We start from the raw sequence: 121,110 nt of genomic DNA on the forward strand, positions 1-121,110 counted from the left end.
ATGTTACAGCGAGCACAGCGGGCACAGGCAGGGTGGTAGTGCTTCCCTCCTGCCTGGAGGCGAGGGAGAGGGAGACAGGGGCAAGACAGGGGAGAGGGAGACAGAGGAGAGGAGCAATGGGGGTCAGTGAGAAAGGGTGGGGAGAGAATAGGGGGAAAGAGAGAGAGTGGGGGCAGTAAGAGAGTGGGGGAGATGGGAGAAAAAGGAAAAGAATAAGGGGGAGACAGTGAAGTGGGTGAGAGAGGGGGTAGAAGAGAGAAAGGAGGAGAGAATAAGGGGAAGACAGTGGGGGCAGTGAGGGGGGGGGGGGCAGAGAGAGAAAATTAGAGTGAAACTGTGATATGAACATAATTGGATGTGTGTGGGACCAGATAAGACAAGAAGTCATAACAGAAAATGAGAGGAGAGGTGTCAGAATGACGCAGCTCTCCACTCTGTTTTACAGTAAAAAGACTATTAACTGAGGAAGAATGTGTCTCTAATACCTGTTTGTGTGTGTGTGTGTGTGTGTAAAAATGTGTGCTGGGTGAGTTTGTTTGGACTCACCTCCAGTACTCTGCCGCTGATATACCTGCTACAGGTCTCACACCTGATGCCATACTGGGCATGGTAGTCAGCCTCACAGTACGGAACCCCGTCCCTAAGAGGCACACGGCAGCACACTGATGTCACACCAAACGTCCCCTCACACAGGACATCCACTGGAGGAGACTGGTGTACTAGTCCTTTAACCTGTGTCTTTGTGTGTGTATGTGTCTGTGTGTGTTTATCTGTGTCGGTGTATGTGTCTGTGTGTATGTGTCTGTTTGTGTGTGTATGTGTGTGTGTGGGTGTCTGTGTGTGTCTGTGGGTGGACCTACTTGCTGATGTACTCTCCAGTCAACACAGCGCCACAGGTGTGACACTTGAAGCAGCTGACGTGCCACTGTTTCTCCAGCGCTAGAAGAGACTGACCCTGTCTGATCTCCTCCTGACAGCCTGCACAGTCTGGACACACACACACACACATAAACACAGAGACATACACACAGAGACATACACACACACACCCACACATACACACACAAGTACACACACACACAGGTAGGTAGAAAGAGGAGGTCAACACACACAAACACACACACGCACTTTCCCTTAAGGCAGTAACTGAACTGGGACACAGTAAGTGTGTCACTGATGCTTCCTACAGTGTTCACCTGGACTCTGTGTGTGTGTGTTTGTGTGTGTATGAGTGTGCATGTGTGTGCGTTTGTGTGTGTGCGAGCGTATGTGTGTGCGTTTGCGTGTGTGCGTGGAACTTACGGCTGGGTCCGTGGACCTTCACAGGCTGCTTGCTGACCAGAGACAGGGAGCACTGCTGACACACACACTTCTTACCACAGAAGGTCACTTTGTCCCCTATAGGGAAGGGCTTCCTAGAAGGAACAACACACACACACACACACACAGATTAGGGAGAAAAGTAGATGTGTCAGTATTGGATGCAGTGTGTTCGTGTGAGTGTGTGTGTGTGTGTGTGCATGCCCCTCCCCCCTCCAGTGCACCCACTCCTGAAATGTTAGAGGGAGCAGTTCCTGGCAGACCTCCTTGGCTCCTGTAAGCTGATTTACTATGCTGGATTTGTTGTTGGTGTTGTTTGGCTTGTGGTTGTAAGACAGAACATGCATGCACATGGAGATGAGAGGCTCATAGTGGAAGGTAGCTTATGTGTGTGTGTGTGTGTGTGTGGGGGGGGGGGGGGGCTTAGTATGTGGGGAATGAGCACGGAATGCACAGGTGGTCAGAGGAGGGGGGAGGGGGAGGTCATGCAGCACAGGTGGACATGGTAGTTTGTCTGCAGTGTGTGTGTCTGCAGTGTGTGTGGCTGTGTGTGTCCTAGTGTGAGTGTGTGTCTTAGTGTGTGTGTGTAAGTGTGTGCGTAAGTGGGTTTAAGTGTGTGCGTGTGTGACTGTGTGTGTGTCTGCAGTGTGTGTGTGTGTGTGTGTGTGTGTGTGCTAGTGTGTGTGTATGTGTGTGTTAGTGTGTTTGTGGATGTGGATGTGTGTGAGTGTGTGAGTGTGTGTCAGTGTATATGTGTGTGTGAATGTGTGTGTGTATGTGTGTGCATAAGCGTGTGTGCGAGATATGGGGCTTAATCAATGTCAGCGTTACTGCACAGTGTATTCACCTTGTACCTGATACGGGTGAATTACGCGTGGGCTACTCTGGCGAGTTTTAGAAAGCCCAGAATTAAAACTACACCACACAGTTGGTGTGCGTATAAACAGGCGTAATTTGTGCATATTAGCCTACATTTGATAAGGCGTGCGCACAGGCAGTTGACATTAAAAACACTAAGGGCCCTATCTTGCACCCAGCGCAATTGACTTAGTCAACGACGCAAGTGTCATTCCTAGTTTGCACTCAACGCAAAGCCGACTTTTCCCTCCACAGACGCACGTCGAAATGACTTTGCGCTCCCGTGGGCGGTTCAGCGAAAAAGGAGGCGTGTTCTGGCGCAAACGTTCCCTGGTGCTATCTTGCAGTTTCCGAAAAACAATTTCGCTATTGACCAGGAAAAACGTGGTCTAAAGTCAATGGCGCATTATTGAGATGCTATTTTAAGGGCGAAAGCTTGGTCCGTGCCCACAGCTGGCGAGGCCAGCCGTCTTCTATCGGGGAACTATACGTTACATTGTTTTGATTTATGGCGTGTTACATTTCTTCAATGTTATGAGAAGATTTTCATAAGAAATGTCTATGTATGTGAACTTGATTTGTAACAGCTGTGGCAATTTCCTCCCATGACTGTTTCACCGAAGCTAATTTGGTTAGGTTTCGTCGCCCATGCCCATCAGAATCAGAATTCGGTTTATTCGCCATGTAGCCTATGTTACAAAAATATGCAATTTACTGTGGCAGGAAGGTGCAAACAATAAACATATACGGGTATAAATTAAGTGCAAAAGTACATTAGTTAAACTAATTCTAATAACTAAACAATTTTAAAATATAACAGTAAAAAAAAAAATATATATATGCAAAAATAATAATAATTTGAATGAGCAGCATGAGTGGGCAACTTAGTGCAATGAGAAAACTGCTCTGCCTTTCCCATATAATGTCACTTCTCTTTCTTTTACGGCCCTGAGGAGAATGTCGGTCTCCTCGGCTGTGAACCGCTGGCGTGCGCATGGCAAATCCGCCGTTATAATAGCAATTTGCCATGGAACTAGCGCTGCTCTTAAAGGGAATGTGAGATGATGCTCTGATTGGTTTATTGCACGTTACGCCCAAACCACACCCATTAGTAATGTAGCTACTTCAGACCAACCCTTTTTAGATTTGCGCGGGGCGCAAAGTCATTTATCCCGCCGGCAAAATAACAACCAAGCTGAAGTCACGCCCACAAAGTTACTTGCGCTTTGCGTTTTGATACTTGCGTTTCAGATCGTCAAAATAGGGGGGGGGGTAATACTGAAACAGCGATCTAAGCTATGCCTTAATAGCTCACGCGTCTAGGCGGGCAGGTGTGCGCCGGCATTTCAGTATGGGAAGCGCACATGACACCTGTCTGTCCGCACGTCTAGATATCAATCAAACTGTAAAACTTGGTGTTTAAGTGACGTAAGTGACTTTAGTCTGTAATACATTACATTTAGCTGAATGACTAAAGCAGGGGTGGACAGGTGTGCTGGAGCAGGGAAACATCTAAAACATGCAGGACTGAGGCTCTCGAGGACCAGGGTTGGCCACCCCTGGACTAAAGGGATAGAATTCAAATATTCAAAGTCAATAATCACCGACTACCAACACGAACATGAATAACATATTCAAGGCAGGTACATTTTCCAAAGACCTCATGCGTCTAGGCGGGCAGGTGTTTGCAGGCGTTTCTGTGCTGCGCTGCGCAAAAGTGTCAGTAAGCGAAGCACACATGACACCTGCTTGTGCGCACGCCTAGATATGTATCAAACAGTTAGGCGTAGTATTCACCTGACATACGCCTGAAATACGCGAGACTTACGCCTACGTAACGTGTGTGTGACCGCCTGTGTCCATTGGAAGTCAATGTCAAATTCTCGCGTGCGTTCAGAGGTTTGATATCATCGCGCAGGCGTGTGTAGGCGCTATTGTGCGCTTTGCATATGAACCAGTGACACGTACAACACCTTATAGTGAGAGTGTGTGTGAGTGTGTGTCTGTATATGTGTGTGTGGGTGTGTGTGTATACCTGCAGAGGCTACAGATGAAGCAGTGAGGATGGTAGGTGCGTCCCAGAGCAGACACCACCTCTCCGGTGATGTAGTTGCAGCAGCTGTCACACCTGGTGCCGTAGAGACGCTGGTAGTCCTCAGTACAGATGTACTCTCCCCCCTTCTGGAAGAACCCGGAACGTGCCAGGTCACACCCACACACTGGGATGGGGGGAGGGACGGGAGGGACAGAAAGAGAAACAGAAACACAGAGAGAGAGACAGAGAGAGACAGAGAGACAGAGCGAGGGAGAAACAGAGAGAGAGATATCGAATTTGAGGTGGAGAGGGAGAGGGAGAGGGAGAGAGAGATTGAGTTTGTGCCTGCATGGTGGAAGATGGAACTGTGTGTGTGTGTGTGTGTGGTGCGTGTGTGTGTACGTGTGTGTGTAAAAGAGCCCATATGCACCATTTCATTCTCTTTATAGCTGAGCTGCTGTAATGTGTTTGATGGATCAGAGCCCATCCTCTCTCCTTGTGTCTCTATCCCAACCCCTTTTCCCTTTCTCCTCCCCCCTCTCCTCTCCCCTCTCCTCCCCCTTCTCCACCATCTCCCCCCGTCTCTCTACCTCTCTACCTCTCTCCCCTCCATCTCTTTCCATCTCTCCATTCCCCTCCATCCCTGCCTCTCTCTCCCCTTACACCCCATTCCCCTCTCTCCCTTGCTATCCCCATCTCTCTGGCTCACTCTCCCCATTTCTCTCTCTCTCTCTCTCTCTCTCTCTCTCTCTCTCTCTCTCTCTCTCTTTCTCTCTCTCTCTGTGTCTCTCTCTGTCTCTCTCTCTCTCTCTCTCTCTCTCTCTCTCTCTCTCTCTCTCTCTCTCTGTCTCTGTCTCTGTCTCTCTCACTCTCACTCTCTCTACTGTCTCTCTCTACCCCCCGGTCATAACAGGTAATAAAACAGTCGTCAGGCAGCTCTCTTGTCTGTCAGACCCCTAAGAGCTGGTCCCAGAGCAGTCGTTAAGGATGCATCTTCACCAGCAGAAAGCATAGATGACCCTTTAAGAACTGGTCTCAGAACCTGTTGTCAATACCCATTACTGTAACAGACCCATTTCACGCACACACACACACACACATGCCCTAACACATACCTATCTCCTTTGTCCTGATGGCCGCACACAAACACACACAGTGCAGCTTTTGTATTCCATATTCCATTATGGCTTTGGCTAGACTAGTCACTAGTGAATGTGAGCAGTAAAGCTGTGGAGCCAATGGGACTCTGTGTGTGTATGTGTGTGCGCGTATGTGTGTGTGCGTGTATATGTGTGTGTGTGTGTGACTGTTTGCATGTGTTCAGAATTCTAGATTGGTAAATGGGCAGCAGATTCCAGGAAAGACACAAGTCTGCATTTGCTGTTTGGTGAGAAAGAGTCAAACACACACACACACACACACAGTTCTCCTCTTGTCCTTTCTGCTGCTTAAATGCCAGCCTGACCTTTTACTGTCAGTGCGTAACAAATGCCAACCTGGATGTGTGACACAATGCTAATCAGGACGTCACCTAACGCAGGAATGTGTGTGACTGCTGGGGGAGGGAGCACTAGCGCACATGTGCGTGAAAATACCGTCCCAGCCTGTCAAGGCACTGGGATCAGAGGTCAGCGTTCAGAGGTCAAGGGTGGTCTGGTCCCTCACCTGTCTTCCTGTCTCTGTCACACACCGCTCTCTGAGAGGAAACAGCAAAGGTGGGCTTGTTTTAGCCTGCCTTGCATACCGACCGGGCTATTTTAGCATCCTCTTCTCCTCTATGCATGAGGAGCTAAATGCAGAACACTGTCTGTGTTTCACATGGAGACATCTCTCAGGGACCACCTATAACCAATCTAAACTTTCAAAGAAGACAGTACAAATATTAAGAAACTTCAAGAGGAGAAATTCAGTCAGGACTCCCTTCCTCAACAGACAGTTGCTATTCCAGACCATAAGTTGGAGACAATTATATATTCTACATATGCTCTATATCTGAACACCGCAGCCCAAACTAGCAAATAGGAGCACTCCTGACAGTTCCACTAGTAACTAAACTAGCCAGTGGGAACTCTAGTCCTACAGTGCTGCCCAACACTCAAACTTAACGAAGTAGACTTTTAATCAGCCTAATACTGTGAGCCAATCACACATCTTGTTAAGTGGGTCAGGTGACTGAGGCGAGCAGATCAGTGTCAGTGTGGTAACCTAGGTGACCTGACAGTGAGATGACCTTGTGACCTCCAGGATGTCTAATCCTTCATCCACCAGGACACCAGGTCTCTGTTCTGATCCCTTCCTCTCTCTCCTCTGATCTCTCCTTCTCTCTTTTCCTCACAGTCTACATCAGTCTTACTCTATCTCTCTCCCTCTCTCTTTTTATGGCTCTATAGCACATAACTACGGTATCTCTCTCCCTCAGTCTTCTTAAGGGCCATCATTAATGTCACATTCTCATGTATTCCATTAGCATTGTTGTGGCAGCAACTGCACTCACATTGCCAGCAAACGTTCTTCAACCCAGCACACATCCTCCTGCAGCTGCACACTGCTGCTCTCTCTCACACACACACACACACACACAGCTGCTTATCCTGCTGATCCGGGAGGGGAGAAAAAGGAACAGCGTGAGTAGAGAGATTACAGAGGGAGGAAAGAGGAGGAGAAGAGATTAGACAGAGAAGAGAGGAGAAGAAGAGAGAGGGGAGGAGAGCAGGGGGAAGAAGAGAGTGGAGGAGAGGGGATGAGAGGGGAGGGGAGGAAAGGAGAGGAGTGGAAGGGGGGGGAAATAAAGGAGAGGAAAGGGAGGGAGAGGGGGAGGAAAGGAAAAGAGAGGAGAGGAAGATATGTAGAGTGATGAGGACATAGAGACTGAAACCAGTAATGTTGCCATAGCAATTCAAACTGGTTCCCAATAGCTATGTAAGGGGCTTGCAGTCATTTTTGGAGGGGAGACATTCACACATACACACTGCACACATACACACATCCTGGCAGAAACAGAAGTGAGATCGACACAGTGGTCCATCTTCCTTCCTTAGTGTGATAGAGGGATGAAGCGAGAGAACAAAGGCATGTGCCCCTCTTTCTCTCTCTCTCCTCTACTTATTTCTCTCTCGCCTTCCCTTTCTCTGTATACAGCCCTCATTCAAACATTCTCATGGAAACAACTGCACTCACATTTCCCAGCAGGGGTTCTTCAGTGCTTTGTGACATCTACCTGATGGTTGAAATTGGGTTCTTCACTGCTTTGTGACATCTACCTGATGGTTGAGATTGGGTTCTTCACTGCTTTGTGACATCTACCTGATGGTTGAGATTGGGTTTTATTCAATGTTCTCCTGACAGATCTCTCCCTACTCTACTCTTTGCTGCTTGACGGCCGTCCAGTTCCTCCCTGGTAACGGTCGCAACTCTGCCCTACTGTGGACGGCTGACTGAGACTTATTGATCTGTCATCTGAGACTGTATGTGTGAGGGAGATAAGAGAAGGAAAGGGAGGGAGAGAGAGAGAGACAGGGGGAAAGAGAGAGGGAGCGAGGTAGAGAGGGAGAGAGAGAGGAGGGAGGGAGAGAGAGAGAGGGGGAGAGAGAGAGAGCAAGGGAGGGAGGGGGAGATGAGAGAGGAAGGGGGAGATGAGAGAGAGAGAGAGAGAGAGAGAGAGAGAGAGAGAGAGAGAGAGAGAGAGAGAGAAGGGGGGAGGCAGAGATGAGAGAGTGGGAGGGAGGGAGGGATGAGAGACAAATGGAAGGGAGAAATGAGAGAGATAGAGATGGAGAGAAAGGGAGAGAAAGAGAGGGAGAGATGAAGAGATTGGGAGCGAAGAGAGAGAGAGTGGTAGGGAGGGAGAAAAAGAGAGAGGAAGGGATGAAAGAGAGGGAGGGAGAGATGAGAGCCAAAGGGGGAGAGACAGATGAAAGAGAGAGAAAGAGATTGAGAGATAGAGAGGAAGCAAGATGTGAGTGCATGCATTTGCAAATGATGTGTGTGCCTGTAGATGTGTGTGTGTGTGTGTGCATGTGTATGTACAAGGCTCAGTGAATCCTGCATTAGGAGTTCATATCTCAGCCTCCTGGCCTGTCCTTGTGTGTGTCTCTCTTTTTCTCTCCTTTACACTCCCTCTGTCTCTCTCTCTTTCTCTCTCTCTTCTCTCTCTCTCTCTCTCTCTCTCTCTCTCTCTCTCTCCTCTCTCTCTCTCTCTCTCTCTCTCTCTCTCTCTCTCTCTCTCTCTCTCCTCTCTTTCTCTCTCTCTCTCTCTCTCTCTCTCTCTCTCTCTCTCTCTCTCTCTCTCTCTCTTCTCTCTCTCTCTCTCTCTCTCTCTCTCTCTCTCTTTCTCTCTCTGTCTATCCCTCTCTCTCTCTAGTACAGTTTAGCCAGGCGTGACAAAGAAGATGAATGGGTGAGGAGGAGAAGGAGAGGAGGGAAGGACAGGGGAGGAGAGGAGGAAGAGAGGGGTGACGAGAAGGAGACACGGGGCAAGGTATCGATCCCTTAAATCCTGTATCTGCCGTTGCCGCGGTGATCATTCAGGACAGAGACACAACCTGCTACTTTCTGTCACCGCCTGTCCCCATCAATATGTATCATCTCATCAGCAAGGGACCAGGGGCTCGGTCCACCTTGCATGTGGATTAGATGGTGTGGGTGTGTGGGTGGGGGTATCTGTGTACATGTATGTGTGTGTATTTGTATGTATGGGGGTGTGCGTCTGCGGTACCCGCAGTGTGTGCATGGGGTGTAATCAGTGTCAGCGTAACTGCACACAGAGCATTCACCGCGTACCTGGGTCAATTAGCCTACGTGTAGGCTACTCTGGCGAGTTGTAGCCAGTGTGGAATGAATACGGGACCTTATAGATACCTGATATATAATTAGGTGTGCGTATAAAGGTGTCATTTGTCCATATTACATTTGATAAGGCTTGCGTATAGGCACGTGTTGTATGTGCTTTGATGAAAGCTGATGACATTTTCGTCTAGTTTTAGTTTACGAAAACCTATGACATTTTAGTCTTGTTTTAGTCGACGAAAACTGATGACAGATATTATAGTTTATGTCAATGAACATTTTATTTAAATCTCTTTTTAATCAAACAGAAGTAATCTAAGCAGTAGTCTTGGGAGGCATTTTAATGCCAAAACCATTTGTTTAAATGTATGTATTGGTCTAGAATAAGGTATTCAAAGTCATGTTGTTGATGCCAAATTCAGTTCAGTGTGATTGCAATGTGAATGATAAAACTAGCTACAGTATTTGTCCAAAAAGGGATGCTTACTACACATGGAGTCAGTCAGTCAGGTAGGAACTAAGAACCCACTTTCCACTCTCTCATACAAACAAATACACACACACACACACACACAGTACACACACTAGTCACACATGTTAACCCACTTTCCATTCTCACAAACAAATATACACACACATGCTAGTCACACATGTTTGTTTCAGTCGTTTTCAGCTCCAGTGGCTAAGGTTTAAAGCTAACGTCTAAAGCTAACGTCTAAAGTTAACGTTTAAATGAGACACATTTACCACAGCCTCATGAGTTGGTTAATAATAATAACACGACTAAACAGGACGAAATAACGTTATAACATTTCTCTTGTTTTTATTTTGTAAACCACATTTAGTCTTGTTTTATTCATCAACATTATTTCATTATTAATTTAATTATAGTCATAATTTTCGTTGACGAGAGCAACACTACTGTTGCACACACACACACACGCACACACACACATACGCACACACTCTCACACATATACACTGAACAGACTATGTGCTTCAAACACACAAACACACACACTGTGAACACAGAAACATGCAAGCACAGAGTGCAGACATCAAGTGAGGCAGGCTTATTTATTACTGCTCTAGTCTTTATCTCAGTGCTGGATCACTGGCATTACGCAACTACACCTATCTCAGAGGCGTGTGTGGGTATGTGGTGTGTGTATATATGCATGTGTGTGTCTGTGGGACTGTGTATGTTCTAAGGCAGCAACATGGTAGTTACAATTACCGTACACACGTACACCTCCCCCCATCCCCTCACCTTGGCAGGTGAAGCAGCGCTTGTGGAAGTGGACGCTCTGCACACGCACCACCTCTCCCCTGCACACCTCCCTGCAGCGCAGACACGTGATGGAAACACGCCCCCTGGCCTCCCCACCGATGCCCCCGGACCCCCCACAGGGGCGAGGCTGGACCTGACCTGGAGAGGAGAGGGAGAGGTGGGGAGACATGAGGTGGGGAGGAGAGGAGAGGATAGGAAAGGTTCGTTTTTACACACAGCAGACTGGTGAAGATGTCTGAAGGGAAACAGAGTCAACAGAGCATAATACAACAGGCTGTTAGCCAGACACATCATAGACACGGTCACATGACCACAGAAAGAGGGGATGAGAGGGGGTAAAAGGGCTGAAAAAGAGAGAGATCTGAATGGATAGAATCAACATGTCTTTCTCCTGATTGATCACCAGTCAACCACCAGCTACATAGACTCCTCCCCACAGGGAGCTCAGCAAATCAGGGGTTGCATTCTTCACAGGAACAGAAGGGCCATTGAGTTAATCAGCCAATCACACAGACGATCACTTTGCCTGGTTGGCCAATGATTCATGGCCTTTTTAACCAATCATTCTGCCACAGAGGACAATCACTCACCAGACACTGTAGAACAGTATTATTCCGGTTCTAGATCTGCATTTTCAATTCTCTAGACGTTTTCTAAAGGTTGTACAACAGTATTATAAACATTCTAGAACAGTATTCTAAAGGTTCTAGATCAGCATTAAGACTGTTCTGTTTTCTCACGGTCTGTGTGTGTATGTGTGTGCGAATGTGTGTGTGTGTGTGTCTGTTTGCATGTTTTCAGGATTCTAGATTGGTAAATGGGCAGCAGGTTCCAGGAAAGACACAAGTCGACATTTGCTTTTTGGTGAGAAAGAGTAAAACACACACACACACACTTGTCCGCAGTGTGCAGCAGGGGTAGGGGGCGTTAGGGGGGTGTCGAGGGGGCACGACTGGATTAGGCAAGCCTTATCCTCTGTTATAGAACTAAAGTAAATCCCTCTTAGTGGGTTACCAGCCCTCCACACACATTTGAGCATTCATGGGCTTACACACACACACACACACAAGGACCACTTATTTGTCCTAAAGCCATAACATAGCCTTCTCTATAACAGACAGTGTGTGTACATAGACAGTGCATGCCACACAGTCAGAGCATGTGTACAGACTACAGACTCTGGAATACATAACTACAGCCCTACAGACAGCAGTTCAAATCCCTCACTGGGTCATTTCTGCCCTGTGCTCCCTAAAGTCTTTGTCTCTAGAACATTCACAAACACACATCTAGTAGTGACACACTGCAGGATTACGCCAGCATGTTGCATAACAGCCAGAGGCAGTCACAAAGTGTGTGTGTGTCTAGTCAGTGTGTGTGTGTGGGTCTGTGTGTATGTGTATGTATGTGTGTAGAGTCACAGAGGGGCAGGATTGTAAGCTGGAAGAGATTTAGACATGGCCTCTTGTTGTAATGAAGTTACTGTACTCTACCCTACCCTGTTCTGTTCAACTTTACCCTCCTCTTTTCTACTTTATTTTACTCAAATGTATTTCACTCTGATCTACTCTACTCTGCTCTCTTCTATTCTACTCCATTTGACTCGACTCTATTTTTCTCTGCTCTGCTACTTTGTTCTGCTCTATTCTAGTCAGTTCTACTCTACTCTGTGGTATTCTACTCTGCTCACATTCTCCAGGTGGCAGAGAGCTTTCTTTGGCTTCTGTGCCAATCTCTGTGCCATCTGGGAGGGATGCAGAGCCAACATCCACCATGGCACTCCAGACCTGGCACACACACACACATTTTCAAATACACTTACACACACACACATGCAAACACAAGCAAGGACTCACACACACTTACACGCACACACTCGGGCGGCTTACGTTGTCAGTTGCTAGGAAGATAATGCAACCAACTACACTGTAACAAACTACACTGCAACTGACTACACTGCAACCAACTACACTGCAACTGACTACACTGCAACCAACTACACTGCAACCAACCACCAGATATGGCAAAAGCACACATCCTTTTACATGGTTAAACAGAGCCTGGTAAAATTGCATTACATTTAGTAGACACTCTTATCCAGAGCAGCTTACAGTAAGTACAGTGACATCTCCCCAGAGGCAAGTAGGATGAAGTGCCTTCCCCAAGGACACAACGTAATTTGACCCAGCCGAGAATCGAACTGGCAACCTTCTGATTACTAGCCTCTAGCCCGATTCCCTAACCGCTCAGCCACCTGAAGTACTGACTACACTTTTATTACTCAAGTTTAAGTAAAGAAGCATGGGCTCTCTTTAGTGTCACGCTGGTAACTGGACCTCACATCATATTACTGTAATACAAAAAGACATGATAGACACGCAGCGCATTTACCAGAAATCCATTTTCACGCTGACAATTTCAAACATCTACCTCATATATGGCCATGGGTGATCAGGAATGTCCCTATTCTCCGTCATGACAACATTGCTAACTCATTCTGTCTCATCCATAACGTTAGCCATTGTTCTTGCTGCCTTCTGCCTTGCTCCATGGTATCTTTGTAAACTAGTCAGGGAGTCAGGTGGCTGAGCGGTGAGGGAGTCGGGCTAGTAATCTAAAGGTCGCCAGTCCGATTCCCAGCCACACCAAATGACGTTGTGTCCTTGGGCAAGGCACCCTACTTGCCTCGGGGGGAACGTCCCTGTACTTACTGTAAGTCGCTCTGGATAAGAGAGTCTGCTAAATGACTAAAATAAAATCAATAAAAAATAAAATACCTTACGTTTGTTGTGCATGATGGCCAGGAAATGAGAAAAGGCACTCAGGCTATATATCATGCCACCAAATACAAATTAAAACTAAAGTAACAAGTCTGGTTTTAAAATGTAAGAGGTAGATGATACAGGGGTTTGTATAAAAGATCTAAGGCGTGAAAGTAAAAAGTTGTCAGAAACAAAATGTATAGGGAAGTAAATACTGACTGAAATTCTACTTACTTTAAGTACAGTAACGAAATATTTCTAGTTCATTCCTTCCCGTATCTGCCAACTACACTGCAACTAACTACACTGAGTAAAAGCTGATGCACACACGCCTGCACATATGCATGTGCACATAGAGACACACACACACTCTCTCACACACACACGCTCACAAGCACGTCTGACATTCGCTGTTCCCCCTGTCTTGGTGTTGGAGTGCAGCCTCAGCTGTAACTCACATTACTGTCAAGACTGGTCAGTCCTGATCCACACACACCCACACATACATGCATGCACAGACACAGGCATGCACACACACATGTATGCATGCACATACACACACTCATCTGAATTTTTATGATGCTGTTTTTGATCAATATAGACAGTTATTCATAATAATGTCATCATGTTGATCAGGTACTATAGAAATAGACTCCCTTCCAATGGTGTGTGTGTGTGTGGGGGGGGTGTCATTCAATTCAAGTACTATTTTTTCCTACAACTTTGAATCAACTCTATCCTCTTTCTTTACATTAACGCATACCCCACACCTGCACTCTCTCTCTGTCTCTCTGTCTCTCTGTCTCTCTCTCTCTCACACACACACACACATACACACACACACACTGTTAAGGGCTTCAAATTTAGCTGTGTCACCCAGCATGTCATGATGATGTCATCAGTGCAGAGAACCCAGACAGACCATAATCTCTCATCTGTCATTGTGAGTTGTCATGGTGAACCAAACTGCCCTGTGCGGCACAAGCTTCCACAGACAGAATCTTTTCTCCTCCTCCTTCTTCTCTTAGCCTCTCATCCTTCTCGTCCTCTCCTCCTCCACCTCTTCTTCTCTCATCTTCTTCTCCTTCTCCTCATCCTCTCTTCCTTCTCTTCTTCTCTCTCCTTCCCCCTCTCTCCTGACTTCTTCCCACAGGTTCAGATAGTATGCACACCAATACCAGCAGCACTACAGGGCATTATACAACTCTTTCTCTCTCACACTCTTTCTCTCTCTCTCTGGTTCACTCTCTTTCTCTCTCTCTCTGGTTCACTCTCTCTCTCTCTCTCTCTCTCTCTCTCTCTCTCTCTCTCTCTCTCTCTGGTTCACTCTCTCTCTCTCTCTCTCTCTCTCTCTCTCTCTCTCTCTCTCTCTCTCTCTACTTTACTCTCTCATATTCTCTCTTATTCTTTCCCTCTGGCTTTCGACACACAAGTACACCCACACACATACAAACACACACACACACACGCACCCACACACAGATGAGGTTCTTGCTGGGTGGATGGCTTGGCATCAGACCAGAGCAGAGAGGAGGGTAATAGGCTGTTTATCTGTGCACTGTTTATTGTTCTGTTTGTTTGTGTGTTTACCCGCCAGCATTATTGTCTTACAGATTGTTTGAAGGAGTAGCTTGGTCGGTTAGGAAACACTGCTGCTCTGAGGCAAGGAGAGAGACCTTGCAAAGCTCTCTGCTCACCTGTCAATACTGACCAGTGTCCATACTAATTCATCTATCAACCAACTGTAACTACCGTAACTAAATGATCGGTTAGGCTACTCAAGATCGATGCCTGATCAATAACTGACCCCTGTTTGGTGAATCCGGGTTAAAAGCTTCCAATGAAATTGTCAGATTGATGTGTTTAACACTAACTCAACTCTTCCATTTAATTTAATTTACTTTACTGGTCCCACAGGAAATTCAAACAAGATTAGGGAACGGAAGAGCAGGGAAACTGCATCTATGATGCGTGACAGGGATTGAGGTGTAGGCCTATCTAAAAAGTACAGTGCTCGAAAACGAAATGACTACCTTTACCATACAATATCCATGATACAGTACTAATAATGAGTTAAGTTGAGGGTGTCAGATAAACCCGCGCGCACACACGCACGCACAGCACTTCCAGTGTAGGCTACTTACCGTTAGTGTTCATGGTCATCCGTTGAGGGGCTATCCCTGCACGGCTCTCTACACACCTAGCTAAGATCCGGTCGTCTCATGTCCTTTTAGGACAATCTTACAATACCTTTTTACAAACTCACAACACTCGACCCTTAAGGAACCGCTATAAAATCACAGTGCGAGACCAGCGCTACACTCCGCTGCGGTCCAGTTCGGTGACGGATAGTCTAGGTGAGGTGGGGAAGACTGAACAGAGAAGGAAAGGAGGGATGACGGGATGAGTTCCTTCCGTCCCCATGCGCAGGGAAGCCGATTACAACAATGGTTTAGCTTGCCCAAGGTTGAGGGATTTGACTAAAGCCGGATTGGACGCGTGTCAACGCGCTGCTCTGTCTCGCTCTGTCTTCGCCTCATCCTTCTTCTCTAGTAACGGAAGAGCGGAGGAGAGTGTGAAAGAGACCAGCGCTTGTAGAGGCGCCCGTCCTGTCTCCGCTGATCTCGTTCCTCGTGGCAGCGCGCCTTGTCTGCGGTGCGCTATACACGGACAGAGAGACCCGTGCTCTGGTTGGGAAATGGTACGCGAGCGCCGAACAGCGTCCGAACAAGCCAATTGGTTTGGTTCAGCAAAAAGTGTAACCCTGAATGTTGCATTCAGTGAGTGTTGACAGACTGTATAAATGTAAATATTCACATGATTATCGTGAACTGTCTATTTATGTATGTCTATCTATTCAGATAGAACCCCTTCTTTTGGAGATAATCTGCAGTTTCACACCTAGTCCAGCGGTAGGCAGTGTTGATCTGGAATTCCTGGAATGGACTGGAGTAGACCAGACCCAGACCCAGGGCCCCCCATAGAAACTGCTGGGCCCCTGAAAAGGTCCAGTGAATGGGCCCCCCCTAATAGGTCTTTACTTATTAACGAAGGCACGTGTGTGCTCTCTCCTACATAAAACATATGTAAACTTAGAGAGACATACTCAGTGATGGGAGCTACATTATAGCAAAACAAATACATCTTTATACATAACACTTAAACATAAAGTTGAATAAATATAACTGAGAGGCCTTGACAACTTGTGTGGCGCCGGGCCAGACACACACACACACACACACACCAATTTGACACACTGAGATCTGCTTCACTCACCACATTTTCTAGTATAAAATGCAATTTACCTGCCTTCTTCTTTGCCTATTATACAGCCATCTTCCTTGTCTTTCTGGATGCAAAGTCTTTTATAATGTATTTGAAGTCAATTTGTTTAGCCATTTCACACTCAATGGAACATATTGTGATTGAGCCTCTCCTGGCTCATTGTGGAGCACAAGTCGTTTTTATGATTTTGAGTTTACTGAAGGACCCTTCTCCTCCTGTCAAGTTACATGTAAAGAGCAATGCAGAACATGTGCTTTCTCAGTGTCAGCTTTGCTCTATCTAGCTATCTACCTTCTTCCGACTGGAAAAAAATATGTATTACTTGCTAGCTCTCTCCTTTTTTCTCTCTTTTCTTTTCTGATATCCCGATTTCTGAACAGGTCCTGGTATGGCAACAAAATGCAGCCTACTCTGACATTATTAACTTAACATTAGATCAATAAATGACGTCGCTAAACAAAAAACGACTCATACCATTTTTAGGAGAGACCAGGGGGGGGGGGGGGGGGTTTCATTATGAAACAGGCTACATTTTACTAAAGCAACAATACAATGTTTATGTTTGCTTTTTTAAGTAATGATTAGTATTTCAGTAAAGAATAAATTGGTTATAATTTCTTAAAATATTTAAGACAAACATGATTATTGCACGCATCGCGGCTGGGCCCCAGAAAGCTTTCCCCCTTTCCCCCCTTAGGGGCGGCCCAACCCAGACCCAACCCAGACCCAACCCAGACCCAACCCAGACCCAACCCAGACCTAACCCAGACCTGGACTAAACCAGAATAAACCAGACCAGACTAGACCAGGGGCCAGTTGCATACACTTAGTTTAAGACTAGTCTTAGCCTTAGACTGTCTTAAATTGTCAGGTTAGACTAGTCTAATTAATCCTGTCTGTTGCATGAATAGTAAGAATGACTTAATTTAAGGTAGAAAAGTTAGCCACCTCTCCCCCTGGCTAAACCTTGCGGTAAGGGTTTAGTTGCCATGCCAACAATCTGTTAGTTCGTCATTATTTTAGCATAATTCATCACAAAAATGATTCTGTTTGTTCATTTTAACTGGAGAAATGTTTAACTGGGGTCTGCTTTACCGCTAAAATGTCATTTTATTAAACGAGTGAGTAGATGACAACACAACTCACTTTATTGACACTAGCCAGCGTTGGGGTTAAGTTAAAAAGCTTAAAAACGCATACACTATTTGTTAATAAGACAACCCTTTTAATATTGTATTCCGCCAACAGATCTAGGTTTTCAGCAGGTGTAAATGTATCAATCTTTCGCAGTGTCGCTGTTTTGTCCGCCATCCCTTCTCTTTTCGCAGTGTCTTAATTTACCCATAATGCAAAGCGCAACAGGCTATCTAAGTCAGTCTTACATTAGTCACTCATAGTAAAGCTTTATGCAACAGGTAAATTGTCTATGAAAGTGTCTATAGCATGTCAGACTTAAAGTTACATTTAAGTCTAAGACTAGGTCTATTTTTATGCAACTGGCCCCAGAGCAGACTAGACCAGACCAGACTAGACTGGACTGTATGGGGCTGATGCTGTGATGTTCTCTTTCCCTAATAGAAGAACATTGGGTGAAAAAACATTGGTTCCCCCAGGAGACTGGCCAAACGCACGCATACACACATACACACACACGCACACAAATACACACGTACACAAACAAATACACACACACACACACATGCATTTATCTGTTTTCCAGCAGGCACTGATTGAGCCACTCTGATGTGGTTTTTGTGGTCAACCCCTGGTAACTAGGTTAGGACAGGACACGATAGTAGACAAGGATGGAGAAGAAGTAGAAGAGAGTAGAAAAGAAGATAAAAAATAGGTAAGGAGAGAGAAGAAGAGAGAAGAGAAACGAGAAAAGAGGAGGGGGGGGTGAAAGCAGAGGAGAAGAAAGCAGGAGAGCAGATCAGTGTGTGTGTGTGTCATATCAGTATGTGTTGTCAATATTAGCATTACTTGTGCCTAGAACGTTCCGGTCCATAGCTCTACCACAGCGATCATGACCACACTGAGACCAGGAGCATGCGCTCAAAGCAGAGCGAGACGATAGCTCAGCCACTCTCGTAAACAGCAACACAAAAAACCTGTCGCTGTCATTTCAGAATGATTATTTTTGTCTCTATATCTCTGGCTGTGGGTTGTGGAAGGACATTGTAGCAGGGTGAAGACAGACAGGCCCATATTTAGGCAGGAGGAGAGCCAAACCAGAGAGATGAAAGATGACTTGGACATGACTGTATATTCACTGCCTAACGAATAGCATCTCACTGGCTGCATTCCTGCAGAAAAAAAGACAGAGCTAGAGAAGAGAGAGAGAGAGAGAGGCAGAGAAAGAGAGAGGGAGAGCTGGAAAGAGAGAAACAGACTTCGGGGAAGCAGGGGGGTAAGGGATGATGAAATGACAGAGAGTGATACGAAGAGAGGATAGGAAAGGCGAGAGAGAGAAAGAAGGAGCATGTGACAGAGATGAAGAGAGTGTTTATCTCTGGTCTTCTGTAAACCAGCTTGGATGACTTAGAATCAGCTGCTTGCTGGTCTTATCTCTCCCACTGGGCTGTGTCTGGAAAGACATGGGGAAAAGAGAAAGAGAGACATAGATCAAAAGAGATAGAGAGAGAGAGGAGAGAGGTATGAAAGGAGAGAGTGTTCATCTGGGCCAGAAAGGGAGGGTGGAGGCCTGTCATCCATATCTCTCACATCCCCACCCTGAAGATAACAAGCTTTGATGGAATATCTAAGAGATTGCTTGTTTCAGTCTGGACTGTGTGTGGTGCGTGTGTCTGGATCTTGTAAATCAACACTTTGACCATGAGAATGTACTTCTGGACTACTGGAGTTTGCTGGGGACTGGTGAGAGCGAGGGAATGAGAGCGAGGGACAGAAGAAAGGGGGGATAGAGAGTAGAAAAGAGGAGAGCAGAGAAGAAGATAAGAGTGGAGAGGAGTTGATTTTGTAAACCCCAACACCAGGTAAGTCATCTGAGTTCCAGTCTTGTTTACAGGTGGACTGTTGCTGCTAGCATGGCTCATTAACTTTTCCATGAGTTCACATCTGGTGTCACTTTAAACAAACACATATGCACGCACACACACACACACACACACACATGCACAAACACACACAGACACATTTGCACACACACACACACACACCTACACACACAACCCCACGCACACAACCACACACACATTTGCACACACATACACATACTTACATACATGACCACACCTACAGATGTCCACACACACAAATGCACGAACACACACAGACACATGCGCATGCACACACTTACATACACATACACAAACACACACACAGATGATAGGAGGGATTAGGACAATTACATGAGATGAGTAATGTTAGTTTGGTTAATATATCGAGTTTTGAAGGGTTTTACAGTAAGCCTTACCAAAACTTCTCTAAGGATCATACTTGCCTGGAAGAGTCCAGAATGTTCTGTCGTTCCTGAACCTTCTGGGACAACTTGCTTATCAGCCTGATCGTCTGTCTGGGAGTAGGCAGCTGGGCTGGTGTGTGGTTGTGCCTGTGTGTGTGTGTGTGTGTTAGAGGGCATGCCTCCTAATTAGTTGAGGGCTGTGGTTAATCTTGGGGGCTTGGAGTTCTGAGTCCATGAGATTACCTTAGGCGTGCCTGTCAGCAGGTGTGTGTTCATTCTACTGTGGTGGGAAACCTCCCAGGACATAGATCATTGTTTCTGGATTACTTGTAGATCCCTATGTCAGTTGTTAGATACACCTGACACCCACTCACACCCCCCAACTCCCCCCCAACACACACACACATACACATTTAGTTTCTGTGGTGGTTACTTGATCTACCATAGCTCATCTGGGGACAGCACACACACACACACAGCAACTGTCTTTATCAAGTCTGGAAAACGTGGTATAAATAGCAGGACAGATGTGCAGGGCTGTGGTAGTATCCCGCCTGACCACAGGGGGAGCTGTGAACTCCCTCTACCCTAAAAAGCAACCACGCAACACCCTAGGCCAACAACAATTTTAATTTTAGACGTTTGTGAAAAATCTAAAGTGTAACCGCTAATGTCAAACATTCGACTGACCTCAAACACATTTACATAGAGACAACAGTTTGTTTCTGCTGACCGTGACACACAGTTGTGTCATGTTATTAAAAATGGTGACCATTGTCACTGGAATAATTGTGTTGATGTAAGACCCCATGTTCACAGGTACATCGACTGACACTGAACATCAAAGTGCCTCGCTTGCATGAGAGAGGCTAATATACAGTACCTTGTGATACACTACGATGGACGCACGCACACACATACATACACACACACACAGACACACACAAACACACATTTGCACTCGGACACACACTGGTCACTGACTACCATAGGTCAGGTTGGCTGTGCTGGATGGACTGGTGGGCTCTGCAGCTCTCTGCAGTTTGTAAACACAAGATAACTCAAGATCAACATTACAGGACACAGCAAACATAGGAACAACACCACAGCAAAAACAACAACAGCAACAACAATAGCACCAGTTCTGAGAGTAGAGGTGAAAAGTAGAGAGGAGGAGCTTAGGGGAGGGGAGGGAGGGAGGGAGGGAGGGAAAGAGGGAGGGAAAGAGGGAGGGAAAGAGGGAGGGAAAGAGGGAGGGAGGGAGGGGAGGAGGGGAGGAGAGTAGAAGGTTGAGGTCTCCCTATATTTAGTTTTATATGTGTTGGTGATATGCTTTTGTGTGATCCAGCCAAGATGGTGTAGCAGCAGAATGAATGGATCTAATCAACACTGGTTAGTGTGTGTGTGTGGCTAGCAAAAGGAAGTTGCCTTTTTACGCCCTGATGGACATACCCAGTGACAAATGAAAGGGTGACGAGTGGGTGGCTGGTGTGTGTGTGTGTGTGTGCGCGTGTGTGTATATAATTGTATAACTGATCGTTGCTCAATCTTGGTAGCAGCTGATTATAGCGTGTCTGCACCTGTTGCTGCCTCTCAACCATTTCTCTGGCTGGACGTTGCGATTCCACACACACACACACACACACACACACACAATAACACAAACACACACGCACACTAACACAAACACATGCTCGCACACAAACACACACACACAGTGTAAATCTACTCCTTGGACCTCCCAAATCCAGTTTTGATCAATAAGAAACATTTTAAATGGGGGAGGGGGGGGGGGCAGTGTGAGAGATCACTTAACACATCTCCCTCGCTCTCTTTCTCTCTTTCTCTCTAGCAATCCATTTTCAATGTAATGCTTTACAGACACTGTGAGAATGATTTCAATCTGTCTCTTTACCCCCCCCCCCCCCCCTTATTTCTTTACCCTTGTAACTCCATGTCTCTCTCCCTCTTCATTTCTCTCTCTCTCTCCCTCCCTCCATTTCCTTCTGCAGACAGGAAAATACTGAACTGCTTCATGCAGTCTGGAATTTTAAGTTGCTCCCAGATCTCTCTGTGTCATGCCCTTTTCTACAGTGTGTGCACATGTCATCAGTGTCGGACTGGCCGTCGAGAGAGTCGGGAGATTTCCCAAACGGCCTGTCAAACGGCCGCGGCATAATGCAAAAAATAAATAAATTATAATAATACACGGCCGTGGGCCGGTCTGCGTTTCAAAGTCCCGGGCCGTTTTTCTATCCCAGTCCTGCATGTCATACATGGGTGTGTGTAACTGTGTGTGTGTTTGTATGTGAGAGAGAGAGGTAGAGGAGACACGACTTTCCAGGGCTCATGTTTCAGTGAAGTCCAACAACACGCATACGTAACCCAAGGACCCGTGTTTTACATGTGCTCCGACATGCTAATATCCTCGCACGTGCGTGTGCGCCAGATAGACACACACACACCCACACACACACACACATGCGGGCACTGTCATACAAAACAGACCAGTGTGCACATTCCGTCTTCACAGTTACATGATTGTGCTCTGCGGTTTCCATCCAAAACCTGAATTGTGGACCACGAGAACATCTGGAGGAACCCCAGAATCTCTTTGGTTCCCCCTCCACAGATCCTCTACAGTAGATCCCCGCAGAACAAGGTTCCATCCAGGGCAGGGTATAGATCCCAGAGTTTACATCCAAGCGAGCTGGTGGGGCTGGTCAGGGTGACCAGGCCTGGTCCAGAAGTATCCATCCTGGAGCCATACTCCTCATACCATCCAGGGACAGGTCCAGTTATGTGGGGCTCGGACCATGGATGACCAGGGTTCGGGTGGGGTCAGTGGGGTCAGGTCCGGAGGTATGTATCACAGAATTCAGATGAGTGAATCTCCTGGTGTTTGCTGCTGATCAGAACCGGTCCTTGAACCAGAACCAAGACCAGGGCCAGGGCCAGGGTCAGGGCCAGAACCAGGGCCAGGGTCGGGGTCAGGGCCAGGCCCAGGCCAAAGCTCCATAGAAGCAGACCCCCCCTCACTCTCAACAGACACCCCCACCTCCCTACCCTGAATATCCTTGTTCTGGGGTCTATCCAACGCCCCCCCCCAGCCTCCCCCCGCACACACATATCTTTCTGTCCTCCCTCTGGCCTTGGGGGAGAAGAAGGGCACCCCTGCCCCTCGCCCCCCCCCTTGCCCCGTCCGCTGGTCCCCACACACCCCTCCTCTGAGACACAGCAGCTCCTGGAAGGCGTGTCTGAACTCGGGGCTCCGGCAGTAGATGAGGGGGTTGAAGGCGGAGTTGGCGTAGCCGATCCAGTTGAGGACCCTGAAGGTGATCTTGATGTCGTCCACCTTCCATATGGCCACGGCCACGTTGAGCAGGAAGAAGGGCAGCCAGCAGAGCGTGAAGGTGCCCATGATGATGCCCAGGGTCTTCAGCGCCTTGTGGTCCCTCAGGCAGAACTTGGAACGCTTCAGGATCCTCACCTGGCCGGTCACATGGTACGGGTTACACCTCACATGTCACGTATTACACTGTGCCCTTTCCATGTAACAATTTACCCATTCTTAGTTACTCCTGGCATGTTTTGAGTGTGTCAGTTTTGAGCAACCTGCACGTTTCTGCCAGTTACACAGTATGTGCTACACATTACATCACAAATCACATCACAAATTGAGTGTAAATCGATCTGAAAAAACAACAGTCACTCACTTCTCCTCCTCCACCCTCCCCCTCCTCTCCAACCTCCGATCCTGTGTTTTGATTGGCCGAGGCAGCGGCGGCGGTGGCGGCAGCGTGGGCCAGGTGGAAGCGACCCTCGCTGCGTCCGATCTTGGCGAGCTGGCGGCGGGCCTCCTGGAAGACGCGGGCGTAGACAAACACCATGACAACCAGCGGCAGGTAGAAGGAGACGATGGAGGAGGCGACGGCGTAAGCGGCGTTGGTGTTGAAGTCGCAGCAGCTAGGCTCCTTCAGGCACGCCACGGCCTCCACCTCGTTCGACACCCACCACTCCATGTGGATAGGCAGGAAGGAGATGAGGCCCGCCACCGCCCACACCAGCAGCACCACCAGGCAGGCCTGGGGGAGAGGATATAGGCCTCTCGTTAGTCAAACATTTTCCAGTAGCTTCCATTTAAAAGCTTAGTGTGTTTTGTAATGTTTGTACGCTTGACGCATATCAAATCAAATTGATCTGTATAGCCCTTTTTACAAGCAATGTCACAGAGGGCTTCACATACACCCATAGAACTGCCCTTCAACCAACCTAAACCCTCAAGGAAGACAAGGAAAAACTCACAGAAAAAGGGTGGAGATTAATGCTTATTCGAGAACAAAATTGAAGAAACCTTGGGAGGAGCGGTTCAGTGAGGGATCCCCTCCTCCAGAGACAGGAGGAGTGCAGAACACATGCTAAACATAGTCATGCACATATATCCGCCTACCATTCTTTGCAAATTGTTGTATTTATTTTATTTATTCACTTAATTTTTGTTTGTATAACATGTTATGATGTAGTATTCATTCATGCTATGTGTGTAGTTTGTAGAGGAGAGGGGAGGGAGGAAGATAGGGAGGGGCGAGAGGAGGTGGGAGAGAGATAGGGAGGAGAGAGAGAGGGAGAGATTGGAAGAAGAGAGAGGAGGGGGGAAAAGGAAATAAAGGGAGGGGAGACAGAGGAGAAAGGAGAGTGATAGGGAGAGGAGAGAGGAAGGGGGATAAAGGAAGGGCAGGTGAGAGAGGAGGGAGGAGAGACAGTTAGTGAGAGGTGTTGGAAATTTAAACCAGAGACATTTTTTCCTTAAATTTGAAACACAATCTGAATGCTAGGGCTTCAAACGGCAAATACAATTACAGTCTAGGACTGTAATCTGTAAAAAAAAAGAAAGAGGGAATAGTAGAGAGAGAGAGATAGAAGGACATCAAAGAAAGGGATAGAGGAGAGGAAAGTTAAAGAAGTGAAGGAAGGAGAGGTGATGAGAAAGATAAAGTTCACAACCACCACCAACACGCAGCCCTTCGCCCGCGATGCAAACAGGAGAGGCAGCAGCACAACGTTTCCCAACGTACCTTGCGCTTGGTGAGGAGGGAGGGGTAGCGCAGAGGCGAGGTGATGGCCAGGTAGCGGTCCAGCGCGATGACGCACAGGGTCTCGATGCTCGCCGTCACGCACAGCACGTCCGCTGCCGTCCACAGCTCGCACAGGAAGTTGCCAAAGTGCCAGTTGTTCAGCAGGATGTAGCAGGCCCCGAACGGTACCACCACCACACCCATGACCAGGTCGGCACACGCCAGCGACGTGATAAATACGTTGGTCACCGTCTGTAACCGTTGAAAACGCACAATTGCCGTGATGACGAGGACGTTGCCGAAGACGATGCCGAGGACCAGCAATGCCATCAGGCTGCCTAGCAATACTAGCTCCGCCTCGCTGTAGTCGGACGATGACAAATCGGAGGAGGGGAAGGAGGAGGAGTTTGTCTCCATGGTGAGGTTGGATGGGACGTTCACACTCTCCATGACCTGCAGTGTGTCACAATTCAACACACCCATACATACACACACACGTACATACACACATACACACACCCTTACATAAACGTGTACATTCAGACACACACACGTATATACACACATACACACGTATACACACACACAAGCACACACACATAAGAGGACACATAAGGTACATTCATGGTTGCTATCACCAGTCCCAACACGCCCATAAAGTCGGAGATGGAGGCAGACTGTTTGAGGTCCAGTTCAGTTCTAATTCAGAACGGCACCATAACACAAAGCACCAGAAGGAGATATCTCTCCATCCACCAAGCTGCCTCAGCGCAACAGTCACTCCACCTTCCTCGTTCTCACATACACAAATATTGGTCCCTACCACCAACTATGCCAACTTATGGAGCCCCGGAGGTGAGAAAGATAAAAACATATATTGTATTTTGTGGCCATGATTTATTAAATCGTGCGCACGTTTTACTTATTTGTTCCCGCATTTTAGTTAAATCGTTCAATCGTTTTATGTCTCTTAGGCTACTTAGAACAATGTAGCCTACACTTTTGTTTCTGCTTGATTTGTTCGGACTTGGTCCTAAAGCAAATTACCACAAAGAATTGGAAAACTAACCCTGAATTTAGCATGAATAAACACACATCATATGGATCCTAATAAAGGAAATTGACAAATGTATATAAATAAAGGCATGTTTCTTGACAATGTAGGCTACTGTCATACAAATAAAGGTAGTCATGTCATTGTGTTTTCACACTATCCTCCTCCATTTCTTAACACACTCCAACTTCTGTTGAGGACACACACCAACATGTCCACTTCCATAGTCATGCCACCAACAGCTAATAATAACAGCGAATAACTTTATTTACAACTTTATTCAAGCTGTACCTCAATACAAAGTCAGTATTTGTTGGCCTCTATGTTGCCATCTATAGTTTCGCCATGAAGATGGTAAGATGCAAACAGGGATTCATCAAATGTATATACATAAAACGAGGGAACAATTTAACTAAAACGAGGGAACTCATTTGTAAATGTGCGCATATTTTATCTCAAATTAGGGAATTCATTAGTAAAGCATGCGCACAATTGATTAAATTGCGGTCATGAAATACATTTTATTTTTTTTAATGTCACCTCCGGGGCTCCGTACCAACCAGAGAGGAAAAAATGAAACATTTTTCAATGTTCCAGGCTTCTCTGGGTGTCAAGGAGACAGTTTGACTGAGGTTATTTCTGAGGATACTGAGGGTGCACAAAATCTGCACAAAATCACATGCCATCCTATGTTTCCATGATACTTGAGGGGAGCTATTATCAATCAGACTTATTGACCAAGTCTTAAAAGGGCACTCAAAATACAGTGTATTTCAAATAACTGTACATAATTAAATGTTTCTGATGTAAACATATTATAATTATTCAGTTGTCAATGACTTGGTACATGCAACTGTTTTTGATCCTTTCTATTGTGTAACAAACATGCAAATGACATGCCAATGAGCCATTACATCATTGGTCATCGTAAAAAAAAAGAATTGTGGGGGGCGTTACAGCAACATATCTACCTTTTCGTGTCGTAACCATGGTCCACTGAAATATTTCCATCATCTAAACTAATGACTGTTCTACAAGAAACAGGTCGATACATTTACTTCCAGTCATTTCTATTACTACTGTCAGAACAAAACCCATTCAAAAGACAAAATTAGCAGTACTCAAATTCAGCATTCAAAAATATCAAAACCCAACAATTGTTTGGTTAGTTATTGATGTGAAATTTCAGCATGTCCCAAACTAAGTGGCTCGAACCTGGTTCTATTCTGAGAACTCACATCAACACTTGTTGCAAACCTAGCACTTCAGCTTACCATGATGTATCATTTAGTTCTATTGCAGACACCATACTTATCCAAAGCATGGCTATACAGTATACCATGTAGCACTATGTGTTTGTATAAACATGTACATATTACAGTACTTCATATTACTGACCTCCCAGATCCTTCCTGGACTCCCATAAGACCAATAAGCACAGCAGGTTTTCCAGTGGAAATATTCCAGCACTTTCAGAATTTCAGTACCACAGAATTCCAGGTACTATTTGCAGTATTCCTGTTGCAGTGCTGTTACTACAACACTTTCAGGTACTCCTGTCATATTCCTGTAAGTATTAATATTCCAGGTAGTCTTCTTAACACTTATTTTGCAGCTCTCTGAGAACTGACATTCCAGGTAGAGTAATCTTGGTAGTATCTCTGTTGCAGCGCTGTGAGTATTAATATCCCAGATACTGCTGCTGATATTCCTTTAGTGTGGTGGAAGGGGTTAGAAATCCTCTTCAAGTGTTTCCTCTTTAGGGCTCCTCATTGTGGTAGCTGGGCTAGATTTCCTGTGCTGCTGTTTCTCTTTTTCTTTTTGTCTTTTTCTTACTTCCTTAAATGTATTGCACTCTTTCTGTCTATGTGGTCTCCTCTGCCTGTCTGTCTCTCTTTCGTCCTGTCCTGTCTGTCCCTCTCTCTACCTGCCTGCCTTCCTGTCTCTGTCTGTCTGTCTTTCACGCTGACTGTCTGTCTGTCTGTCTGTCTCTCTATTTGTCTGTCTGTGTGTCTGTCTCAGGGTTCAGAGTGTCCCTGTCTGTGTGTGTGTGTGTGCGTGTGTGTCTATCTCAGTGTTCTCAGTGTCCCTGCTCTCACACTCTCCAGAGTCTCGCGGTAAAATGCAGCCGTATCTCTGGCAGGACCTCTTATAGGGGGCAGCTGTGACATCACAGCCAATCAGAGAGCCAGGAGGCCATGGGCATATACACACTCTCATACACACGGTGCACAGGAGCTTCTAAGTACATACCAGTGTTTTCTCTGTCTCAGAGTTGTGCATTGTGCAGGCTGGTCTTTATCCTGTTTGTTGGGTGGTGTTTGTTAAGGTAGGAATTATACCTTGGCCATCCTTGGGGTCATAATCGGGTCCAGCAAGTGGGGTTGCATTTAGATGGTACAGTAGCTGGTTGGTGTGAGATGCTTGCTGCTACAGTAGCTGTTAGCTGCTGGCCACAGATGACACAGTAAGAGTGAGAAGTGGATGAGAGGATAAGGGTGAGAGAGGGGAGGAGTCAGCCAGGCCACATCCTGTTTGAGAGAACAGGGAAGTGAAAAGGGGCAGAAGATATCGATTGTGAAGTTACTAGAGATTCATAATACTCTACTTCTGCAAAGATACCAGATAGTGGCAACACTCAGGAATACACAATTTGGAACTTGGGTCAATCAGTACAGGGTCCAACCAAGTATGCAGTATATGCACTTGATGATTTCCTGTACGCCCATTATGACATGAGTAGTGATACGTGGGTGGGTGCAGTACAGGGCAGATAGGGGCTAGGTGGATTGAGAGGATACCCAGTATTCCATACTAGACTACACCAAGAGAATTCAGAATTCAGAATTTGGTTTATTCATCATGTAGGTTTACACAAACAAGGAATTTACTGTGAAAACAGTTCAAATTCATTCTGTTGACCCCTGACCTCCTCAGAGAGCCCTGTTAATGAAGATGTGATCAGTTGTATTGGTCCCCAGAGTACCACTAGGCCCACCAGCCTCACACAACATTTAAATGTACTTTCTTTTAATACTTTTCACAAACATAAATATTTAATGTTTTTAAGTTTTTGGGGATGATTCCATCATCTCCACTATTGGCATCTTTCTTTCTGTCCACCCAACAACAACCTGATTTGATAGAGACCTATAGGAACAGGGACTAGATACATGAGCGAGACCTACAGTACAGTAACAGCGACTAGTTTCAGAGAGACCTACAGTAACAGCGACTAGATTTCAGATGACACCTGATGTTGTGTTGTAATCCAGCAGTGTGGTGAGGTGTGTGTGTGTCCTAACCGCGAGGGTGGACTAGCCTGAACCGAGGGTGATGTGAACCTGGCGCCCCATCCCAGAACCAGGGTAACTTCCCTTACATAAGTCTGGAGGTGTTTGGTGTGGACAGGAAAGCAGTGTGTTTCCCAGTCTGTTCCGTTGTTAATGCTATTGGGCTATTATGGGATGTAATACACCTGTTACCATGGGGATAACGTTATCTGCTCTCCCTCTCTTAGTACCTGCAGATTCTGTGAAGCCAGCCATGCAGCCCACCCAGCTGAGAAGCATTTCGATGACACTTGATGGATGAACGTGATGTCACGTCTACGTCACTGTGGCAATAAGAGCCTCAGCACTGTGACAACCAACTATTGTCTTTTATGATGACCTTTCCTTCGGAACACAGACGTGGCAGTGTGTGAGTGTGTGTGTGTGTGTGTGCGTGTGTACGTGTGTGGTTTTGTGTGTGTGTGTTTTGCCACACTTCCCTCCTGTGTGTGTCATCAAGCCGGAGAGATATCCTTCATGTCTCTGGCAAACACGCAAGCGAGTGAGTTCCATGTCAGAGGAGAGCACAGATTTTCCAGTTTCCTGTACGTGTGTGTATGTGTGTGGATGCATGTGTATGCCTGTGTCCGTGTGTGTGTGTGTATGTGTGTGTGTATCTTACAACGGGACCAGCGTGATCTGTGGGATGTCATCCAGGAGATTCATCCTGTCTACTTTGGAACTGGCAGACAGATCCACACACACACACACCTGCATGTTTGGCAGACATGGAAGGGATGTGTCTCCTGGTTGATGACACAAAGAGGGAAGTGTGGGACACACACACACACACACAGAGAAGAGATGGCTGGCAGTTCCCTTAGACATTAAGGCTATGTGTGTATCTTTATAAATACTCTCAACAGACGTCTGGAAATCTCCAGTCTCCTGCACTGGAGATCAAAGTGTATTAGGTACAACATTAGCCAGAGTGTAACATACACACAACACGCTGGCATGAGATGGATGTATGTTGGTCCTGAGATCCAGCACTTGTGTGTCTCTTATCAGATCAGTCTGGAATGTTCATCAGCTGTTCTGAAGGTTCCAAAATGGCAGGATCTGAAGCTGGAGATTTCTCCTGGTGCCACGAAGATGCTAACAGAGCTAGACCCCGCCCTCTCCCACACACACTAATGCACGCACGCATGTACACACACACAATGAGTCTGTCTCTTCTATTAGTAAAGCTTCTAGTAGGTCGCTAAGAGGTTAATGATTTCTGTATCTTTACGGCAACAGGAAGTCCTCAACCCCCTCTACATCACCACGGTAATGCTGCTACAGGACTTCTTTATCATCAGAACCTTTATCTCTCCTCAATAAATATGTTGTGTGTGTTGTGTAGATTGTGTTTTTGCAGTGCCGTGAACAAGCTGGTGTTTATGTCTTCCTGGTGTGGAGAGGGTGGTTAAGAGTTTGTGATGTTCTTCCACCCTAGGAATGGCCTTGTGGTCTAATGGTAGATGTATGTTGTTCTGGCAGGGACCCTTGTTGAGAATAATGAAAACAAAGCAATGCACTCTGGGTTATTAGAGATAAAAGCCATCAGACCCGGCGGCTCATCAGAAAGACCAATCAGTTGCTCTCAACCAATCAAACGACAGGAATGGCTTCAAGACTGGCGACGTGTTTGATCATAACATCTCGCCATCTCAAGATGAGACGAAAGTGTGTGTGTGTATGAAAGGTAACACTGTGTTATACATATACTGTATTTGTGACATGAGGCTGGGTAATAAGACAGATGGCTGCTATTTCAACTCTCATTATCCAAACAGGAAACACACACGTGCACCCGCACACACACATCCTTACAGTATGTAGTCTGATGGAGCAATTTGTCATTTTTCTCTCTATGTCTTACATAAACAACTCATTTTACCAGAACAAACATACACACAACACAGACACCACTGACAAACACACACATACACAATGGTAAGGCCTTTAAGACAGTCTGCCTCTCCAGAACCTGTATTTCAAAATACATTAGGTGAGCTGTGACCCGATAGGCACTCAGTGTTACAGAGTGTTTACATACAGACACTAACCTCCCTCTTTTACCGTCCTCGGGGGTCCCATAATACCCTCCTCTCTCCTGGGTGTCTTCTGTCTCCCTGGGACACGAGGTCAGGCAGGGATCATGATGGGAGCTGGCCATACAGACTGCATTGTGTTCACACAGGTGGAGGAAGGGAGGAGGGAGGGATAGAGGGAGGAGAGGAGGAAGGGAGGTGAGAAAAAAGGGCTGACCTGGTCTAGTTTTGGACAGGGACTAATGGATTTACAGGATGAGCCTGATGAGTACACACACACACACGTTATACACCCGCACACACACAACACATTAACACATTACACACATGCATGCACACAGACAGACATTTCCTCCTAGTCAGTAGTCCTGCATGCCACGCTTTCTCTTTTTCTCTTGTTCTCGTACACATTCACTCGCTGACATCTAACACACACCGAAAGTAAATTAACAACTCTTAGTGTGGATATGAGTGTAGCTGTACATCTTTGTCTCTTAGAGTGATTGACAGACAAAGCAGGCTTTTTTGCATCTTTTCTGTCATCACAAACACACAACTGGCTCCATGTATGAATATTTATCATGTCACCTCTAACCAACACAGACTGGGGCCATGACCAGGTATCATGTCTAACCAACACAGACAGGGCCCATGATGACCAGGAACCATGCCTCTCCCTAATCTCTTTCCCATTGTCTTCCTTCCTTCTTTCACCTCCTCATTTTCTGTCATCTGTCTTTCTTTCTCTTTCCCCTCTCTGTCTTTCTATCTTCCTCTGTACCTCTCACTCCCCCTCCCGTGCTCTTTGTTCTTCTGTCTCTCTCTCTTTTTCGCTGCCTCTTCCTCTCTATCTGTCCCCCTCCCTCTCTCCTCCCTCTCTCTCTGTCTGTTCCTCAGTGTGGGTGCCTCTGCATGTTTTCTTACACCAGGAGAGTGCTGAGCAGGCAGCAGGGTTGCTGAGCCGTGCGAGGGATTCTGTGTTCTATGTTTGTCTGTTCAGAGAACGCTTCCCCACGAGTATCAACACAGCAGGGGGCAACACTCACTTCATCCTCTAATCTTTCATTAGACTGTGCTACCCGCTGATGTTATCAGACCCATATTCAGACGGCTCTGGCGTTATTCTGCCCCGTTTGCTTTCCCCCGAGGTTATTTACTTAGTCAACAGCTCCCGCGAAAGGAAACACTGTAGCTGTAAGTAGTTGAACGAAATGAGAGGTGACTCAAATGCAAAAATATGTCTCTGCTTTTGAACATATTGTGTGTGTGTGGACAGAACAATCCAGGTGCAGATGTTCAAGGGCGGGCCGGGGGTGGGCCGGGGGTCAGCATCGATGGAGGAGGTTACACTGCTTGCTCTGTGATCTTACATCTTCGACGGTAAAGTTAAATGGACCACGAGAAGGGAGAGACAGAGGGACAGACAGAGGGCTTCATTTACTAACAATGGCGCAGTTTATGCTGCATCGGTTTTTGCGAGTTTGGTAATAGCGCCCATATGCTTCCTCATTTTGCTAGTATTTATCAAACCTGACATCCATCAGGCAATCAGCCCATACTCCACCCTCAAGCGTAATTTGCGTGACTCTAAAAGAACAATGGCCTTGCATATTTCTATCATGGATCTTCCTATGGGAAAAATAAAGCGCAAGCTTACATGTAGTGACGTGCATGAAGTAACAGCAAACCTGAACATATTACAGGGCAGAACATTTACATTTACATGTATTCATTTAGCAGACGCTTTTATCCAAAGCCACTTCGAAGAGAGAGCTTTACAAAAGTGCATAGGTCAATGATCATAAACAACGAGATAGCCCCAAAAACATTGCGGGTAACCAAAACCTGAAGCATGCGAACACGAGGAACATCCACCTCTGAAAAAAAATTGGCCTATGTCTTCGCCTTGCTCGGTTCACTGTTGCCGTTGAATAAGATATGTAGATTTGTACACACAGGAGGGAGTTTGTCGCTGACCAGGGGAAAAGTGAAAAGTTCGCAAACTTTACACACCAAACAAGTACAATCATGGCAGGCAGGCTTGGAATCCAGGTACAGTCCGAGAGATCAAAACAGATTCCAAAAAACGACAAGCAAAAATCTGGGTCAAAAACAGACAGGGGTTAGAACAGGAAACACAGAAAAATGCTGGAAAGGCCCAAAAGAAATACTGAATAGAAAGGGTATACACAGGACACAGAGACTATGAGCAGATCCCAGGTGAAGCTGGTGATGAGAAGGGGTGTGTGTGGAAGGGGGTATTTTAAGAAAAATCGGGTAAAAACAAGAGGGAGAGGGAGAGAGACAGAGAGAGAGAGAGAGAGAGAGAGAGGGAGAGAGAGAGAGAGAGAGAGAGAGAGAGAGATAGAGAGAGAGAGAGAGAGAGAGAGAGAGAGAGAGAGAGAGAGAGAGAGAGAGAGAGAGAGGAAAGGAGTGTGGCAGAACCTCCTACACAGCAGACAGACTGAGAATCAGATCATTACAGTTCAGAGATCTGAACTACTAGTGGAGCACAATTAATTGTTTTTTAATATGCTCTTAAAGGGGTGATTGACTGTTTTTGAGGGGTATTTCATGTAACATTGGTTGGGCTGAAAATGGCCCGGGTGCTGTTCTATGACCCCTGATGCTTCCTGTGAACGCGTTACTGTAATAATATAACATTTGTCTGTAACGCAGTAATGTAACGCGTTACTGTTGATAACTTCAGTAATCGCATTACAGTTACTTATTTCAAAAAAAAGATGTTACTTGCGTTACTTGCATTACTGCAATCTGCATATCGGAAGGAAAAATAGATAAATCAAACTCTCCTTTACAGTACGTGTGTTTGCGTATCACTCGTCACTTTGACCTTAGCGGCAAAATTCAAGAGGCGAAAACATAATATCAGAGCCACTTAGGACGTTTGAGGGATGGAAGTATGCACATTACTTTGTTTTAGTTGCGCAAAAGGGCAAAAACTTAACTGTACAATGTACATTGTGCCCAGGCCAAAAACACCTCTCCACCGCCGCAAACACAACTTCTAATCTTTTAAAACATCTTCAACGGCAACATGCCAACTCCAGATTAGTAGCTAAAGATCAACGGAGTGACACAGATGCAGATAAAAGTTTGACGTTGCCGACACCGGCCAAGCACCCACGACTGGACTTCCAACAGCAGGTTACCAAATCTGAGTTAAACAGGCTTGTAGGAGCATATATAGTTGAGTGTTATGAGTTATGATGTTGTATTGTAAAGACATTTATTTTTATGATGTTAGTTGAATGGCTAATGCAGGAAATACATGGATGTTACCAGGATTTTATTTTCAGCTCAGTAGATCCAGGATTTGACAAAATATCATATAACAATCTCAAGTCTCTTTAGGGAATTCATTTGATCAGAGTAAATAATAGCACTTTATTGTGGAGTTAACTGTTATTAGGTTCTTAATATTCCAAAAGGTTGACACTGAAATCAGCTCTTTTTTTAATTCATTACCAGATCTGTCAAATATCTGCCTCATACACATCATTCTGTATGCTTTTGGTGTATAGTACTGTAGCTTTGTTATGCTTGACAACTTGATGTTCGCAACTGTCAGCATTGTTGTATTACGTAAAAAGCATAAAAGAGAGATCTTGTGTATGTCCTCATTATAATAAGAATTTGAGTTGATTTGGGATTATGGTACATATATTGTTATTTGGCAAGTAAGTTATAGTATATCTCAGGTGATGTTACGGAGTAATCCAAAAGTAATGTAACCAGTAGTGTAATTAGTTACTTTCAGCAGTGAGTAATCGAGTAAAGTAAAGCATTAAAAGCAAAAAAGCAACTAGTAATGTGTAATATATTACTTTTTTTGAGTAACTACCCCAACTCTGCTCATGAATATATAGATGAGCTGCGTGCTGATTGGTTGGTTTACAACAAGTGAAGCTGCGAAGCAAAGACACAATACTCACTGAAACAAGGAAGGTGGAGACTTGAAATAAACTAATCTATTGTGTCTACACAACAGTTTTCAACAGATTGACTATATATCATTTGAAATGATTACGTTAGTTGTTTTCACTTCTGTTGTCAAAGCAAACAGGATCGATCGGTGGGTAATGTTAGCACTACAGCTTAGCAAACAAACTATCGTGATTCAACTCAGCTTCAGTTAGCTCTAGCTATCTTGCTGAAAAATAGATCTGGACAAACATGCATCTTGAATTGTAGATTTACATGACAACACAGGTTATTTATTTGAATGAAACACAGTCAGGAACATGAAATAACGTTAGCCCCATTGCCAATAAACTGAATCATCACACATTCTACCGATACTAGATACAGGCAGGATACGTTAGCATTGCTAATAACTTATAGCGACAACATCATACTACAGCTTGCGGTTGTGATGAACATAAGGTCGGAACAGCACCTCTTTTCAGCAACAGCTTCATAGCAAATCCTGCTTTAGATTGTCCCAGGTTTTAAAACTGTCCTCGGTGAAATGGTTCGAGCAAATGTGTAATTGAGAGTCGAACTGCAAAGGGATCTTCTCATAGACAAACATCACAGCCCGTCGAGTGTTTGGTTCCTTGGGAAGACTCTAAAAAGTGTCAGCATTCCCTGTACAGGCTGGAACACTGCATTTATGACCGTAGTCCATTTTCAATATCCTGAAAAATGTTCTTCTTTGTAATTCCGTGGAAGTACACAGAGCAGCGTGCAGAAAATTAGGGCGTGACAAAGGTACAGACCAGCCAAAAAAGGTGGAGACAACGAACTGACGTCAGTTTGGCTTTTTCAAAACCTACCGTTTTACAGCTACATTTTTTTATTGTGAGATTTGCATAGGAAAGAGGTGTCAATGGACTTTGGGGTTCACTGTATGTCCATTTTACCCACTGAACTGTCGTTATTCAACTGTAACAAGGTCAATTTGGTTCTGCAATCAATGACCCCTTTAACATATCTGAACGCCTGAACAATGTGGACAGCTATTGAATTTATGTTTTTATCACTTTGCTCTTTGCACACTGTGGAGTTGACTTAATATGTGTTTGATTTGTGTACCAAGTCGGTACCAGGATTTCAAAAGTTACGGTATACCGAGTACCGGGTCGGACGCCTCGTCCATTAATTGTATACAGGGGCGCCGCCAGGAATTTTGGGCCCCATAACAAAAAAATCACATTGGGCCCCCTCTGCGCAGCTGTGTTCACCACATCTCTAGGACCTAACTGTCCCATCAAAAGCTTTACATAACTCTAATTAAAGGCTTGCAACTGCCTTGCTTCTTGTAGTTCAATAAGAGTACTAGCACAATATTTACTGCTGTCCTCTTTTGAAAACAAGATTTTGGATTACTAGGCGACATTGTGATCACTGTATTTCTGGCGCATCTACTAACTGTAACTAAACACCATCACTGATAAGTGCGCTAAGGCAGGACCAAACCATTTAATGCAGATACATTTACATTTATTTATTTAGCAGACGCTTTTATCCAAAACGACTTGCAAGAGTTGCTTAAAGGAGACATGACATGAAAACTTCATTTTATGAGGTTATTTAACATTAATATGAGTTCCCCTAGCCTGCCTTAGGTCCCCCAGTGGCTAGAATTTTCGATAAGTGTAAACCAAGCCCTGCGTGTTCTTCTCCGCCTTTGACAAAATGAAGGCTCAAATGCTCTGTTTGACAATCTCCTCCTAGTGACGTAGATAGGAGGAAGGTTACCTCCCCTCTCTCTGCTTTTCCCACCCAGATCATCTGGCCAGCCCATGAGAAACTGAGCTACCACTGTGCAAGGGCGAGTGCGATATCGGTTTTTCCTGGAGAGACTTCATGGCGAGCAAACAAATGAAGCATAACAGTTGCTTAGGGCTTGGATGTACAAATAAAACAGTATTTTTTTTGTTCCTTCATCCAAGCTTCTGCACAACCAGTATCTTAATTTGATTTTCGCTGGAATTGCGCCGACACAACTTCACAAAGTTTTGTATGTCTGCGCCAAACATTTAAGCCTCTACTGTTTCCTCAACTTGAGCCAATACAAAACTGGCCTTGCTGAAATAAAATTCTGGATCATTACTAACTCTCCTTCGTCAAGCTACAAACCTTGGACAAGTAAGTTAACTAATGCTATATCATTTTGTTGCTTTACTGTATATGGTTACCTAGCTTGCTACCCTTAGAATGTGGCTGTAACATTAGCTCTGCAGCTAGCAGCTGAGTTACTGTTGCTAATGTAAAGATAGATGGCATCAAGTATGTGTGTGAATACAAACGCTGTAACGCCAGTGTTGTACACTTCTTTGTTATTTGGATAACCGTTATGCTGTTGGTGTTATGGTACGGGCGATATCCGCCTTTCTCCTCCTTGAAATTATATGAGTGTGCACCTCTGCAAACCAGGGTGATCAGATGAGAATGGGCAAATTCGAGGTATCTTGCAGCAACGGGGCTACGAGCTAGCTAAGTTACTGTCGCTAATATAAAGGTAGATGGCATCAAGTGTGTGTGTGTGAATACAAACGCTGTAACGCCAGTGTTGTACACTTCTTTGTTATTTGGATAACCGTTCTGCTGTTGGTGTTATGGCGCACGATATTCGCCTTTCTCTTCATTGAAATGACTATGAGTGTGCACCTCTGCAAACCAGGGTGATCAGATGAGAATGGCTAAATTCGAGGCATCTTACAGTAACGGGGGCTACGAGCCATTGCGATACATCTGTTGTAAACATTAGCGCATGTTGCCGCCCCTCTCCTCCTCATTAGCATTTAAAGCTACAGACACCAAAACAGCGCGTTCTGAGGAAAGCTCATTGTGGGACTACTCGTAGTGGCTATAATTCTGCACCATGGCTGAATTTCGGGAAAGAGACTTCAGATACAGTATTAGGGGACCACTAAGGCCTATATAAAAGCATCCAAAAACAGCATTTCATGTCTCCTTTAAGCACCAATCGGCAACGCAGAATACCCACCGTTTTTGGAGTCTCTGGGGGGGTGCTGTAAAGCACTCCTCCCGGAGATGCCCTCGTCCTCCTGGGGGATTTCAATGCTCATGGGGGCAATGACAGTGAGACCTGGAGGGGCGGGATTGGGAGGAACGTCCCCCCCCCCATATGAACCCAAGCCGTGTTTTGTTGTTGGACTTCTGTGACACGGCTTGTCCATAACAAACACCATGTTCAAGCATAAGGGTGTCCACATGTGCACCTGGCACCAGGACACCCGAGGTCTCAGTTTGATGATAGTCTTTGTAGTCGGATCTGAGGCCGAATGTCTTGGACACTCGGGTGAGGAGAGGGGCGGAGCTGTCAACTGATCACCACCTGGTGGTGAGTTGGTAACTTGGTGGGGGAAGACGCCAGTCAGGCCTGGCAGGCCCAAACGTAATGTGAGGGTCTGCTGGGAACGGCTGGCAGAACCCCCTGTCAGAAGGAGCTTCAACACCCACCTCCGGGAGAGCTTCAATCATGTCTCGGGGGGGGCCGGGGACATTGAGTCCGAATGAGCCATGTTCCGGGCCTCCATTGTTGAGGCGGCTGACCGGAGCTGCGGACACAAGGCGGAGGCCTATCGGACTTTATTGGCTGGTAGGACTCCAGAGGCAGCTGATACCGGCAGGCCAAGCGTAATGCGGCTTTGGCGGTCGCGGAGGCAGTTCAGCGAGGCCATGGAGAATGACTTCCGAACGGCTTTGAAAAGGTTCTGGACCACCATCCGGCAACTCAGGAGGGAGAAGCAGTGCTCTGTCAACACTGTATACGGTGGGGATGGTGCGCTGCTGATCTCGACGGGGGACGTCCTGGATCGGTGGAAGGAAGACCTCCTTAATTCAACCAACACGCTTTCCGGCGTGGAGGCAGAGTCTGGGGACATCGGGGAGGGCCTTTCTATCTCTCGGGCTAGGGGGTTGCCAAGGTGGTTGAATAGCTCCGCGGTGGCAGGGCCCATGGGGTGGATGTGGTCCGCCCGGAGTTCCTTAAGGCTCTGGATGTTATAGGGCTGTCTTGGTTGACACGACTCTGCAACATCAGGAGTGGTTCTCCTCTTTAAAAAGGGGGACCGGAGGGTGTGCTCCAACTTTAAGGGGATCACACTACTCAGCCTCCCTGGGAAATCTATTTAAGGGTTCTGGAGAGGAGGGTCCGTCGGATTGTCGAACCTCGGATTCAGGAGGAGCAATGTGGTTTTCATCCTGGCCGTGGAACTGTGGACCAGCTCTACACCCTTGGCAGGGTCCTGGAGGGTGCATGGGAGTTCGCCCAACCAGTCTACACATGTTTTGTGGATTTGGAAAAGGCGTTCGACTGTGTCCCTCCGTGGGACTCATGTGGGGGGTGCTCTGGGAGTACGGGGTACCGGATTTCCTGATCGGGGCTGTCCGGTCCCTGTGCGACTAGTGCCAGAGTTTGGTCTACATTGCCGGCAGCAAGTCGAACTTGTCCCCGGTGAGGGTTGGACTCCGCTAGGGCTGCCCTTTGTCACCGATTCTGTTCATAACTTATATGGACGTAATTTCTAGGCGCAGCCAGGGTGTTGAGGGGGTCCAGTTTGGTGACCTCAGAATCGGGTTGCTGTTTTTTGCAGATGATGTGGTCCTGATGGCTTCATCGGGCCATGACCTTCAGCTCTAACTGGAGCGGTTCGCAAGTGGCTGGGATGGGAATCAGCACCTCCAAATCTGAGGCCATGGTTATCGACCGCAAAAGGGTGGGGTACAATTTCCGGGGCGGGGAGGAGATCTTGACCCAAGCGGAGGAATTCAAGTATGTCGGGGCTTATTCACGAGTGAGGGAAGAATGGAGAGCGATATCGACAGGCGGATTGGTGTGGCGTCCAAGTGATGCGGGCTCTGCATTGGTCCGTCGTGATGAAGAAGGAACTGAGTCGAAATGCGAAGCTGTCTATTTACCAGTCAATCTACCTTCCTACCGTCACCTATGGTCTCGAACTGTGGGTAGTGACCGAAAGAACGAGATTGCGAATACAAGCAGCCAAAATGAGTTTTCTCCGCAGGGTGTCCGGGCATCTGATAAGGATGCCTCCTGGACGCCTCCCTGGTGAGGTGTTTTGGGCACGTCCCACTGGGAAAAGGCCCCGGGGAAGACCCAGGAGACGCTGGAGGGACTATGTCTCTCGGCTGGCCTGGAAACGCCTCGGGGTCCCCCAGGAAGAGCTGGTGGAAGTGACCGGGGAAAGGGAAGTCTGGGCCTCCCTACTTAGGTTGCTGCCCCTCGACCTGACCCCCAGAAAAGACGCAGATGATGGATGGATGGATGGATGGACTTGTAAGAGAGAGCTTTACAAAAGTGCATAGGTCAATGATCATGAACAACGAGATAGCCCCAAAAACATTGTGGGTAGACAAAACATGAAGCATACATTGTGAAAAGCAAATAAGTGCCAATGGGAAGAAACATAAGTCCATGTATTTAAACAAGTTACAATTAAACAACTGAACCTCAAAAGTGCAAGAGTGTACCTGTAGGAAAGCAAGCAACAATAATATAATTCAAAGCGAGCACAAGAAGTTAAATCAGTTACAACTATACAACAAAAGGAACAAGTCCCTCAATAAGAGTCATTGTTTTCCTGGAGGAAACTAACATCAGGTCCAACAAATCATTCCTAAGTACCGTTGTACTCCCGGAACAAGTGCGTCTTTAGCCTTTTCTTGAAGGCGGAGAGACAGTCAGTGTCTCTGAGGGAGGTGGGGAGTTGATTCCACCATTGGGGGACTAGACAGGAGAAGAGGTATTTCAATCTATATTAAACCACATAAAACTTAGGCTATAATAGGTGAAAATGTCCTGCTTACAGCCAGGATACATGTTATGAAGGCTGTCCTACACAAGGTTTATGTGATAAAATGAAAAAAGACCATTTATATTAGTAAAAAATAAAGATAAGATATTTAATAAAGATATCTGAGTGATTTAAACATATTTGTATTCAGGAGAGTTTGTAGTTTCCAAATATGTAGAATACCCAGAAAGACCCAAATGTTCACGATGTGAAGGGTTTCCGCAGGAGGCCGCCACACATTTGTCATTGTTCAAAACCAAAGACAGCGCTAGCCTTCTGATAGTTTAGCACCAAGGATAGCATCGCCGAAATAACACACAATCAATGGAGGAAAGGAAAACATTTATTCTTGCCAATAAGTAGGCTGAGCAAGTATGTTTATTGTTGGTTGCTGGTGAAGACGTGCTACTGCTAGCCACCTGCGGCTGCGGTCGTGTTTCGTCAGTGGAGATGTTGATAATATTTCTCTCTGGCTGGTCTAAATAAGTGTGTAATCTTCGGGTGTTTTGCTCGAGCTTGTTCAGACAACAGTTTATTGCTGCGCTTTTGAACACCGCTTGCATATTTTCTTTTACTCATGTCTCTACCGTCATCTAACAGAACGTAATGATTAGCATTTTTGAAATGTGTGTGTTCAATTGGCGTAATGGCGCAAAAGGCACGTAAGATACGCAAAAGCCATTGTTGCCAGATTCAGGGATTTTGAGACTTTTTAGCCCATGGAAGTGGATGAAGATCGGTTACGTTGCCTACATTACGGAATTCCTTTACCTGGCAGTTGAAACTTGGGGCCCTCAATGAGCGCCTCAGTATTATTTATATATATATTTTTTTATATAGCCTTAGTCTGTTTTTGGATATGCAGAGGGGGGCCCCTCAGGGCAAGGGGGCCCCCCCGCCTCGCGGGGGCTGCGGGGGCTTCCCAGCCGCCACTGGTGACCTGCATAGGCGCTGTAGCTAGAGGAAACGAACGATTCGTTCTTTTCCCGACTCGGTCTTTCTACGAGTCTTTGGATCCCTTTTTTCCTCACTCCCTTTCGCGTGGCAGCTGTTTTAGTATGACGTGAATGATATTTGCTCAAGTCATCCCCCCCCCCCCCCCGTTAAAATGAACAAATTAGTCGAAAAACGATTGTTCATTTTACTGAACGAGATTCAAAGAACCAAATCAGTAAAATGAACCAAACTTCCCATCGCTAATCTTTTCATTTCCCAGTCAACTATAATTCAATGACTTTTTAACATTGTTGCTGTTTACCCGGTCAACTACAAATCGATGTTATTCCAATGTACCCTATGTTTCATCGATATTGCAATAGTGATTCAACGTTTATTTAGCACATATGCTTGAGATTTCAATCTCAACCATTCTGATGATTTAGATGGAAAATCAATATTAATTTGATGTGGTCTTGCTATCTGATGAGAACATCGTCGATCACTAGAAACCAATTAGCAAACGTCACTGTTAATGTCCTTTATGGTTTGCAGCATACTGCAAATGCTAAACCTAATACTGGGGCAAATGATTTACAAAAAAAGCATTTTTTACGTCTTATTTTGTCAACTACCCATTTACGTTTTGTGCTTGTAACGTGAACAACATTTTAAGAGCTCAATGAAGCCTGTTGAATCCACTCTTTAAACTCCTTATAAATAGATTTAGATTTTTGACCTCTACAAATGATCACTGTCATTTGTTAAGTCATCTGCAGAGTTTGCTTAATGTCTACACTCAGTCCAAACAATTGTTTTCCCTTTAGGCCTATGCATTGTGATTGTATTAATGTTCTGTTGTTGACATAAGTATGCTACAGCCTTAAATTTTGTAGGTGACTGAACTATAACCTATTTTAGTTTTTTGCTTTGGTATCGAAAATGGCACTGAATATCGTGAAATTTCAAAGGAATTGGTACAGACTATTGAAATTCTGGTATCATGACAACACTAGTTTGAATATTAGAATGTATGTGTTCATGTGCCTGATGTATTTCCCTCCAGTGATTGATAAAATCCCTCACTAACTAACTAACACAGTGGAACTGTCAAAACAGATCCTCTGTCAAGGATGTAAATCTGTCTCAGATGAACAGGTGAAGACTGAGCGGACCTGGGCCGTCCTCTACATGGGGTGATGGGGAGGGGGGCAGGATGTAAGAGGGAAGACAAGATTGGAGGGGGGAGGGAAGGAGCGATTAGGGTCTCCCTGAGGTTGTGGACAGAGCGGTGGTTTGTCTGTCAGGGTACATCTGTCTTACATTTACATTGAGTCATTTAGCAGACACTCTTGTCCAGAGCAACTTACAGTAAGTACATGGGACATTCCCAGAGGCAAGTAGGGTGAAGTGCCTTGCCCTAGGACACAACATCATTTTGCACGTCCGGGAATCAAACCAGCAACCTTCTGATTAATAGCCCGATTCCCTAACCGCTCAGCCATCTGATCCCTGTCTTCCTCTGAAAAGTCGATATGTCCACCGGTAGGAGGGCATATGTCTTCCTGCTCCCTGATAGGTCAGAATATGTGTTCCTGCTCCCTGATAGGTCAGCATATGTCTTCTTGCACTTTGACAAGTTACGGTGTGCAGGGTAAAAGGGAACTGCTGTTTCACAACAATCCGTGTTTCATCCCTTCCTTCCTCTCTTCCTTCCTCCCACTTTCTTCCTTCTATCCCTCACACCCGTTGTACTCCCCTTCCCTTCACCTTCTCCTCTCCCTAAACAGTTTATAAAGCCTTCTTCCATCCCTCCCTCCCTTCATCTCTCCCTTCCCCGGTTGCGAGCTCTCATGAAGTAGGGGGATCCTGCTTTGTGTGGGTGTGTGGCCCTGACCTCTGACCCCCTGACACCGGGCCCCTAAGCGGATCCAGCCGACCCTCATTAGCAGAGTCGAGAAGCCTGTCAAAGATGGCAGCTAATAAATCTGGATCATCAGTGTCAGGTGAGCCCATCTCTGCCTCACCATCGGTCATGTCCAGACATATACATCAAGCCTGTCCCACCCCCTGTCACACATGCTTGTCTCTCTCTCTCTCTCTCTCTCTCTGACCTCAATCTGTGTGTCTCTCACTCTGTCTCTCTGCCTCTCTGTCTGTCTTTCTCTGCCGCTCTCTCTGTTAGACTTAAGAAATCGTATTTCCTGTCAGACTACATTCTGCAACATCCATACTAGTGTCTGTGTGACCACAGTGTTCCTGTTAAGACACCATTTGTGTCGGCTATGTGGTCCTGTAAAGGGTTGAGTGTGTGTGAATTTGTGTGAAATAGTGTGTGTGAGTGTATGTGTGGTCTATGTATCAAGTGCCAGTGCGGTCGGTGCAGTCTATAGCCTGAAGTCACAAGATAGCTGCTGCCATAGCAACCAATGCAGAATTGCTAGAACATAGCTAGACAAATTATGACTATTCCAGGCTTGTGAATGAGTTTATTAAAGGTTTATTACCCAATGACAATTTTCTTTTCCAAAATGTCAATTGACCAACAACATCATTTAGTCTAGTGCATGTGAGACAGTACAGATTTTCACATGATCCTGGGTGCAAGTCCTTGTACATACATGTGGCATGTTATTGACACATCTATAGGTAACAGGTTACACAGGCAAAGTCCAGACACCCACATACACCCACCCTACCCCCCGCACACACACACCCACCCACGCAAATAACAAACACACATGGATACTTAAGGGCAGAGGCAAAGTCCAGTAGAATGGAACCAGTCTCATTGGCATTTTACATTTTACATGTATTCATTTAGCAGACGCGTTTATCTAAAGCGACTTTCAAGAGAGAGCTTTACAAAAGGTGCAAAGGTCAATGATCATAAACAACGAAAGCCCCAAAAACATTGCGGGTAGCCAAAACATGAAGCATACATTGTGAAAAGCAAATAAGTGCCAATATGAAGAACCAGAAGAGCATGTAGAGCAAATTACAATTAAACAACATGAATCTTGAGAGTGTGCCTGAGGGAAAGCAAGCAACAATAATATAATTCACAGCGAAGTAGTTCAATCAGTTACAAGAAGTCCCTCAATAAGTGTCATTGTGTTCCAGGTGGAAATAAACTAACATCTGATCCAACAAATCTTTCCTAAGTACCATTTTATTCCAGGGACAAGTGCGTCTTTAGCCTTTTCTTGGGGTGGAGAGACAGTCAGTGTCTCTGAGGGAGGTGGGGAGTTGATTACACCATTGGGGACCAGACAGGAGAAGAGCTTGGGTTGGGAGCGGGCGTTCTTGAGAGGTGGGGCCACCAGAAGGTTGTCACAAGAAGACCGTAGGTGACGGGTGGGGGTGGAAGGCTGGAGGAGAGACTTGATGTAGTCAGGTGCAGTTTGGTCACCACTCAAAAGGTCAATACCAGGGTTTTGAATCTGATGCGGGCCGTGATGGGTAGCCAGTGGAGGGAGATGAAGAGCGGGGTAACATGGGAGCGTCTGGTTAGGTTGAAGACCAGGCGGGCGCTCCGTTCTAATTCCTCTGGAGAGAGAGGGTTGCACTTGCTGGGAGACCGACGAGGAGCGAGTTGCAGTAGTCCAACTTGGAGAGGACAAGTGCTTGGACTAGCAGCTGGGTGGAATGCTCAGACAGGTATCTCCTGATCTTCCGGATGTTGAAGAGGGTGAATCTACACGACTGGGAGACTGCAGCAATGTGGGTCGTGAGGTTGAGCTTGTCATCCATGGTATCCATTAGGTTCCTGGCAGAGGATGAAGGGGTCAACATCGCAGATCCCAGGGTGATTGAAAGATCGTGGGAGATGGAGGGTTTGGCCGGGATGATGAGAAGTTCTGTTTTGGCTAGGCACAAATACACACACACACATGTTGCTAGTCTTCAAAGCAACACTAGCATGATGAGTCCTCCTCTCCTGGTCTCGTTATCTCTCTCTCACACATTCACTTCACACACACCACACACACTTTACACACCTCCCATACACCTCACAACACTTGCACACAAAATCTTTCCCTTTAATCCTCTTATTCATGAGTTCAGCAGATCAATTTTCATCTTAGGTGGAGCAATACAGTGTGCCACCCCACTAACCCCACTGTGTGTGTTTGCATGTGCGTGTGTGTGTCCGTGTGCTTGTGCTATTACAGCAATGGGAGAACGACAACAGTGTTGGCTGTAACACAGTAAGAGACATAGAGACTGTTCTGACTGTTTATGCTGACTGTTTAGATTGAGTGTTTATGCTGACTGTTTCCTGGCTTGATGAGGGTGTGGCCTTCCTCTGCCCTGGCTGGGCCCAGACCCAACACTGACACACACACACAAACATGTGTGGATGTGTGTGTGGGTATGGCTGTGTGTGTGCGTGGGGGTAATGGGTGTGGGTGGGTTGAACTTACTCCATGTCTTCCAGTCCTGCTCCTGCCAACATTGTTAGAGTTTCCTGTCAAATAGTAGACAAACTAGACTCATCTGATGTTAACACAGACTAACACTCATTCCCACTCCCCCTCTCTCACACACCCACTTCTCTCTCTCTCTCACTCTATCTCTGTTTCGCTCTCGTCACTCTGTGTTGAAAACTTCCATGTAAAAGTCACTGATGTTTCCATTCCTGTTCGTCCTTGTAAAACGAGAGAAAGAGAGAGAGAGATGCCTGTTTCTGGTTTCATGCTCGTGGTTCCCACAAGCTGAAGGGATGGGGACAGCACTGTCCCTGCAGTGCTGCATAAGGCTGTGAGTTGTTTAGATGATAAATATTTCTGTAATTCCATAACTGCTTTGGCAATATGAACATTTGTTCTTTCATGCCAATAAAGCCCACTTAAAAGAGAGAAAGGGAAAGGGAGAGATGAGGAAGCGAGGAAGAGATGGAGAGAAACAGTAAGAGTGATAGAGAGATAGAATGAAAGAGAAAGATGGGGAGAGGGGAGTGAGAGAAAGGGAGAGAGATAAAAACAGAAATATTCCATTGCGACTGTTCACCTGTTTCCTAACAGGAAGTGTGACACAGGAAGTCCTGCAGCTGTGAATTACACGGAGCCAAAGATTGGCCAGAGGTGCATATCTTAGATCAGCTGTCCACAGTGCGGCATGTCCCTTATCTGCTGTGTAGGCTCTGGAAATTGAACTGATCTCGGATCAGACGCAAGTCATATCTCTCTGGAACAAAAAGGCAGGTCTGTGGTTGCCAAGTTACCTAACAAAAACATATTGATCATAGCAGCGGGAGACTTACACAAAGAAGTGGGAATTAGTCAGTCTCTGTCTCTCTCAGTTCAGTTCAGAATAGACCCTGTTGGCATGAAATACGTTAGTAAATATTGCCAAAGCAACAATGAATTTCTGATTACAATGATATTGAGAAGAGGAAGATGAATATTTAGCAAACAATGAGTTGAACTTTAAACATTGAGAAAAAGTTGTTTTTCGTGTGTGGTGGGGTAGGATCCAAACGCTGGAGAGGTAGCCAGAAGTGTCAAACAAGGGGTTTATTCTTGAAACGGGAAAAAGCCAGGGCACTCACAGTAATAAGGGTAAGGACAGGACAAAGACTGGACACAAAACAGGAACCTAAATATACAGAACCAAACAAGACACTTGTGGACACCATAAGAGAACTGAAACCACTCACGAGACACAGGTGAAGACAATGACAGCCACAGGGAAAACCCCAAAAAACAAGAGGGCACGGCTGTGGCCGTAACAAAAGTACTACTAATGTATATATTTATACGTCTATATAGTAAAAAAAAAGAATATTAAATGTGAAGTACAAATAAATATATATAAACAAAGATAACAAGTTAATAAAAAGCACTTGATTTGTACGAATAAAAGATGATGAAAGATACACACAGATATGAAGACGTGTCTTCTCTTTTCTCTCTGAAAATAACAACAAACATTTAGAAAATAATTCCTGAAAGAAATATACAGTACGAACAACATGTTTTATGCAGTATTAATAGACCGTTTTTCTGTCTTTCTTGCTTTCTTTCTTTATATTTTCTGTTTTCTTTCTATCTCTCATTCGCTTTAACTCTCTCTCCTCTCCAACACACCCACACCTCCACCTACACATACGCACACGCACGCACACACCCCACACGCTTGCCCTGGTAGCCAGACAGGGGCAGAGGTACATGCGGGCCCTGTCACCCCTGTGCAGGGAGACAGACAGAGAGCACAGACAGTTCCAGAGAGATTCACGAGCACTCTCCAGGACACTTCTAGAGTTTCAGCAGCTCTAAATATACCCTCACGGAACATGTCCTGCATGGCTCTGGGTCTGGTTAGGACATAGGTCTTTCAGCAGGGTGGGGGGGTCAATGTGAGTTTCGGAAAGGAAATGTGTGGGTGTGTGAGAGACTCTCTGAGGTGGGTGTGTATGTGCTTGTGGGCTGGTGGGATGTGCGTGTAATTGTTTTTGTGTGTGTGGGTGAAGGGTGTATGAGGAGGGTGTGAAAGAGGGTGTGTCTGTATGTGTGTGGACATGCTGGAATGGAGGGTATGTGTGTCAGTGCGTGGGAGAAGAGTGTGTGTGGTGGGGGTATGTGTGCTAGGGTGTGTTTGCAGGAGGGGTTGTGAGGGGTGTGTGTGTGTGTAAAGCGAATATGTGTGTCAGTCTTTGCCAAGCTACTAAGCTAGGCTAAGCTGGTCGAGGCTAGGCTAGGTCAGAGGGCAGGCAGGTGGTTTGTCAGTGAAAGTTAAAAAAACTGCCTGAAAACTCCCCAACTACAGTTTAATCCCACTAGCACCTCTCAGCTCGGTGTTGCTGGAACAGCATTTTACATTTCTAGACTTACTAGACCAAGCACTTTCATTAGCAGCTTCTCTCTAAGATAAGTACTTATCTTTTCATTATATAACGCTGAGGACTGTGGAAAAAGTGCTGGCAAACATATTATCAGACTCATTATATTACTGTTCATCACACACACACACGCACACACACACACACACTGCTACTCTACTCAACAGAACTACCATAATCATTAGGGTTCCAACCCAGGTCATCAAACGTTAGACCAAGGGGGTGCTCCCTGAGGGGCAGGGGCAGAACATCCTGGCCGGAAGATTCCAAAAGTGGTCTCTCCTGGGTACACACACACACACACATACACACATAGTGATATCAGAGAGCAGGCTGGTGAGCAGGAATGCATTGAGTCATGGATAGCGAGTTAGCTGGAAGGCCAGGAGAGACAAAGACATCCCATTCACTGAGTAGTCAGGTGATTGGTGTGATGCTGACGCTACTCTCAACTGCAGGTCACCTTGAAAAACCCTCAGACAGGCAGACAGACAAACAGACAGGCAGACAAACAGATAAGCAGACAGACAGGCTGACAAACCGACAGACCGACAGACAGACAGACAAAGAGACAGACAGACAGACAGACAGACAGACAGACAGATAGGCAAGCAGACATGCAGTCTAAAGACATAAAAGACAAAGTAGAGTAAATAATTCTCTTTCTTTCTCCCTCTCGCTGTCTTCTGTCATACCCTGTTTCTTCAGCCTGGTCTCCTCGGTCATCCTTCCTTCTCTACATCCTTATCTCCTGCAACTCCCATCTGCCAAACAGCTTGTCTGTCAGTGACCACGTGTGTGTAGGAGTGCTTGTGTTTCGGGGTGTATGTGTCTGTGTGGGGATACGACCGTGTGTGTGTGGGTGTTCACGTGTGTGTGTGCTCATGTATGGGTGCGTGTGTGTGTGAATGAGGTGTTGGTTCTGATACCTCCAGGGAGTTGTAATGAATCCTGCTGGTGAAGCTGGGGTGACAGGGTTCAGCTTAGACAAGGCCTGCATCAAGTTTGGGGGAGGGGGGATTAGGTGTGAGGGGGGAGGTGTGAGGGCGAGGAAGAAATGAGAGTCACTCTCGCGGATTCTGGAAACAACAGGGCCTTGTGTTTTGGGGCCAAACTACACGTGTACAAGTGCCTTTTGGAGACGTGAAAGCAGGAGGAGGAGGAGGAAGTTAAGGAGGAGAAGGACGTGGGGTAGGAGGTGGAGGAGGAGATGGAAATGGAGGGGGAAGAGGTCGATGGTGGAGGAGCAGGGGGAGGAGGTCGAGGAGTAGGTGTAGGAGAGGTGGAGGAAGAAGATGAGGACCAGACGGATGTGGAAGAGGATGAGCTGGTGGATGAGGTTTATGGAAGAGGAGCAGAAGGAGCAGGAAGAGGAGAAGGACATGAATGTTCACCCACAAAAATGGCTGTGAGGGTTCAATAATTCTGTTGAGCTCTCAAACCACGAGATTAGTAATATGTCAACTTGCTGAAATAAAAGGTTTTTCAAGCCTCTCTCCTCCACGATGACCTTTGGACCCTTCTAGAAGTCTGCTCCTATATCCTAAAGCATGTCTGACCCCCCCCCCCCCCCCCCCCCACCACCACCATCCTTTCACCTCCTCCCACTACCCTGCCATTCCTCCCTAACTGCACCATAACTGCCCCCATGCTTACACACTCACACACACAAACACACACGCTCGCCTGGGGCCTCTGTACCATCCACCCACTCTTGCTTCTCATCACAAACCCATAATTTATTGTCATGCATTTTCACACTTTATAAGGCAATACACAGAATACTAGGACTTTTCCTCTCCTTTCTTTTATCCTCCCCTCTCCTGTCTCCTCTTCTCTCCTCTGCTCTCCTCTTCTCTTCTCCTCTGCTCTCCTCCTCTCCTCTTATCAGGTTGAAGAATGATAAGTAAATCAATCAACAGTAGAAGCTGGATGCTGAATCGATTACTTCAGCTGACGGACATTCAGTGTCATAAACGTCCGGAGTAACACATTTATAAAGATCTCACCTAGTCTCTGACTGGTGAGCAGTAGGGGATGGTGGATCAATACCAAAATATCTATACTACATTCATTACTTTTCTTTTGTTTTTTTTTGTTTCCCAAAGACATATCTTTATTATTACCATGGTTGAAGAAGTAGGTATTTGAATGTTGAGACTGTTCGATCATGTAAAGCAGCTGTAAACATAAATAAACTGAGCAATGCAGCTTCTGCAGACTGGAATCAGTTTTAGTCAGAAAGTCACTTTTTCGCATGACACTGGGTGCCTCATTTATCAAGGCCTTTGAGCCTGTTTCCAGGCGTTAATTGTTTGCAAAGACTGACTTAATCGATGCGGGCCATCTATAAACAGGGCGCACTTGGGTAAAATCGCAGATTGCCTGGCACATGAGCGAGAACAGGCAAGTTGCGCTTATACGCGGCGCCTAATTATATATTCCGCGGTATTTACAAAGGCTGCCAGTAAGAGCGTGCCTCTATTCTGCGGGGAAAATTCTCCGCCTCTTAAAAGCAAGTGTAAACCAGGAGCGCGTTTTCCTGTGTGTACAAACGTACCTTAGGCCTATTCAATGGCAGCAGTGATCCAAGCAAGGCGAAGGCATTGGACCAAAAAAAATTCAGAGGGTGTGGATGTTCATGTTCGTATGCTTCATGTTTTGGTTACCCGCAATGTTTTGGGGGCTATCTCGTTGTTTTTTAACATTGACTTATGCACTTTTGTAAAGCTCTCTCTTCGAAGTGGCTTTGGATAAAAGCGTCTGCTAAATGATTACATGTAAATGTAAATGATCTGCCCTGTAATGTGTTCAGGTTTGCTGTTACTTCATGCACGTCGCCAAATTTAAGCTTGCCGTTGGAAGATCCATGACAGATACAGCTACATGCGGGCCCATTGTTTGCTCTTTTAGAGGCGCGCTAATTACGCTAATGGACGGACATTTTGACCAGATTTGAATATGGGGGGGATGTGTCCCATGTGACACATCCCCCCCAATATGTATTATGATTACGGCCTTAAATACTACGCAAAATGAGGAAGCATAGCGGGGCTATTACCAAACCCGCAAAAACAGACACAGCGTAAACTGCGCCATTGTTATTAAATGAGGCCCTGGGTCTCACCGCTGGCAGGTAGAAACTGCTCACCTCACCATGATTGCTAACCTTTGGCAAATAATTGAGTGGTCATGAATATGTACTAAGATGTAATTTCTGATTGATGCTTTCCCCTCATAAATCATAACACACTACTCTCCCCTACATTAAAGTATATGAGACACTTTTAATAATAACATTATCGACATTGGTGATTCTGGGCCTGTATTACTTAAACCAAATTTTGCCGCATTACCCACCCCTACCAAGCACCCCCTAGTCAATAGCTCAACTAATGCTGAGCAGGTGTGCAAGGTGTGTTTGTATTGTATCTCTCTTTGTGTGTTTGTGTGTTGCTGTCTAAGTGTGTGTGTGTGTGTGTGTAATTGCTGGCTGTGCAGTGTTGCTGATCAGACCAATATCTTGCTTTCAGTGTATAGGGTTTTCTTTTGTTGTATCACTTTATCTCCTCTTTTATCTCTTTCTCTTTCTACTGTCTTGTCTTCCTTGGTGCATTTGACTTCTTCAGCTCAGCTCTTGTTGCTCTGTTCCCTCACCTCTCTCTGTTCTCTCTCCCCTCTATCCCTGTTCTCTACTTTCTCTCTGTTCTCTCTCCGCTCTCTGTACTTGCTCCTCGCTCTGTCCCAAACTTCTGTCATCTATCCTCTCTCTATCCTCTCTGTTCTCTCAATCTAAGTTCTCTCTGTTCCCTATGCTCTCTCTTTCTAACTTGTCTCTATTCTCTCTCCCTTCTCTATTCTCTCACTAACTTCTCTTCCCTTTCTCTTTCTAACTTTTCTCTATTCTCCCCTTCTCTCTGTACATTATGTCTTTTTAACACCCTCGCTCTCTTTTTCACTCTCTAACTTCTCTGTTCTTTCAACCCCCTCACTCTCCAACTCCCTTTGACCCCCCCCCCATCTCTCTCACTTCTCTGTTCTCTCTAACTTTTCAGTTTTTTTTAACTCTCTCTGTCCCTCTCTCTCTCTGCAGGTATAACAGAGGCAGCAGTGAGTGTGGAGGTAGCAGGTCTGATAAACTGTGAATATGGCGCTTCCTGGTGGGCAGAAAGCTCAGTTACATGTCCTTTCTTGAGCAGACCATGGTTCCAGATGATTCCCTCAGATGACTATAGAGGGCACCAGACACCAGGTGTAGTGTGAGTGTGTCTGGCCTGGCTGTCAGGTGATGGGTCTGGGTCTGGGCCTGGAAACATAGCCCCCTGGTTTCCTTAACAACCACAAGTTTCCCTGACAACCCCTAGCTACCCTGACAACCCCCAGGTTTCCCTGACAACCCCTAGCTTCCTTGACAACCCTCCCAGGTTGCTCCTGCTCTGTATGATGAAGGAGCCACCGGCCCGCCTTGACCCCCACCCCCATCCACACAGTCTTTGGGGAGTGCTGGGGTCTGTCTCACTGGGAGAGCCGCTACGTTCCTTTTCCATCACACAGGACGGCTCCGCATGCACAAGTCTATTGTCTTCTGTTGGAATGTCATGCCAACATTGCAGGACCCCCCCCCCCCCCCCAATAGCCCCTCAAAGTTCCCCAATCCTTTAGGATTCCAATACCCTTGACTACACACACACAACGACCCACACACATACAGACATGCAATGAAAAATGTGTCTCAACAGTGTATTATTAACAACTAAATAGAAACGGTCATAGTACGGTTTCTCCCAATTGATTATTTCTTATTTAAGTCATCTTCAAAGTTGTCTCTGTTTTTATTTCGTATAGGCCTACACCCGTTTTTGAACTCTACTCTTTCACTCGCGTGGCAGGGGTCCCTTGCAGTGTTCCCTCACCCCGCCTCTTTCCAGCTGATGCTCGCGCCCTGTCAATTTCTATTCTGAGAGGCAGAGAGTTGAGAAAAGGGGGAAAGAAACGAGAGAGAGAGAGAGAGAGAGAGAGAGAGAGAGAGAGAGAGCGAGAGAGAGAGAGAGAGAGAGAGAGAGGGGGTCTGCGGAGTAACGCAGCCAAAACATCCATGGGTGGTTGTGTAGGCAGTCACCACGATTCTTCAGGCAGTTTAAACGAAAATTCGGATGGGACCGGAGGTAGGACACACGCTCATTACCGCTGCGGTGTATTTTTAAGCCATAATGAATGTTTTTAGGGCTCCTGCTGGTTTCATGCGTCTTGTCCCCCTCTTCCTTTCTCGTTGCCGACTAACACATCGTGGCCGCCGCAAGAAGATACATAATTTTGTCCCATACTGGGTTGGGTTTTAGTCACAATTCCCATATCCAAGCAGACATCAGTTTACTATCTTGGAAGATAATACGTGCCGTGTCAAAAATCCGCCTTTGTCTACCCCTATTGAATGCGTGTTATTCTGTCATTAGCTAACCGGTTAGCTTGCTAGCCAACAACGCTAGCAAATGCCAGATGAAATGTGGGTCACCGTTAGACAGGCAAAGACAGCACGATGCGTTCAATACTGAATTGCAAATCTTACCGAATTGAGTGGCGTTGCTTAAAGTTACGGATTTACAGTAGCTTATGTTATTTTATACTCGTGCATGTATGCAAAATTCAAGGGAGCGCTTGTTAGTCTTAATAATACATCCTGCAGAGGGATGGGGGTGCAGCCAAACTTGCGTTATTACCATGGAATAACGGTCAGGTCTCACTGTCGTTTTACATTGTTCCTACCTTCATTCTACATGCTTTGCATTTATCTAGTACATGAATACACACATACAGTATATTACTGTCATGTAAGCTAGTTGTTTGAGATGCGTCGTAACCACGAGTCAGTGGTTCATGGAAAGCGACACATCCCTGGCGCTTTGAGAAGGTGTTGTTATGAAAATCATTGTTTCGCTGTGTGACTTCCGCTACTTCCTTATTTCCGGTGTGAGACGATGCAAATATTGTTTTGACTGTGGTTTTGTTGCTCCCCGATCCCTCCGGACAGACAGACATATGGAGATCCAGTTCCACTAGTGTAGCTTGATGACAGTAAGTTATTGACCAGGCTACATATATTGATAGTCACGTTCCTGTTGGTGGGCCTTGGGAACTGAACTAGTTCTTTCAGTAGACAACATCATGTTGCCAACATGCCAGAGAGACACCCAGGGAGATGATCCATAATAGTGTGTGTGTGAACTGGTATGTGTGTGTGAACTGGTAGGTGCAGCTATTGAGCAGTAATCTTAGCTCCAATACCAGTGTTGGTCCCCTTCACTAGAGTTTGCAGGCTATCTGCCCAAGCACAAAACCACCACATTTACCTTCAGGGCTGGGTGGGGGAGACAGGGCTGGGTGGGGGTGGAGACATGACTGTGTGGGTGAGGGGGACTGGGATGGGTGTTGGTGGTGTTGGGGGGTGGACTGTGGACCAGAGTCCTGGCCAGGCTGCTCTCTGCTCCTCAGACTAACCGTCTTCTCTGTGTTCTGATCTTTTAGCTGTAACCACATCCTTATTGATGTGTGTGTGTGTGTGTGTAGCTTGAAACCAGACACCACATGCCAGTGTTGCATTATGCAGTGGAAAAAAACTCATATTTTCTCCTCAACTTTCTCTTCTCCTTCCTCCTCTCCTCATAACTCACTGATTCTGTTCAGCACACATTGCTAATGGAGCTGAGTTCAATATTACAGGAGGTGTTGTTACTTCCTTCAACCCACACAAAACAACCCAACATGTTGACCCAAACCTACCAACTATCATATATGTCTGTCTGTCTGCCTGTCTGGCTGTGTACTTGTCTGCCTGCCTGCCTGCCTGCCTGCCTGCCTGCCTGCCTGCCTGCCTGCCTGCCTGCCTGCCTGCCTGCCTGCCTGCCTGCCTGCCTGTCTGTCTCTCAGGCTGTGAAATTTGACCCTGGTCATGTGATCAGCTTATATGTACATACGCAAGCGTTGAAATAGAACAAAGCGAGTTGCAGTCTTCCTGTACACACATCTGCACGTACACACATGCTGTGTAGTATATATTTTTCTCACACTGACACACACACACACACGTGTGTGCGTATGTGTGTGTGTGTGTGCGTGTTAAGCAATGTTAACTCTTAGCATGTCGAGACTGGTTCCTTCTTTTGCCTCTCTCTTTATCTCTCTCACTCACTATTTCTCCCTCTCTGTATCTCCTCTCTGTTCCCTGGTGTTTGTGGGCCAGTCGGCAGCAGACAACAGATATGCTAAAGGGGGGTCAGATGGCTAAGCGGTTAGGGAGTCGGGCTATTAATCAGAATGTTATTGGTTCGATTCCCGGCCTTACCAATTGACGTTGTGTCTGGGCACCCTACTTGCCTCGGGGAGAATGTCCCTGTACTTGCTGTAAGTCGCTCTGGATAAGAGCGTCTGCTAAATGACTAAATGTACATGTAAATGAAGGATGACGGATGTAGAAGAGCTTCTGCTACTCTTCTCAACACCTGTCCCACCAACACGTCCTTATGCTACATAGGACACGTGTGTGTGAGCGTGTGTGTGCGTGTGTGCATTCCTCAGTCCAGTCTGCAGAGGTGCAGCAGCTCCCTGGTTAGAATGGTTGACAGATGTTTCCTACAGTAACACCGCCCTCCTGTGAGTGTGTGTGTGTGTGTCCATGCATAAACATACTGCAGAGCCGAGCTGGTGGAGAAGCGGACACACTGACAGATGCTGTTAGAGAGAGAGAGAAAGGGAGAGAGGGAGAGAGAGAGGGAGCGAGCGATACAGAGAGGGAGGGATTGAAGGAGAGAGGGAAGGAGGGATTGAAGTAGAGAGGGAAGGAGGGAGCAATAGAGAGAGAGGGATAGGGACTTTTAAAGATACCTTTATTGGGCAGTGAGAACTGCCAGTTAACCAAGCAGTTTCACCACACCAGACAATCATTATCCAAACCCACCCATTTCATTTACAATTTCACTTTTCCAATCAAACGTCTACCCAGAAAAAAGTCCCTTGTTACAACTTGAGTTCTAAACCCCCCTCCCCATCCACTGTGCACAAAGCACCCCTCACCCCCCCCACACATCAACAAACTCCCCCATCTTCCCCACCAGCTTACAGTATGAGAACTCAATTCGCAACCTTGCCGTGACCAGCCCCAGCAACACTGCTTTTGCATCGAGCGACCCCACTACCGACCGCCTACTCTTTCTCGTCTTCCATATTGCAAGCTTGGCCTGCCCAAATAAGAAATTCACGAGGCACGCTCTTCTCTGGAACTGTGTATCTACGTAGGTCCCCCTATAAACAGCGTCACCGTAAGGTGGGACGGGCAGAGAGAGGGAGGATAGAGAGAGGAAGAGATAGAGAGAGGGATAGAAGGAGGGAGGGATAAAGAGAGGGAGGGATAGAAAGAGTGAGGATAGAGAGTGCAGGGGACAGAGAGAAGTCAATGATTAAGAAAGGTGAAAAGTTCGAGAAACATAGAAAGGGACATTTTGGCCCATGACTTTGACAACCAGAATGCCTACACACTCTCCACATCTGTATTCTGACACCATGGAAACAGACCAGCAACATAGACTGGTACCACACCAGACCATACTGCTGTGTACTGCATTAAGTCTTCAGTGAGAACAGAGTTGTCTCTAGTTACACTGAGAATGCTCTCTCACTCCCAGTCTATCGATCCGGCCTACTTCCTGTTTGCCTAGGTCTCTATCTCATCTCCATCTCTCCCTCTCTCTCCTATTCATCCTTTCCGCTTTTTCTTGTATCTGTTTTCCTGCCTTCCCCCTCATCCTTCTCTTTCATCCCTTTCTCTCCTATCTCCTCGTTCTCTCCACTCGGACTCCCCCCTTCCTCGTCTCTTCCACTTCCCCTCTACCTGCCTCCTCTCCTGTCTCTTTCCTTTCTCCTCCTTTCTTTCCTCGGTCTCTCCAAATTTCTCGGCCTCTCCTCCCTTTTTTTCTCCACATCTTTAATCAACTCCCCGCATTTCTACGCGTTTAATAACCCCCCTCCCTCTTTCTCCCTCTCTCCGTCCGCCTCTCTCTCCCTCCCTTTCTTTTTCTCGTTCACTCTCTCTCCCTCTCTCTTTCTCCCCCCCCCCCCCCCCCCCCCCCTCCTCCAGTGGCTCTTGGGCGCAACCAGGTGCTGAAGAGGGACAAGCCCAAATGGAAGAGTGACTACCCGATGACGGCGGGCCAGCTGCGCAGCAAGAGAGATGAGTTCTGGGACACGGCGCCAGCCTTCGAGGGGCGGAAGGAGATCTGGGACGCCCTCCGGGCCGCGGCGCTCGCCTTCGAGAGCAACGACCACGAGCTGGCCCAGGCCATCATCGACGGGGCCAGCATCACGCTGCCGCACGGTACGCTGACATGCGCACACGCTTACATGTAGACGCGCGCGCATGTACGCGCGCACACACGTATACACACACGCCTAAACGCGATCGCATCGCGTCTCATCTATCTCGTCTGCTCTCTCAGAGAGGCCTTACACACACACACACACACAGACGTATAACACTGTGTTCCAGAGTTAGTGTTCTAGACATCCCCTAGCCTGAGGAAAGAACAGAGGAAAAGGAGGAGGGATGGAGAGAGAGATGGAGAGAGAGATTGAGGGAGTGAGAGAGAGAGATGGAGGGAGAGAGAGATGGAGGGAGTGAGAGAGAGAGATGGAGGGAGGGAGAGAGATGGAGGGAGAGAGAGATGGAGGGATTAGAGGTATGGTGCAGTGATATGTACTTCCTCTCCAATCTTATTGTCCTACACTCACACACGCACACACACACACACACAGTCTGTCAGTCTGTCACACGGTCCATCTACCAGGGGTGTTTGTCCTTGCACTGTTATATAGCCTCCAGACAATCCTAGCTAAAGCAATCCTGGCTAGTATCCCACATGGTATCAGGGGGCAGCCATGTTGGATCAGACAGGGTGTCAGAGGGCAGCCATGTTGGATCAGACAGGGTGTCAGGGGGCAGCCATGTTGGATCAGACAGGGTGTCAGAGGGCAGCCATGTTGGATCAGACAGGGTGTCAGAGGGCAGCCATGTTGGATCAGACAGGCTGTCAGAGGGCAGCCATGTTGGATCAGACAGGGTGTCAGAGGGCAGCCATGTTGGATCAGACAGGGTGTCAGAGGGCGGCCATGTTGGATCAGACAGGGTGTCAGAGGGCAGCCATGTTGGATCAGACAGGCTGTCAGAGGGCAGCCATGTTGGATCAGACAGCGTGTCAGGGGCCAGCCATCAGACAGGAGCTGTGTCTACTACTGCGCACTTGTGCACTTTGAGCACTGACTTTCAGTGCTTAGGGCGCTTCACTCCAAAAAACTGCAGAATTCAGTGCACTGACAGTACTCGGATGGCGCACTGCAAACGTTCCAAAAAACAGTGTACAACGATGGACACTACTCGCCCTAAATGGGCGCCATCTTGGCTACGTAGCGGAAGTTTTTCCACTTGGGGTGGAGAAACGCGTTCATTTTGGCAGGTTTCGCGGGTGTCGCAAGCAGATTTGCGTCCATCACTTCCGCCAAGTGTTTAACGTAAGTGTTCCATTTCAGACAGCACTTATCAGCGAGTGCACTGAATATGTAAGTGCACTGTTTTGCAGTGCACTGTATTGCAGTGTACTTTGTAAACTGCGCGGTAGTAGACACAGCCAGGGTGTCAGAGGGCAGCCATCTTGTATCAGACAGGGTGTGGGGGTGTCGAGATTGCAACCAGATGAGTTGCAGCTGTAGATTCCTGATATATGATGTCACAGCCTCTGGAGAGAGGGAGGGATGGAGAGAGAGAAGGAAGGAGGGATGGAAGTAAGAGGAAAGAGGGGGAGGGCAGAAATACTTCTCTGAACAACAATGCAACAACAGAAAAGACATTCGGGATACTCAGCCTCTTCCTATCTCTCTGTTTTCCATGTCTTTGTTCCCTCTTAACAAACACAGAGTACATATGCAGGATTGTACGACTGCTCATATCAGTATATCAGTATACCTGTGCAAGTTATGTGGATCATATCAGTATTCTGGGGTGTTTCTGTGAGGGCAGAGCAGACTAAAGCCACTGCCAGTCTGGAGCAGGGACTCTGTCTCCTGGTGGACACAATGGGTACTGCACCACAGCCGGAGATGAGCGGGGATGGGGGGGAGGGGAAGGCAGCAGAGGAGAGGTGAGTGGTCTGCCTGTGGTATGACGACTGGAAAGCCCCTGTTCCCCCCCTACCTCCTTCCCATGTGAACTGGTGTTCTGGCTTCCCAGAAGTGTACAGTGTGTCAGCTGACATAATAGCTGTCATACCCCCCCCCCCCCCCCATTGTAACAACACACTTTCTCTCACCAAGAGAGGCAACTGTAGTCTGAGTGTTGAGTAATATAGTAGCATTGAAGTTCCTGCACTGTAATATTTGCCCTATGAAGTAATGGCTGGTGGACATGGTGTTTCTGTTGAGTAATACAAGTCTAACCTGGGGGTGTAGAGCTGGTATCAAGCCGTGTTAAGCCTGTTTGGAATCTCCTCACCTATACCTGGCTATACCCTAGCAGTTGCTGGGAAATCTATTTGTGTGTCAGATATGATGTGTTCTGCTGCCCTGACTGCTTTCTCTGAGGTTGGCTATTTATAGACAAGCTAGGTGGTGTGTGTGTGGGAATGTGTGTGTGTGTGTACAATTGTATTTATAGCAGCATGCCTGTCCCCATCTGTAAGGTCAGAGTTCATTCCCCTAAACCACCCTCCCCACACACACACACACATACACACACACACAAGCACACACACACTAATTCCAGGTAAGTAGAGAGCAGGATGAGTCCATTGACAGTTTACAGTGAAACACACTATGAATGAACAAACTTATCTCACTCTCTCCTCCCTTCTCGATTTTCTGTTCTAACTTCCTTCTTATTCCACATATTTCACAGGACAGTTCCTCTATGCAGTCGCTACGTGATTTATGAGGGGGAACTTAAACACACACCCATGCACACACACTAACTCCCTCCCCCCCCCCCCCCCTCTCCCCAGGTGCATTGACGGAGTGCTATGACGAATTGGGCAACCGCTACCAGCTTCCTGTTTACTGTCTGGCCCCGCCCATCAACATGATCGAGGAGCGCAGCGACAGCGACAGCCAGGACTTCCTGTCCGAGCCGGCGGGTGGCGGCAGCGGGAGCGAGGGGACGGAATCCCAGCTCCGCCTGCGCCTGTCGACGGGGCGTGACCTGCGCCTGGCCGTGCGCTCCTGCGACAGCGTGCTCCACATGAAGCTCCGCCTGCAGGCGCAGGAGGGCGTGGCGGCGGCGGCCCAGCGCTGGTTCTTCTCGGGACGGCCCCTGACCGACCGCCTCCGCCTAGACGAGCTCAAGATCTCGCGAGACTACGTGGTGCAGGTCATTGTGAGCCAGCCGCCGGAGCCGGAGCCGGAACCTGCCGCCACAGATGGACACACGCCCGCACGCACGCCAGAACACACGCCTGAACACACACCCTTACACGTACCGGCCCTGGTCTCTCAAGCTGTGCCAACTCAACCACAGGACCCCACACCTGTGGAGAACTAGGCCTGTCCCACACACACCAGAAGAACACACACACACACCTGCAGAACACACACACCAGTAGAACACACACACAGTTGGAGAACACATACATCTGGAGCACACACACCTGCAGAACAGACACACACCAGGAGAAAACACACATACGCCTGGAGAACACACACACACCTCGAGCCAACAGATTTCATAGACATGGATTACAGACACAGCGGAAGTCTGTGTCCATCTCTTCTCCTTGTTGGCAAGGCATGCTGAGATATCAAGGGGCGTGACTGTTGAGCAAAGGACTCTGGGAGACGATAAGGAGCAGGAAGAGACCTGGCCATAGCAACATCTATCTCCTTGACAACCCTTGTTTTTAAGCTTTTACTAATTTCTTGATATATAACAAATATTTCTGGATTTGGTGGAAACTGAACAACCAAAAAAATATTAAAATGAAAACAGAAAATACAGGTTTATAATCTACACCCCCCTCAAGGACAGTGGTCCGGTTCTAGTACCTTCAGATAGACTGGACGTCAGTGTTCTAGAACACTCAGGATGGAGGGCAGTGTTCTAGAACCGTTTAAAAGAATGAAGGGTGGTGTTCTGCAACCCTCTGAAAGACTGAAGAGCAGTGTTCTAGATCACTAAGAACGGTTGGTAGTGTTCTAAAACCCTCTAAAAGAATGAAAGGCAGTGTTCTAAAACCATCTATAAGGTTGGAGGGCAGTGTTCTAGAACTTTCTGAAGATCTACACAGGGCCATGGTCTAGAACTCTCTGAAGGACTGGAGAGCAGGGTTCTAGCACCCCTGCAGTTCCATCTCAGTGCTGCGGGAGTTCTGCTCTCGCGTGGACATTCTACTAGTCACCTCACACACCTTTAGACCAATCAGATGTTTTGTTTGGACCCTGTCAGAGGTCAGATCTTGGCTTGCAAACTTTAGTTGCTAGGCACTGCATTGCTTTAAGTAGCTTTAAAATGGTTTCTTGGTTACCATCCCCTAATCTAGACCTGACACTCTGGAGGCGGGGCGGACGCTGTTCAAACTGAATGTGCTGGTTGGGGGGTTTGGGGGGGGGGGGTGTGAGGGGCAGGGGGGTTGGGGGCGTATGGTATCTTTGCAGTGTTCACTATGCTGTTAGACATTCTCGTTTCACCTTTTAAGATGTGTAATATTATTACATTAACACATTATGTAATCAATGTGTGCGGGTGTGAGAAAGAGAGTATTGCACGCTTCACGAGGTATGAGTGAATATCCCTAGTCTATCTGTGTGTAGGTATTTGGGTGTGCGTTTGTGTGTGTGCGCGCATTGTACATGTCTATATGAGGCACATCAAGGCTCATGCTTAATGAACAGACTGAATTTCGGAACAATCTTTCTGGAACACAGTTGCATATTTTGATGAAATAGGGTAGGATGTTTTTAATTAAACCGACCAACATTTGTACTCCCCTATATCTGACGGTCTCTTTATTTGCTGCAAATGGGAATCCAGTGTGTGTGCATGTGTGTGTTTGTGTGTGTCTGGGATGGGGGCGAGCGGGGGAGGGATAGCAGGATGGGGATGAGGAATGGATGAAGTGGCAGGGGAAATACACATCATCAAAGCAGAAAAAGAGTTGTGTGTTTGTTTCTGTAGAATGCAGAAGGGAATGAACCCCTTTGTGAAAACGAGATGACGAATTATCTGGAACTATAACAATGCTGCTCCTTTCACCGTGGTTCATAGGGAGTTGTGTGTCATACATACAGTTCAGCCATGTCATTTTATGTCCCAATATTAGACCACTTACATTTAGTCATTTAGCAGACGCTCTTATCCAGAGCGACTTACAATAAGTACAGGGACATTCCCTCAAGTAGGGATGGGCAAATCGGTCATTAAGTATCGATATTTTCGATACTGCCATTGTATCAAAAGGATCGATTCTCAATTTGAAATACCGATCCTACCTGGGATTCATTTTAAACCAGTGATTTTAGAATATTTTTATAATAATAGTGGGCCGTATAGTATAGACATGTACTTAAATAAGAAAGTTAATGGAAACAATTTTTTCTTATGCTGTATCTGTGCTTATCATGAGTTCATCAGCGGCAGCAAGCCGCGCTTTCTCACTCACTCAGTGAAAGCACACTCAGCACAGATTCGAGTGCATTGCTGCGGTCATGACTGAAAGAAAAAGAAGCATCATCTGGAGTTATTTCACTCCAGTTAACAAAGATGAAGCTTCGTGTGACATTTGTCAAACAACAATACGCCATTGTGGCAATACCACAAACATGAGCATCTAAAAGCATCTAAAAGTTAAACACCCTAAAGAGCATGTCAAAGTACAGCTGACGCAAGCAGAGGAGGCAAAACAGACACGTAATGCCTATGGCGGTTTATTTAATATGAACAACGATGGATTTCAGAATGCGTTATAAAATGACTCAAATACAAATATTTCATAGAAGTATCGGTATTGGTATCGATGTCAACGATACTGCTCTTGAAAGTACTTGGTATCGGATCGAAAAGAAAATGATTGGTATCGCCCAATCCCTACCCCCAAGGCAAGTAAGGTGAAGTGCCTTGCCCAGGGACACAACGTAATTTGTCATGACTGGGAATCGAACCAGCAGCCTTCTGATTGGTAGCCCATCTGACCCCCTAACATTTCCCTCTGTCAACAAGACAGAGGGAAATGTTCATGTTCACTCCTGACCTGAAAAACACTACTGCCATTCTTATGACTGGGATCTCTCTCTCCTACACTCACACACACACCATATGTGTCATATTCTCTATGTCACTGAAACCAAGCCTGATAAATGAGAGTAGTAGATTTAGCTGTAGATGTCATACTTCAATCATGACCAAGACTTACAGGATGCAAAAGGAATATTTACATTTACATTTTACATTTACATTACAGGATTATTTAAACTAATAGGAATATAAATTTGTTGGAGAACCTGTCTCACGTGGGGAAGTGGGCCTTTTATGTACCTTCAATGGGAGTCTGTTTAACTTGTTTACACACACGCACATGTCCATACCAGGGTTAACCTGACACTTAGTAAGAAATCGTCATCTGTTCTCTCTGCCAACCCCTTCAGCTCCCCACTTCCCTAATCAACTGTTTCTCTCTCTCTCCCGCTCTCACTCTCTTTCTCCAGCTCACACTCTGTCTTTCGCTCTCTCTCTTACTGACTCTCTGTTTCTAACTTCATTTGCATGTGAAATGTAGTTTTCCATTTCAATGAGATGAATGGAAAATGCAATACAACCCAAACATGACATACCCAGACAACTCTGCCCAAGCGAGTTTCCTGTGGGTGGACGGTGCCATCGGGCAGTCAGGGGGATATGAGCTGGTCTGTTGTGTCATCATCTGGGGGTGGTGGGTGTCTGTAATTGTCTGGAGGTGGTGTGTGTTTGTGAAGATGAATTTATTGGTCGTGTACGTGTGCAGAACACACACACATGTAAGTGTAAACCAATGACTTTTTTCCTCTGCATTTTCCAATTCTGCTGTATTGTCTCCCAGGGCAACCAGGAGCAGTGATCCACCGTCACAAAGACCGAGTGCTCCCTTCATGCCTGGCCAGGGACATTGGCAGGAGAGAGATCTGTTCTGCATGTCTTATTTGGGTTATTTTGCAGTGGAAGCACTTAAGAGCATGAGGAAAACATCTCAACTCCACACCGAAAGGCCTGCGAGATACCTGAGCCCATGTGAGCACCCAACAGCCCTCAGCGGGAATAAAACCCAGAACCTGCTGTGAAGTGCCAGGCACTGTTCCACCGTCTGGGGGTGGGGTGCGTGTGTGTCTGTGGGTGATGTGTGTCTCAAATCAACTGGTGGCGGTGTCTGTGTGTGTGCCTGTAGTTGTGTGTGTGTGTGTCTGTAGTTGTCTGTGTGTGTGTCTGTAGGTGTCTGGTGGGGGGTGTGTGCATGTCTGTAGTTGTCTTGTAGTGGTGTGTGCGTGTAGTTGTCTGGGAAAGGTGTGTGTCTGTAGTTGTCTGGGGGTGGTGTGTGTGTGTAGTTGCCTGGGAGAAGTGTGTGTGTCAGTAGTTGTGATGGCACTGGTGAGTGTGTGATGTGTGTCGCTGATCCCAGACAATCCCTATGTTTAGGGACTTGTGACAATGTTGTCAGCACCAGCGCAAAGTGGAAATACACACTTCCTGAAACCTGCTCCAGCAAAGAGGGATTTGAAAGTACGCACACCCACACACCACCAAGGTCTCTGGTCTGCTGCATGCAGCTTACATCACACAAGCATCTCTCTCCCCCTCTCTTCCCTCACCTTCTCCCTTCCTCCCTTTCCCTCCCTTTCCTTCCTTCCCTCCCTCCCTCCCTCCCTCCCTCCCTCCCTCCCTCCCTCCCTCCCTCCCTCCCTCCCTCCCTCCCTCCCCCTCCCCCCAAGACAGACCAGATACCTGTACTCTAAAAGTTTCTCTGTTTGCCTGTTTGGAAACTCTGCCGGTTGCTCACTATGGGGTTTACTCAGGTGGGTATGAGTGAAGGGGGTTGCACCTGGCTGAAGATAGCAGCGTGCTAGTGATGGCGGTGTGTGTCAGGTCATGAGGCTGAAATGAGAAGTGTTCTGCTCTGGGCTAGGGGTTAGGAACACGTGAGGTTATGTTCAGGTAGCGCTGCTGAAACCACACGCCCACGCACACATGCTCAGAGGCCTGGAACGGGGCTTGCAGTCCCCTATTTTTGATAGTGGACCTGACCTCATTCATACACACAAACACACAGTCTCAACTTCTGCAGAAGAACCAGACACACACGCACACCACACACGCACACCACACACGCACACTTCCCCTTGTGTGCCCGCTGGGCTTTCCAAATTGAACTTCTCATGGTTCTTTGTCCTCCATAAATACAGGGATGCTGAGCAGAACAGCACAGAACAGAAGAAGACTCACAGTGAGAACACACACAGAGAGCCAGCTATCACACACACACACAGAGAGACAGCTATCACACACACACACAGAGAGCCAGGTATCACACACACACACAGAGAGACAGCTATCACACACACACACAGAGAGCCAGCTATCACACACACACACAGAGCCAGGTATCACACACACACACACAGCCAGCTGTCACAGACACACAGAGAACCAGGACTGGGTCAGACCAGTGTGGATTCATCTCTCCTCTCAGCCCAGCTCCACTCAGCCAATCAAGGTGAGTCACAGTCTCTACTTGCTCTAGCCTGATTCCACAACACGGTCAGTCTGATTCCAGAACCTGTTCAAAATAACAAGATAATAATAATAATTTGAACTTGTTCAGAATTTAGCCTAATCACACAGGTGAACCATGATTGACACCCTGGGTTGCTGACCTGTGTAGACAAGGAGGGTCAAGAGTTGTCTACACTTTTTCTCAATTTCTAAAACACTAAAACTCATTGGCTGAACCAACTTCTCAGTTGCCTGAAGTCATGTAGCTAATTGTGCCTGTCTGTTGTCAATACCTTAAACCATTTCACATGGTAAAACACAATTTGCAGATCTCACTTAAAATGTTCTGCAAAACTCTAAACACATTCTTATTTTTAAAACACATTCTGCACCCTAATGCACATGTCATCCATACTGGTAAACACAAATGGCAACAATCAAATACAAATAAAGAAAACATATAATTGACTAAACACAACCACTCAAAATTGATTTCACTTGTTTCAATTGATGTGACACAACCAATATAAGCCAGTTCAGAGAGCAAACAGGTTGTTGAAGGTGGGAAAATATTGCTTGTAATGTTGACAAAGTGCTCTGGCCTAACCCAGCCCAAAGACAAGAAGAAGCACATTGATCACATGTTTACTCCTTAGATTTTTGTCCGTTTTACTGTAGTATTGTATACTGTAGGACAGTGCATTGTAGGCTGTACAGTGAACACATTGTATGGCCCTGAACATAGTGCTTTCCATTTGTTACAGTAACAGTACTGACTGCTCAATAGATTTAGACTGGTTGCAGGTTCATATCAACAAAGAACAAGAGTGAGGTGTACAAGGAGGAGAAAGAGCAGAACAATTGCAAAGAGCAAAGCAGAGTAGTAATTTCTGATCTACTGAGATTTTGAGCTACTGTGATAGAACATGTCTTTGTTCTGCAAAAGAAAATGACGGATAAATATGGAATTTGTTTTGAGATTATGTAAAAATGAAATGAGAACTACATGTTTTGAACAATGTGTTTTCAATTTTTTGGTGTATTGTTTACTGACTGCTTGATAGTATATATAATTTTGATCACTTTGTTTATGATTTGAGCGCAGTGTTTGATTTTGAGCACAGGTAAATCTGTTTGGAGGCGAAAGTTTCATTTTGCAAGAGGATCCAGAGGTTTGTAAATAGTGCTTGAAGATTAGGTTTTGTATTTACAGTTTTGAGAAAGTGGGTGACTGTTTCAAGAAATGTGTATTCGCATGTGAAAAACTGTAAATCTCTGTCAGACTTACCTTACTGGTGCTGTGGGCTCACAAACACTGTCCGTTTTGTGACTCGGTGGTTTTGGGAAGTGAGGCTTTACACATGGAAGTGTTTGGTGTGTAGTTTTTTCGGATGTTCAAATATTGCATTGTGTATTCAGTTTCCAAGTGTTGACACTGTATTTTCCCTTTATTTTTGTGTGTGCGCGTGTGTGTTTTGTATATGCGTGTGTGTGTGTGTGTTATCTGTGTCTATGTGTGTGTGTCTTCCAGATGGACAGGTATTCCCTGCTGTCTATAACTCTGTGTCTCCTGGTTTGCCATGTTTGTCCCAGCAGTCTGGAGGAAACCTATACACTCACGCCCAACGGTGACTATTCTCTCTCTCTTTTTTTTTTCCTTTTCAATTTTTTGTTTGGTTTGATGAGGAATTAATGTTGTGTGGAAGTTGTAAGTGAAGTGGTTTTGTCTTAATAAGAAATGTTTGGTGTGGTGAAACTGCTTGGTTGGCTGGCAGTTTCTAACTGCCCAACAAAAGTATCTTTAAAAGTCAAAAGTCTCTCTCTCTCTCTCTCCACTTCATCTGGTTACTAACTTGTCTCTGTTGTGGGTCTCCAGTGTTGGTTCTGAGGGTGAACCTGTCGTTGAAGACCCAGAACCTGGTTCCTCTGTTGTGTGGCGAGGCTTACGAAGGCATGGAGGTGCGCTGGATGAGAAATGGAGCGTGGCTCAGCCAGGTTCCCAGGGAGAACCTGGTGAAGGTTCTAGTGGAAGAGAGGAATGGGGGGAACTTCACCTGCCACAATGCAGCAGGAGAGTACCTGAACCACACCCTGGTCCTGGTACAGGAGGGCGCCAGCATGAACACCATACTGCAACATTCTGATGGTATGGACTGTGTGTGTGCGCGTGCGTGGACATGTGTGGGTTACACGCAGACAGACAGAGATAGAGAGAGGGAGAGAGAGCGAGAGACAGACAGACAGACAAAGAGAGAGACAGACAGGCAGACAGAGAGAAAGACAACTGTTTTGAGGCGCGACCTGTCACCATGGTAACGGCTGTGTCTGGTCTTCCAGAGTACATTCGCTGCTGGGCCAACAACTACAGCGGGATGTTCCATTGCTCCTGGAAACGACATGCCACGCGCCAGGCGGCATCCGTATTCCTGCTCAGCGTAGAACGGTGGGTCCACGCGTAGCAGAGGTGGTTCGAGGCCTCAATTTACATATCAGGCTCACAGAACCTTATATGATCCTGTACTGTATGTAGCGCCTGTATGTCGTGCCTCGTTTTCGGGCATAACTCAAATTAACTAAATGCTAGTGCGCTCTGAGTTCTTTAAAACTAATATTTGCAAAAAGAATGAATATATTTAGAAGCCGTTATTTTATAAGGTCCCAATCTAAATACAAATAATACATCAGCATCCAACTTATCCAACACAATCTTTACATTTAATATATATATACACACACACAATACAATTGAAAAGACAATATCCCTGGCCGTAATTATCCTATTAGACACTAATAGAAAATAATAAACCGAGTCCGTCAAATACTAATTGCAGTCCGGCTCGGGTACGTTGGCCCACACCACGAGATGGCGGCTGCTGTCTGTGGGCAACACGCGGCCCAACCAGGTACCTCGTGGCGTGACGATGGTTGGAAAGTTGAGTAGGTCGACGGTGTCCCGGAGAGTTTGACCAGAGTTCGTTGAGGTCTTTGAATGTCCGTAAGACTGGAAAGTTCTTGAATTTGGCTTTCCGCCAAATTCTGTCCTTCTCCAATCCGACGCAGTTCCTTTATGAATTGTAACTAACCTGCAATGGAGTTGCCTATCCGACAGCTCACCAGTTAGGCTACATGCAAAATATGGTTCCCGAGTTGGCAACACAGTTATCCTCGCTAACGCTCCGATCAACACTCAAACCACCACAAACTCCGATATGAACTCCTCCCTGTTCCTTTTCTTCAAATATATATATATCACGACCTCAGGTCAAGGTTCAAACCAATCAACCAATAGGCTGACATTAAACGAAATCCAAATATTAACAGCGGAAATATTACATAAAATATATTAAACTTAACAGCATTAGTTTATCTGAACAGAAAAACAATAAACTGATGTAATATGAAATAAAATACTAGCAAGGGGCTACATGTAACTAACCCATTTAATAGCTAATTAGAGCTTATGATTACACTAAGCAGTTTGTTAACCTACTAAAGCTTACCAGTTGCACTGACCAGTTTATTAACCAACAAGACTTTACTAGTTGCACTAATCGGTTTATTAGTTGATTAGACCTTGCTAGTTGCAAGTTGTGAGCTTATCAGTGCTAACAGGACATTGTGTCAGGAACTACATGAATCAACAGCAAAAATAAATAAATGCTAATACAATTTTAAATGTTACTATGTGTTGTTTTACAAGATGTTCACTTAGCGCTAACCATTAAATGTCATTAGAACCGTGCACTTTGTTGATTAGGTGCAGTACTATTTGTATGTCTCTTTGGAATATTTATGTCAAAACGCTACTGTTTTTGACCTCTCCATACCAACCTCTCTATATACTGTTTGTACATCATCACTGGTGCTGTCCTGTGTGTGAGTTCTGAGTGTGTGGTGCGGGTGCTGTGTCTCCGTAGGGGCCCCCGGGCGCAGCTGTGCACCATGGATGGAGACGGTGGGGGGGTGAGCTGCATGGACAACGCTAGCTGTGCCTTCACTGAGGAGAGCCAACCTATCAGCCTCACCCTGCACATGCTCAGTCATCACAAGCTGGAGCAATACAGCAAGGTGTTCTTTCTACGGGATATAGGTAGGAGTGCACGCTGTCACATGCACACACTCATACACACACTCATACACACACACACAGTTATACACGCGCACACATACACGCGCAAAGAGGCAGACATACACATTGTGGCCCATTTCACCATTACCCTTCACACACAGCCAATAGCTTCAGCTCATTGCCACAAGGACAGTAAATGAGGTGGATAGGATGGAGGGATGAGATGCCATCCTCACCCCAAACCTCCTCCTCTCCCCCCCCCCCTACTCTCCCGTCTCCTCCTCCTCTTCTCCTTCTCACCCTCTTCCTGTCTCAAACTTCTGCTTCTTTTATTCCTATCCTTGTCTTATCTCAGCCCTCCCCCTGTTCATCTTCTTAAAGGTTTTTACAATCACTAGGACCTGCTTTCCAATATTTACAGTTCTCCTAACCAACTTGTAGCTTGGCAGAGCAGTTATTTCCCCATCCAAAATGCACTAAAACTACCAAAACACTTCATACATGTCTCATATCAACTCATTCTTAAATTACACTAGCAAAGGTTGTCACCTAACAAGCACACTTTGTCGCTCATAAAACATTGACCTAAAAAATATTAACAACAGGTAGCATTACATAATGTTATCTTTTGTAAAATCTCTTAACAAAGCAAGAATGACACCTCTCTACTGTTTAGAATTCACTGCAGTATATCTTGCAGGAATAAATCAGACATGATGCAATATGCATCGATATAACATATATTGACAAATATTTCATTTCTTGACATTGATTCCAAAATACAAAAGTAAGTTGTACACCGTCTACAGATACAGTAGTAACGCTAGGCAACCCTGTCTTCTACATCATCTTCAGATACGGTAGTAACGCTAGGCAACCCTGTCTTCTACATCATCTACAGATACGGTAGTAACGCTAGGCAACCCTGTCTTCTACATCATCTACAGATACAGAAGCAACGCTAGGCTAGGCAACCCTGTTTTCTATATTTGGCCACAGGTTCTCATCCACATCATATATTATGTAATCTTTTATGTATTATGTAAAACTTTTGGCATGCCTGGTCCATCCCTGACTATCTTCAGCTGACATGTTCAGGAAACCAACTGTCTTTGCTTCCAGGAGGGAGCAAAGTGGTCAATTTTGTCACCTTTTTGATTTGGAATATATTTCAATATTACTGAAGAAATTTAGCACATTTTTGTCTACTCAATTTTGAGTTATTTTAGGATTAAAATGTAAGTTTTACAGTTTTGAAAGAGTATATAAACATGTGCAAATGGGCTTGTGGGTACATAAGGTTTTGGAGGTGGTTGTGTCTGAGAGAAAATAAGTCATGTGATTCGAAAGATGTTGTCTATTAATGTATTTTGTGCCAAAGCAATGAAAAAGGATCAACAGTTTAGCCAACATTGAAAAATCTAGCGATTGTAAAACTTTTATTACCCCACCCCCCTCAGTGAGGCCTGACCAGGTGCCACTGACCCAGGCAGAGGACCAGCAGCATGTATTTGACTGGGACTATCCCTCCACCTGGAACACACCCCGCTCCTTCTTCCCCCTGCTCTTCCAGGTCAAGGTGGTCCGCTACGTCAGCAGCTGTGACGCCACCGACCACTTCCTGGTAGGGTACATCTCACCTACATCTACATTCTTACCACCTCGTCACCTCCTGTCCTTACCACCTTATCACCTCATCTCCTTAACTCTTTACCATCTTGTCATCTCATCTCCATATCTCCTTCCTGCCCAACCACCAAAACACTGTATCTCCTTACTACCTTTGACCTGTGTCTAGTTATAAGTACTAGGTAACTCTTTTACGTTTCTGGGGAAGAACACACAGTATATTTGTTTGGTTTAACTGTGTGTGTGTGTGTGTGTCAGACTGAAGAGACCAGTGCCACCAACTACACAGTTACCAGTCACAAACCGTACCGGTTCTGTGTGCAGGCACGAGACCCACTGACCAATGGACCCTGGAGCCAACTGGCCCAGATAAAGTAAGCAGATCATGTTAACTCTCTTTCTCCCTCTAGGTCTCTCTCACGCACACACTCACTATTTCTAACTTTGTCCTCCTAAACCAGAGTGAAGACCAAAAAAATGAAACCGGCAAAGCCACACCACCACTAACAGGTATGACTTTCTGTCTTTTCAGTACTATCAGTCTGTCCACTTGCTGTAGTTTAATCCTCTTTTTCACTGACAGAGCTTGTCCCACACACATCATACCACTGCAGGACCAAACAGGAAGCACCAGCTTGTCTGCCGTGACCATAGGAACCACTGGTCTGTCCAAAGGGATGCAGTTGTCTGATGTTACAACAGACAGCACCAGTCTGTCATGTTACCATTTGTACCATTATTCTGTCTAGTGTCTCTGTAAGACTGAGGACAAGTTTAAGTCCAAAGTTTGTAAGTTTATAAGCTACAACAGTTATAGTCTTAGCTTGACTTTAAATTATTTATTTATTGATGAGGTCATCACAAAATTGTGTAATTAAAGCACTAGTAATTATCTTCCACTCATTTCAACTGTACTTTATTGCTGATGGTATTCCATCTTCTTATTAAATATAGAAAAGCAGCATTTACTCTTGTTATACTTCACTTGCCATGCTTCAGAATAGCCAGAATTGGTAACATTTAGTTATACCATTCAGTTATACTGAAAGCATCACCTTACTGTGTCTCATGCTAACAGGTAGTGATTAGACAGCGAACCAGCTACTATGCTACAGCTAATGGTCACCAGTAGTGAAAAGCTAGGATTTCATTAAATACTAAGAATTCAAGTCAGTCCAGAGAATCAGGGGCCTCATTTATCAACCGTTCGTACGCACTAATGTGTGCGTAAACCGTGCGTACGAATGGATCCACGCAAAAGTTGCGATTTATCATGACGAGATTTCTTGGAAATGTCTTGGAAGTGTGCGTAATGGTCGTAGCTGGGTACGAACAATTCCAAATGGTGAAACAAGTCAATTGCATCGTGAGAACGGTACCTCTATGTAGGCATATAAGATTGAAATCCATAGCCTTATGAAAGCATTTCGCAAAGATTTCCATGAAATATTGAATTCATGAAATATTGTCATAATATAATTGAACACCATAGGCACTTGTTAATATTGGCGAATTGATGTAATGTAGTGTAATGTATGATATAACAATAATATGCTCGTGGACCACTAGACGGTCAATTAACGGAATATCTGATATTAAGATGGCAGAGATATGTTTAGAAGATTTAGCATTTCGTCAAGAGTGCATTTTTACAGGTCTATGACTTTTTTGCACAAAGAATTGAGTGGATCGTTAGTAGATATAGTTTCCCTACACCCATTTTAGTGGAATTATGCGAGGATCTATAGACCAACTTAACAAAGACAAACAAGGAAAACCAATGCAATTCCAGTGCACATTCAGGTGCTTTTGGGTAACTTGGCGACGGGCATTTTTCAGCGTGAGGTTGCTGGTCGGTCTGGCATCTCACAACCCTCCATCAGCCTAACGATGCCTGCTGTTTTACACGCAATCGTCTGTAAATCCCGTCAGTACATCAATTTCCCATACATACCATATTTTCCCATTTTCGCACTTGATTTAAAATCAAACCACTTTTGTATATCTGCCAATGAGCTAGGGCTGCTCGATTATGGCAAAAATAATAACCACGATTATTTTGATTGATATTGTAATCACGGTTATTAAAGACGATTATTCATTGATTTGAGAACAAGCATTTATTGAACTTTTAACACTGGTATTTCTTTTAACACGATAAGTTTGAACTGAAAAACAAGAAAAATGCAAATAAATAAGAGAAATATATTAATAAAATGAATTAAATAATATGCAAAAATACAAAATAAACACTCTCCCAGACTTAACAGAACACTGAAACAGTATTACTTCTCTTTACCATAAAACAAACCCAACTCAAACTATGGTGTAATCACCTCCTTACCTAGTCCTGCAAAAAACACAGTTGTAATCATCAGTATATCAATGACATAACAGTTAACATGTTGAGGTAGAGGCACACCCTTTTGGGCAAAATTAGAATGAACAAGAATAAACTGACTGACACACTGACAAGAACAATCAGCTGCCAAGACTTCTTTTTAAATCTTAGAAAAAAAAAGTAGTTGCCACCCAGTCCCATACTCCCTCATCCAGGCTCCCTGCAATCTGCCACCTAACCCTCTTAAAGGTTTTTAGCCAAGAACACCAGTCTGTTCACTTGGTCTGGTTTCAGGGATGAGCGCAGGCAGGTGACAACATTACCGCCTGTAATGAAAACCCTCTCTGACGAGGAGCTTGTGGCCGGGATACAAAGATGTCTCCTTGCCAGGTTTGAGAGCCGTGGGTAAAACTGCTGTGATACCTTCCACCACTCCAGTGGGTCCGCCTCAGTGTCCAGTGTCCCTGCCTGGAGGTAGGACTGTAGCTCCAAAGCTATGGCTTTGTCCTGGTCCGGTTGCAGAGCAGTGGATGTTGAAGCTGTGCCTTCAGTGACCGGCTTGAAGAAGCTGCCCAGGGCTTTCTTCTTCTTTGGTGCAGTAGCAGCAGCGGCATCAGTGTCATCAGCAGGCGTCACTGCTCTCTCAGAGGCCTTCTCCTGGGAATAGGAGAGGGAGAATATTGTGAAGAGAAATGATTGACTTGTTTAAGCTGACTAAATGGTTATTGGTATTCAACTAGAAATAATAAAATATAACTTATACAACTTTTGTTTACATTTAATTACAGTGTATTACTGTTATTATTAGTACAATAGTATTGTTATTAATATTATCATTATTATAATTACCATGACAGTCTTCATCTCAGATGAAAGTCTTTTTTCAATTGACCCGCGCATGTCTTCGCTCACATATGTAAGCTTGAACCTTGGGTCCAGGGCTGAGGCCATGTCCAGCAGCTCTTGTGTTGGTGCATCATTGTATTTCTCATTGAGATAGCCCACTATCTTCTGCTTGATGGACTTTGCAAGGTCTGTGTCGTCCTCCTGCACGGCCAATATGGATGTGTTGAACAGGTGGAGAGTTGGTTTGACAAAAGACACACTCACATATTGCTCCCCAGAAAGTGCATCGGTGAATTCAACGAGAGGGCTTAGTGATTTGTTGATGGCCTCAAGTACATCGATGTCCTGCCATGAGGGGGTGAGGTGTCTGTTTTTGGTATCATTGTAGAGGACATCTGCAATGGCCTTCTGCTGCTCTAGGACCCTGCTAATCATAGCCTGCCGAGACCCCCACCTGGTTGGACACTCTGTCTTAAGAGAATGCTCAGGCAGATTCATCCTCTTCTGAACATCTTTCAGCTCCCTCTTTTTTTTCCAACTGTAGGAGAAGGCACTGACCACTTTCTTGCAGACCCCCATCGCACGGCCAATCCTTTGGTCCTTCATTGCATTCTCTAAAATTACAATAAATATAAACATTTATCATAATTATAATCTTCATCAGTGTATTAATGGAAATAGGAATTATTATTATTAGGAATTAAATACATTGCTCACATGATATATTCTACATTATTTGTTATTAATAAATTGCATTACACAATCAGGAGAAGGAAACCTACTACTCACCTATGGCCAAGTGGAGTCTGTGCCCAAAGCACTGCAGCCTCATCCAGCCATTGAGTTCAGCTGCCAGCTTCATGTTTGATGCATTGTCTGTGGTGATACAGACGAGGTTCTCTTCTTTTAAGTCCCAAGCAGCCATCGCTTGCCTAAGGCCCTCGGCTATATTGAGCCCCGTGTGGTCTTCGGGGAAAAAAGCCGTTTGGAGACAATTCGTCTTTATGGAGAAATCTGCGTCGATGTAATGAAGCGTGAGGCTTATATACGGCTCCATGGTGCGGCTTGACCATAGGTCCGTTGTGGTGGCAAAATATAATGCTGTTGACACTTCTCTTGCAACTTTTCCGCGACATTCTTCATACAGGGCAGGCAGTGCAATCCTGCTAAAATGGTGACGTGATGGTAACACATACCGCTTGTCCAATGTGTGTATTAGTTTATTGAACCCCGGGGCGCTAACGGTGTTTATAGGGCACATGTCTTTCCCAATCATGAATGTGACGGCATCCGTTATTTCTTTATGCCTGCGGGAGCTGGTTGGATATGCGGTGGCATTGTGAAGTGTGTCCTTAATTGAGGACTGTGTGGCGGTGGCAGGAGTCGAGGAGCTTTTCATTTTCGAGTCTTTTTGTTCCTTTAATGCTTGGTCATGTATTACTCTGTGTTTAGATTTTAAATGATTAAATAAATTGGTCGTGTTTCCATACGATGCAGACACGGTCGCGTCACATATCTTGCACAATACTTTTGTTTGTTCCGAGTCAGACTCCTCGAAACCGAAGCGTTTCCACACCACAGAATTAGTTTTACCTTTCCTCCCGACCAAAGGCTGCCTTTCTGCCATCTTCACTCTCCTTCTTCTACACGTTTTTTTTCCAAACACACACAGGCAATACGCACCGGCGTGCCTGAAAGCGAAAGTTTTCAGGCGGGGGCGGGGCGGGGTGGAGAGGAGCGGAATGCACAGGTGGAGATGGAAGGGCTCGCTGCATTTACAACATAAAACACGGCGTGTGGCAGAATAATCGTTTTATTACGGTTATTTTGTTTTTATGACCGTTGGAAGCCAAAATTGTAACCGAAATTGAAATTCAATTAATCGCCCAGCCCTACAATGAGCACCTCTGTGAAGATGCTGGGTTAACAGCAATCGCTACCTTTTCCCAAGCAATATAATTTTTAGGTTGGTCAAACCGTCAAAGCACCGCTAAGTGTTTCGAATTAAATGTTGTGGTTGCATTCAACCTCCGACACCAAAACCTTCATTTCCTTTTGGGAAAATCTATTTTTCTTTCCTTTCTTGGAACATTTTCATTACAAATGTCTATGTTAACTTGATTGCTCCCTTTTTATTGGTGGTGATTCAACTAATTTAGATAATGTGGCGTTTCTTATGCAAATACTTGTGTTTGTGCACGAGCTTGTAGACTAAGAACAGTTGAGATTTATCAAGGAAAATCTCCTAGAAGTGCGCGTGCTCGTACGAATGTTTGATAAATTGCACCTTGAACTGTTCGTGGGAATATTCCAAACCTCCATGTAAGAACAACTTCTAGGCACGCTTGATAAATGACGCCCCAGGTGCTTTGTGAAGGAATAAAGGAAAAAAAGAAAACAAGTATTATTGTTTTATTTTATTTACAGTCAGGATATGTGTACAACAACCATCCGGTATCAGCTTGTTTCCCCAACACGATCAAAGTCTTCCTTAAACATAAGCCGGTCAGTGAAGTCTGTTCAGACCAGACCTAACATACAGTCTCCATCCTTCCCTGGATATTAACTAGCTCCAGTGTCAGTGCTGCAACAAACTCCTGAAAAAAAAGCTCTGCAGTGATGATGGCAGCTCCAACAACAACAACAAAAAACATGATGGTCAATAACAAATCAGTCAGATGTCCAGGTGTGTGTGTGTTACCCAGGGGTATTTGCCACAGTGAACAGCGCGGTAAATGTAAACTATAGTACCTTAATTTTCACTATTAATTGAAAGCAGCGGACTTCTCTTCTACAAGGTCTCTGTCACCAGACAGAACAAAACAAGACTTTACAAGAGAACACAAAAGTCGTATTACAATAAATACTCCTAGTTTTCTAAATGATTCCTATCTAACACTGAAAACAGAGCTGTCTGAGCACAGTTGCCCATCTCGTCCCATGACAAACCTCGGATCTGACAGTGACTGGACTGGAAACAGATGCCCGGAGAAGCTTCAGTTTCCGCCAATCCAACCACTGTCAGATCCGAGGGTCACCTGGAGGAGATGATGTTTTCGCAACAAACAATGCAGAGTCAAGAACCCTTTTCGAAATCAGGTAAATCAGACTTGGTTTGATGAATCAAAGCTTGGGACACCACAGTCGCTGAAGTCGTAGACAAAAAAGAAAGGTTGTGGTTACTATGGAGACGAGGAGCACCGCAAATGAGTTAAGTGCTAGAGCGTCTTTAGGGTTGTTGTCGTACGACACCAGTCCCTCCCAAACATAAACTGACCCTTCAGAGCTGCTCTAGAACCCCTGGTGAGTGTTCTGTTTCTGACAGGTCCGCTGGGGGTTATTGCACTAAGATGGTCAGGCACTGCAGAGAGGTGGAGGAGAGGGGAGAGGTGGGGCAGTATCCACCTGGAGAAGGGTTCTGAATGGTCTTTCTGAGAACGCTCTATCTACAGTGACTACACATCATTTTGAAACATGCTTGCTGTCCCGTCCCCTCCTCCTCCTCCTCCTCCTGTTTCCTCTTCCCCTTCCTACAGAATGGGTCAGTGCCTCTCTCAGTCTCTCTGTGTCCCAAACCGAAAGTACTTAACTAATCGCCCCCCCTCACATCACACCAACAGGTCCAGTTTGGTTTGGTCGGTTTCCCATAGCCTGAGTGCAGATCATGTGTGTGTGTGTTCGGTAGGGGGTCAAGTGCATACATACATTTAGTCATTTAGCAGACGCTCTTATCCAGAGCGACTTGCATAAGTGCATAACGACGTGTATAAACACTGTAACATCGGGGGGGGGGGGGGGGGGGGGGGGATATACTGAGATATGCTTGGTTGCCATGGGCGGCAGGTGTCCAAAACGGAGGGAGGAGTCAGTCTGATGACATCACGCAGGCTGGCCCCATCCTCCTGGGGGGGGGGGGGGGGGGGGGGGGGGGGGAGGGAGAGGAGGAGGGGTGGAGGAGGGTTTAGAGGGGTGAGGTGTCCTGTTCCATGTCCACAGAGGATGTCTGCTGCTCCCATCCAGTTCTCCTGCTCTCACTGGCTCTGCTTCTTAGACAGGTACCTGAGAACACACACATGTGCACACACACACATTTGGAGAGGGGGGTAAGTTCTCCCACACACAGGTTAGGGTTAGGTGACAGGCAGGCAGGCAGGTACGTGTGGGTGCTTGTGAGTGTGCATGTGTGAGTATTACCTATGTGTATGCGCGTGTGTGTGCCTCACCTCTCCCAGTGTTTGTGGTTGAGGCCGGTGAAGGAGTCCAGCTTGGCTATCTCCCTCAGGTACTGGGACAGCTTGAACAACTCTCTGTCACTGTCTCTGTTCAGGTGGGCCTTCATGAATGGCCGAATCTGAACCCAGCAACAAAACATGGCTCAGAGGACTACAAGTCCCAGGTCACACATGGCCGGGATTTAACACCAAAAATAAATAAAAAGCACCTTTACAAGATTTGTTGGATTTATAACTAGGATTGATGAGTTTAGCCGTGTACGTACTGACCAAAAAAGGTTTTGCTGTGTAGCTACACTTCGCTGTCGGGCTAGGTGAGGGGTTAAAGGTCATTTTGCCTACCTTCAGCCCATTCTGTGGGTTCATGAGGAAGTTCCTGCCAATGTCATCAAACATGATGGTGTTCTTCTTGTTGTAGAACTCTCTGTACTTCCCCCATATCACACCCAGCGGCTTCACCTGCAACACACGCACGCACAACTTTATTTGTCCATGGAGGGAAACTGGTTTTGACATGTAAACAAAATAGACAACACACAAAACTATTAAATACAAAAAGCCTACACCAAATCGACAGGTAGCCGAGGATGGCAACATCGTGAAACATCCATCACAACCATCACCATCATAGATCAACACCATCACTATTATATACCCCCCTGAGATCAGAAGATCAACACCATCACTACTATCTTTACTCATTTAGCAGACGCTCTTATCCAGAGGGGACTTATTGTAAGTACAGGGACATTTCCCAAGGCAAGTAGGGTAAAGTGCCTTGCCCAAGGACACAATTTGGCATGGCCGGGAATCGAACCGGCAACCTTCTGATTACTAGCCCGATTCCCTAACCGCTCAGCCACCTGACCCCCCATCACTGCTATCTACCCTCCTGGCCTGAATTGGGGAGCCAGGTATGATCTGACACTCAAAAAGTGGAGAGGGTAGGGGCTGACTGAACCTTCTGAACCTGTAACCTGTCTATTATACAGCTCAGGGACGTCTCTTTACTGGACACCAACGATTTTACTGCTGACTTTCACTATTTTGGAAAGAGATATTTTGGCTTTGACAGTGAGATTGCCCGTAACCAGCAGATTACAGAAATTACACACACTTGTATGTGACACACACACCTCCACTACCCCTCTCTTGGGAGTGTGTACGGTGATCATAGCTGCACTGTCCAACATGAAGGTGATCTTGTAGTTAGGGTTGTCCGTCACTCCTAGCTCCTATAGGACAGCGGGACAGAGAAAGAGAGAGAGAGAGGAAGGAAGGAAGGAGAGGGAGAGAGAAGGAGAGATAGAGAGAGCTCAGTAGGGTTACAACCTGAGGAAAGGTATATTGTCTGAAACACTGCCACCTTGTGGCCACATCATGGATCAAACCATCAGTGCTGTATTACAGCTGGTGGGTTAGGATGTTTGGTCTGGTGGTACGACCTGACAATTCCAGAATTCAGGAAATTATCTGGAACTCTAAAAAGGTCCGAACAATTTCAGAAATATAACTATCTTCACAGGGAGGGTGAGGAGTCTCTGGTAGAACAGCCTCACATGTAGATCACCAACCTTCATCTTAGCGTCGATCCACTTCATACTGGTGGCAGCTGCAAGGAAACAGACAACATATTACACAGCTTCTGGAATCCGTCAGTAAGCTAGTCAGTCAACTGGCCAATCAACAGTCAGTCAACCGGCCAATCAACAGTCAGTCAGCCAGACAAACAAGGGTCAGAGCCCGTTTACAAAGAGCCTGTCCACTCCCTATTAAGCCCCATTGTACCGAATTCTGTTGCAGTTCCACTGGGAGTGATCGTGGTCGAGTGCAAAATGAATGGGAGTCTATGGAGCTAAACGGCTACATTTGTATGCTTGGTACCATCGTTCCCGTATAAAGTGCAGCATATATTCCAGTGCGGTTTTACTCAGATTTACAAACACAAAGCTCCCATTCTGGTGGGGTGTGGTTGATAGAAAATGCAGCTTATTTTCCGAAATACGATACTCTCGCTAAAAGACTGTATGAAAGATGTGGCGTGTGTGTAGCGTGTGTGGTAAGGGTGTGTGTAGAGTAGGGCTGGGCGATGTATCGAATATAAGTGATAATATTGCAATAATTCTTTTTGCTGGTCCTTGTGTTGCTTGTGTTTTAAGATCACCGTTTGGCTCCTTTGTTCGCACACACCGTTTGTGCGGTGCACAGGCACTCTCTCCTGTCACATAAGGACCTATGCATGAATTGTTACATGTGAGTCCATTTTGGAGCAATGTCCATTTTGGTGTGTGTTAATGTAATGTCTGTGAATGTGCGTGTTTTTGTGAAGTGTGTGTGTGTAGCGTGTGTTCTGATTGGCTACGTACACCAGATTACAATGTCGTAGTCTTCATAAGCAGAGGTGAGGAACTCATGGAGGTACGGTCTCATCAGCTCCTGACCCGTCTCTGCACACGACTTGTGATCTGGAGACACACACACACAGATATACACACACTCAGATACACACTAGCTATCTCAAACACACATATACCCAGTCAGAACATGCTAGCTCTCCTTCTCACACACACACACACACACACAGACACGCGCACACACACACATGCACACACTGACCGAACAGTGTGTAGTCCACATCCAGTACCAGCAGTCTCTTGCCCTCTCTCGGAGGGTTCATCTCTTCCACCTTGTAGTCTTTGACCCTGCGGGCGATCTTCGCCAGGTTCTCTTCCCTGGAGACACGAGGAACACACATTTCAAAGCCTCCGCTGAGTAAATACACTACAATAACATCCGTTAAGGAATCCCACCAGATCCAGTAGCACAGGTGGCCCTGATGGACAGACGTTATGATCCTTACGGACCTGGATATAGAAGACCAGGACCAGGAGGGCGGGGGGCCTCACCTGTTCTCCACCTCGATGACCTCCTCCTCTATGTCAAAGTCGTTGACCACCTCGTCGTTCTCCGGGGGCGGGGCTAACACCTCTTCCTTCACAGGCACAAAGAGGAGTGAGAATGAAGCTACCGCCGGCCAACCTTTCGCCTCAGTCCTGTGAGTGTGTATGTATGTGCGGGAGGAAAAATAGGACCCTCCAGACTCTCGTCTCTGCTATTATTCATCAAAATCCTGGTGTATGTGTTCCCTTTGCCTATCTGTTTGTTTGTTTGTGTGAGGGGTGAGGGGGGGTAGCCTGGTCCTAACCAGACCCTCGTACATTTCATTTGTACACAGGAGCAGGACCCACCAGACTCTCCTCTCTGCTGCCCATCATCATGATCTTGGTGTTTGGCTTCAACTTGAGAGAACCCAGCTTGATGTCATCCTCAGCTGGTTTCCCTGGGAGGGAGACACACAGATGTGGACCAGACCATGTTATCAGGCTGAACAGACAATATTGTCATTGACAGTGTTGTATTTGTAAACAGACAGTAGTGTTGTAGTGCAAGATAACTTGTCATCCAGGTAGACAGGTAACAGTGACCTATTGATCCTGGAGCACACATACGAGACATACAGCCATCATCTATATGAGACAGATCTATAACGATCTCCCTGACGTCTCACCTTTGACCTTCAGCCCAAGAAGTTTCTGTCTCTCGGGCAACACTCCCGTCAAGGACTTGATGGACTGTTTGAGATCCAGGACCGTGTCTTCTTCGGATAGGGTGCTGATAGAGTACTCCTGGCCGCCCCACTTAATGATCACGGACACTGACATACTGGGGACACACTCCTACAGTCGCTCACACACCGGGCACGCACCTGCAGCACAGGACCGCTTTTAGGATGAGGGGACCGGGACACAACCGTGCTATATAGCTAGCGTTACAGACGAGATGAGACACAGGCAGGCAATACGGGTGGTTACGTTTGACTGTAAACGTTAGAAGAAAATCCGTGTACGTATTTTACTCCAAGCGGGGTTATCATGTTTGGTTCAATTTTTTTGTTGGTTTACACAGTAAATATATTTGTGCCCGCAAACTGGCTAGCTAGACAGACCATTCATTCGCAGCTAGCTAACGATGGCTGCAAGTTCAACTCTGAGTTTAGGGTGGAACAACATGAGCGAGCAAAATTGTAACTAGCTCTACACAAAACAATGCAATGTCTATGACTACGTTTCATGCCATGTCCCGCCGAGTCAACAATTAGATATTATTCAAGATAGTTATGTCCCTTATTCATTCGGCAATGCAATTCTGGCTAACGTTAGGTATGCAGCAAGCTCAAGGGCCTGCCTGACAACCTCAGTTTCATAGCTAGCTAGCTGCTAGCCGCTAGTGTGTGTCTGGCAAACGGAACAGTTAGCTAGCTACACTACTACAGTCAACTAGCTTTGTTAGAGCACACAAGGAAAACAGCAAAGATTCGTACCTAAAAATGAAACTTGTTTATGAATGCTGTTAATTCTTAGATAGACAGAGTAGATACATAACCACTGAGCTGGGTTCTTAATTAAAAGCCTTCTCTAGCTACTCTGCTTTCTATATAGTGCGTGGCTCTGTTACACTCTGCGGAGGTTCACGTTATTCTGCAGCTCTACCGGCTTGTTACCAAGCAAGCGCGCGCTGCCGTCGCAACTTCCTGTCGCTCTTGTGTTCGTTACCGCAACTTAACAGCAGGGGACTCCACACAGCATAACATGCATTTCAGATATACGGCTAGAATAATGAATTAAATTCATGATAATAACAAGAATTCCTTCATACCCCGACCTGTGGTAACAGATATATCTGTAGTCTAGCTTTTAATACACAATTACGGAGGAAACTCTGGTTTATAAAACAAAACATCAAAATCAATGTTCTTATGCTAGCTTTAATTAAGTTTAACTTGGCCTAAAAGTGATCTGGTCGAGTTTCCGCCTCGTATCTACTGAAACATTATTACTATTATTACTACTACTATTATTTGCAAACTTGCGACTACTGATGTTCCACTCGATTCGTATAGGTGAATCGAATCCTTTGAAACTAAATTGTTTTTTGGCAATGTCCACGAATCGACTCGTGGAAACTTTATAAACACACATTTTCGCCTTAATTCGACAGTGCATATTTCAACAATTAACTTGAAGCTGAGTTCCAGGAGTGCCAGACTAAAATAAGAGACTCATCATCCCCGTGGTTTATTATTTACATTTCGGTTCTCATGGATGACTCATTCAAAGAACTGTTCATTCTGCTGCTGCACGATTTCAGATCACATCAGAATGGCTCCAGCTAGGTGAGATGAGTAAGAACCGACGTTCGCATCCTCGGTGGGAATTCCATCATCAAAACCGTTAACTCGGGAGCCGCCGAGTTAAAATGGTTGATATTCGACCGGAAAAGTATCTTGAAACTGAGTTATTCATTGTTGACATCATCCCTTCCATGTAAGTTATTTTTAATGGTTGGTAACGTGCGATATCACTGGCTGGCTAGCTAGCTAAACCGTTATTGAATAGTTTAGGAATTTCGGGGGTCTAGCCACCAGTTATCTTGCTATTTTGCTAATACATAAAGTAAGCAGGCACATGTAGCGGCTGTTAAAGTAAATGTCGATGGTTAGAAGATGGTTAGGTACAATATAGCTTTTTAACTAAGTACCCAACTCGTATCTGCTAGTAGCATGCCAAGCTAAGAGCTAGGTAGGTGATGTGGGCCTGGTTCCTTCGTTTTGCATTCCGAGGTACGCCAGAAATTGTTCGCCAACGTTGGTTAAAGGAGTTCAGAATCCTTCTAATTGACTCGGTATTAAGTCTGTATAAACATATGGGATACGTGAGGGCTTCACTGACACATTTTCTGGAATGGATGTACATTCTCCTCCCACCCGTGCAAAAGATGGAGGACCTGGTTTACAAAACGTGTGACTCCTGTTTAGTGCAGGATTTTCTCATCCGCTATGCTAATGATGAACCCCATCTTTTTTTTATCGTTTGTTTGTGTCAAACAAGTGATTCCTGCATGACAGGATATGCAACATATTCTTGGTGATGTTCAACATCACGTTTGGCATCGCCAGCAAGCCTACATCACAGCTTTGACACTAGCTAACGTTTGTTAGTTTCAGGCGAAGCTAACGTTTATTTTTCCTCAAAGCAGACGAGAGGGCCGGGGTTACTAGAGTTCATTAACTAGCTACATTCAGAGTGAATGCCAAAACACTAGTTATGCAGAGCTTGCAAATCAACCAGCAATTTCTCAGCGAGATTAATTTTATGCATAGTTACACCATCGTTACTGAGACGGAATCTTCTAGCCAGTTGCTAATGTTAGAGATCACTGTGTGAGTTATGTAACTTCAGGATTCTAAACAGTGATGTAGCGCAGCTAGCGTTAGATAGGGATTCTAGCCATGTCGGCCGGCGTGGAACCACAAGTTATATAATAATCTCTGAACACCAATAAAGGGGTATCAAAGGGACAAACGCACGTAAACAATACACCATTCTTATCAATCGTGTTGAATAACGGATGAGGTTTAAACGACCATCACATTTCATGGTTCATATCGTCTGTGTAATTCTTTAGTCAGTCAAGCCAACACTTTTGCTTTCTACTTTTTCTTCTACACCCCTTTGTCTTTTTGTCTTTTGCTTTTCCATCTCCCCCTCCCTTCCTCTTTCTCCATGTCCCCCACACCCGCTGTCTTCTCTCACACTTTCCCTCCCCCAACATAATTCTTTATTCCTCTCCCTCTCTTTTTTTTTGCCCCCTGAATATTAAATTCCATGCCTTGCCCTATCTGTCCCCCAGTTAGCCCAGCGTGTAGCAGGCCGGCTTGGCTGGGGTGTCATGGCGTTAAAGGAGCGTATGGAGGCGGTGCTGAACGTGGGTCTGCGTGTGCCCAGCATCATGCTCCTGGAGGTGCTGTACCGCTGGGACGTGTCCTCCTTCTTCCAGAAGATCCAGAGGTCCAGCCTCAACAACAACCCCTTGTTCCAGTACAAGTACCTGGCCCTCTACCTGCACTATGTCGGTCAGTAGCTTTGAAAATGTAGAGACGTGCTCACCCACTTTATATACTCAACCTGACATACTTTCACACAGTAAAAGTAGTGTAAAGCAGTAATAATACTGCAGCTGTAGTGTAAAGCAGTAATAATACTGCAGCTGTAGTGTAAAGCAGTTATAATACTGCAGCTGTAGTGTAAAGCAGTGTTAATACTACAGCTGTAGTGTAAAGCAGTGTTAATACTACAGCTGTAGTGTAAAGCAGTACAGTGTTTCCCATACATGCATCATTGGCGGCGCTGATCCGAGATTTTAATGAAATATCGCAGTCACAATATTTTAAATCTGCAGATCTGTCCGCTCCTCGGAACTCACACGAACGGTCTTCTGCTGCTCTCTCTCCGATTGAACAGCAACTGAACAGTAACAAGACGTCAATCACTCACAATGTCATGACAACCAAATAAAAAACAGTGAAAGTACAGCAGCGAAGCACTTTCTCATCTCCGCTCAGCCTGTCAGTGACAAACAGGGCAGAGGATACATCCTCCAGATCGTAGCGCAACAAAAAAATTTACATTAAACTAGAGCTCCCGTCAAGCTAGCAATAATTTAGTTTAAATTAATATTCGTAATGTTTGTTATGTTGATGGCCAACTAATTACTACTTATTATTATTTAATTATTGTGACATAGTGTTTCAGCTAGTCTATTAACTTTAGCTAGAGCTAGAACTACACTTTAATTAAGCTAGCTAGACTAGCAAACTCAGTGACTATACCAGTAACACAACTTCAGTAAAGAAAATACATTCTGATGTTTACTTAAGCTAGGTATGTGTTAAAATATTCTTGCTTGTATTTTCAGACGAGTTTGTTAGCTACAATCTTTCCTCCCAGAAGAGAAAGATGCGTGATTGCTTCAATGAGGACGATGGCACTAGTAGTACATTACGATTCAGATGGCGAGGAGTCTATTTATGCCCTCCCCCCCCCCCCACCGCTGCTGAAAGAAATCCTAGAGGAAACACTGCAGTATTAATACTCCAGCTGTAGTGTTGCAGTCCTGTTGGCTGAAGTGTGCTGGTACTGGACAGAGGGCACACTGGCTTTGTTATGTCTTCTCTCATAGGGAGCCAGGAATGTGTGGAATCCACTCCCCACACCCTGCTCTCTTATTCTGGACTGGCTCACTGGCTGGCTCATTGACTGGCTAGCTGGCTGATTTGACTGGCTGTCTTAACAGTAGCGTGCTGTTATTTATCTTATCTTCCCCCTGATAAAAAAAGTATCTTGTCTCCAGCAGGGCAGGACAGGCAGTGTAAATGAATTCTAAGCTTCTGGTCTACCGCAGCATGTCTGTGTACCTGCAGACAGGACAGTCTCTGACCAGGCTTGCAGCAGGTCTAGTTAGTGTTCTACAGCAGGTCTAGTTAGTGTTCTACTACAGTACTGTTGTCACAGTACCAACATTTCAGTAGTCGATACTAATACCAGTGAAATGTCACAGTACTCTCACTGTTACTGTTGCTGAACAACTCTCATTTGTTGACTGTAACAATCACCTACAATATCTAAGGCTGACTGTAGCCTACCTATGACAACAACAACATGAATACGATCACAATGCATGTAGGCCTAAATGCAAACAATGTGTGTGGACTGAGTGTAGGCAAACTCAGCATATGACGTAGAACTCAAAAATATGAATCTTGACGTGAACATAATTTATAACAAGTAGAAAGAGTTGATTCAACTTTTCATGGGGCTCTTTAAAAGTTGGTCACGCTACAAGGACAAAACGTAATATACTTCCCAAACTCCAAAACCCATTTTGGCAAACCTGTGGACCTGAATCCCTCTCCTGAATCCCTCTCCTTTCCTATTTCCCAGTATTGGGTATTGCATTTGCAGTCTGCTGCAAACTATAAAGGACATGACAGTGATGTTTACCATGTGATTTCCGCCATTTATGAAACATTGTTTTTAGTCGATGACGGAATAATTGAACAATGACCGAAAAATCTTAAGGCCATTTTGACAGATTAATGGGAGGGCGATCATCCCTAACTTTAAGTACTTCTTCACACCTCTGTCCAGTTCGTGTTGAGTGTGCATATTCATTAGCTATTGTCTCTGATCTGGTATTCATAACCTCATTGTCGAGTTAGCTTTTGCCTAGCCATCGCACTGGTGGGCGATATCAGATAGCATCCCGCAAAATGTCACCGAAACTCTGTTTAGCAGCCAGTTTAAGCCCATGCAGGCCAGAAGGAAGGTTGAGTTCAGGCGAGGCAACAGCAGGTCAATAGAGTTCACGTCAGGTCATTTCTTCTATATGGTTTGGTCACATTTCAATGGTAATTGTCTAATTTAGTCAATTGCATTATTCATGTTTGTCTATTTAGGCACAATGGCCGCTGTGTTTTTTATGTGGCCTTCACTGTCACTGCGGGGGGAAATCAGTCAACTGATTGTAGTGGCGTTCACGTGAGAAGTGACTGCATGGTTGGTGCATGCTCTTATAAACGTACGTGCTGGTTGAGGGGGTACTTCATGCGTCCGGATTGCGTCCCGGGTGAGGGGGGGGAGTCACCTCCCGGAAATGAGTCGCGTTAACTTTGACTAATAATGACAAAACTTTGATGACCCTGTCCGTCGAAATGGTGGACAACGAGGAACTGTAACCTCTGATGCACACTGTGTGTGTGTCTTTTGTCGTCTGTATGAATATTACTCTGACCTTTGTGCGTGTCTGGGCTTAGTGGACTTGGCTGAAGATGGTCATGAAACAATGAGTTGACTATGTGCTGATGGTCACTCTGACCAGAGCAATACAGCACAGTTGACTGAACCTTTGAAGGGGGAGACAGACAGAGAGGGTAGGGGAGGGGGAGAGAAATGAAAGCTGGATTATATTTTCTCTTTGTTTATCTCTAGATTTGTGAGTCTCAGAATTCAACCCATCTTTAGCTCATCTGCTTTTGAGTCTTTCTCACTCTGTCACACAATCTGCCCTCTTTCTATGGCAAATGTGAGTTCTAGAGCAGTGTTTCCCAAACTTTTTTTTCTGGTTACCCATATTTTAAAAGTCACAAGCCTTCGCGACCCAAGCCAATAGACATTATTCGTAAATTACAAGGTGGATTTGACCATTTGGCATTACATCCTGGCTAGGACCAGCACAATTGACAAAGCCATAATACATTTAAAAAAAAGTCTGTACAGCCTTGCCGTTGCCGTTTTTTTTCTTTGCACGAGGCTCCGAGACCTGCGCAACAACAGTTTATGTTCTAGAGTGTCGTAATACTGTGTTTTAGTAGAGAGTTTGAGTGTGTCCTATCGGTGTTCTAGAGTGTTGTTTCACATGAACCCTGGTGTGGATCTGTGAGTGGACACAGCTAATCTGGGGAGATTGGCCGGGGTGTGGCAGCCGGCAGTTGAACTGTTTTGCTGACAAGCAAATGAAATGACTGGACCAAGACACATTTGGAGAGAAAGGGAGAGACAGAGAGAGGGGGGGGGGCGGGCTTTTTTTGTTCATGAGAGGAAATTGAGACGGAGCGGATTTCTGTGACAGAGAGAGAAATAGAGGGAGTGTGCGTCTGTGCTTCTGCGTTGTGTGACTAGCCAGTGACCGAGAGCCCAGACGAGTCCAGAGGCACATAAGCCTATTGACAGGGCTGGCTGGCAGAATATAGCACTTTAGATGACATAAGCAGCTACACACACGCACAGTAGGGGAGGATAAAGCTGCCCCCCTTGCAAATCTCTAATCTCTGCTTCTCACCACCCTGGCACTGTCAGTGACATTCTCTCACACACACACACCATTTGCACTGCAGACAAACAGGGGTGGTCATTGTTGAATGGGTGGGTGGATGAAGGGATGATGAGGTGGGGTGTCTGGTCTATGGTGAAAGGTCAGTGACTGTCTGCTAGTGTCTCTACACCGCTGGGGCTGTACTACGAATCAAGATGTGGCGTTAGCGAGGTAACTTCAGGTTCAACCCAGGATTTTCTGTATCACAACGTTGGATCCCTTGTTATCGGGGTAAATCGCCATGGTAACATATGCTGAACACCTAACCTGGCCGGGAGCAGGTTAAGTTGGAGATCAGAGATCAACCTGTAGAAAAGCCCCGCCCACTAACTCATTCTTGAGGATAATGGCGTGTCACCGTTCATAGAAGATCCTGTGGAGCTTGGTGAGCGGATAGTGAGAGGTGCGCTCAGAAGAACCAGAACATTTCGAGATCGACAAATCCCTTTGGCATTCCTTGATGATTATCTTTATGAAAGATATAGATTCTCAGCTGAAGGAATAACATATCTTTGCCAGCTTCTTGAGCCGTATGTTGCCAATGCGACACATCAAAGCTGTGCGCTTACAGTTCCACAGATCGTATGCTTAGCGTATTGTTATTTCGCTATGGGTACTTTTATGTAGTGTCATGTTGATAGGTTATTCCTATTCACTGGGGTGTCTCCCCTTAACCCCTTCTGTTGTCCTTGGGTTGCTTTGACCCATTTTCTAATTATTTCCATATCAGAAATTTGTGTTTCCTTCAACCAAAACATTTCAAACCAAAAAGAACAATGTGTATGGCATTGTACCTTTGCCAGGCACACTTGGAGAAAGTTGAAGGTGTCCATTTGACTACTGTGTTTCAAGGTTCATTGCTATACCTTGTGTCTTTGTCTTGGCCTTGAAGTGGAGGCCCTAGGCTCAGGGGGAGGAAGAAGTTCCTCTTCCTGCTGAGTTTAACACCATAACAATTTAATCAATTGAGTCATATTTGAAATGAGCACTTCAAGGACTTGTGACTCATGTTCAGACCACCACCATTAGCAAGTCATTACAGACACTTCAATCACAGCCACACGTTCACACACTCTCACCATCTGTGTTGCAAGTGGTAAATAAAACTCAAAAGATGCAGCCCCAAGATGAGCAGACAGACAGAGTTTCCTGATCATCTAGGACCTCCACTTTAGAAAGTAAATGGCCTATTTGATCAATATTCAGCAACCACATATGGCAGACATACTGGCGTATGACTATTAGTTTCACTGTTACCTCTGTATGGCACAGTGGGACGACAGTGGGTGGTGGCAGTAACGCCACTGTTTTTCCTGTCACTACAGAGAACAGTAATACATTTCAGTCCTACAATATTCATAAATATATGTTGAATGAACATGGTCACATAGATTACTTGAAACATGCATATGCCTGGGCTTCCGAGCTGCTGCCACCAGGGTCTGAAGAAATGCCCCCTTCCACTCCTTCCATCATGGGGCAACCCTGATAGCTGGAGAGGGCCAGCTCCTCAGCAGGAGTGAAGGCCTGTGGAGGAAGGCTCCCTCCAGTTTTCTTTGCCTAATTTTTCTTCCAGTTGGCTGCAAGCAATTTCATTGTTCTATAGGCTCTTTGGATACCCATATCCTACAAAAGGGAAGAACTCAGGCAATTCAGCCTTGTACATGTTGGCCTTAAAATATGTGCAAGTGTATTGCCTAATGCTACTTATCGTTTTGAATAATGTTTTTATATTTGTATTTTTATTTGCCCCCAAGATCGTTTGCCACTGCCAGGGTTGCAACTAAATTAATATAGCAACCAAAGTTTAACATTATGGAATGCACAAGAGTAATTATGGTCACATCTTGTGCCTGGGGCAGTGAAATCAATGTCATGTAGTTTACGCATTTACAACGTCTGCTATTTTCTGCCAGCAGTGACTTTGTTGATTTTTGCCTGTATTGTATGTCTGTATACCTGATATGCTTGTATTACAATATTTCACACAGAAGGAGCAGACAAAGTTTGTAAGATTATTGTCTGCCCCTCCTGCGTGAAATATGCGACTCTTGTTTTGTACATGTTTGCGATTGGACACACTGTGCAAACACCGCCCCTTTATGTGAACGCACACGTCGTCGTGATACCGCTTATCGTGACTGCGATTGTTAGGCTTCGTGTAGCCGTGCAACTGAAAGTAATCCAGAGCATGTTGATCTTGATTCGTTGTAAAGGCCCCTGGTCTCTCCAGGTTCTATCCCGAGTCTGGTGCGACAGATTGCACCTGGTCTAGCCCGCACTGTGTGGTTTCCCTGTCCGACGGGTGTCTCTGCTGGTGTCTCTCCAGGTTATATCCTGAGCCTGGTCCTCCTCACCCTGCCCAGGCAGCACCTGGTCCGCCTCTACCTGTACGTCCTCACTGCCCTGCTGCTGTTTGCGGGACACCAGGTCTCCAGGTCAGACACGCATCACACACGCACACACACCAACACCTAACACACACGCACTCACCTAACACATGCACATACCTCACACACACACATACCTAACACACACGCATCACCTAACACACACGTAACACACGCATCACTTAAACACACTTCACTCCACACACACACACACGTCACCTCACACACACTCTCAAGGCACCTAACACACACTCATGTCAGCTAACACACGCACACATCCCCTACCACACACACACACACGCACATCACATTAAAACATACACACCCATCACACACAGTGACAGGTAGTGTGTTGTGTTCTAGGGACTATGTCCGTAGTGAGCTGGACTCGGGCTATGGGGGCCCTCTCTACCTAGAGCCCCTGTCCATGAACCGCTTCACCACCGCCTTGATCGGTAAGAACACACACACCTGGACACACACACACTCGCCCTTGACACACACACATGCGCTTGGAGACACACGCGCCTGGACCCAAACACATGCCTGGACACACACACACAGTAACAAACCCACCTGGACACACACACAGTAACACACCCACCTGGACACACACACAGGAACACACAAGCCTGGACCGACACACACACACACACACACACAACAACAAACACACCTGGGCACACACCCACGCACACACAACAACTCATGTGCCTGGACCCACACACAGGAGGTGTAATACGTGTCACTGGTTCATATGCAAAGTGCACAGTAGCGCCTGCACACGCCTGCGCAATTATATCAAACCTCTTAACACGCTAGAACTTGACATTGACTTCCAATGGATACAGGCGTTCACACACACGTCACGTAGGCGTCACGCTGGGGATGTGCACACGTATGTTATTGACGTGTGCACAACGTGTACGTGTCGTGTTCACGACACCTGACATACTCCAGACCTACGCCTACATGAACACTACGCCTAACTGTTTGATATGTAGGCGTACACACGGGCAGGTGTTGTGTGCGCTTTGCATACTGACAAACTGCTGCACACACCTGCCCGCCTAGACGCGCGAGTTCTTTCGGTTTGGGTTGGAATAGGTTTCCTCAAGGGATCGCCGTTTCCAAAGTCGTTCTGTGCCACGACGATGAACATCCTCACCAGAAGCGCAGATCAATTTTCCCTACTCGTTGTGGGTTATTCATGTTTGTGTCGTTAGTCATGTTTGTGTCGTTAATCGGTGATTATGGCATACTACAATTTTCGCATGGTGGATGCGAGTCCAAGTATGGATTGTTTAAGCCGTTGAGCGACTGAAAACGAATGGCCCAAAACCAATTTCTAAAAAGCGATCTAACTCATGCCAAACGATCAGCAGGTGTTGCTGCGCTGTGTTAGCATGTTGAAGCACTTGCACCTGCCTGTGCGCACGCCTAGATATCATCCACCTGTAAGACTTAGTGTTTATGTGGCGTAAGTGACTTTCGTCTGTAACACATTACATTTAGCTAAATGATTGAAGGGCTAAACATCAAATATTGAAAGGCAATACTAATCGCCGACTAATAACACGAACATGAATGTCATATTGACCCAAGGCACGTACATTTTTGGACAATGTCTCTGTGCTTCCAGTAATGAGGATGTTCGTCGTAGCACAGAGCGAATTTGGAAACAAATCTGATCAACACACACACACACACAGCAACACACACACCTAGACACACACACACACTCACAGCAACACACACCTAGACACACACACACGCCTGAACACACTCAAGCATCACACACGGCTGAACACGCATATATCAACGCACACACACTTCGACACACACAGGCTTGGACAAGCTCACACACACCTGAACACTCTCACATGGACACAGCTGCTTGAACACACACGCCTGAACAGTCTCACCTGAAGACCAGTCTCACACTTCAACACACACAGGTACACAGATAAAACTCCAGAACAACATCAAACTCAAAAAATGCTGAACACACACACCGGCTTGTCACCACCAGCCCGGCAGTCTGGTCTGGGTGCCTGCACGGTGCCATATGCCCCGGGCTGGGCGGCCCTCTAGCTAACCCTCTCCCCTCCTTAGGTCAGCTGGTGGTGTGCACCCTCTGCTCCTGCGTCATGCAGACCAAGCGCATCTGGCTGTTCTCGGCCCACCTGCTCCCCCTGGTGGCCAGGCTGTGCCTCGTCCCTCTAGAGACCATCGTCTTCATCAACCGCTTCTCCATGATCTTCACGGGCCTGGAGGTCTTCTACTTCCTGGCCTCCAACCTGCTGGTGCCCTACAACCTGGCCAAGACAGCCTACCGCCAGCTAGTACAGGTACTGAGGATTACTGAAGTCATACCTGCAACATACCACAGGGCAGTACAGGTGGTGAAAATGAGCAAACTGTAACATTGAACAATTGAATAATTGTGAATGTGAATAATTACAAAATATAATCCAGACTAAAAGTAACACAGTTGCTACCAAGGGCAGGAAGGAAAGCTGGCAAAATAATTGCAGACTATGTGAATGCATACATTTATAGGCTAATCAATATTGCATCATTAATGGACAAGCAGATATGACTGTAATTACGATTGTGTATTCTATCAAATTGTGTTGCATAGACGTATTCTCCTCAGCTGCAACCCCAGCAGCTGCAACCCAGCTGTGTTAAACCCCAGCTGTGTTAAACCCCTAGCTGTGTTAAACCCCAGCTGTGTTAAACCCCAGCTGTGTTAAACCCCTAGCTGTGTTAAACCCCAGCTGTCTTAAACCCCAGCTGTGTTAAACCCCAGCTGTGTTAAACTCCAGCTGTGTTAAACCCCAGCTGTGTTAAACGGTATTGGGACTCGGGCTGAATCCCAATACTCTGTCTTACCCTTACCCCTATCCCCAAGTTGTGCGCGCTCCCGTGAGAGTAAGGGGTGTCCCTTTTTGATCGAGGGGTGGGGCTAAGACGAAGGGGTATACACCCCTTAAAACCAAGTGAGCTCGGAAGCTTACTTGAAACCTAGGGGTATGTGAATACTGTGCTACCTGCAACAATGGCAGACAAATCCTCTAGAGAGTCCCATAAATGTTAAATTTTCGGCTTCAATAATTTATGAAAAAATTATGACAGTCTTGTTTTGTGCTCTACAAAGCCCTGTACATGTATTTGCAACCATGTTCTTAATTGAAACGTTTTTATTTTTTTATCGCTAGTTTGTTACGCTAACTTTACATTGCTGATTTGCACAGCAGTCCTGCATTTCTCTTATTAGCCTTGAAAGGACTCCATGCATGTCTGCAGTTTTTATTCAACTCCATTAACAGCGAATTTCAAACAAATTTCGTTTGATATCAGTGCATAACACTACTTGCTTTGGAGACATCGATATACGTAACCGTAACCAAGTGGTGTCTCATTTCATAGGGCTATGTAGCCCTTACCTCTCAGTTTCAAGACACAAGGGCTAGGGGCAAGGGGTAGGGGTAAGACAGAGAATTGGGATTCGGCCTGAATATAGAACAATAGGAAAAACATATTTCATACCCGTAAGTAAGGAGGCTTACTGATCAAGGCTTTAATGCTTTTATTAGTAGGGATGTCACGAGAACCGATACTTACGGTACTTTCCGATGCTAAAATAACAAAACACCGACGATGCCCATTTTTTTGAAGCACCGTAAGTACCGTGAGCGCCGATGCCAGATGTTAGCATCGGTGCTGCGCCTTCAGGAGTGTTCAGTCGACGTTTACATTAAGAAAAACAAGATAACAACTGCTGTTTTAGCGATCGCCCTGCTTCGACTTATTGACAAGAAAGGCAAAAAAAGTAGTTTGCGTTTGAGGCAGATGACCGTGGCGTTATAATTAATCCGCAGAAGCCATTATGCAAAAAATGCTACCGCAGTCTTCAGACCAAGGGGGAATACTTCCAATTTAGCTAAGCACCTGAAAGATCGTCATCTGGATTTGTTTAAAGAATTCAAGGCAAGTTCTGATACAGTTCCACAAGAGGCGCAGCACCGATGCTAACATCTGGCATCATACAAAATAAATCAATGTTCGTTGAAGTCGCGGCGAAATTCTGAATACATCCAAAGAATGCTCTTTTTCTGTTTGTTTAATCTGTCATACTAAAATACACGTTACATGATGTTTGAGATGGTGGGCACGTGTGTTACAATGGCTTATGTACATAGTTTAGGTTAGCTGTAGTTTTAACGTTAGCCCATAGCTTAGAAGGTAAACTCATGTCATGTTCATCTTGTTAGCTGAATGGCTTAATTGCACGTTATTATGTTGTGCTATGCTCTATTGCACATGTTTTGTATGTCTTTGTATGACATTTTGCTATTTTTCAAATATTTAAAGAAGTTCATGGTTCAAGTAGCCTACATGGAATCTTAGACAATCCTATTTTTTGGTATCGAAATTGGCATCGAGAATCCTGTTATTTTAATGGTATTGGCACCGACTACTGAATTTTTGGTATCGTGACACCCCTATTTATCAGTCTGTTTTGGATATCAATATACAAAGGCCTATAGAACAAAGAAATTGCTTCAAAATAGCTTGAAGCCCACACCAGGAGAATGAAAATCCACTGAGAATCTATAGCCACGTTTCCCCCAGAACTCATTGCGTTTCCACCTCAGAAACCACGGCCTACATTGAATTCTGGGGAGCACAAAGCAGGACATTTTTTCTCCGGGGTGGTACTGTCCAAAACACAGGGAATTTGGGGTGGGGCTTGCTGAGCTGAACATTTCTGATTCGCGAGTTCTTGCAACAGCATAAGATTCCATTAAGGTGTACTGAGGGTGTTGTCTCTCCAGGTGTAATGAGTGTTTGGTCTCTCCAGGTGTAAGGAGTGTTTGGTCTCTCCAGGTGTAAGGAGTGTGTGGTCTCTCCAGGTGTAAGGAGTGTTTGGTCTCTCCAGGTGTACTGATTGTGTGGTCTCTCCTCTTGTGTCTCCAGGTGGTGGAGGTGTATGGTCTCCTGGCCCTGGGCATGTCTCTGTGGAACCAGCTGGTGCTGCCGCTGCTGTTCATGTGCTTCTGGCTGGTCCTGTTCACTCTGCAGATCTACAGCTACTTCAGTACCAGGGACCAGCCCACCTCCAGAGAGAGGCTGCTCTTCCTCTTCCTCACCAGGTACGTCTGTGTGTGTGTGTGTGCGTGTGTATGAGGTGAGGTGAGTGCATGAGAAGGTTTAAGGTGAGGTAGAACAGCCAGATAGAATGCTCCTTCTAATTGTGTGTTTGTGCGTGCGTGCGTGCGTGTGTGTGTGTGTGAGCAGTATTGCAGAGTGCTGCAGTACTCCCTACTCCCTGCTGGGCCTGGTGTTCACCGTGTCCTTCATCGCCCTGGGCGTCCTCACCCTCTGCAAGTTCTACCTGCAGGGCTACCGAGCCTTCATCAATGACAACACCATGCACAGGTACCAGTGTGTGGGGGTGTGTCTTGGCGTGGCTGTTGCCTACATGACGTGTGTGTGGCTGTGTGTTGTGGCTGGAACAAAGAGAAATGGCTCATACTGTCCTTCCCTCCTCCTTTCCCTCCAGGGGGGTGACTGAGGGCATCACCCTGCTCATCCTGGCCGTGCAGACGGGGCTGATAGAGCTCCAGGTCATCCACAGAGCTTTCCTCCTCAGCATCATCCTCTTCATCGTGGTGGCCTCCATCCTGCAGTCCATGCTGGAGATCGCTGACCCCATCGTCCTGGCTCTGGGGGCCTCCAGGGACAAGTACGACGCACACACACACACACACACACACACACATTATTTCTCTCTCACTCTCTTACAATCGCTCATCTTCCTCTCTCTGCTTGTGTGTGTGTGTGCCCAGGAGCCTGTGGAAGCACTTCCGTGCAGTGAGCCTGTGTCTGTTCCTGCTCATCTTCCCTGCCTACATGGCCTACATGATCTGCCAGTTCTTCCACATGGACTTCTGGCTGCTCATCATCATCTCCTCCAGCATCCTCACTTCGCTGCAGGTACACGCGCACACACACACACACTTACTCACACACACTCATTCAAGACCTCTCATACACCAGGGCTCTACAATGTGAGGATTTTACAAGCACAGTCTGCAATAAAAAATAAAAAAAACTACCGTAATCTATTCACCCCCCCCCCCCCCCCATATTTTCTTTTAGGAGCCCATGTACTCCTTCAGAAAAAAGTTTGCGTCGAGCCTTGCACAAACACACACTTGCTTACTCACTCTCACTTACTCACAGTCACTCAATCACATACACACACACCTACACTCTATGACCAAACACAGTAATGTCATGCCATCGTTATATTATAGTAATACTATAGTCATGCTGTAGGACTTCAGAAGTAACGGTGCAGTACTGCCTCCCCCCAGGTCCTGGGCACTCTGCTTATCTACATCCTCTTCATGGTGGAGGAGTTCCGCAAGGAGCCCGTGGAGAACATGGACGACGTCATCTACTACGTGAACGGGACGTACCGGCTGCTGGAGTTCCTGGTGGCGCTGTGCGTGGTGGCGTACGGCGTGTCGGAGACGGTGTTCGGGGAGTGGACGGTGATGGGCTCCACCATCATCTTCATCCACTCCTACTACAACGTGTGGCTGCGCGCCCAGCTGGGCTGGCAGAGCTTCCTGCTGCGGCGGGACGCCGTCAACAAGATCAAGTCCCTGCCCACCGCCTCGCACGCGCAGCTGCTCAACTACAACGACATCTGCGCCATCTGCTACCAGGTAGGGCAGCGCCGGGGGGGGACGGGGCAGGAGGTAGTTAAGGGGGGAAGAGGGTGTAATTGTAGGGTGGCATGAAGGCGTGGAGGGATGGTGTAACCCGAAGCCACCATAATTTTTTTACATTGTGGTTTAAATAATGCCAATAATAATAATATAAATATAATTGAATGAAATCTACTATAATGTTAAAAAAAATACATATTTTAGCATGGGGAGTTTGGGGTGGCAAGTTTTTTTTGCCTCCCGTTGGATCTGCCAATGCTGCCTCTTTGGGGGGTGGCTGAGTCTTTTAGGTGGGGTGTCTAACTGTGTGTGTGTGTCCCAGGATATGAAGTGTGCGGTCATCACACCCTGCAGCCATTTCTTCCACGCCGCCTGTTTGAAGAAGTGGCTCTACGTCCAGGAGACCTGCCCCCTCTGCCACAGCCAGCTCAAGAGCCAATCACAACCTGTTCCCCCTGCCCCTGCCCCCGCCCCCGCCAATCACAACCCAGCAGAGGTGGGGGAGGTGGTGCCGTCGGCAGGCGGGGCTGAGAAGCCTCCGGTAGAGGGAGGGGGAGGAGAAGGAGGCAGCATGGACAACTCTGCTACTGCCCCTGGACCAGCCCCTGATACCCTGGCTGAGCCCGCCCAGGTGCCCCTGCCCCCCCCCCAGCCCTGAGCAGGAGGGGGAGGAACTTCTCAGTGGGAAGGAGGATCCCTCTGGTAGTGACTCCTCCCACCCTGAGCCTACAGCCACGCATCCGGAACCCTCACTGGATAACGCCACGTCAGACGGCCAAATCAGTGGTCCGTCGCTGGGACAGGGCGTGGCAGATGTCAACCACACTCCCGGAGCAACCCCTCCCCCTGACATTCCAGCTGAGCCAGAGTCTCCGCCCCACTGAACCCATACCCTTCCCCCTCCCAGAAACACTCCATGCCCCCCCCCCCCCCCCCCCTCCCCCCTCTTGGATATATACCTTTCATGGTTCAGAGAAATACATTTAATCATAACTTGGTTAACATTTCATCATGGTTAAGTTGACAGTTTATGGTTAGGTTTGATTTGGGTGTCATGGACCTGTCTGGCTATAACCAGACCTTCAGATGCCATAGTGGACCTTCAGAACCTGTTTGTGGACAACTAATAAGGTCATGTACTCCTCAGCGTAATCTTCCCAAAATAATTGTAAGTAATCAAATGAGAAATTCCCATGTTCTAAAATGCTAAGCTCTGAACAGTTTGGTTATGTCGACGTGCTGAGACACACATACACACAAACACATTGGATGGGGGTTGTCCTTTTCCTCTGCACCCGACAGAACGCGCGTCCCGAGGAATGAGTTTGTTTCCATGGACACAAAGTCGTTGTAATAAGCAAATGAGTCATGGTACTCTGGACACACAACAGTGTGTTGCAAAGTGAGGGTTCTAAAACACCGTCAGTGTTCTAGATCCCCAGGGATGTCTGTCTGGTGAGGGTTCGAGAACCATGACAGTGGAACATGTCACAGTAGCCAGCTCACCTCTGTGCCACTCTAACCCCACCCCTGACTTCTGCCCCTACTCCTCTTTTCCTCCCCCGGACGCTTCTGGAAAAGAAGAGGAGGGGCGGGTCCCCAGGTTGGCGCCTGCTTTTCATTGGCTGCGTGGACGCCCCCCCCCCCCCCCAAATTCAATGTAGAGCTTTACGCACGCTTAGGACTTGCACGAAGTCGCCGCCGTCTGGCAGCCATACCAACCCTGTTTTCATCACACGTCTGTCTTTCTGTGGATGTGTCCGACCTGTCCTGCCACCCGCATTTGCACTAACACCATCTATAGCGATGCTCCAAAGTCTGTGTCAGGTACCAAATACTTTTGGTGCGTAAGAGACACCGACCCCCCTCTATATAAATGTGTGTATATATACCCGACGTTCATACGTGGGAGGGGGGGAAAACAACGTTTTGATAATCAAATCTTACCATGCAGTGTTGCAGCTGCTTCTTCTCCCCTGGTATGAAGCGTTGCCGGGCTCGTGTGAACTCTCCAGTGCCCTCGAGAGGTAGGAGGGGGAAGGGCCCGGACGCGGACGCAGGTGGGAGCGAATCACTGGCCTTTCATTTCAACAGTATTATTTGAACTTTGGCTGTGGTTTTGAGAATGAATACATGTTTACCATGTAGGATCGAAACCTACCAAATGCTTCTTGTTTAAAATTTTATTCGTAGCAATTTGTCTGGATTTGCACAGTTTGAAGGTTTCTTAAGACGAGGCTGCAATGGGAGTTTGAATAATAAAACTGTTTCAATTGCTTTTAAACGTTATCTGAATTTGGAGGACTTGATTGGACAAGCCTTGCAATTTCATTCTGTTTTAATAGTTTTGTTGTAGTCTGTTTTATTTCCTCTTTTTGTATTATGGGAGAAGGTTGCTAGTCTGTGAAGGCAGACCACCAGCATCCATCACTGTCTGATAGAAGGTTTGACTGGTGTCGCCTTGGTAACAAGCTGAATGTCTGTAATAAAAAGAACCATCCAATTTGAACTGTTTTGAGTCTCTCTATTTAGCTTTTTCACAAGTGTCATTTTATCTCAGAACAAACACAGTCCTGACTAAATAAAATGCCAAATAAACAACCTGAGGGGATGGTAGGCCTAACACAGACGCACAATGACTAACTACTTTTGCACGTACACAAACAGGATTTAGGAAGGCTTGCATATTTGACAGGTAGCAGACAGACCAGCGTGTCGTTTCTAGGGACGAACACACGGTGGATACCTTTCCTCACATTTGGTCACCCAGCCGTTCCATCTACACATGTGAAACATTGTCCACGAGGGGGAGCCGCTCACCATACTGACAGCACAGCACGCGCTGCAGACAAATACCGCGCTCCAACTCAACTCTTACAGTAGTACTTACTTAGCTGATGTTAAGTCTTTTTCGTCTGCGAATACTTTGACACATGGGCAAAAACACTTAAGTTCCGCATGAATGAGAATGTAGTAGGCCTACCAAATGTTTGGCAGCATCTTCGTAAATATACCCTACCTCTTGTCCGGAAAGCAATAATCCAAAGAGCCGCGTGCGCAATTATTCACGCAAACATGTGGGTCAATATTTAAATGATTATTCTTAACACAAACCTCTTGGATATTTGATTCGATATGTTGACTGCGGGTTATCAAGATGATGAATAACGATGAAAAGATACATTTGCGCAATCCGATAATACGTATGATTTAGGCATAGACGCACAGGCCGACAGTAGCCTACCACTCCTCAAAACCAAGCTCTGCTCAAGAAAGCTCTTACAGCCTACGGAGACAAGTCTCCTGGGGTCACCGACCGTTTTGTTTGCTCGGTAGGACTTATGAACAGAAATACTAGCAACATAAACAGATTCTTTAAAAAAACAACCGTCATATCCCCTAGTGGATGATTTTTCAGATAAGCGTGCGTTATTTATAGTCGTGTGGCTCTTTATAATTTCTTCATTCCGTGTGTGTGTAAGTGTGTGACAGAGAGTTATGTGTGTTTGGGGAAGGGAGTTAGAATATATAAATACCAATGTTCATACCCAGTGTAGGGATGGTTTCATGGGGAAGCGGGAGGGGGAGGGCTGTCAATCATAGAGAAATATAACTGTCTAAAACCACGCGACTTTTGTTTTAGGGACTAGAATGACTTCCACGGTAATTTTGCTTGCTTCTAGAGGTTCTGCACATGCTCCTTTCTGATCTCGTTCATGCGGGTTTAAAGTCTGCAAGAAGGCCTGTTTAACCTCTCCTTGATCGCTGCGTTTAACTTGGTGCCATGGGCTACGGCTTCTCTTATCCTGTTGCCTTTGGCGATAATCATTCATCTTATCCCCTTTCCACTTCCTCGTGCAGCCTGAGAGATTTAGAGCAGGCTTGCTCTTTTCAACATCAACGCACAGACACTCATAATCATCGTTTGAATCAAGGTCATGTTGTTTGAAAATGTACATTCACTATAAAAAGGCTAAGGACCCCCTTCACGTGCCCTGTCAATAATCAATATTTACTGCAGAGTGGACCTGTAGTTCGATAGTTGTCCTGCAAGATTTTAAGTTGGCTGTTTTATTCATAAATACAGCATTTGTAAAAGTGTGAAAGAACAAAGTTAAGTTTAATGATATCCTTCCAGGATGCGTCTCAGTAACAGACGCAACCGAGAGAGGAGCCTGTTAATTTTACGTATTGTCATTTCGAGTTAATTATTGTTATTGTCACTGCACGCATAGTGTTTGTCTACCGGTTTGTCTTGCGGGTTCTACGCGGTCCCGTTGTAGCCGCAAACATGTTTTTCTTTGTGATGAATGTTTTCTACGATATGGAAATAATAATTGCATATCTGTCCAAACAATAGTAAAAAAAAAAAAGGCTAAGCATCCAGACAAAGAAGAAAAATTGTCCGACACCACATAGGCTCCACTTAAATCTATAAACTCCAAAATAACTAATTCAGAAAATATGTTGGTTGCCGTTATCAATTTAGTAGGCTGATGTAGGCCCTAGAAGGATATGGTCACTTTATTGAAATAACGGCACACTATTAATCTCATGTATGCTAATATAAATATTGTCTCACTCTAAAAAACAATAGCCCACAATCAGGAATTAAAGGAGCAATTTTCTTTTGCATTTTAACAAGATAATACATCAAATAAATACGATTTAATAGTTGGCCAATTGTCTGCAGACCAACAGGCCTACGTGATGTAAGGTGATAGGAATATAAAAACATTTTCAAGGGGAAGGCTAAGTAATGTTGACGCTCACAGGTAGAAATGTAAAGCTTCCTATTTTACTCAAAAGTTCTAGAACAGGTCATGGGTCAGCACTATGGCCCTTTATCGTAACTTATCCACAAACAATGCTCCAGAAAGAAATGCGCCCCTGCGCTCTGACGCACGTCGTATGAAAGTCCATGGGAATCGTGTTACGGGTCATTATTTCCTATATGCCTTGAGTTGCAAGTATGATATGAGCTATATATTTTGGCCATATCGGCCCTTCGCAACAGAAATGATTCAAACCCTAGGCTATACATCCTGACCCAAAAAAATTAAACTCGTACAGCATCGACCCGCATGTTAAATTTTCAACTGAACTTGTTGTGCAGCGGGGTAGGACTTAGACGGAGACCGGTTCGGGCGCTCTCTGTCGAGTTCCGCGGCGGGGTCGGGGAGATAAAGTCGGAGGGTTGGCCCCTACTCGGATTCTAATGAGGTGAGAGGAGCCGTGGTTGGGCGGTTCTGACTCTAGGTTCGTCTTTGTCTGGGGCGGACCGCCTCCCTCCCCTCTTGTCCCTCCCCTCCTGTCCCTCCCTCTCGCTCTCCCTCCGGGGCTGTGCGCTCGTGTTGAGTTCTCAGAGATAGTCAAGTAGGATTCCTCTGGGAAGCAACACAAATCACTCCCATCTGAACAAGAGGAACAACTCTGGATCTTCACATCGGGGCCCTCCTTCTGTTCTTGTCCCAATATCTTCTATTCATTTCCCTGTTTTTGACAGGGAGATCTCTAAGAAAAGCGGAAAACAAAGGAGACAGAGAAGGAATAGAGGACTTGTCAAGGATGGTGACATCTGATCTAAAGCTTTAGTTGATCCTTTTCTTTCTTCGGCTGACACCAGAGAGCTCTTGGAGTAGCCGGGTATACCCACAATACAGGAGTCTGTGCCGCTTCGCTCCGGGCTTTTTTACTCTCGTTTCAACTGTTACATTTTTTAATACATATTTTTGCCTTTGAGTCATTTGGATTCAGATAACTTTTTTTCACCTCCTTTTAGTTTTCTTTTTCTCGTTCTGCGTGGAAAAAACACACACGCTGTCATTGGCATTCACGCGGACGCCCAACTCACGCGCCCACGTTGTTGTTACCCCCCCCCCCCCCCCCCCCTTCCCTAGTTTACCTGTGATCAGAGAAAACGGAATTTTGGACCGCGGAAAAAACTGAGGGGACCCACGATTATTTCATGTTCGGGATTCAGGAGAGCATCCAGCGGAGCGGGAGTATCCTGAAAGAGGAACCGCTTGGCTCCGGGATGAACGCCGTCCGGACATGGATGCAGGGAGCTGGGGTCCTGGATGCAAACACGGCCGCTCAGAGGTAAGGAGCCCGGGACGTCAGCATCCGCGTCCCCGGGGCGAGGACCTATGGGGTCCCACCGGCGCATGCGGATGGTTCACGGGTCAGCCTCTGTTTTGGGAGACAAGACGACGGAATTTTCAAGGGACCGTTTTTTGCACCCTCTGCCCCATTTGACGGTGCTTTTGTCCAGTCGGAATGTAGTATTTTATTTTTAAGTGTGATAGCTGTATAGTCTCACCGCTGAACAGTCTGTTAAGAGTTGGAAAGCCCTCACGAGGACTTTACCGTCAACTGGATTTGCAGCCAGCCGCAAATGGATTGTTTACTGAGACAAAACTGCTGAAATAACATTATGCCTAAGCTTTAAAAAAAAACTACAACAGTGATGGCAGTAATATTACAATTAGGCTATGGCCCTCTGTATTTTTTTTACGAAGATTTGTTTGCCCACCTACCAGGATGAATCGACTAAAAAACACAGCAAATATTTATTTTAGAATGATGCACAAATAATAACAAAGCTTTGACTAAAATATATGAATTCGTATTTCATTTTCTGACATTTCAGTGTAAATAATTTGTGGGTTAAGCGCAGAAATATTTTCAAACGTTTCGCATTAGGCCTATAAACAAATCTGTTTTAATGGATGGTTTATATTAGCCAAGCTGTCTAACACACCGCTATCGCCCGCCTATCTGTCCGCAGTGGACTGGGTCTTGCCCGGGCACACTTTGAGAAGCAACCGCCTTCAAATCTTCGGAAATCCAACTTCTTCCACTTCGTTTTGGCTCTGTACGACAGACAAGGACAGCCCGTGGAGATTGAGCGGACTTCTTTCCTCGGTTTTGTTGAGAAGGAAAAGGTGAGTTGTTCATTTGAGATTTGTCAAATTTGACCAAAAAGACAAACTTTGCTGCTTATACATTTTACCCTTGAAACAATATGAATGCCCAAGTAGTCTGCACATTAAATAATTTATAATGATGTTCTTCAGCTTAATAAATTAGACAATATTGTGCTAATAAGTGGGCTATTTTTCTTAGGTCTGAGTTTTTTAGACCTAATAATAATGGTTATGATATTTATTAAAATCCAATAATGAAAAGTGGGCCCATTTGTATATTAACGGTGGTATAAAATGTAGGCCCTATACAGGTTATTATGATTATGTTTAATGGCAGACTATATGAGTTGATGTTTAACCTATTTCTATTTCTATAGTTATTATTTCCATATCGTAGACCTTAGACATTCATGTCAGCGTGTGCCTGGTCAGATTTGGTTTTTGCTGACAGACGTTTTACAATTTATCTTCTTTTTTACTGAAGAGTAGGAAAAGCACACATGAAAACAGAAAAATACAAACCCGCAGGAATCTAATTACCAGGGACGTTTCCGGAGAGAACAGACCATTGTTTATACTGGTGAATTTAGAATGAATAGCCTGGGCTACATAAAAATATCTGTGTAGGGTTTTATCACCTCGTGTAGCCACAGGCTTGGTGACCACGTTTGTTCGCAATTAGAGTTGAATAGCTCAGAACCCGCATGGACTCTACACCACCAGAAGAGAACTTGTGTTGTCAGGCGTCAAATTAATATAGGCCTAGTAACTTTAAATGTTTGCATGGTTATTCGTTAGCTGCTCATCTCTGCGTTTGTCTAGCCTGTGCAATATCTTACACTGATGCCTCTTATAATGTTGTTTTACAACCGGTGCTTGTTTAGGAAACAACCGGGGAGAAAACCAACAATGGCATACACTACCGGCTACAGCTCCTCTACAGTAACGGTAAGTCAAAAGCCTGGTTCGGCTCATCACTTAAGGCTGTCATGTGTTGTGATTTTAAGCGCGGTGCCTTCCAGGGATAACGGAAAGGCCTGGCCGGTGCACGCCCAGTAAACTCGGACAGTCCACACTGGTTTAGTGTTGACATCACAGACAGAGGCTGCAGAGGCAGACTCTGACATCGTTTCTCTATTACAATAATACCCATGCCTGACCACGCGAGAAATATAAAACTGGAATAGAGATTTTTGTGAGGCCTATTTGTAAAACGATAGCATTACAGTGGATAGATAGATTGTGTTAATAAGATTGCTCGTCATTGAATACAACGGGAGCTGTGTTTCTAGAGCTTGTTTTGACGTTTATCGTGAATATATATCTACATCCCCTATAAAAATCGTTGATTACTTTTTTTTGCTATATTTGTATCATACGCAAAACACCAAATGGAGACAAAACACAAAAAAGTTTTTTAGGTCGCTGCGTTTTTGGGTTGCTGTGTTGAGGTGTGTTGTAGATGTCTTTGCGGTGTGCTATTTACTTTCAGTAAAGTTAATGGTGGGGACCACATTGCAATTGATCTGGGGAACTCTTAATTCAGCTGATTAGTGAATTAGAATTTGATTCTGAACAGTTAAGCTCAGGCCAGGTATGTTTTTAGCTTGTTATTGTTATTTGGGGAAATTGATGATTAAGCCTATAGTTGTCAGGCCTCTTTATACATAGCTAAATGGACAGGCCTATAGCCTAATATCATTTACATCATTTTGCTTGCAGAAAACGAGACATCTACCAGCTACCTGGAACATTATAATTTACAGTGTGCTAATGACTGTTATTTTATAGCAATCAGTAAGTTATATTATGTTTTGAAGTCGAGCTAATAACAGAGTATTCAATCTAAAATAACAGCCCATTTTGAGAATGAAATACAAAGTTTTGCATGAGGCTTATGGGAATTTTGTCATGTTCATAAAATTACAAATGTTGTATGCAAATTTAATATTTGACATTTGCAAATTTCTCTTGTAAGATGCAATATAAAACTATGTATCACTATGTGGGTTTTGTAAGGCCAACATATTTCGTGTTTACATTACAAAGAGGAGGAGTGTGTGTTAATATTCAAATAAAATCAGTAGAGTTACCAGGACCCTTGTTGTCCAGTTTCAGTTAATATCTCCACCCCCCCCCCCTCTCTCTCTCTCTCTCTCTCTCTCTCTCTCTCTCTCTCTCTCTCTCTCTCTCTCTCTCTCTCTCTCTCTCTCTCTTTTCTCTCTCTCTCTCGCTGTAATCCTTTATATACTCTCTGTCCTTCTGACTCATTCTCGCTCTCTTTCTCTTCCTTTCTCTTCCTTTCTGTCATTCTCTCTTCCCTCTCTTCTGTCTCTTTTCTCCCTCTCTGTCCCTCAGGTATCAGGACAGAACAGGACTTTTATGTACGTCTCATAGACTCCATGACTAAACAGGTAAGAAACCATCTCACTCCAGGTTCTCCTCTGTGTGGGAGTGTGTGATCTGTCAGTGTGTATGTGTGTCTGTGTCATCCCCAGGGTTACATTAGCCCCCCCCCTCACCCCAGACAGCCAAAAGTGTGTTCCAGAATTACTTCTTGACAATATGGTGCTCCAGAGAAGAGGCTCTACACTGACGGTGTGTGTGTGTGTTCCTATCTGCTTGTGTGGGAGATGCTTCTTTAGAGAAAATGCAAACTAGAGTTTTAGTCTTTTGCGAAACTTTTACCTGCTGTCCAAGCCCCATATTTAGAGCACACAGTGTCCAGACAGTACAGTCCCTCCCCCTGCTCTAGCCCCCCCAGCCCTATACCTCCCCCCAATCCTATCTCCCCCCCAGCCCTATGCCTTCCCCAGCTATATCCTCCCCAGCCCTATCTCCCCCCAGCCATATCCCCCCCAGCCCTATCCCCCCAGCCCTATCTCCCCCCTAGCCCTATACCTCCCCCCAGCTCAAGCCCCCCCAGCCCTATCTCCCCCCCAGCCCTATCCCTCCCCCCAGCTCAAGCCCCCCCAGCCCTATCTCCCCCCCAGCCCTATCCCTCCCCCCAGCCCTATACCCCTTTGGTGTGTCTCCCTCCCTGATCTGTGCTAGGTGCTGCAGTGTTTTTTTCTTTCATCCATAGTTGTTGGTCCCAGGCCTTTACAGCCACCTGCTGCTCTCTAGCTGCAAGTGTGTGTGTGTCTGTGTGTGAGTGGTTGTGAGCTGCTCTCTAACTGTCCGTCTGGACTCTCTCACCTCTCAGCTGTACAGTGTGAGAGAGCGAGAGAAAAAGCTAGAGAGGGAAGGAGAGTGAAAGAGAAGTAGAGAGAGGGGACAGAAGAGAGAGAAAAGAGAGAGAAAAGAGAGAGAAAAAAGAGAGAGAGGAGTAAGAGGAGAGAGAGAGTGAGAAGGAGAGAAAGAGCGCTGGAGAGACAGAGAGAAGGCAGTGACAGTTTGTGATAGTGTGATGACTGGGCGCTGTGTGGACAAACAGAGCAGAGTGTCTGTGTGTGTTCACGGCAGGCAGACACACTCCACGCCAAGCGCTCGCTGACATGTCAGCCTACCGGAGACACACTCCGCTGCTACGGCGACACCGCTGAGTATCAGATGGCAGGAAACCCCTGTGTGTGTGTTTGTGGGTGTGTGTGGGTTGGTTAGGGAGGTATGAGCCTCTGGCCAGTGTGTGTGTTTGTGTGTGCATGTGTGTTGGTTTGGGAGGCATGAGCCTAAACCTATGATTAAGGAGCAGTGTCGCTCCAAAGTCTATCAGAATAGGCCACACACACACACCAGCATGCAGAAACACACACACATGCACACACCCTTTTGTACACCTACACACACACGCTCTGTCACTGTCTTGTGCCTGTGTGTGAGGTTGTTTTTTCCTGTTTGCCATCCTCCGAACTCCACCCTGAGCTCTGTGTGTGTGTGTGTGTGTGTGTGCGAATGTATGTGTGTGTGTGATGGAGTCTGTACAGAGATAATGGAACTCTAACAGGTGGTCTGACTACAACAAGGCAGTGGTATGAGAATAGAGAGACAGACAGGTGGAGACAAAGACATGGAGAGACAGAGAGTAAGGGAGAGAGAGGTGGGGCAGAGAGCGAGACTGAGGCAGAGAGAAAGAGAAGGAGGGGGAGAAAGAGAAAGAAAGGGGCAGAGAGAGAAAGAGAGAGGGGGAGAGGGAGAGAGAGGCAGAGCGAGAGAGAAAGAGAGAGGGAGAGGGGTATAGAGAGGGAGAGAGGCAGAGAGAGAGAGGGGGGTATAGAGAGAGGGACAGAGAGAGAGAGAGAGAGAGAGAGAGAGGGAGATGGGCATATAGAGGGAGAGAGGCAGAGAGAGAGGGGGGGGTAAAGAGAGAGGGAAAGAGAGAGAGAGAGACAGAGAGAGAGAGAGAGAGAGAGAGGGAGATGGGTATAGAGAGAAGGAAATACGCAGAGAGAGAGAGGTTGCTGTTGGAGGGCGTATTAGAACCCCTCTTCAGAGGTTGTTCTCATCTCTTGTCTCTCTGAGCATGGTGCATGATGGAAGAAATTCTGTCATGCCCTGATGACACGCTGTCACATGACTCCAGCAGAGCATGGCACCATCGCTGCTTTGAAGCGTGTTGACAGCTCCAAGTTTACACGCCTCACACGCCAAGCGCCTGATCAAACACACGCTTTCCACACGGCTAAACTGGCCACAACACGCCGGGCAGCTTTGATGAGACACGTCTTAAACGTGTAATGGACCTGTTTAATACATGCATTAAACATGTATTAAACATGTCTGCATGTGTGTATGTGTGTCAGGGGCGTGTTACTCTCTATAAACATGCAGTAAACAGGAAGTGTTTTCAAAAGGCATGGCTTCCGTGTTAAGACTTCAACTTCATTCTGGGTTAAGATCACCTCATTGCTCTGGAGCACTGAAAGATTGTCAAAAAACAAAACAGAAACAAACTTTTCCCTCTCTGACTGTAATGGTGGTTGTGGTCATTCAGGGTTAGAGAGGGTGAGGTGGTTGTGGTTGCTTGGGGGGGGTCAGTGAGTCTGGAGAGTGTCTGTCGTCACCTCTTCATCCCCCAGGTCAAGACCACCTCTCCTGGAGGCTCTGTGTGTGTTGCTAGGGGTCATTGGTCAAGATACAGGGGTCAGAGGTCAGGATGGATTGAGATGTCACTTAGCAAGGCCTGTGAGAGGGAGCCAGAGAGAGAGAGAAAGAGACAGAAGAAAAGAGAGAGGGGGGAGAGGGGAGAGAGAGAAAAAGAGCGCAACCACCTGGCTGAGAGACTGAGCTGGGACACCATGTTTATTTTCAATGCTAATGATTTTGCTTCCTGCTGGCTGCCGAGGACTTCCTGTTTCCACCCCTACCAGAAAACAATCCAGGCAGTTCTTTTCTTGGATCAGTTTAGCATCTTGAAATATTTACTGACACTCACAAAGTATCTTGATGCCTGGGTGATTTTGTTGTTGTCAGTTTTTATATTCTCGCACTAATTAAGAAAAATTTACAGTTTTTCCATTCTTACTCTAATTAGGAAATATTGACAGTTTTTCCATTCTCACACTGATTAAGAATGGTGTGTTTTTGAGGAGGTGTGTGAAGTTGGAAACAACATGGTGGAACAGGTGTCGAGTCTGGTTTGCATGTGTGTGTGTGTGTGTGTGTGTGTGTGTGTGTGACAGGGTTATTTTAGCCGTAACCCGGTCTAGTCTGTCCAGTAAGGGAAAAATGGCCTCTCTCTCTCACTCTGTCTTACTTTTTCTCTCTCACTGTCTCATTGTCTCCACCTCTCTCTCATTGTTTCTTCCTATCTATGTTGTCTCTTTCCTCCTATCCTCCTTCTCTCCTCCGTCTCAGCATTGTTCTCACCCCTCAGCCTCTCTGTCACACACACGCACACGCACACGCACACGCACACGCACACGCACACACACACACACACACATATACACACGCAGAACATATTCCTCCTGTGTGACTGACACCTCAAAATCGTGCCAACTCTGACTAGTTGTGATGTCATGACTCACACATTTGCAACAATCCCAGCATGCTTCATAATCACACATCAAGGTGCTGGTGTCAACATCAGAGTTTGAAAGATTAACATCAAACTCCCTCTCCTTAGCCCTCAATCGGAGAGTTATATAGGAGTAGGAAACGAGAGGGCAGGGGAAGGCAGAGCATGGCAGGGTAGCAGAGGGCAGGGTAGGGGAGGGTAGAGGAGGGGAGGGGAGGGGAGGGGAGGGGAGGGGAGGGGAGGGGAGGGGAGGGGAGGGGAGGGGAGGGGAGGGGAGGGGAGGGGAGGGGAGGGGAGGGGAGGGGAGGAGAGGAGCTGAACAGTTTGATGTCCTAGCTGAGATGTTGGGCCGAATCCCACAGTTTTCCCACGACACACACTGCTATTCATTAAACCTCCCCTTCTCCTCCCCCCTCATCCCCCTCTTCCCCCTCCTCACCCCAACTCTACTGGACCCTTAGCCACAGGCAGTAAATACAACATAAACCTCTCAGCACTGCTCTTACTCTGGACGTGTGTGTGTGTGTGTGTGTGCGAGAGAAAGAGAGAGAGACAGAGAGACAGAGAGAGGGCGTGTGAATGTGTGTGTGTTTATGTGTTTCCCCTCACTTCAATTCCTGGATGGAGAGTGTGTGTGTGTGGGGCTTGGTGAAAATATGGAACAGTAAAATGTGTTTTGGCAGAAAATCAGTCCAAAAGGACACGCACGCACACACAGATGTTAGTGAGAACACACTTGTGATCTGGCTCTCTTTACCAGACTGATGCATTTGCGATGAGTGACTGAACCAAGTGATAACCACTGCCCATAACAGTTCAATCTACATCCCATAATAATTAAATACATCCCACAATAATTCAATAGACATCTCATAAGAATGTCAGTATACATCCCATAACAATTCGATATTTACATACCATAATAGTTTTTATATGTCTCATAATAATTCAATAGATATCTCATAATAAATACATAGACCTCCAGGTACATTAAAATGTAACCCCCTCTTCCTGCCCCCCTGCCTTCCCCCCCAGCCCCTGGTCCTGCCCCTTGAAATCTTAACCTTTTTCTTCTCCTCTTCCTTTTCGTCTTCTTCCTGCAGGCCATCATCTATGAAGGTCAGGACAAGAACCCTGAGATGTGCCGAGTGCTGCTAACACACGAGATCATGTGCAGGTAACACACTACAACTTCCACGATGCACTTCAACACGTCCACACATGCTCAGTGCAGTTCAGGTCTTGGTAGGGTTGACTCCACCTCACATCCCTTCCTTGTCAGACTCCCCATGTAACTAACCAGGTCACCCCTCCCTGCCTCTCTCTCCGCCAGTCCTGAATGCACCCGAAAGAGGAGGAGCAGAAAAAGAGGAGAAGAAGATTAGTTTTGCTATCAGATGTTGTTCCTTTAATTAAAATCAAAAGATGAATTTGTTTCTAACTGGGTTGTGAGGATAGACACTTCCCTATTTATAGAGGTATTTTAACAGCCCCCCACCTTTCTTGATGAAGATGTGTGTGTGTGCGTGTGTAAGTGCGTGTGCGTGCAAGTGTGTGTGCCTATGTGTGTGTGATGGCTGGTTAATTGGGACATGCAGAAACTCATTAGTCAATCTGAATCCGCCTGTTGTTGTGCTGCTAACAAATGGGCCTTCCTCTGTACTGTGACTATGAAATATAGGCAAGGACACACACATACACACACATACGCAAACTCATGCACACTTTTCTTTTGAACACTTTGCCACAACCACATTTAACACATAAATTAAGTTGTTTTCCGACCTTTCTCTGTTCTTTATCTGTAACTTACTTTATAAATAGGTTTACACAGCCATTTGTAATTTTAACTATTGAAATATTACACACTAATGTTAGGAATTTGGGCCTGCATATCCAGTATGTATGCAAGAGTACCCTAAATTAAGACAGAGAACATTCTCTCTGTTCTCTGCTTCTTAAATCTAACTAATCTCTACAAGGTTTAATTGAAATTTATAAGGTCTAACATAGGGGTCGAAAACCTATGTGATGTCAAGATACATTTTTTCTAAAAATAAATACTAAAATAGGGTGCATTGGGAGCCACAATGGGTGAAAATGTTGCTTTGAATTTGAGATGAAAAACACAGATATAGCTTAGAGGTTAGGTGTTTATTGCCATCCATCAATTCAAAATAATAATTTTAAAAAGCAAAATAACTCTAGTTCGTTTTTTTGCCATATAAACCAGGCATTTTATTTTTTAATTTGTTAATTTATAGACTACAGGTTTGTAAAAGGAAATGAGTTCAGCGGGTAATGTCTCACTGCAAATCAAACATACCAGTGTGTTCTGTCGATATTTCTGAGGAGCCTAAGAGATCTCTAGACATTTCAACAGATCTCTCTGAGGTCAAGCAGATCTCTATAGATGTTAACATAGGTCTTTGGGGTCTAACAGATCTCTTTAAGGTCTAACAGATCTCTATAGATCTTTTTAGGGTCCAACACATCTCTATAGATTGTAACAGATCTCTTTAGGGTGTAACAGACCTCTATATATTGTAACATATCTCTTTAGGGTCTAGGTGGTGTGGAGCGGTTTAGTCAGGGAGTCCCCTCATATTGTCGTCCTTGGAGATGAGACCCCCCCCCCCCATCTGAAAGAGGGAGACATGCTGATTGTGCATTGGAGTTCACACACACACACACACACACACTCAAGCGCACAGGCACAAGCACGCACACGCACAGTCTCAGTTAACAGCAGCAGAACGAGAGTCTGTTCCCCATTAATCAGTGGAGTTAATTGTCGCTGGCTACCATTAGCCATATGGTGCCCGGCCAGGCTGCCTCACACACACACACACACACCGTCAGCACCTAGCCCTCTCTTCTCTTCTTCTCTCCCCCATATAAATAACTCCTCTTTCATATGAAGCGATTCTCAAGCGAGTGAAGTCGATTTGGGTGGGTGTTTTGGCCGGGGCTGAGGTTGGGGCTGAGGCTGACTGGGGCTGTGATAGTGTAGTCTGGGGGTAGTGCTGTGCATGACGGCTCTAGGTGTGTAGTATTTTGTAGTGTTGGATTAAGAGGTGCACATTATTGTGGTGTGTGTGAAGCTCTCAGGGCGTCGTGTCGTGCTGTGTTGTGCAGTGAGGGGGGCTGTGACAGCTCTAGAAGACACAGAGCCAGACTGGGAGTACAACCCCGGTAATCAGACACACGGTTTGAGACAAGGTGTTGAGAAGCTCCCATCTCCTCTGCAGGAAGGAAGAAGGGAGATTAAAGAAGGGATTTGCTCCTGCTGTCCTGTGGGAGCGAGAGAGAGAGAGAGAGAGAGAGAGAGAGGGATGGAAGGAGAGGAAGAGGAAAATAAAATATCCCCTCGACAACACTGGGGCGGGAGGTGAAGGGGGTGCTGACTGATTGTAGAGAAGCCCCCTCCTCGCCCCTCCTCACTACCACCCCCCTCCTCACCCCTCCCCACCAATAACCCCCTCCTCAAATCTCCTCACCCCTCCTCACCACTACCCCCCTCCTCACCCCTTCTCACCCAGCCCAGCTCTACTATGGTCCAGTGGGACAATGGTGACCCAATTCAGATGGAAACGAGAGCTAGGGCAGAGAGGGAGGGAGACAACTAGAAAGGAAGAGAGAGAGGAAGATAGAGGGAAAGAAAGAGAGAAAGAGAGAGAGACATAGAGGAAGGGAAAGAAAGAGAAAGCGAAAGAAAGGGAGAGAAAGAAAGAGAGAGAGAGAGAGAGAGAGTGGGAAGGCTAGAGACGGTGCAGGAGATAAAGAATGTAAAGAGGGGGAATGAGAGCAAAAAGAAAGGGAGAGAGGAAGAAAGAATAGAGAGTGAAAGAGACAGAGAGAAAAGCTACAGTACAAAAACCTGCAGCATCCCCTTCATCTCCCTCTTCTAGATTCTCAGTGTGTGTTCTCATCTCTGTTCTACCCCCCAACACCCCCCCCCCGCCCGTGTATCGATCAGGCACTCAAATGGACAAGGCGAGGCTGGAAGGGGGGGTGGGTGGTGGAGAGAGGGGGGGGGATGGTGAGGTAACAGAGACGATAGAGTGAGAGAATGGGGGAGGGATGGATAAAGTGATGTAAGCAGAGAATGAAAAATGTCAGAACTGACACTCAGCCCCAGCCCCAGCCCCAACCTCACTCTCACCCCTACCTCACACTCAGCCTCAGCCTCACTCTGACCCCTAGCTCACACTCAGCCCCAGCCCCAGCCTCACTTTTACCCCTACCTTCACATTCAGCCCCTGTCCCAGCTCCAGCCCCAACCCCAGTCCCATTCTCTCCTCCAGCTCCTCCGGCAGATGTCCCAAGGAAATCCGAGATGTCCGAGCTGCTGTTGCACCCTGCCCCCTTCCACCCCTCTCTCCTCCCAGAACCTAACCCCACCCATAGACACCCCCCACCCACCCCACCCATGCAACAAGAGGGTTGAGGGGTGATTACCTGAGTCAGGTGATACTGGTGCCCCGCCCCCCCCCAGAATACACCTGTTGTCCATACCCACCCAGGCAGAGTCCTGAAAGACCTGTCTTTGTTTGTGTGTGTGTGTGTCCGTGTGTGTATGTGTCCATGTATATGTGTGTATGTGAAGACTGCTAGATAATACATGTCTGTCCCCATAGCCCCTCTGTTCACCTGGACACTTTCAGTGCTGCTAGAACAGACAGGTAGAGTGAGGTAGGGGGGAGGGGAGGGGGAGGTGAGGGGGACATAAGGGGGAGGCCATCTTAGATCTGTAAACGGTAAACTAGACATTGTTACTGTGAGACACGTCTCTAACCTGGTTTCTTTTTCTTTCTCTCTTCTTCTCCCTACCTCTCCCCCCTATCCCCCCTATCCCCCCCCCCCCCCCAGCCGGTGCTGTGATAAGAAGAGCTGTGGAAACCGCAACGAGACACCCTCAGACCCGGTCATCATCGACAGGTATTGTCTCGCACTCCTCCTGTGTGTGTGTGTGTGTGTGTCTGAGTTGCTGTGTCTTTGGAAGCCTCCAGTATGTTTATACTATGTGTGTGAGTGTTTGTGGATTTGAGGAGGTGCTTGTGTGTGTGGTGTGTGGGTGTGTCATACTGTGTTGACTTTATGACTTTCAGTGAAAGACGCTTTTGAAGTAGTGTGCTTCTAAGCGTACTTGCTTGTGTATTTCTTATGTACTTCTTGTGTGTAAAGTGTACCTGTTAATGGTCAATCTGTACTAGACCGGTGCTTCATTATTCTGATGAGAATCTTAGTCTCTCAGCTATGGATTTCTGTGCACACACATAACCTACAAACATGCACACACATACCACGCATACACACATGTACATGCACACACACATACACACACACCGAAGGACACAGATGCACATCAGCTGTGCTGTTGCTCACTCTGCTGGGAGAGAAGCCCCCATACCTGGCTCACGTGTCCACACACACACACACACACACACACACACACACACACACACACACACCCTGTCACCGTTCTGCTTCGTTGGTCCAGAAAGGGTCAGTACTCCTGGGGGGGCAGATGGAACATCCTACAACACACACACACACACACACACACACACACATACACACACACACACACACACACACATACACGCGTGCCCATCACACACACCTTCAGACTTGACTGAACAAACTGGGTTCATGTTGTCTGATTAGACCAGGAGACTGTTGTTGAGTTCTGTATCACACATTCCTATAAAGAGATTCTATTGACATTCTATAGATTTGATTATGAAGGTGATTCTTTAGGTAGATTATACAGGAAGGTTGTATAGAGTTTTCTAAAGGGAGATTCTATAGGAAAGTTTTAGAGAGAGTGTTCTATAGGGAGAGAGTGTAGAGATGCAGTATTTTATTGGAAGGGGTATATATCGAGATTCAGTATTGTAAAGGGAGTCTATGGAGAGGTTTGCATATAGACTACAGAGAGATTCTATAGGTGGATGTTATAGGAAGATTCCAGTCCACTGCTTGTCTCATAAACTAGGTTCTGAGGCCTGCAACACAGAATTCATGATTCCTGCAATTTGACATGCAGTATGCTGAGGAGTTGCACAGTTAACATTAGCAGCTTTCACTGATGAACCTTCATCGACAATTGGAGAAATTCCCCCTAACTTTGAGCACACACCAAGAAAAGCCTCTTTGGGTCCACATGCATGTGTGAGCAGACGAATTCTGAACTGAAAACCCGTCGAGGTCCTGAATAACCACCAACCAGGACTTGCTTGTGCTACAGAGCAGATCACTGTATTGTCCTTCTCACTGGACTGCTTGTCAAGTCAGAGTTCACAGCTTTCAGTGTCAGAATATTCGTGACTAAAATGACGATGTAGCTGACCATGGAATGTTACATTTCTCCAATTAAAAGTTGTTAACAAGGAAACTACATGTCACTTCTGAAATTTGAAGGACTTGTGATAAATGGTTTTCCGTGTTTCAAAGTGTTTTAAGGCCTGATGGGATTTTGATAGGCTCTTTTGCATGCCTATGCTGATGACATTTATTGATTGCGACGTACTTTTCAATTATTTATTTATATTTATTTGTTTGTGACAGTATTCACAGCTACAATGGTCTTCATGGAATGTGACATTTCTAAACTAAATAGTTGTTTTAATCAGATTCGTAAACATTTGATTGCATTTAAAGTACTACTCAAGTGGATAAAAATGATTATTCTGTAGGTCTATGGTTGACTGATATCCTGAACAAAATGTAGACTACAACTGGTTAGACTTCCTGCTTTGATGAATAGACCTGTTGAAGTGCAGAGCATCGCTGTTGATGACATGGAATCATAAAAACCATGAAATGATGACAGGAAATCCGTTAGAACCCATGTATTACACTGTATTACTAAAGAAGTCGAGCCCCCAAGTTTTTTCACACGATAAAACCTGGGCCCCTTCAAACAGTTTGGACTCATCTATTCAATAAGGAGATTTTATAGGGAGATTTTATGGAGATATTCTATAGAGACACGTCTAAATGACATACAGAGAGGTTATGTATTACTGTAAAAAGAAGATTCTGTTGATTATAGAGTTTTAAGAAATGAATATAGAGCAGACAAAGGTTTTGGTGTGTGTGTGTGTGTGTGTGTGTGTGCAGGTGTGGGGAGGATGTCCTCTACGTGTTGACTAGAGCCTCCCTGTGTTCCTCTGTCTCCAGAGGAGAAAGGTGATCACACCATCATTGCACTCATTCATCCTCCAGTCTGTCTCGCTCCCTCGCTCCCACAGCACAGGAAAATGGGTCATGGGAAAACAGAGAGAGAGAGGGAAAACATGAAGGGGAAACATGAAGAAAAGAAAAAAAAGCCCAAAGAAAAATCACCTCCGTTTCTAGTGTGATGTCTTTCTGGCTCTCTCTTCTTAATGCTGTCTTTCTGTTTTAGGCCGAGTTCTAAACAAGATGATAGGATCTTAATGATGTCCTCTCACTTCCTGTTATGGAAAACATCCTTATCCCAGGTCACTCCTCTGCTCCCTTCCTCCTTGTCTCCTCCTTTCCTTCTCTCCGCAGCTGCTCAAACTCATCGCCTCTGCTGTGTGTGTTTGCGTGTGTGCGTGAGCTTGTGTGTGTGAATTGGAGTGCCATATGCTAGGACGACCTTTCTGTATATGAGTGGTGACCTCCACAAGCTTCTCCAAGATTATTTAAAATGATCCTGATCCCACTGACGTGGACACAAAGACCTTCTGACATCTCTCCTCTCTTCTCCTCCTCTCCTCCTCTCCTCCTCCCCTCTCCTTTCCTCTATTGTCTTCCGAGGAGTCAGTCTCCCCCTTATCTCCCTCTTCCCCTCCCTCCATTTTTGTTATTCTGCCACAGAAAGTCTAAGATGTGGATAAACAGTGGTGTCCCAAAGTGAGCTTTGATGGAACGTTTTCAAAGAGTAGACTTGTGTGTGTGTGTGTGACAGAAACACTGTGTGTCTCTGAGTGAGACACAAGGAGAAAGCTTGAGGGTGAGACAGAATGAGAGTGTGTGCGTACGTTTGGAGCTGAGATATATGAATACTGTATGTTGGGGTGTGTGTGAGATATGTATACTCCTGTGTGAGTGTGTGTGTGTGAGTGTGTAAGTGTGTTTGTGTGAATGTGTGTGTGTGTGTGTGCACGTGTGAGTGTTTTAGTGTGGTATCAGGACATCACAGCTCTGTTCTCGTTGGCTTGTCTCAGACTTCTCATCTTACACGATCTCCATTATGCCCTGGCCTGCAGGCAGTGCTGTGTGTGTGTGTGTAAGTGTGGGTGTGTGTCTATGTGTATAGATCCCTGTATGTGGGCCTCATCCTTCGTCCTCTCACCTATCTTTAGTTACTGTGAACAGGACGGGAGCAGAGCAGAACACTGCCCTTCATGTTCTCCACACACACACACACCCACACCCACACACACACACACACACACACTTACAAGCTCACACATAATCGACACAATCTTTGTGTTCAATCTGAAACCTCTGTTGCAAGATGTGCTTGTTGTAACTATAAGGGAATTTGCATGTGTGTATTTAAGTGCATGTATGTGTGTGCCAGTTTGTGTGTGTGTAAGAGTGTTAGTCGGA

The 121,110-nt window shown here is 46.0% G+C and overlaps 8 protein-coding genes across 11 annotated transcripts in view; 4 read left to right on the forward strand and 4 right to left on the reverse strand.

Moving 5' to 3' along the window:
- The window catches only part of ablim3 (actin binding LIM protein family, member 3), a 27,724-nt gene extending 15,660 nt beyond the window's left edge, over positions 1 to 12,064 (reverse strand). Inside the window, exons 1-7 of the mRNA XM_047042883.1 lie at positions 11,980 to 12,064; positions 10,269 to 10,427; positions 4,214 to 4,397; positions 1,303 to 1,415; positions 861 to 987; positions 547 to 640; positions 1 to 53 (exon numbers count right to left, since the gene is read on the reverse strand). The exon at positions 1 to 53 is cut by the window's left edge and continues 35 nt beyond it. Of these exons, the coding sequence (XP_046898839.1) occupies positions 1 to 53; positions 547 to 640; positions 861 to 987; positions 1,303 to 1,415; positions 4,214 to 4,397; positions 10,269 to 10,427; positions 11,980 to 12,064 (815 nt within the window). The remainder of the gene's footprint in view (positions 54 to 546; positions 641 to 860; positions 988 to 1,302; positions 1,416 to 4,213; positions 4,398 to 10,268; positions 10,428 to 11,979) is intronic.
- An 8,307-nt stretch (positions 12,065 to 20,371) lies between these two features.
- LOC124482817 (beta-2 adrenergic receptor-like) lies at positions 20,372 to 27,821 on the reverse strand. Of its 2 annotated transcripts, none has more exons than XM_047043357.1 (4): positions 27,288 to 27,821; positions 24,836 to 25,288; positions 23,477 to 23,845; positions 20,372 to 23,250 (listed from the first exon to the last, which is right to left on the reverse strand). In XM_047043357.1, exons 2-4 carry the CDS (start codon positions 25,283 to 25,285, stop codon positions 22,639 to 22,641), a joined length of 1,431 nt encoding a protein of 476 aa, XP_046899313.1. In that variant the 5' UTR covers positions 25,286 to 25,288; positions 27,288 to 27,821; the 3' UTR covers positions 20,372 to 22,638. The 2 variants fall into 2 exon arrangements, with proteins under 2 accessions (XP_046899313.1, XP_046899312.1); XM_047043356.1 differs by having other exon boundaries at positions 24,836 to 25,355.
- A 26,011-nt stretch (positions 27,822 to 53,832) lies between these two features.
- On the forward strand, positions 53,833 to 62,487 carry ubtd2 (ubiquitin domain containing 2). The gene is made up of 3 exons (XM_047043333.1): positions 53,833 to 54,011; positions 57,974 to 58,210; positions 60,882 to 62,487. The coding sequence occupies exons 1-3, from the start codon at positions 53,942 to 53,944 to the stop codon at positions 61,415 to 61,417; spliced, it is 843 nt and encodes a 280-aa protein (XP_046899289.1). The 5' UTR covers positions 53,833 to 53,941; the 3' UTR covers positions 61,418 to 62,487.
- Positions 62,488 to 66,452: 3,965 nt separating this feature from the next.
- il12bb (interleukin 12B, b) lies at positions 66,453 to 73,260 on the forward strand. Of its 2 annotated transcripts, none has more exons than XM_047043153.1 (9): positions 66,453 to 66,608; positions 68,139 to 68,235; positions 68,484 to 68,753; positions 68,945 to 69,050; positions 70,525 to 70,697; positions 72,137 to 72,300; positions 72,564 to 72,679; positions 72,767 to 72,815; positions 72,889 to 73,260. In XM_047043153.1, exons 2-8 carry the CDS (start codon positions 68,139 to 68,141, stop codon positions 72,810 to 72,812), a joined length of 972 nt encoding a protein of 323 aa, XP_046899109.1. In that variant the 5' UTR covers positions 66,453 to 66,608; the 3' UTR covers positions 72,813 to 72,815; positions 72,889 to 73,260. The 2 variants fall into 2 exon arrangements, with proteins under 2 accessions (XP_046899109.1, XP_046899110.1); XM_047043154.1 differs by having other exon boundaries at positions 66,466 to 66,608; positions 72,920 to 73,260.
- Positions 73,261 to 73,698: 438 nt separating this feature from the next.
- LOC124482765 (E3 SUMO-protein ligase ZBED1-like) lies at positions 73,699 to 76,159 on the reverse strand. Its single transcript, XM_047043264.1, has 2 exons — positions 75,496 to 76,159; positions 73,699 to 75,303 (listed from the first exon to the last, which is right to left on the reverse strand). The coding sequence occupies exons 1-2, from the start codon at positions 76,129 to 76,131 to the stop codon at positions 74,890 to 74,892; spliced, it is 1,050 nt and encodes a 349-aa protein (XP_046899220.1). The 5' UTR covers positions 76,132 to 76,159; the 3' UTR covers positions 73,699 to 74,889.
- A 3,116-nt stretch (positions 76,160 to 79,275) lies between these two features.
- Positions 79,276 to 84,271, reverse strand: ublcp1 (ubiquitin-like domain containing CTD phosphatase 1). Its single transcript, XM_047043372.1, has 11 exons — positions 84,106 to 84,271; positions 83,293 to 83,490; positions 82,973 to 83,064; positions 82,631 to 82,716; positions 82,341 to 82,456; positions 82,091 to 82,189; positions 81,299 to 81,336; positions 80,861 to 80,959; positions 80,067 to 80,183; positions 79,716 to 79,843; positions 79,276 to 79,551 (listed from the first exon to the last, which is right to left on the reverse strand). Exons 2-11 carry the CDS (start codon positions 83,444 to 83,446, stop codon positions 79,524 to 79,526), a joined length of 957 nt encoding a protein of 318 aa, XP_046899328.1. The 5' UTR covers positions 83,447 to 83,490; positions 84,106 to 84,271; the 3' UTR covers positions 79,276 to 79,523.
- A 626-nt stretch (positions 84,272 to 84,897) lies between these two features.
- LOC124482701 (RING finger protein 145-like) lies at positions 84,898 to 102,139 on the forward strand. Of its 2 annotated transcripts, none has more exons than XM_047043167.1 (11): positions 84,898 to 85,108; positions 86,475 to 86,697; positions 92,824 to 92,932; positions 93,248 to 93,339; positions 95,000 to 95,235; positions 97,871 to 98,046; positions 98,192 to 98,332; positions 98,457 to 98,639; positions 98,743 to 98,890; positions 99,274 to 99,630; positions 99,956 to 102,139. In XM_047043167.1, the coding sequence occupies exons 2-11, from the start codon at positions 86,514 to 86,516 to the stop codon at positions 100,289 to 100,291; spliced, it is 1,962 nt and encodes a 653-aa protein (XP_046899123.1). In that variant the 5' UTR covers positions 84,898 to 85,108; positions 86,475 to 86,513; the 3' UTR covers positions 100,292 to 102,139. The 2 variants fall into 2 exon arrangements, with proteins under 2 accessions (XP_046899123.1, XP_046899124.1); XM_047043168.1 differs by lacking the exon at positions 84,898 to 85,108 and adding an exon at positions 85,188 to 85,404.
- A 2,821-nt stretch (positions 102,140 to 104,960) lies between these two features.
- On the forward strand, positions 104,961 to 117,922 carry LOC124482702 (transcription factor COE1-A-like). The gene is made up of 6 exons (XM_047043169.1): positions 104,961 to 105,735; positions 106,424 to 106,580; positions 107,447 to 107,510; positions 108,921 to 108,976; positions 113,625 to 113,698; positions 117,394 to 117,922. Exons 1-6 carry the CDS (start codon positions 105,602 to 105,604, stop codon positions 117,569 to 117,571), a joined length of 663 nt encoding a protein of 220 aa, XP_046899125.1. The 5' UTR covers positions 104,961 to 105,601; the 3' UTR covers positions 117,572 to 117,922.
- The last annotated feature ends 3,188 nt before the right edge of the window (positions 117,923 to 121,110 follow it).

This window comes from Hypomesus transpacificus, chromosome 20 (assembly GCF_021917145.1).
Source record: "Hypomesus transpacificus isolate Combined female chromosome 20, fHypTra1, whole genome shotgun sequence".
NCBI lineage: Eukaryota > Metazoa > Chordata > Actinopteri > Osmeriformes > Osmeridae > Hypomesus > Hypomesus transpacificus.

Bases quoted from the DNA above. Each gene is read 5' to 3' on its own strand.
- LOC124482817 (XM_047043356.1), bottom strand. From the start codon at position 27,313: ATGGGAGTCCAGGAAGGATCTGGGAG. The intron at 25,356-27,287 runs GTCAGTAATATG...CGTTTATGTAAG, and splicing joins GTCCAGGAAGGATCTGGGAG to GGTGTGTGTATGTGTGTATG. The intron at 23,846-24,835 runs GTACGTTGGGAA...CCTCTCCCCCAG, and splicing joins CCCTCCTCACCAAGCGCAAG to GCCTGCCTGGTGGTGCTGCT.
- ubtd2 (XM_047043333.1), top strand. From the start codon at position 53,942: ATGGGTGGTTGTGTAGGCAGTCACCACGATTCTTCAGGCAGTTTAAAC. The intron at 54,012-57,973 runs GTAGGACACACG...CCCCTCCTCCAG, and splicing joins AAATTCGGATGGGACCGGAG to TGGCTCTTGGGCGCAACCAG. The intron at 58,211-60,881 runs GTACGCTGACAT...CCCTCTCCCCAG, and splicing joins CAGCATCACGCTGCCGCACG to GTGCATTGACGGAGTGCTAT.
- il12bb (XM_047043153.1), top strand. From the start codon at position 68,139: ATGGACAGGTATTCCCTGCTGTCTATAACTCTGTGTCTCCTGGTTTGC. The intron at 69,051-70,524 runs GTGGGTCCACGC...GTGTCTCCGTAG, and splicing joins TTCCTGCTCAGCGTAGAACG to GGGCCCCCGGGCGCAGCTGT. The intron at 72,680-72,766 runs GTAAGCAGATCA...CTCCTAAACCAG, and splicing joins AGCCAACTGGCCCAGATAAA to AGTGAAGACCAAAAAAATGA.
- LOC124482765 (XM_047043264.1), bottom strand. From the start codon at position 76,131: ATGTTTATATTTATTGTAATTTTAGAGAATGCAATGAAGGACCAAAGG. The intron at 75,304-75,495 runs GTAATTATAATA...TCCTATTCCCAG, and splicing joins CTGAGATGAAGACTGTCATG to GAGAAGGCCTCTGAGAGAGC.
- ublcp1 (XM_047043372.1), bottom strand. From the start codon at position 83,446: ATGTCAGTGTCCGTGATCATTAAGTGGGGCGGCCAGGAGTACTCTATC. The intron at 81,337-82,090 runs GTACGTAGCCAA...GTTTCCTTGCAG, and splicing joins CTACGACATTGTAATCTGGT to CTGCCACCAGTATGAAGTGG. The intron at 79,552-79,715 runs GTGAGGCACACA...GTGTGTTCTCAG, and splicing joins AACCACAAACACTGGGAGAG to GTACCTGTCTAAGAAGCAGA.
- LOC124482701 (XM_047043167.1), top strand. From the start codon at position 86,514: ATGGCGTTAAAGGAGCGTATGGAGGCGGTGCTGAACGTGGGTCTGCGT. The intron at 92,933-93,247 runs GTCAGACACGCA...GTTGTGTTCTAG, and splicing joins GCGGGACACCAGGTCTCCAG to GGACTATGTCCGTAGTGAGC. The intron at 93,340-94,999 runs GTAAGAACACAC...TCCCCTCCTTAG, and splicing joins CTTCACCACCGCCTTGATCG to GTCAGCTGGTGGTGTGCACC.
- LOC124482702 (XM_047043169.1), top strand. From the start codon at position 105,602: ATGTTCGGGATTCAGGAGAGCATCCAGCGGAGCGGGAGTATCCTGAAA. The intron at 105,736-106,423 runs GTAAGGAGCCCG...ATCTGTCCGCAG, and splicing joins GCAAACACGGCCGCTCAGAG to TGGACTGGGTCTTGCCCGGG. The intron at 108,977-113,624 runs GTAAGAAACCAT...TTCTTCCTGCAG, and splicing joins TAGACTCCATGACTAAACAG to GCCATCATCTATGAAGGTCA.